A 144179-nucleotide genomic window follows, 5' to 3' on the forward strand; every position below is an offset into this window, starting at 1 on the left:
TTATATGGATTTAAAGTCTTTTTAGTCTTTGCATTCATTCATTCCATTCGGCGCCTTGGTGTGCATGATATGCAAGGTGGATTGGGATGTATTTCAAAACACTTGGGTGAGTGAGGCAGGGCAGGATAAGGTTTTATATTTCGCGGATAACAGAAGACACCATTTAGTTTGTTTTTGAGGAAGGACGTACGAAAATAACAACAGGAAAGCAAAACAAAAAGATTAAATCGGTGTTGGTAACGCCGTCAAGCTGCACTTTAGCTTGTGGTGGTCCTGTACCGCTATTCTACTCGTCCTTCTATAGCGTAGCCTGTTCGTGCCTAACTATATGGTGGTTTCGCTGTATCGTAGCAGTTTCTGATGGTTCATTACCATTCATACCGTACGATTCAGCTGTACTATAGCGCTGTTTATGCAGTCCAGCTTAACCGAAGTGCGGTTCTAGTGCACTAAAACAGAGTTTCTGTGATTCTACTGAACCGTAGCGTGGCGTCCATATCGTTGTTCTAGTGGCCGTGATCTACCGTGTTATGTTCCTGTTGTATTGTAGAGTGCATTTTATCGGGATTTCGGTAATCCAGTTGAACTGCAGCGTATTCCTGTTGTATTGGTTCAGCTGCACATTTGGAAGCTTGCTGGACTACCCGCCACGGAGCAGCAGAACTACGCTGAACATTATGGTGTTAAAACACCGGTTTAGCAGAATGAGCGAACTCGTGCTAAGTCTCATTGCTCACAGCAGAATCTTTCTTTGGGTCAGCAAGGTCACTAAAGTGTATTGTAAAGTGGGACGGCAATCGATTGTTCAAGGGAAGTCGATAAGATGTGCAGTTAAAAGTAGAATTCAAAATTTGTTTTACGATAGCTTGAAATGAGATAATGTTATCCAATTAGAATATAATTTAAGAGCACACAAAATTCATTAGAGAGTTTTTTTTTAACTCTTACTTACTCTGTATTGACCAATAAAGTCGTATTTCCTCTTACTTGCTGTGTATAAGTACTCAAGGAAAATTTAGATTATTTTAGCTACTAATTACTATCAACAATGGCAATAAAGCTCTGCATTTTGTAATTAAAATAAATTGAAATCAATTACAAAGTTTGGATAAAATTAAGTGGATAAAATTATAAAATCCTTGATTCGATTAAGATACGTTTGACTTAATAATACGCCTAAACAAAATGAATGTCCTGGGAAAAATAACACTTGAAGATGCTCAATAGCAGCGAGACGGGTGACAATTTTAATGAATTTTGTGCGGCAATGTCTCAAATGTTTTTCTTCTCTCTTCATTATCATGGGAAACACGTAGCAACGCTAAAGTCACCACATGTTCTTGATGCCATTCAACAACAAAAACAAGAATAACATCTGTTTATTGGGGAATAGTACTAGAAATGTTTGTGTATTGTAAGCACAAGTCCTTATGTACGAAAAACTAAAAAGAAAAAGCTGGAAAAACGTAGCCATGGGCAAGCAGCCATAACAACGACAATATAATGAGGTCTTTGTTGGCCATAGGAATTGCTAGAAGGCTGTGTTTGTAACCACAAACAAGGAAGAAGAGAAAGAAGTTTTGGAAAAGCAACAATTGCCAGTTGCCTTGATGGTTTTTATAAAGGCACGGACCTAACGAAAGCATTTGCTCTCTCCCTCTCTCTCTCTCCGCTCTATGATAGCATTCGGGGGAGTGGGGGAAGCAATGCATGATGGCAAATAATGGAGACAGATGCTTGGCCATTTCCTGCAAACATTTAAGCTTGAAGTTTGAATGCAATGATTTAAACTGTTGAATTCCTAATGTGAGCAAAAGAGTTGAAGCGGTCTTATTGGGTAGGTATATTTTATAGCAAAAAGTCTTATACAAGCGTATGCTCTCCCCCGCCTCTAATTTCTCTCTTGGTTTCTTTTCAGCAAATTTATACCAGAGATGCCAAAAATGAAACAAATTTAATTTACTCCCTTTAGGATAACCGCAAATGTGAATGAAAAAAGGACTAAGAAATAAAAAGAATTACTATAAAAAAACACAGTTTATGTGTATGCCACTTTTTTTAATATATTCAAATATTTATTTTAATTCAAGCTCAAGGTCGCTGTCTTTTATTTAAATTTGGTCGCACAGCTTTTAAGATTTTTGTTTGTATTTTTTTACTCAACTTTTTATTTACTTGAAAATGCCCACCAAAGGATGGGCGAAATATTAAAAAATAAATGAAAATTTAAATAAAAAACAAAGACCTTGAGCTTGAATTTAAATAAATATTTGAATTAAAATAAATTGAAATAAAAGGGCCTAATATTATATACCCTCCATCATGGGTCGCATGTTCTTTTTGGCAACACTGGTTTAAACAGCTCACGCACGTTTCGTGTTTTGTTTCACTGTCAAACATCATCAGTTTGGTCTATAATTTATCCATGAATCGTCTTACAAACGAACAACGCTTGCAAATTATTGAATTTCATTATCAAAATGCGTGCTTTGTCATTTTTGGCTCAATGGGTAGGTAAATGAATCCAGAAAAAGTCATGAATCCTGAAAGAGTCACAGTTTGGTGCGGTTTATGGGCTGGTGGCATCAATGGACCGTACTTCTTCTAAGACGAAGCGAATCGTAACCTAACTGTGAATGATGAGAGCTACCTTTAGATGATATTCAACTTTTTTCGGCCCAAAATGCAAGAACTTGACTTGCATGACATGTGCTTTCAACAAGACGGTGTCACATGCCACACAGTACGCGTAACAGTGGACTTATTGAGAGCCGAGTTTGGTGAACATTATATCTCACGTTCGGGACCGGTCAATTGGCCGCCTAGATCGTGCGATTTAAGGGCTTTACTATATCTTGTGGGGCTATGTTAAAGCTCGTTTCTATACAGACAAGCCCGCTTCAATTGACGCATTGGAATGCAATATTGAAGCATTGTCCTAATTTTAAAGATTCAAGCCCAAGATTAGCAAAGTCAATTTAAAGATGACGATCTATTTCCAACTTTTTAAGGAAACTTTCCTTTGGGTAAAAAATTAGGGTTTTTTTATTTTAAATGGTAGGTTAATAAACGTTAACTTTGCGACTTGTTATTAAAGACAAAAATCTAAAATGAATGATTTCTTGAGCCTACGGAAGGCACAACTAAGACTCGATTGGAATGAAATTTTGCAAGTTAAGTTTTGCTATCACTTATTCCTAACTTAAAATTTTTTGTCTGTTAGGTCGAAGATCATTACATTTTACAATTTTTGTTTGTTTCTCTTTGGAGACGATATCGCAATCCATTTCCATTCGCAATTTCCGGATATTGCAATCCATTTCTATGTGCAATTTCCAATCATTGAGCTCATCTCGAAAGAGAATCAAGCAAAAATTGTAAAATTTAATGATCTTTGCCTTATAGGCAAAAAAAAAAAAATTAAAAAAACCTTAGCACAGGGAGCAACAGCGAGAGCCGTTGCTGTTGTCTAGTGTTCGAAGCCTTCAATAGAACTTTCAATAGATGCACAGAATCATTTGTACTATGGAAGTAGTGTAATTGCCACAAAAAAAATGTGTCATTACACAAAAGCATTGGAAAAAAGTACAGCTAATAGACAGAGATGTCGAACGAGTGGTTAATGTGGTAATTGTATCATAGATGCGTTTTCGCTACTAATACGATTCAAATACAACATACCAACGCAAGGCCCTTGAAGCCATCACACCTAATATGGTTGAAAAGTCTTCTAACCAAAGACGAAACGCGTCCCATAGTGGTTGGTGTATGTGTTACTATCTTTGGCTTTCCTTTTCCATTTGCAATCTCCGATCATTGAGCTCGTCTCGAATGAGAAACAAACAAAATTTTCTTTTTCGAGGTTACTTTTTAGTTTTTCGAGCGTACAAGCCAATTACTAGCTTGGGTGTATGTCCATAGTAGCATAGGGAGAATTAATATCTGCACCCTCTTTTCAACCGAACTTTAGGTTAGTTTTTGATATGGCTTCCAACAACTGTACCAAGAAGCATGGTCCAATTTATTGCATAACCTGATGCGAACGTGTGCAATGCGATTCATGGTGGAGGGTATATACGATTCGGCCCGGCCGAACTTAATGCGATTTTACTTTTTATTATTTAACAAATATAGATTTAAATATAGGTTTAAATGTCGTAACGATTGCCCTTCGACAGAGGGAAAAATTTGAGTTAAATGTAGACTCTTGTCACCCACCGCATATTTTTTCCTCCTATTTAGTTTTTATGCTTTGAGTGTCATAAATTATCTTAAACAAGTAAAAGTGCGGTAAGTTCAGCCGGGCCAAATCTTATATACCCTCCACCATGGATTGCATATGTCGAGTTCTTTTCCTGGCATTTCTTCTTAGGCAAAAAAGGATATAAGAAAAAATTTGCTCTGCTATTAGAGCGATATCAAGATATGGTCCGGTTTGGATCACAATTAAATTATATGTTGGAAACCTGTGTAAAATGGCAGCCAATTCGAATAACAATTGCGCCTGTTGGGGGCTCAAGAGTAAAATAGAGAGATCGATTTATATGGGAGCTGTATCAGGCTGTAGATTGATTCAGACCATAATAAACACGTATGTTGATGGTCGTGAGGATATCCGTCGTACAAAATTTCAGACAAATCGGATAATAATTGCGACCTCTAGTGGCTCAAGAAGGCAAGATCCCAGATCTGTGTATATGGCAGCTATATCAGGTTATAAACCGATTTGAACCATACTTAACACAGTAGTTGAAAGTAAGAATAAAATACGCCATGCTAAATTTTAGCCAAATCGGATAAGAATTGCTCACTCTAGAGGCTCAAGAAGTCAAGACCCAAGATCGGTTTATATGACAGCTATATCAGGTTATAAACCGATTTGAACCATACATGGCACAGTTGTTGGATATCATAACAAAACCTGTCGTGCAAAATCTCATTCCATTCGGATAAGAATTGCGCACTCTAGAGGCTTAAAAAGTCAAGACCCAAGATCGGTTTATATGGCAGCTATATCAGGTTATGCACCGATTTAAACTATACTTAGCGCAGTTGTTGGAAGTGATACCAAAAACCGCGTGCTTTTCAGTCAAATAGGACTAGAATTGCGCCTAATAAGAAGTGTTTGTGCAAGTTTTCAAGCGGCTAGCTTTACTCCTTGGAAAGTTAGCGTGCTTTCGACAGACAGACGGACGAACATGGCTAGATCGACATAAAATGTCACGACGAATATTTCGAGTAGTTACAAACAGAATGACGAAATTAGTATGCCCCCATCCTATGGTGGAGGGTATACAAATAATATTATGTTATTCGATAGTTTATTTATTTTTCATATTATTATTTTATTTAAATGGCAACACTTTACACTACATATATAGTTACTCTCTTTGTATGGTCTTTGCTCTCTTTATATCATCAGCTCTTTATGTTATTCTCTGTGGAGTAACTAACCTTCCTTAAGCAAACGCAATCCTGCACATACGCCGAATAAAAGCTTTCTCACTAGCTCGGCTCGAACAAACGCATACACTCATTGCCCGTTGGGCTTATTCTTTTGTGTTGTGCTTTTGCCGAAGAGCTCGTTCCCTCGCTTGGGGAACTCTAGTTGGGGAAGAATTCTGCCAGCGACAACAGTTTGTTGCTTATGTTCCTGTATTGTAGACGTGTTGTTCGCTCGAATATCCAGTCTAGTCAAACCAGCCCAAGAGTCAAACATCTAACCGAAGGCCTGGTGCCACCACCACAATCAACAGCCAATAAAAACTAATGGTCAACAAAATATCATCACTAAAACTCAGTGACATATTTCAGTTGTTTCATTTTAGTTTCAAAGGAGGCCTCATAAAAGGATCTCAAACTGAAACTGCGGAAGACGAAACGTAATTGGAAAAAGGAACTTGGCAACAAAAAAAAAAAAAAAAATCAACCAAATAATGGTCCGCTCAGGCCGCGTTAAAAGTGAAAAGTGCTGAAAACTAATGTAGCAATGTAAAGTCCTGTGAGTGCGAGCAATACACTTAGCCAACGGTGACGGTGTACATATTATGTGTGTACGATTGTTTCTAAGCTCAGCATAGGCCTGAGTGAGCAAGTGTGTGTGTGTGTGTTCGTGTGTGCACTAATCATTTGAATGCGTAAATGTATAGTGCGGCTCTTTGCTGTTAAGTATTTGAAGGCCTGGTGTGCGTGTGTGTTTAAGTTTTGTGACCGTTAATCCAATAAAAATGTGAAATTTTGAGAGGCAATGTTGAAAGGGGCCGCTATACAAATGAAGTTGTTATCACAATCACCCAGCAACAATGGCAATAAGCAGCTATAACAGCTACAACAAAATAAACAACGTCACCTAAAATTACCACTAATCATCCATCGAAAGTAGTGAAACACGACAACAATAAAACTAAAACGACAAAAAAAAAGAAAAGAAACCTCCAAGGAAAACGTAAGAAGAATGAATGAATCGATAAATTTGACAACACCCCCAACAGAAGCTATGATGAAGAAAGAAAGAAAGAAATAACTGCTATAAATCAAATAGAATTAATTAATTGAATGCCACACATGAATTAAGTTTAATGTGAAGTACAACGGAAAATGTGTGTAAAAGCCCATGGTAATAATCAGTGAGAAATAAAATGATGTAAAAAAAACGAAGAGAGAGCAAAATTAAAAATGCATCCGAGTTTTTTTTTATGGAATTTGTAAAAAATACCATAATCATTTTCAAAACTAAACAAAATAATGGTTTCAAACGTTTTGATTTAGTCACCAAAACAAATCATTTAAAATATTCACTGCTATGAAAAACCTAAAAAAATTGCACATTGAGTTTTGCCAATTGATTGGAATACACCTAAATGCAATTCTGGGATGTACTATACATAATGTAAAAGCGTAATTATCCAGTATTTTCCTATTGGTAGTGTAATGTATACCAAAATTTATCATGTTTTTAGATTTAATAAAAACATAGAATAGGTTCTATATAAAAACACATAAAAGAATAGAAAACATTATTTGGTATTTGCGATCAAGTTAAGGCCCTGAGTATTTTATATAGTGGCCTCCTCAATTCAATAAAATATTAAAGCCTAATTCTAGCAACGAAAGAAGTTGGAACACAAAAGTCTTGACTTGAACATCAAATTCGTATACCCTACACCACAACTGTGGTACAGGGTATATAACTTTGTGCATTTGTTTGAAACGCTAAGAAGAAGACGGGCTAGACCCATTGTTAAGTATACCGATCGGCTTAGAATTACTTTAAGATTTGATTTAGCTATGTTCGTCTGTCTGTCCGTCCATGTATTCACAAATACAGGTCGTGGTCCGATTACCATTTCTTTGGCTCATGAAAGAACACTATTGATTTTGGAAAAATCGGTCCAGATTTAGATAGAGCACTTTAATGCCAAAAATAGCCATATTTTTTTGGGATTGTTATAAAATTTTACTGCTCTCGCATATGCTTAATAGTGTAGGTACACTCGTTTATGTCTATGTGTGTTGTTTTATTCAATCGATTTAAACTTGAAAATTGTATTATCGCGAGAAGCGGATAAGTGTTTGGTCAAACTTAAAGCTACAAGTACTCAGAAATTCTACAATAAGTGGTGGCAGTTAAAGGATTAATAGCACCAATCAATAGGTAAATGTTAGAGGCTAGGGAGAGAGAAAAGAGTCACATATTCATTGTTGACTTCGCTGTCTGTATTCTTTTTAAAGCCTTAATATGTGGCCTGGTTCCTTGAATCTGCATTTTACTTTTATAAATCTTATCCTTGTCGTACTGGATCTTTTTTGGATGTCTTGAGCTGTGAAGGTTTTTTTCTCTTCGTCATAGTTGGAGAAATTTTCCTCAGCCAGTCTAAGTTGCATCGATCGGAAACTATGAATCGGAGAATATTGGAAGGAGCAAGTGTAGGTTATAGTGCGGGTCAGTTAGGACTTTCCACTTTATTAATTGCAAGTAAATTTGAAAAGGTTCAGCAACATGTGGCAAAGTTGAAATATAAATTTGTTGTGTCTATTGCCGTATTGCAGCCTTTTGGCTTTGGCAAAAGCATATATTTTTGTTTAAGGACCTCCTTTTTTCCTTGCTTGCGTTTGATTTTTGCGACTAATAGTGCATTACTGCTATCTCGTCCTACTAAATACGCAATAATATTATTCATAAATGATAGGGTTTTCTTACATTGCTAAACGTTTTTTTTTATTATGGAAATATCCACTTTTTATCTACCGTCGTAATTAGATGCAGAACGTTTTCTGGCATACTATTGCCCATACCTTTGATCATCCCCACTGACAAGGCGGGTTTTGGGCGCCTTTAAATAACCAATGGCCACGCGGAGAGGTCCGACTGTTTTTAACTTATAGAAATCTCTTATCTCTTATTTTTGTCTATAATAAGAAGATGCAAAGTTAAGGATCTATTAACCTACCATTGAAAATAAAAATGCTTACTATCACGGTAAATATTTTTCAGCAAAGGAAATGTTTCCTTAAAAAGTTGGAAAACGTATAATCTTTAAATTAAGTTTGCTTATCTTTGACTTTCAGTGTAATTTTCACCGTCTGCTAGATGATTTGTCGAACATTTTCTCTCTGCTTAATGCGTTTCTTCGATCTTATCAGCGTCCATATTTTTTACTTAAAATATGTGAGTCGTTGTTGCACGTCTTACTCGTAGATCTATAATGGTGTCCAGTGACTCTGAAACTTCAACATTCTTACTGTCAATTGGTTGCGACATCTTGAGACAGACTTCTTGAGCTTAAAGCTAAACTTCAACCAAACTTCAACCAAATCTGCGCCCTCAGAAGCCCAAGAAATTTAATTGGGAGATCGGTTTATATGGTGGCTATATCAGGTTATGGGCTGATTTAGACCATATTGGGAGAAAGGTTTGTACGGCAGCTATATCAGGTTATGAACCATACTTTGCACGATTGTCGTCATACCAAAACACCGCGTGCAAAATTTCAGAATTGCCCCCTCTAGAAGCATTAGAAGTCAAGAAACCAGATCGGTTTATATGACAGCTATATCAAAACATGGACCGATTTGTTCCATTTACTATTCTATCCGACCTACAGTAATAAAAAGTATTTGTGCAAAATTCAAGCGCCTAGCTTTCAACAGACAGACGGGCGGACGGACGGACGTGGCTAGATCGATTTATTATGTCATGACGATCAAGAGTATACATATTTTATGGGGTCTAAGACGAATATTTCGAGTTGTTACAAACAGAATGACGAAATTAGTATACCCCCTTCCTATGGTGAAGGGTATAAAAAAATATGAGCTTAATTAAATATTAAAAGAATCAAAATTCTGGCTACTTTTAGTAATGTATTGTAGCTTTGTTAAAGGGGTCTCGATTGCTAAGTTAGTAGAGAGCAGGGATTACCAGGGTTATGTTGTGGATTCGATTCTAAGCAGAGGGTTAAGTTTCTTCCTACTGTGGCATCACAATGCGCAAAAATTGTCTTAGTTAGTCTATTGTTAGACTGCCACCTTACCTAACCTAACTTATCCTTGGTTAGGTTATAGTGGCAATCTTATCTTATGCCATCAGCCAACAGTCCGAAACATCAGTTCTAGAAATAACTTTTTTAATTCTGCAATAAGTTTTATTTATTCAAGCACCAAAGCTTTCTTCTGACTTTTTCAAACGTACATAGCTATAGATATTAGTGGGACATTTTCTTGGTTTTATTTTCATGATTTCTTGCTAGCGTTGGCGGCATTTATGAGTCCTTTAGCCATATAGAGCTTCTTGACAAAGAGGTGCGTGCCGCCCTATGAGACTCCATACAGACGTAATGTTGAGCTAAACTGATTGCAGTTTCCTTCATCAAAATTCAAAGAGAAAATGAAATCCTCTATACAAAACAAATTTTGGTATTGGTCATATTAAATTTGCCTATAGACTTCATACTCAATGTGATTTTATCAGATAATCGGGTGAGATAAATTGCTAGACAAGTAAAAAAGTTTAAGATTGTTAAAAAAATATATTAATTGACACCTTATGGGAATTATGACTATTTAAAAAATGTTGGATCATATCAAAAAAGGCTCGTATTTCTGTTTGCATATCCATAACGAAAAGAAGGAAGATAATATATAAACTTAAAACCACCACATCTCTGGTGGTAGGAGGATACCAAAAGAGATTATACCATTGACTTGATTTTATTATCTTTATGTTTTCATAGAGAAATGCGGTTGTCGGTAGTGTGCTATTTTTTCCTCTGTCTATGAATATAGCATACGCGGTGAATGTTATTTTGATGATGAACACCTATACGCATACGTAACGTAATTTGCATTGATTATACGCCACATATGCCTTTTATTGGGCAGATGAAGAATCATATACACAGATGCCAAAAACTTTTGAAGGCGGTTATACTCACATTAACTTATCTACGAATAAATATATTTAAATTTTTCCTTTTATATGAACTTTGTGCAACTTGTTCCCCTTTAACGAACTATCAATTAATATCATAGGTGTTGCCAGTATAGAAAGTGCAACCACCTTAAAAACAAGCGTAACGGGCGTTACAGTTACAACTAGCGAAATTTGCAGGCCCTTCAACAATCTCTCGATTGCCTACAAATTTCCTATGTCATATAATTATCTTTCATCTTATGTAGATTTCTCTACACCCAATTTCATAAGCTTTGAAAAAATTTGAGCTTAATTCGTAACGGGCGTTACAGTTTAATATAACGGGCGTTGTGGAGTATCTTTATCCTTATATTACAAACCACATTTGGATATAGTTGTCATTTGATCCGATCTTCCAAGTATGGGACTTGAACTCATAAAAGGTATATTAGGTCTCGATTGCTAAGTTAGTAGAGAGCAGGGATTACCAGGGTTATGTTGTGGATTCGATTCTAAGCAGAGGGTTAAGTTTCTTCCTACTGTGGCATCACAATGCGCAAAAATTGTCTTAGTTAGTCTATTGTTAGACTGCCACCTTACCTAACCTAACTTATCCTTGGTTAGGTTATAGTGGCAATCTTATCTTATGCCATCAGCCAACAGTCCGAAACATCAGTTCTAGAAATAACTTTTTTAATTCTGCAATAAGTTTTATTTATTCAAGCACCAAAGCTTTCTTCTGACTTTTTCAAACGTACATAGCTATAGATATTAGTGGGACAATTTCTTGGTTTTATTTTCATGATTTCTTGCTAGCGTTGGCGGCATTTATGAGTCCTTTAGCCATATAGAGCTTCTTGACAAAGAGGTGCGTGCCGCCCTATGAGACTCCATACAGACGTAATGTTGAGCTAAACTGATTGCAGTTTCCTTCATCAAAATTCAAAGAGAAAATGAAATCCTCTATACAAAACAAATTTTGGTATTGGTCATATTAAATTTGCCTATAGACTTCATACTCAATGTGATTTTATCAGATAATCGGGTGAGATAAATTGCTAGACAAGTAAAAAAGTTTAAGATTGTTAAAAAAATATATTAATTGACACCTTATGGGAATTATGACTATTTAAAAAATGTTGGATCATATCAAAAAAGGCTCGTATTTCTGTTTGCATATCCATAACGAAAAGAAGGAAGATAATATATAAACTTAAAACCACCACATCTCTGGTGGTAGGAGGATACCAAAAGAGATTATACCATTGACTTGCTTTTATTATCTTTATGTTTTCATAGAGAAATGCGGTTGTCAGTAGTGTGCTATTTTTTCCTCTGTCTATGAATATAGCATACGCGGTGAATGTTATTTTGATGATGAACACCTATACGCATACGTAACGTAATTTGCATTGATTATACGCCACATATGCCTTTTGTTGGGCAGATGAAGAATCATATACACAGATGCCAAAAACTTTTGAAGGCGGTTATACTCACATTAACTTATCTACGAATAAATATATTTAAATTTGTCATTTTATATGAACTTTGTGCAACTTGTTCCCCTTTAACGAACTATCAATTAATATCATAGGTGTTGCCAGTATAGAAAGTGCAACCACCTTAAAAACAAGCGTAACGGGCGTTACAGTTACAACTAGCGAAATTTGCAGGCCCTTCAACAATCTCTCGATTGCCTACAAATTTCCTATGTCATATAATTATCTTTCATCTTATGTAGATTTCTCTACACCCAATTTCATAAGCTTTGAAAAAATTTGAGCTTAATTCGTAACGGGCGTTACAGTTTAATATAACGGGCGTTGTGGAGTATCTTTATCCTTATATTACAAACCACATTTGGATATAGTTGTCATTTGATCCGATCTTCCAAGTATGGGACTTGAACTCATAAAAGGTATATTTGTTTTGTCTGATTTCGCTCAAATTGTAGGATAAAATTGCATTAGACCTCTCTACTTGCTTGGCGAATATGGTTCAGATGTGATGATAGTTAGATATAGAATTATGTATGTTGACCTATCTCTTGATTTGAGTTCTTGAAATCATTAAATAAAGTATATTTTTACATGATTTCGCTTTAATTTATTTATTTTAAGATATTTTTACCATTAATATATGACAATTGCCCAAGAGTGCCTTTTTCAGAGTCTTTTACCATCTTCTGAATAAATTTCTGGAATTTATGTTTGTTCTCCTTGTTCATATTTTGCCAATTGTAACGAGCGTTACATACTAAAAACAGATTTTTTTAATACTTCGTTTAAAGTTATTCAAAACAAGTAAAAGCGTCCTAAGTTCGGCCGGGCCGAATCTTATATACCCTCCACCATGTATCGCATTTGTCGAGTCCTTTTTCCGGCATCTCTTCTTAGGCGAAACAAGAAGTAAAATAGAGAGATCGATTTATATGGGAGCTGTATCAGGCAATAGACCGATTCAGACCATAATAAACACGTATATTGATGGTCAGAGGATCCGTCGTACAAAATTTCAGGCAAATCGAATAATAATTACGACCTTTAGAGGCTCAAAAAGTCAAGATCCCAGATCGTTTTATATGGCTGCTATATTTGAACCTTATTTGGCACAGTTGTTAGATATCATAACAAACCCCTTCGTGCAAAATTCCATTCCAATCGGATAAGAATTGCGCCCTCGAGAGGCTCAAGAAGTCAAGACCCAAGACCGGCTTATATGGCAGCTATATCAGGTTATGGACCGATTTGAACCATACTAAGCACAGTTGTTGGATACCATAACAAAACACGTCGTGCAAAATTTCATTCCAATCGGATAAGAATTGCGCACTCTAGGATCCGTCGTACAAAATTTCAGGCAATTCTGATAATAATTACGACCTTTAGAGGCTCAAAAAGTCAAGATCCCAGATCGGTTCATTTGGCAGCTATATCAGGTTATGAACCGATTTGAATCTTATTTGGCACATTTGTTGGATATCATAAAAAAACACGTCGTGCAAAATTCCATTCCAATCGGATAAGAATTGCGCCCTCTAGAGGCTCAAGAAGTCAAGACCCAAGATCAGTTTATTTGACAGCTATATCAGGTTATGAACCGATTTGAACCATACTTGGCACAGTTGTTGGATATCATAACAAAACACGTTGTGCAAAATTTCATTCAATGCGGATAAGAATTGCGCACTCTAGAGGCTCAAGAAGTCAAGATCCAAGATCGGTTTATATGGCAGCTATATCAAAACATCGACCGATATGGCCCATTTACAATACCAACCGACCTACACTAATAAGAAGTATTTGTGCAAAATTTCAAGCGGCTAGCTTTACTCCTTCGGAATGCTTTCGACAGACAGGCGGACGGACGGACATGGTGCGACGATCAAGAATATATATACTTTATGGGGTCTAAAACGACTATTTCGAGTAGTTACAAAAAAAAATGATGAAATTAGTATACCCCCCATCCTATGGTGGAGGGTATTAAAATATATTTTAATGGGAGACCTTTATGATATCGTCTTATTTCCTGAAATTTGTCAAAAAAAATTTTTGAGTACTTCATTAAAAAAAAAAATTTTGCGTTCTTTTTTCCTAACGGGCGTTAAATACTTAAACCTCAAAATAAAAGTGCTTGCACTGACTATTTTCGAAGAACTCATCTTAATGCAAGCGCATATTTTCAAAGCGATCAAATCGATACCAGCATTAAAAGGATTTTACCATTTTTGAGAAACAATGATGTCAATCCGACCTATTATCAGCCGGTATTACTTACATGAAAAAGCGAGCATTTATGGGACACTTAGGTCGAGTTTAATATTTTTTTTTACTTAAATCAATGCTTTCATTTCTAAGGCTACCATTAGGTATACGTTTCTTAAGAAATTTCTAATTTTAATTTTTTGGGTAAGAGGGTAAATTTTCGTGGAATTGTGCTGATATTATTGCCAAAAAGATGCAAGTTCGAAGAAGTTTGAAGAAAGCCAAAGACAAGAATTAAGTAAAATATAAAATCATAATGGGAAGCAATATTAGAGATTGTTTTATTTACCCATTAAGCGGATTTTCTTGTTTAGTTAGCATTGTCTATCTCCGCCTATTATCGCCGTTTTTTAATGACATTTTTGACAAGCGTGTAAAATAGAAAATGAATGGTGTCAATCGGATTGAAACAACCTAAAAGAGGAAGAACGCAACACATTTCCTCAATGATTAAACGTTCTGGAATGCAAAAATTGCTTAGGATTTTAATAAAATCACATTTATGACAAACATTTATTTAAAATTAAATTGAGTTATATTTTTGTTTTGTTGATATTTGATCATTTCAGATGTGTGTTAGCATTGGTCGGAGATGACCGTAGCGCAGAGGTTAGCATATCCACATATGGCGCTGAACGCCTGGGTTCGTATGGTGGCAAAAACATCCGAAAAAATTTTTAGCGGTGGTTATCTCTTCCGAATTCTGGCAACATTTGTGAGGTACTATGCCATGTAAAACTTCTCTCCAAAGAGGTGTCGTATTGCGGCACGCCGTTCGGACTCGGTTACAAAAAAAGAGGCCCCTTGTCATTGAGCTTAAACTTGATTAGGACAGCACTCATTGAAATGTGAGAAGTTTGCCCCTGTTCCTTAATAGAATGTTCATGTAGAAATTTGCATTTGTTAGTGTTGGTCAACGTTAAAATACAAAGCATTTAGCGGGAAGAACGTTTTTTTATCCATAAGCTAGCGAAGTGGTAACAAATTATCAGTAAAAAGAAAAGTTGAACATTTTGTCAGAGAACTTTTCACCAACACACCAATTGCCATCTTGGGAAATCATTGATTGTACGCTCAGAAAAATGCTTATTGTAACTATGAGTTAATAACATATTGCATGTTAGTTCACGATTAGTTAATAATTCTTAAAAGGTTAAAAAATTAACTTTGTACAAATAAATTATCTACTTATGTTGAGACATTGTGTCCACAAATAGAATATGCTTTTGTGTTGTAAGCGAATATTGAAATGGGAAAATAGTGTTAATATTTTTGTTTGTTTCTCTTTCGAGACGAGCTCAATGATCGGAGATTTTGCTTTGCAAATGGGAAAGGAAAGCCACAGACCCCAATTGGATCTGGATTAGAATTGCTCATAAGGTGTGAGGGCTTCAAGGGTCGTACGTTGGTATGTTATACTGATACCGAATTTTTGCGAAAACGCCTCTATGATATAAATACCCTATTAAGCACGCTCGACAACCCTGTCTATTAGTTGTACTTTTTCCCAATGCATGTGTTCTTGAGTAATGGCAGATTTTTTTTGTCAACATAATTACACTACTCTCATGGTATACGCATGATTCTGTGCATGTGCTGGAAGTTGTATTGATGGCTTCGAACGCTAGATAACGGCGACGGCTTTCGCTGTTGCTAAGTGTGCCCAGGTTCGGTATTAGTGCAACATTCTAACGAACGGCCTTTGTAGCCTTCACACCTAATTTGGCTGATGAGTAATTCTAAACCAAATTACGAAACGCGTAGTGGTTGGTGTTTGTTGCGATCTCTGGCTTTCCTTTTCCATTCGCAAAGAAAAATCTCCGCTCATGAGCTCGTCTCGAATGAGAAACAAACAAAAAATGTAAAATTTAATAATCTTCGCCGTAATAGGTAAAAAACTTTATGATGATAAAATAGTCCTCTTGAAAATTTAAAAGCGTCTGCTTTGTAAACGGAAGGTTCTTGGTTCAAGTCCCCGCTTTACCAAAAAGTTGCGTTTTATTTAATTAATAATTGCAAAGTATCACATTAAATTTGTCTTCTCCAAATTATCTAAGTGATAAAGAGTGTGGGGGTGGGAATTCAATGTATTGTGTAATAAAGATATCTTCACCAAGATCCAGTTGAACCCTCCAAGGAGTTCCGAAAAATCAATTTTTTTTAATAATTTACATTTCAGCTTCAATGATTGTTAGTTCATATTTTACATGTGGGAAGTTAAAAGTAGAGATGTGCACGTGAGTAATTTTTCACTCACGCTCACGAATCAAAAAAAATATTCACGCACGATTCACGAGAAAAATCATAACTCAAGAAAAACTTGCGAATCACTACTAAAAAATAGTAACCTTCTTATAGTGAGCAAAATGGCATAAAAAAGTAAGTTAGAAGCCCTTGAAACCATTGCGGACATAATTTTATTTTATTGGTTTAAATGGTTGGTTTGTTTTATTTATTTCCGAAAAAATAAATATGGAAACAAAAACATTTGATTGATGTCAAATTTCGCTCGCGTTATTCACGCGTGACACGACTACTCACGTGCACGCATCTAGTTAAAAGTGAACTAGTACTATGTAAAAACAGTTTCGTAGCTGTTAAGAAATGGTTGAACTCGTTACTAGCATATAATTCTTTAGCGCTATATGAACTTCAATATTGCTCAAGTTTAGTTCAATTCCAATAGTGTTGAGGTTCGGAATTTTTAAATTGTAGATGGCCTTTAATCATCCCATTCTTAGCTTAGCTACAATTTCCATTAATTTTCCCTATAGATTGGCTGTTTGATAGTATCTTTGATTCTTCGTTCTTCTACACAAGGTTCTCCATCTTATAAATATGGAGTAGTGAAAAAATTAAATGTAGCCTCATCATGTTCTAGACAAAAAAAAAGCAAATCAATGAAATGAAAACAGAGAGTAAAAATACTATACAAGATATTATTATTCATATATGCAATCCATCATCACTTATCAAGGCTTCAATGATTATACAGTATGATGAAGCCACAGAATATTGTTATGAATGCTATGCAAAATGTAAATTTTGATAGATTACCAATTTGCTGGAAAGGCCAAAAGGAAAGCATTTTTCACAAACAACATCTTACTTAGTATTCTTTGTGTGGAAGAAGAGTCTCGACCCCTTAAATTATTTGTTAACATAGAAGATGAATGAGAGTGATTAAATATCAGCTAGTTTTCCTTTTCAGACTTGATTTCAAAAGATTGCTAGTTCCCAGAAATATACAAATTGACCAAATGACCATTACAAAATCATAGTCAATTTCTATGTTTATAACATTTGAGTTTGAGTAAACCAAGAGTAAAGGCCAAATAACTTTTAATCCTTTATGGGGTTTTATGGGGGTTACCAATACATACAGTGGTGGAAAAAATAATAGGGACATACAGTTTTTTCATATACAATAATTTGTATTTTCATTTTCTTTTCTTCAATATTTAAATTAAAAGAAACGTTTTGTTGTGCTTTATTACATAAAAAAAACGTAAAATCCAATGTTTGTATCAATAAAATAAAAAAATGAACTGTTTGGTGATGCCTGACAAGTTATGAGGTTAGGTTGAAAAGGAGGTGCAGATATTTATCTACCCATGCCAATATAGAGATTCACCTAAGCCAGTAATCGGCTCGTTGTGCGTTCTAAAAACTAAGAAGTAACTTCGAAAAAATCCAAGTTAGGAATTCCTTAATTGTTTTCCATGGCACGTCTCTAAGTAAATGCTTCAACGTCTCATCATCACCTGCTATCACTCGCCGCACCGATTTTGCATAAGTGTTCTCGTAGTCGTATGTGTCGCGTTATGATACCAATAGCTATGCTGACCTCCTTCTTACTTCCTTTCAGTAATATTCAGGATTTTCGCCGTCCTACTGACCGTTTCGCTGTTCCAGAGGGATGCATGCGCATTCATAGCCCACGTCCTCAACTCAGACTGCGCTTACCCGAAGGCTTCGGGTTTACCAAGTTTATTGACGGCAGTCCTCTGGCCTTCATCGCCAAATCGTTTGCCCTTTCATTCCCCCTTACTCCGTTATGGCCCTGCACCCAAACGATGCGGATTTTGCCATCCTCTGAGAAGGCGTTAATCTCCTTACACTGCAAGACTGTTCGGGACCTTACCGTCCTGGTTGTTATTGTCCTTATGGCAATTTTACTGTCCGTAAAGATGTTCACACTCGACGTCCTCGCGTTAGCACCACACCACCACACCAACTCACGCATTCCGTGATCGCCCAGATTTGCGCCTGTAGGACTATATTATGGACAGGCAGCCTAAAATAGATCTGAGGCCCTGGGTTCTCAATGTAGACCCCCAGGCCCACTCTGCCCTTTAGCGTTGATCCATCTGTGTAACATGATCGTCCAGACGGCAATACTAGGGTTCTGTCAATCCAAGAGTGTGCCGCTGGCAGCAGTTCCTCGCACTCGACCTCGGGGTTCATCTCAGGTATACGATCGGAAACCTCTTCCCTTCCTTCTAGGTTTCCTATCGCCACCTCGATTATACCGCGAAGTAATGAGCTGCTGCCATCCTCAATCCATTCTCCCATCGCTTTAAGTCTCATAGCCGCAGTGGCTGCCTCACGTTTAATCTGTATGTCAATGGGTCAGATATCTAGAATAGTCTCCAGTGCCTAAGTGTGCATTATCCTCGTCGTTCTGCCTATGCCAAGACAACATGTTCTCTGAACCTTTTGTATGGTAATTTTTCTCCATTGCAGTACAGCAAACTACTGAGGCGTAAGTAAGTATTGGTCTAATCACGCTCCTGTAGAGCCAGTGGAGTATCCTCGAATTCAGGCCCCATTTTTCCATAGTACCCAACATCTGTGAGCCTTCTCAGTACGCTCCTGAATGTGACACTTCCAATTCAGCTTCCTGTCCAAGATCACAGATTTGACCTTGTCAGATTTCGAAATTGTCTTATTGAGGAAACGTGGTGCGTTAAATTGGCCCACCTTCGTCTTCCTCGTGAACAGGCATATTTCAGTCTTCTCTGGGTTAACATTGAGACCTCTCGGTCTAGTCCAGTCATATGCCATATGCAAGACCTTTTCGGCCCTTCTGCATAGCTCGTTGGGATCCTTACCCTTTAGAAGTATTATATCATTGTCGCGTAGCAGACGGATTTAAATCCCTCCTCAGTCAGCATCCGTAATAGGTCATTTATGGTGGTTACCCATAGGAGTGGCGATAAAATGTGTCCACAATACGAGTAGAAAGGACGTATGGCTTGGGTCTGTAGGCCTTTGGTGTCGCATAACTTGCCTTGCCGGGCTTGGGTATGAACACCACCCTTGCCTCCTGCCAGGCTTTTAAAGTATATGCAAGTCCTAGGCACGCTGTGAAAATTTTGGCCAGACGAGGCGCTAGATAGTCTGCCTCTTTTTGTAGTAACGCCGAAAATATTCCATCAGGTCCATGTGACTTAAATGGTTTAAAGGTCCTCAAGGATTCCTTCACCATAAATTCCGTAATTATAAACCTTCGATCAACGTCATTATTCCAAGATTCTGGTGTCTCCGTGAGTCCCATCGTAACCTGTGGAAAATGGATTTTCACCAAAGCCTCAACATGTCCTCCGTTGTCTCTGCTCTCCCTCCCATGCCGTCTACTAAAGTTTCAGTTTGGACATGGGTTTTTGAGAGAAACTTTTTTATCTTGGCGGCGTTATTAACGCTATCGACCTGTTGGCAGAAAACCTTCCAGGAGGCACGTTTTGCCGCTCTGATAATCTTATTGTATTCCTTGAGCCGTGTGTAATACACATCCCAGTAAACTTCGGCTATCTTACGACGTGCTCTGTTAAAAAGTCTGCGGACCTCTATCCAAATATTGCGAATCTCCCCGGTCATGCAGGGTTTTTCTTGGGCTGATTTCCTTTCCCGAAGAGGACAACATTTTTCGAAGGTGCAGTCGTAATCCACCAGTGCCGTCGTAATCCTGCTGACATTTTCGTCAATATCTTCTATGCTTGGACAATCTAAATTATCTTGCCCAAGTCTTCTTCTGAATAGCCTTCCGAATTTTGTCCAGTTGGTTTTCAACTTATTCCGGAAGCTTATCGGATTCGGCGCTGGCCGTGCTATTCTATACCTAATGTAATGCGATGGTCAGAGAAAGAGTGCTCCATGAAGACACTCCAATCCTGAACCTCATCGATTAGATTTTCCGAACATATCGTCACATCTAATACCTCCTCCCTAATCATATAGACAAAGGTAGCGGTGTTACCAATATTAAGTGTTATTAGTTTGTTAGTATACAAGAACTCTGCCAGGGCGTGGCGCCGCTTATCAGTATTGGTACTACCCCACGAAATGTGGTGAGAGTTCGCATTGCGCCCTATTAGAACCTCGTGTCCTGTCTGTTTTGCTTTCCTTACCAGCCGTTGCAAAAGAAGCTAAGTGTCATAGACATCCGCAGTGAATCAAAAAATGTATGCCCGTTTTAAACCGAAAATTGGCGAAAACGCGTTTTTCTCTACATTTAGCGTCATAAAATCACTTAACGAAGTGAACCACAAAAAATTTAAGGTATTTTCGTTTTCCATGGACTCCAACAAAACAGAATTGGTGCACTAGAACCCCTGCATATTTTGTTTTTCAACTTTTGTATCACAGTGTAATTGTATTAAAAACAGCAACCAAATTTGGTAAAATAGTATCTCCAAATACTTCCAACATCTTCGTGTTTACAATATCATGACCAGGGCACGTATTCATTTGCAGTTTTGAAGTCAATACTAAAAGTTAGTTGCAGTTAGTTGTTAGTTACTCTTCATCGTTAGTTGCACAAAAATGAAATGAGTGTCGAACAGGGGTTACATAAATTTGTCAAAGTTATCTGCAGAAAAATGCCGAATTTGACTTTTTTATACCTTTGGTACATTTATAGACAAGTCATTAAACAATTCGCACATCGCATTATTTGTAACATAATTACCGTCAGCATTTTTCAACCGTATTTCTGAATTCTTTGCTCTACCTAGATTCTCATTTAAAAATTTCCAACATTTTTTTGGATTTGCCTGAAGTTCTCCAAGTTTCGTCTGGTAAAATGAATTCATGCAAAATTTTATTGCCTTCTTTATGATCTTGCTTATACTCTTGATTGTACTTTCAATAACTAAATCCTTGCCCTGTTTCCTTCTTTTTTTTCCATTTTATAAGAGGTAATGAGTATTCATTGACCCAAAGTGTCATTTAATTCCCTGAAAAACCTATTCCCTCTTTACCAACTGAGGAATTTTGTACACATTCAGAAAATGAATGCAATAGCCGCGTCATGCCAGTGTCACATATCTCCGAATTCATTAAGAACACATGGTCCCAACAAAATATAGTCAGTCTGTACTGGAAATAATTTTGCATGAAATCAAGTTATGGTCAGTTTATTTACTTTCAACTGAATCAACTATAATAGCATTTTGAATGTTTCTGAAAATATTATCTATTGTGTTTCCACCAGAGGAACGAGTAATTGAAGAATGACAAAATAATGAAGTAAAGTATGTTCGAATCTCCCATAAAGACACTTGGAGAAATGCCAATACATATTTTGCAAAATGCCTTCAAAACATCTGTAAAACGTTTCCAACTTACATTTCTGAGAATGATAAAAACTGGTAATTTTCAGGGGCTTTCCTTCTATTTTAAAATAGTTTAACAAGATGATTATTGAATCAAAAAAAAAAAAAAAAAAAAAATTACTGCTTTCGCAGTATTAACAAGTAAAAGCGTGCTAAGTTCGGCCGGGCCGAATCTTATATACGCTCCACCATGGATCGCATTTGTCGAGTTCTTTTCCCGGCATCTTTTCTTAGGCAAAAAAAGGATATAAGAAAAGATTTGCTCTGCTATTAGACCGATATCAAGATATGGACCGGTTTGGACCACAATTAAATTATATGTTGGAGACCTGTGTAAAATGTCAGCTAATTCCAATAAGAATTGCGCCCTTTGAGGTCTCAAGAAGTAAAATAGAGAGATCGATTTATATGGGAGCTGTATCGGGCTATAGACCGATTCAGACCATAATAAACACGCATGTTGATGGTCATGAGAGAATCCGTCGTACAAAATTTCGGGCATATCTGATAATAAGTGCGACCTCTAGAGGCTCAAGATGTCAAGATCCCACGATCGGTTTATATGGCAGCTATATCAGGTTATGAACCGATTTGAACCTTATTTGACACAGTTGTTGAAAGTAAGAATAAAATATGTCATGTAAAATTTCAGCCAAATCGGATAGGAATTGGGCCCTGTAGGCGCTCAAGAAGTCAAATCCGCAGATCTGTTTATATGACAGCTATATCAGGTTATGAACCGATTTGAACCATACTTGGAACAGTTGTTGGATATCATAACGAAATACTTCATGCAAAAATTCATTCAAATCGGATAAGAATTGTGCCCTCTAGAGGCTCAAGAATTCAAGACCCTAGATCGGTTTATATGACAGCTATATCAGGTTATGGACCGATTTGAACCATGTTTGGCACATTTGTTGGATATCATAACAAAACACGTCGTGCAAAATTTCATTCCAATCGGATAAGAATTGCGCACTCTAGAGGCTCAAGAAGTCAAGACCCAAGATCGGTTTATATGGCAGCTATATCAGGTTATGGACCGATTTGAACCATGCTTGGTACAGTTGTTGGATATCATAACAAAACACGTCGTGCAAAATTTCATCCCAATCGGATAAGAATTGCGCACTCTATAGGCTCAAGAAGTCAAGACCCAAGATCGGTCTTAAAACATGGACCGATATGGCCCATTTACAATACCAACAGGACCTACACTAATAAGAAGTATTTGTGCAAAATTTCAAGCGGCTAGCTTTACTCCTTCGGAAGTTAGCTTGCGTTCGACGGACAGACGGACGGACGGACATGGCTACATCGACATAAAATGTCGCGACGATCAAGAATATACATACATATATGCTTTATGGGGTCTCAGACGAATATTTCGAGAAGTTACAAACAGAATGACGAAATTAGTATACCCCCCATCCTATGGTGGAGGGTATAAAAATGCATCGAGCGCCAGCACATCAGTAGAATAGGAAACAGAATGCCTTATAACAGCGAAGGACGACCAAATAAAGGAAAACAATGAACAGTATTCATAATCCTCAGCAGCAGTTTTAAATATCTACGATGCATCCAACAATCGGCTACGTTCTAACTGAAAATCCATCCAACTAAGAAATCAAATCATACCTTGAAGAACGGTAAAACGGCCGTTCGGTATACCGGCAGAATGTATAAAGGCATGCCGTGACATTATAGCAGACAAGTTACACCCTCTGTTTAAGCAAATTTGGAATGCAGAAGCTATTCCACAAGACTGGCAGGAGTCAATTATTGTAAAACTTTCCAAAAAGGGTAGTAGAGCAAAATGTGGTAATTGGAGGGGGATATCGCTACTACTAACAGTTTTGCAAATATTCAACAAGGTTCTATTAAATCTAATATCTGATTCACTAGAAAAACGCTACGCAGGAACCAGGACGGTTTCAGAGCGGGCAGATTATATATAGATCATGTATGTACAACCAGAATTATTATAGAACTAACAATCGAATATAATACTAGTCTCTATTTTGGCATTCGTAGATTATGAAAAGGCATTCGACGCCTTAAATAGAACATACATATTGATGTATTTTAGCGAAGGGAATTCCGCAAAAAATTGTGTCGATAATCAAGAAAAGCAACGACGGAATTACATCGAGAGTGCTGCATAGAGTGCGCCAAGGATGCACCCTCTACCCATTACTCTTTATTGCTGTCCTTGATACCTTGTTCGAAAAGCTGGACGACGCACCATCAGCATAAGGCTGGATAATGTTTAACAAACTAGGGGATCTGAAGTACGCCGACAATGCAGTTCTTTTAACATCCACTTATTCGGATATGTAGGCCAAACTAAATAAGCTATCCGCAGAATCTCTTAAGGTGTGAGCTTTGGTTTTGAGCGTCGCATTGCAAAAATGCAACTCTGCACACATATTCCACAAAAGCAACTCGGAAAAGTTAAACAATTTTCAACTTTGGCGCTTGAAATCTAGCTTCATTCGGTGTTGCTACACTTGAGGTAGTGTTTTTGATCGTCAAAGTTAAAAATTGTTTAACATTTGCGAGTTGCTTTTTTAACATTTGTTTGTAGAGTTGCATTTTTTATTGGGACGCTCCTCAATGCGAGCATTCTGTTTAGGCGTTTAAAATTGGTTTAAGGCTAAATAAAATCACAACAAAAACAATGAGGATTAACGCAAATAACTAGCAGTCGTTTAAAATCTATAATGATCAGGACAACAACGTGGATCGCTTCGTATACCTTGGCATCATTCTAGCAACAATTGGTGGTACGGCAGAAGATATAGAAAACCGATTAAGAAAGGCACAGGCAGCGTTTGCATCTCTTGGAAATATATGGGCATCAAAAACTATGGAGCTTAGCACAAAAATTAAAATATTTAATGTGTGTGTTAAATCGATTTTACTATACGGATCTGAAACTTGGCTTATCATCTGCAGTATAACCGATAAAATTACAAGTGCTCGTAAACCAATGCCTTAGAAGAATATTGAATATATGGTGGCCTGGACCATGTCAAACGAACGATTATGGCATATTCCTGCCCAACAAGCTATACGCGGTGACATTACCAAACAAAAGTTTGGATGTCTGGGACAAACACACTAAGAAAAAACGAGGACGAAATTGCACACTCAGTCCTTCAGTGGAATCCCCAAGGGCACATAAACTCTTCTAAATCCAATTGATTTTATTGATCTGGTGTAATTTAAAAGATGCATAGATTCTTCACTCAAGAAATGATTCACATAAACAGATTTTATTTCCTCCTTCGTATTTAATTGTGGTTTAACGGCCATACGTTTATCCTTCGCAAATGCAAATTTTCCCACTAAACTAGTTTTCGGATTGGTTTGGGTTCTATTTCTAAAATAGTACGCATCATCAATCGATTGTTTTTGGATAGCAGCGCCAACAAGTTTTGAAAATGCAATTACAGGGAAGGATGGGTATATTCATTTTGTCATTCCGTTTGCAGCACATCGAAATATCCATTTCCGACTCTATAAAGTAAAAATCTAAGACGATCTAGCCATGACCGCACGTCTGTCTGCCTGTTGAAATCATGCAACAGTTTTTCAGTTTTTAAAAATAGGGATATGAAACTTTGCACAGATTCTTTTTTTGTCGATAAGCAGGTTAAGTTCGAAGATGACTTCATCTTGATATATCCCCCATATAGACCGATCCTTCGATTTAGTGTATTAGGCCCATAAAGGCCACATTTATTATCCGATTTTGCTGAAATTTGGGACAGTGAGTTGTGTTAGGCCCTTCAACATCCTTCGTCAATTTGGCCAAAGTCGGTTAAGATTTGGATATAGCTGCCATATAGACCGATCTCTCGATTTAAGGTTTTGGACCCATAAAAGGCGCAGTTATTATCTAATGTCGCGGAAATTTGAGACAGTGAGTTAAGTTAGGCCCCTCGACATCCCTCTTGAATTTGGCTCAGATTAGTTCAGATTTGGGTATATAACTGTCATATAGCCCGATATCTCGATTTAAATTCTTGGTCCCATAAAAGGCGCATTTATTGTTCGATTTCCCCGAAATTTGGGACAGTGAGTTGTGTTAGGCCCTTCAACATCCCCCTTCAATCGGTTCAGATTTGGATATAGCTGCCATATAGACCTATCTCTGGATTTAAAGTCTTGGCACCATAAAACGCAAATTTATAATCCGATTTCGCTGGAATTTGACACAGTGACTTATGTTAGGCTTTTCGACATCCGTGTCGTTTGTGGTTCAGATCGGTCTATATTTGGATATGGCCACAAATACCAATATTTTGTTCTACAAAATTTAACAATGTCTTGTACTTATTAGACCTCTCAATATCCGTGTCGAATTTGGTCCAAATCGGACCTGTTTCGATAAAGCTGCTATGGGGGCATAAATTATGCATTTTTCACCGGATTATAACAAAAGGTGGCTTTTATATATACCCCAGGTAGTGGGTATCGAAAGTTCGTGTTGATTTTCAGATATTCCTTTTAGAACTTTATCAAACTTCGTTGACATACAATTCATTGATTCCTTTAATTCCTGCCCTTTTATGTGCTCCAGTTCTTATTTAGCTGTGTCGGCTGATACATTACTGTCATCACAGAGATGGCAAATGTACTCTTCATCGTTGTTTTTGAGTAAATGATCATATTGACGTTTATCCAATTTTGCACAAACAACATGAAGCATTCTCTCACACTTGTCACATTTAATGCTATCTTCTTTCTCCTCTCTCACCTCTATTCTACATTGAGCACTTAAACTTTTTTTTTATGCTGCGACGGCTTGAACTAGGCATATTCGATGATTCTCACTTAGACTTTGTTTTGTTTTGGTTGGTAGTAATGTTTGATTGTGTATCTTCTGTTTATAACCGTGCTTTGTTAGCCTCGTCACAGAGCTCACCTTATTGATGTTAATTGAAACAACTTTAACAAATCTCACATAATAGACCATTCGAAAAGTAGAGAAAAAATTGTGTAGAACTCTAAAATAAAAATGCATTGTAGGATGATAGTTCTGAGGCCTGAAAATATGTGAGCCGTTCGTAGTAATCAATAACATAGTCGTCGATACTCAACCAAAACGGAAAAACAGGTGAAGCAAATGTAAAGGTTTGGGGATGTCTCTCATGCAAAGGTGTTGGTGCCATATATTGGTTCCGCAACATCATGGATACATTCATGATGCTCACATATTCGGAGATTGAAATGACTTTATCTTCAAGAAGCTAGTGAACAGAAGTACATCCATGTTTAAGCAATAAGGTGGTTTTAAGGAAATAAAAAAGTTTTCAGCTAAATGATTTTACTATTCTGCGCTACTATTTTTTTGGCCGCAGTTGTCCCATTATCAAAATGGTGTACAAAAGATATGCAAATGTGTGTTATATGTATATTGGAAATTTGAAGAATTTCAAGGTTCTTAAATAGTATTTAATTTGAAGGTTTTTTAATATGAAAGAAAACTTTTTTCCTTTTTATTATGTATTTTTCTTTTCATCTTCAGTCATCTCAATTAAATATTTAATTTTCTTCTATTTAATGAAGACTAGAACAAATTAATTTAGACTTCATTTTGTATCCCAAAAGGTGCAGATTTCTTGGCTAAGCAGTTGCTCTTGTCCATCTTAGTTCAATCCTTGCCTCGACCTTTTTAATTCAAGTCCCAATAATTTGATATTTATCGTTAATGAGGTGAATAAAATACAACAAATTTTGTAGACTTTCCGAATACCATTAGTGTTTGCTTGTATGCCAGAACATTTTTCTGTGGGTTTTGTTTTACATTACAACGCTTGGTTGTCTCACACGATATTAAAAAGGTTACATGTTCATGATGGCCTAAGTAGTACAGTCTCTAGATAATATTAAGCGTCACTCAAGCTGTCTTTATTCGAATGGTTTTTTATGTTGTGCTCCGAATTCCCAGTCCAACTCGCTCTTAGCGAGACAAAGGGGGACAATTTGAAATATTAAAAAAATAAACAAAGCAGTCGAAATGCTTGAGTTGATACATCACGTTTAATACTTCAACCAACATGCGACGACAACGACGACATTTTTAAGAAATCCTATTTGGGTGGATTAATAAGTAATCGTGTGGGACATAAACAAGTAAAAGCGTGCTAAGTTCGGCCGGGCCGAATCTTATATACCCTCCACCATGTATCGCATTTGTCGAGTTCTCTTTCCGGCATCTCTTCTTAGGCAAAACAAGAAGTAAAATAGAGAGATCGATTTATATGGGAGCTGTATCAGGCAATAGACCGATTCAGACCATAATAAACACGTATATTGATGGACTTGAGAGGATCCGTCGTACAGACAAATTCAGACAAATCGGATAATAATTACGACCTTAGAGGCTCAAAAAGTCAAGATCCCAGATCGGTTTATATGGCAGCTATATCAGGTTATGAACCGATTTGAACCTTATTTGGCACAGTTGTTAGATATCATAACAAAACCCTTCGTGCAAAATTCCATTCCAATTGGATAAGAATTGCGCCCTCGAGAGGCTCAAGAAATCAAGACTCAAGATCGGTTTATATGGCACCTATATCAGGTTATTGACCGATTTGAACCATACTTGGCACAGTTGTGCCACGTTGTGCAAAATTTCATTCAAATCGGATTACGATTGCGCCCTCTAGAGGCTCAAGAAGTCAAGACCCAAGATCGATGTATATGCAGCTATTCCAGGTTATGGACCGATTTGAACCATACTTGGCACAGTTGTTGGATGTCATAACAAAACACGTCGTGCAAAATTTCATTCCAATCGGATAAGAATTGCGGACTCTAGAGGTTCAAGAAGTCAAGACCCAAGATCGGTTTATATGGGAGTTGTATCAAAACATAGACCGATATGGCCCATTTACAATCCCAACCGAGTTACACTAATAAGAAGCATTTGTGCAAAATTTCAAGCGGCTAGCTTTACTGATTCGAAAGTTAGCGTGCTGTCGACAGACAGACGGACGGACGGACAGACGGACGGAAAACGCTGGGATCGTTTTCTCGTTTTTTCCTGGGATCCAAGACGTAGGGTAGTAATGCAGTTTTTCCTGCGAGAAAACGTTTGATAAAAAAAACCTTCCCGGCTGATTTCAACATTGTGTATCGGATAGAGATATGGACACAAAACTTACCCTAGTCCATGTTAAGGTGTTTTCCAAAGAGTATGCACGATTTGGGAACCGTAGGGGTCCAGAGGCTGATCTATGGGGCTTGAAAGTTGTTCACCTCTAGCATATCAAATTTTGAATTGCTTTAGATAACACATTTGTTATAGGTTGAAAAAGAGGGTGAGGATATTAATCCGCCTTATGCCACTATGGATATACACCTAAACCAGTAATCGGCTTCTGAACATAATTGCTATGATATTGGAGCTATATTATCAAGTAATCGTCCAATTTGGAACGTATTCGAACTGAATGTTTCAGACCATAGTAGAAGTGGCTGTGTAATATTTCAGTCAATTCGTATAGAAATTGCGCCCTTTAGGGGCTCAATAAGTAAAATAGGAAGATCGGTTTATATGGGAGCTATATCAGGCTATAGACCGATTCAAATAAGGTATGTTGAAGGTCATGAGAGAAGTCGTTGTTCAAAATTTCAGCCATACCGGATAATAATTGCAACCTCTAGAGGCTCAAGAAGTCAAGATTCCAGATCGGTTTATATGGCAGCTATACCAAGTTATGGACGAACTTAAACTATATTTGACACAGTTATTGGAAGTCATACAAAAACACTTCTTGCAAAATTTCGACAAATTGGAAAAGAATTGCACTCTCTAGTGGTTCAAGAAGTTAAGATTCAAGATCGGTTTATATGGCAGCTATATCATGTATCGATCGATTTGAAGCATACTTTGCATAGTTGTTGGAAATCATTATAAAACACGATGTGCAAAATTGCAATCCACCACCAAATCCAAGAGAATGAAGTAGATCTAACATCCAAACTTTAATGGGTTGACCCTCCCCTTACCTTATTTCCATAAACGCCAGATCTCGGCATGGGTGGGATATCTAGGGGCCGCGCCACCTCCAGAGCCACCACCCAAATGGAATATAATAACCAATAATTACAATATGGGACTCAAATGAAAGGTTTATGAGACCAGAGCACGAATCTGATATAATGGAATCGCGCTCACTCTTAAAAACACCCCCATACCGGACATATTTACCGACCATAGCAATATACGGCTCCAATGAAAAGTAATTGGAAGAAGAGCACCAACATAATATCCACATTGGCGCGAAATATCTGAAAGGTGGTACCAGCACTCCCAAACAGGACTTATTTCCTGACGTGACCGTATAGGGCTCAGATAAAATTAGAGAGTGATAGAAGGCGCAGCTGAGCGGACCCCGTACAGCTAGTGCATAATAAAATTAATAAAATGTTTTTCGGCGGTGGCTTTGCTTTCCCTTCCACCTGTTGACGCTGTAAAAAGTTCAACTGCATAACACTTCTTTCCGTTAACCTATGGCCTTCATTAAAAACAAAAATCAAACTTTTAAATGAAATTTCAAAACCGTGTAATTACGTTAACACAATGATTTCGCCGTTTTCATTTCATTGTCCTTTGCCATTCTCAGAGACTGCTCAGCACACTTTTGTAGGGCTTTTAAAAAATTTTGTTTTTGTTTAATGTAGAGCCAACTTTGAAAGCCTATTATTAGGGTTGATTCAGAATGAGGTGTGCCTATGTAAACCCAAAGAATAATAACCCCAAACTTTTGCATGTTGATAGTAGATGTGAGTTTAGGTGAGCCGTCAGTTCTAACAAAAGCTGACACTTAGTGGATGCTCGTAATGGCCACGATTCGTGGCCCATTGTTCGCTGCGTGGCACAGCGTCAACACGGAAAATGCATTAACGAACAAACAAAGGAACATTCAATTTGACAAGTGCTAACGAATATAAAACTATGTTAGCCATGCCATTAAAACTGAGACACAGCAGTGGCCAAGAGACAAATGCATAGATGGATGTACGAAGATACGCTCACTTTGAGAATATTGCGCTCAAACGCACACACACACACACACACACACACACTCTGCATGGCGAGGATTAAATTGAATACTCAGGGTCACTAGAATGAGTGATATGCTAAAAATAACAACAATAACAAAACAAATATTTATAGTTTTTACTGCAATATTTAGATAACACATACTCCTCGCCCCTCATCATCCACAAGCGAAAAAAAGTTGAAAATATTTTCACACAAATTGAATTTACACATTCATTGCTATCGCGGTGATGTCAAGCGAAGTGATGTGATGATAATCTCTAAAGTGGGCGGAGACATACATATGTATATCGCTGGCTTAATATAAAAAGGGCCTAACTCGATTTTTTTTTAGATTTAAAGCAGTTATTTGCAATTGTATCCACTCGGAGGTTGGAGGCAGGGTGCCCTATGGCATTTGTCTTCCAAAATAAACAGAAAATGTTATTTAGAAAAAAAAGAGTTGGGCCCTTTTCGTATTAAACCGTCGATGTGTATGTTGTGAAGTGACATTTGGTATATTTTGTGATTCAACAATTCTCAAGGTCTATCTTAGAGAATGTGGTATCCATAATATTTATCCAACTTATGCCAAGGCAGGTACGACCTTTTTACATAGGTCAGAGTTCAGTGATATGTGATAAGCGATAACTTATCACATATGGTGGAAAAATCTATGCTCACAACAGCATGTATAAACTGTTTGATAGTGCCAATTATTGCGCACGAAGTAAATGTTTGATAAAAAAAAATCCATGATGTCTAGCTTGTTCCTTTGATCGTCTGTTGAAGCGCAAAGCTCCATTACACTAGGGTGAAGCATGTCATTGTTAATAGTTAGGTCAGTGGTGAGTTGAAATTCCAAGAACGAATAAGTTTATAGTGGCAGTCGAAAATCATCTTTACTTAGACAATTTTTGTGCATAGACACATTTATTTGACACATTTATATTCGATTGCATGTAAAATAAGTGTTTCCTTGTTTGACATTATATTTTTTTTTTGTTCAATCAAACAAGAAAGCACATATTTTACATGCAACCGAATGTAGGGCAAATAAAAAGGTTTTTTTTTTTATCTAATGTTTGACGCTATTCGACTTGTTTTTGGACAAACAAAATGTGTCTAATTTGAATACAAAATCAAGAATGTACAAATTTGACATATTTTGGGCGTAACTGGGTTAAATATTTGTCAAACCTGAACGTACCTCATGTCTGGAATATTAGTAGAGGAAATACTGACACTTTTATTTTTTAGTCATTCTTCCACTTACTACTTAAACGACACGACATGTCACCCATTCTAGGCCTCAAAAGATGTTAGGTACAACAACTTCTGTAGACTTTTCATTAATTAGACACCACGATTTTAATACTGTTTTATTTATGAGGGGTAGCATAAATGACAAACACCTCACTTGATTGAGAGAACAATAAACCAAAAAATTGGGTTTTGAAAAGGCACCAAAAAACATCTGCAAGGGAAAATTTAGCAAAAGAAATAATCTGGATATGGGTTCTCCCCAGACGCATTACTAAAATCGTACTCCATCAATAATGTGACAATTTCAACTCATTGATATGCGAGAAGTACCACAAATGACTCAACTCGACCACTAGGTTCGAAATTTGTCTCCAAAATGACCAAATAATTGAAATTTGCTTTTGGTACGGTTCCCTAAACTTATGCCAAATGTAAAATGTAACTTATTTACATAAACGATAGGAAGAATTAAGAACAGGGTGTTGGCATAAATACCTGTGCCATCACGTTTTTTCAACAACACTTCCATTGCAGCAGGAGTTTGTTGAACTTATACCCCCTGTTTGGTCTTTTCAAATACAGTAGAAGAACATTCAGGTTAATGTGTTTCGTAAAATAGATATCATCTGCCCAAATGTAGTGAGAGTTGCTCACAAAAATAAATGATTCCATTAAGACAAACAATGTAAATGTTATTATTAGTCCTTGGATGATATTGTCTGTTCGCAACACCGAAATTGGTTGTGGGTGTGCGTGTGTGTGTGTACGAGTATGGTTTGTTTATGTTGTGGCAGGAATTACCTGTGAATATGCTAATATCCTCATGATGTCCTACTACATCTTACTTACTGGCTTGGAAAACAAATCAAGAAAATGTAGTCCCCGCGTTGTACTCCTGAAATCATCCTTGTAACCATCAAAGCTGCTTCTCTTCAACTTTGTCTCGGATGCTAGAGCATTTGATAAATTTTTTTGGTTGACTGGCCTGAGCCAGCATTGGGTGAAAACAATCCTGAAATGAAACCATAATGATTTAAACCACATTATTTACACCATCACATTGTAGAATAAAGAAGAGAACAAAGCACGCCATACATTTTTTCTTCCTTTGAAGCACGTGTTATTTGTCATGCGGAAAAGATCTACTGTTAATGACAATATTGTTAAACACGACCAGCAACATCAACACCACCACCACTACCAACAATATCCACTGTGCCAGTAGAAGCAACAGTAGATTTCCTTTCCCCCTCTCCCTGCACTCAAATGTCGTGGAGATCTCAAGTGATGATGGTGGTGCCTGTTAAAACAGCCAGACAAACACAAAAGCCATTCAATCCCGGCCCAAACATCAAATAACATAACACAATTTATCAAAAAGTGTATTAAGACTGTATTTCAAAAGTCATAAACACAGGTGGGTGGCTAGAAGATGGGTGGCCTTGTTAGCAGTGTTGCCGTCTAAGCTCTTTCTGAACCAAGTAATGGGTGAAGTTTTCAAATCTGGGTGGATGGTATGATTAAAGTAAAATTAGTTACATAAAACAAAATTAATCAAATCAAATGGATTGCATTTGTCGAGTTCTTTGCGCAGTAACTAACAAAGAATAATTGATAAGATTTGTTATGCTATTGGAGCTATATCAAGTTATAGTCCGATTCGGAACATAAATGAATTGAATGTTGAAGACTACTACAGAAGTCATTGGGTAATTTCCATTCGGGTAGGAATTGCGCCTTGTTGGTGCTCAAGAAGTATAATCGGGATATCGGTTTATATGGGAGCTATATCAGGCTATAGATCGCTTCAGACCATATTGAACACGTATGTTGAAGATCATGGATGAAGCCGTTTTATAAAATTTCAGCCAAATCGGATAAGAATCCCTCTAGAGGATTAAGAAATCAAGATCCCAAATCGGTTTATATGGCAGCTATGTCAGGCTATGGACCGATTTGAACCAGTAGTTGAAAATCAAAAGAAAACACTTCATGGAAAATTTCAGCCAAATCGGATGAGAATTGCGCTCTTTAGTGGCTCAAGAAGTCAAGATGCAAGATCGCTTTATATGGTCGCTATATCAGGTGTTAGACCGATTCAAACCATATATAGCACAATTGTTGGAATTCGTAACAAAACACCTTGTGTCAAATTTCAGCCAAATCAAATTGCGCCACCTAGTCGCTCAAGAAGTCAAGATCGGTTTATATGACAGCTATACCATGACTGATAAGAAGTATTTGATCGGTTTATGCAGCAGCTCCAGGGACCGATTTGGCCTATTTACAATCCCAACAGACCTACACTAATAAGATATATTTGTGCAAAATTTCAGGCGTCTAGCTTTACTCCATCAAAAGTTGGCGTACTTTGGACAGACGTACGGACGGACGGACATGGCTGGATCGGCTTGAAATGTCATGACGATCAAGAATATTTATACTTTATGGGGTCTTAGACGCATATTTCGAGGTGTTAAAAACGGAATGACGAAATTAGTAAACCCCCATCCTATGGTGGAGGCTATAAAAACAAATACGTTATCCAATTTAATAAAATATAAAACAAGTAAAAGCGTGCTTAGTTCGGCCGGGCCGAATCTTGGGAATACACCACCATGGATTCTGCTCAAAATTTATGCACAATGTGTGAAATGTCATGAACGTTTTTTAGTCTTTTTTTTTTTTTTGTTTATAAACACAATTTTACTTTTATACATAAGATAATAAACAATTTAATCTTATGCTTATGGCAACACTCAATGTCACCCAATAGTCAGGTGGTGTTGCATGCCGCACTACTGGTGTTTGATATTTTGACAGGGAATAAGATAACATTTGTAGCTAGCACAGTATGTTGCAGCATCAAAAACATCCTGGAAATCAGTGAGCTGTGACACAGATCGTTGAAATATATAAACAAATCCAAAAAGGGAAGTTTTTGTTCGTGCTGAGTGTTTGTGTCGGATGCTGCTTTGTTGGCAACGAATAAATTAAGGTCCTACCGCAATCGAAAGCACGCAGCCACACATACATACATCCATCCGCATTAATATTGATATGGATAAAACGAACAAAACAAAAACAGACAACCACCAACCGCCGCTAACACAGTCATATAAAAGAAAACCGAAAAAAGGAAACCACACACACCCACACACACACACCCCACTGAGAAGGCTGCCGTGGGTAACGTTGGCAAGCAACAGCAACAAATTGATATGCATGCATACACGTATAACAACACAATCGGCACACGAGAGTATTTTAATGTAGTCGAGCTATCGTGTTTCTCATAGAATGCCATTTCCTCTTTGTCTTCAAAGCTGGCAAACAGTAAGGACAAATCTATATAGACTGTTGCTTGCGTGTATGCGGATGCGTGTGTTATGTGAATATCATACGAGCCATTACGCTCGAGATTTGACGATACATCTCAGCTGAGAATAATAAAATATAACTAACATGGTTTTTATTACACAAACATTGTGGATTTCCTCACAATGTTCGCGAACTGTATCTGGCCTAATCAGAAAATTTATTTGATGCTTTTTCGCCATCATCGAAATAACCAAGGAAGAGTTGAATTCTATTCCGGAGAGATACACATGTATTTATGGCTCTCTTGTATATAACAGAGGAAAACAAAACACATATTTGTGGTTTCAACGCATTCTTCTTCGTGCAGAGAATGATGAACATCTTTATTTTATTGAAACCGCAATTTGTGTTCATTGCGTGGGGAGTGGATGCGTGATATATAATTTTATTTTTATGATACCTTCATATTGATTTGGCACGATGGAAACATGTCGAAAAGGGAAACGACAGCAATAACAGCAAAACAATATTACAAATAAATAAGATAATAAGAAAACAAATACAATACAAACAAGCGACAATTGTTGTTAAATCAAGTTAAATTTGAATAATCAGTTATTTGCAAATATCTTCAATTAAGAGGGGTTTTCACATCATTTCACCTTTGAGCATTTATCTTTCGTTGGCTTTTGTCACTTTTTATGTCATGTTGCAATAGACATAGACCCATATTGTTATTATTCCCCTGAAATGTACAAGGTGCAAAATATGATTTGAACGGACTTATGCCTAGATAAATTTCCTTGCCTCCCATAGCCGTAATATGGAAGCATTCCTGAAAGATGTCTTAATAATGTTTTCATTCTAACCGCAAAAGCCAACTGGTCCGATGATGCTGTCATTTTACACCAGTGGTGGTAAAATACACACATACTATTCCACATTATTGTGTACGTATGTAAGAATATAAAGCCATGGGATTGGAAATAGTGTGCACATGTGTTAGTATGTCCAACACTGCTTTATAAAGCCATCGATCGGTCTTTGGCCATAGAATACAAATCTGACATTGAAATTTGTGGTCTAGGGTTTGGGGCCGCACTACCACCAAAACTCCACTCAAGAGGACATGTTTTTTCATAGTTTTTCATATATCATAGTGAGTTGTAGTTGAAACGAAACTTTTATATTTCTTCCCGACTGGTTTATAACAATTATGGATAATGCAGTACATTCTTCGGTCTTCCTTCGTATACTCGAACCGAATTGGGCGACACAAATATTTTGACCCAAGCGTTATATTTAACCATATATCTTCTATTTAATCATATATCTTTCGATGATGAAGATTGGTCCTTGTACAATCTCATTCTCAATGGTACTAATAATGCCATAAAAATTGATGTGAAGTTGGTATCTATTTCTGTTTGTTGTTTATATTCGGGAAATCCAGATGATCCATCACAACCCCATTTGCTGATCAAACCCACTTCGGAGTTATCACATGTGTTCTTCAGTAAAATTAGACATGATTCTTACAGCTGTATTTTCAAGAAGATCAATAAGTTTTACCCTTGCTTTCAATTCGTCCACATATACACTGTCGAACAAAATAAAGTGCGGTTTTAAACATTTTAAATTTTTCGATTGAAACATATATTTGAAGTTTTTAAATGTTTATAAATTATAGTTTTATTTTTAATTCGGTTAGTATTTTATTTAATAATGAACTTAACATTGAATTCTTACTTTATATTTTCTATCTATAATACAAACTATTTGGCACATAAGGAATTTCTAGTGACAAAATAAAGTAACAATTCTCTAATACAATAAATATTATAACAAATTACATAACTAGTTTTGTTTGTTTCTCTTTCGAGACGAGCTCTTTGATCGGAGATGCAAATGGAAAAGGAAAGCCAAAGATAGCAACATACATACCAACCACTATGGGACACGTTTCGTCTTTGGTTAGAAGACTTTTCAACCACATTAGGTGTGATGGCTTCAAGGGCCGTGCGTTGGTATTTTGTATTTGAATCGTGTTAATAGCGAAAACAGATCTATGATACATTGAGCACATTACCCATGCTCGACAACAATTCTTTAACATCAGAAACCTGAACGAACGAAATAATTGATAATTTGGAAATAATTGAGGCACTTCAACAAATAACGGGACAATATAAAACAGTAAATAATACACGTAGTTAGAAATACTGAGGATTAATGAAGAAGGGTACAAAACTGCACTTTATTTTGTCCGATAGTGTATTTTGGATGGCACCATTTTCGTCCTAGTACTGTACAATTTATGTTTTGATGGTTAAAAACTCCGTACTTTTTCACGAAGAGCCTTCCTCATTGTTGAGTATTTAATTCTTGAGAGGCATAGGTTCAAAAGTAGGACCAGTGTATCTTCCTCTGTGAACTCCGTAGTTGAGTTTGGAGTTGAAATACTTTCTACCATCCTCTTCAACCTCTTCAGGGATGCTACTGGTAATAGGTCGACAATTTGTTCAACATTTTTTGGTTGTGTTTTAAACAATGCCGTTTTGAATTTGGTGGATGTGCGCAAATAATTCCTCTTGTTTTTCCTTTTTGGGTTTCTCCGTAACTTTGTCGTATGCTTTGCTGGGCCAGCCAGGAATCAGCAGTTTAATTTCAATAAGTAGATCCGATTTCCGCCACTCTTCATACATTTTGAAAAACTTGATTTTTGCGAATGAACGTTTTGGCAAACTTCTCGCAAATGATTTGTAGAATTTTTCAAGTTTGTCTATAGCGACTTTATTTAGCCTTATTCCATGTCTGTGGTCCAAGGTGTATACAAGATCCTTAAATGACTCTGTGTACAAAATCGATCAATGTTTTAGTGCAGGCCCCATATAAGGGATTTTTACAATGAGTTTAATGAAGTCTAGATGAAATTTAGGGTAGGAAGAATTCGAGTTCATGAACTTTTATTGCGTAAATTAGGCGGTTGGTTTTCGTTGCTAAAGATGACGACAACAAAAAAATTTGGAATATTTGGCTTTTTTGAAAAATTAACTTTTATGTTACCGGTCACATAAAATCGGACAGGATAGAGATATTTTTATGATTCTTTATGTGTTTTGTAGCAGAAGTGCAATAAAATGTGTAGTAGTACTTGTTTTTTAACAGTATATAGCACTTCTTCAAAATCAACTTTTTTTTCATTTCTGGCTAGGATATGGCGAGACATACCTTAAATTGCTAGAAACATTTCAAGCTTTAAAAAATCCCTGTGGAACTTTTTTGAAACTTGTGAAATTTAGTAAAAAATTTGGCCATTTTGGCGTCAAGATAACGGGGTGAGCCAATTAGCACTTAAATTTTTTTTCTTAACACCTCCAATTTGTAAAAATGGAAAGAAATGATAATACTTTCATGGCCAAAGTTTGCATTGAGCAGGCTACAGAGATCTCGATTTTGAAGCCAAGCTCCATCATCAGTCTGCTTTTCCCCAAAAACGATGACATGTTTCCACCACACACTAATTAGTGAGAATTGCGCTCTCTAGAGGCTCAAGTAGTCAAGACCCAAGATCGGTTTATATAACAGCTATATCAGGTTATGAACCGATTTGAACTATATTTGGCACAGTTGTTGGAAGTCATAACGGAACACCACATGCGCAATTTTTGCCACATTGGACAAAAATTGCGGCTTGTAAGGACTCAAAAAATTGAATCGGGAGATCGGTTTATTTGGTTATAGACCGATTCGGACCGTACTTGGCACAGTTATTGGATTTGAGCCCAGGCATTCGACGATGTTTACCTCTGCGCCACGGTAGCCTCCTTAACGTCCAACAAGCCGTATTTTGTAAAAAACTTTGTAAATAGTATGCCCCAGAGATTTTGAAATCGCGATCATGGCTGGCCGCTATAGTAAAGGTACGTTTCTTGATCTAAAATATGCCTTTTCTTACACTTCAACATGGTGGTAGCGTTGTTTTAAGGAAAAGTCCACACAATTGATGAATTTTGTTTTTGTTTACGAGGTCTTTATATAATTCTGCATTCATTTTAGTTGGAACAAAGCATGTTTGTAATTTTCCAAGTGTTCCAAAAGCATCAAATACCATATGGGATCCGAGGTCATGGGTTTGGTTGCAGCGCTCTTGTTGAAGTCAACGAGAATTCCCTCCAATATTTTGGATGTTCATCGGGTCCATCAACATTGAAGTTTATTTCGCCACAAAATTATACAAATCGAACTCTTCCTCTAAAAATATTTATATTTTTAGCTATCAAAATTCGTGCGTCCTTGTAGAGTTGAGTAAGGGAAGTTGTATGAACTTTAGTTAGCTATAAAATGCCAATATATTGCTACAATTGGGTATGTTGCCGGCAAACATATAGATCCAATTAGTAATATATTTTTTTGCAATTCATGCTTTCTTCCTGTCGAATATGGCCTTTCATCTATGGTTTGCGTACATCCACTCCACTCCACGCTGCTTTAGTTGTCATATAGGCCGGTTTAGGGTTTTAATACCATAACAGGCGCATTTATTATCCGATTTCAGTGAAATTAGAAACAGTGAGTTATTGTAAGTAAGACTCCCGACATCCGACTCACATATGGTTCAGATCGGTCTATATTGGTCTTGAGCCCATAAAAACTGCATTTACAACCCGATATCGCTGAAACTTGAAACAGTGAGTTGTCTTAAGCCTTCTGTCATCACGCCTAAATATGGTCCAGATCGGAAAATATTTAGATATAGCTGTCATAAAGACAGATCTGCCGATTGAGGGTCCTAAGCCCATAAAAGCCGCTATTATTATACGATTTCGCTAAAATTTTAATCAGTGAGTTGTTTTAAGCCTCTCGACATTCGGCTCAAATATGGTTCAGATCGGACCATATTTAGATATATTGGGTTGCCCAAAAAGTAATTGCGGATTTTTCATCTAGTCGGCGTTGACAAATTTTTTCAACGGCTTGTGACTCTGTAATTGCATTCTTTCTTCTGTCAGTTATCAGCTGTTACTTCTAGCTTGCTTTAGAAAAAAAGTGTAAAAAAGTATATTTGATTAAAGTTCATTCTAAGTTTTATTAAAAATGCATTTACTTTCTTTTAAAAAATCCGCAATTACTTTTTGGGAACCCAATAGCTGTCATATACCCCGATTTGCTGATTTCGAGTCTTAAGCTCATAAAAGCAGAAATTTATACCCAATTTCGCTGAAATTTGAAATAGTGAGTTGATTAAAGCCTCCCTATATTCGACTCAAATATGGTGGATACCGGTCTACATTCAGATATAGCTGTCATATATAGCGATCTGGCGACTGAAGGCCCATAAAAGCTGCATTTATGTCCCAATTTCGCTGGAATTGGACACAGTGACTTGCATTAAACCTCCCGTCATCCGACCAGCATATGGTCCAGATCAGATTATGTTTAGATATAGCTGTCACATAGACCGATCTTCCAATTAAGGGTCTTAATTCCATAAAAAAACGTATTTTCGCTGAAACTGTATCTTGTATAGGTGTTATCGGGACCTGAATGAAATATGATCCATACCAGCCCCCATTTGCATATTATTATGGATGTGGTAGTGGGCATCTAACAAGTTTTTACTTGTTTTGCTTTCATAAATTACATACGAAACTCGCCAAGGAAACCAACAAAAATGTTAAGTGGATGCAGATTTTCAAGTAACTTTTTGCGACTCAATCTTAATATCCTGATAATTAGAAAAAAATAAAATTTTGTTTCAATAAATTGTTTTACACAAAATGGCAGTTCTTCAAAGCAGTGAATATACAAATAAATTGAAAGACTTTAATAGCCGTAACATTTCAAATTTCAAATTACAACAGGAATGAAACAATTCAAGGCAAAGTGTGTAATGCCCCATATGCAACTATATGCTGTTTATATATGCTAAAAAAATAAGAAGTTGTTAAAATAAGAATCGTTATTTGCTATGCTAAAAAAGTTAACACGACTAGCAATGTTCTGGTGAGAAAACGAGAATGTCTCTAATGGGATTAACATAAAAGTCAACGGCTAAGATTTTGATGGTCTAAACAATTGTATAATATTAGCAACAACTACAACTAGCAGTTGGGCAATATTTAAGAAAGCAGCCGCTCGGCCGTCTCAGCTGAATGTTTTGATTATTCAGCAAAGCCAAAGGCCCATAAGGTGGCAACAACAGCAGCACAGGCGAATTTTCCAGCAATTCGGTTACCCAAAAGGATTATCATGTTGAACGCTGGTGGTAAGTATGACTATACTCGCAATCACGATGATGATGATGATGATGAGGTAGAGCTGTTTGGTAGTGGATTAGGTTTAGTGTTTAGCCATAGATTGCATCCAACTATTGGCATTGTAGTAGGGCATGTGGCCTTTAATTAACACTTTGCCGGGTGGCAAATGAAATCGTTCGTTCGGTCGGTCGGTTGGTTGTGTCATCTTTTTTTGGATTTTTTGAGTTTGGCAAACATTTCGATCAATGTTGACCTTTTTAATTTAATTACATTCGTTTGTATTTTTGGTTTTTTTTATACATATTGTTGTTGCTATAGATTTTTTCCAGCCATGTTTGCTTAATTTTGCTGCTCGTTTAGTTTTCTGTTTGCTTTCTAAGATTGTTTTTAATTTTGCCTCGTTTGCTGTGTGGTTTAAGCGTGGTGCGTCCGTCCATCCATCCGTTCGTTGGCTCATTCGTTTATTTTTTGTGTTTTCAAAAATTCTATTGTGTTTATCTGGTAGCAAGGCAAAGGTCAAAGGCCATAGAGTAGTTTGGTTTGTTAATTGATGGTGTTTATGTGAGTGTGTGTGTGTGTGTGTTAAGACTTGCCCACACCAATAAATCGGCACTCCCTAGCCTAACGTTTCAACAAAATGGATTATTCCACCTCAGTACATTAATAAGTAAGTAGCGGGTCAGACCAAACCATAAGTCTGTTGGTCAAATGAAATAACAAAAGGCATTGTTCGCTGTTTGTCTGACACTACCCCAAGCATGCAAGTCCCCCCCAAAAAGCACCTCCATATTTGCCAGAGCAACTATTTTTAAAGGAATGTCCTTGTGTTTAAAGCAGTGTTGCCGTCGAATGAACCAGAACTTCTTCGCAGTGTTGAATGAAATAAAAAACAACAACATTGAAAAAATTGTTTTTTTAAAATGAGTTTATATGAACAAACTTTGAAATTTGAAACAAAAATATAAAATTTGTATGTAAAAATGTTTGGACATAAACGTAAAATTGCCCAAAATATTCTCTGAGGTAAAAGAAACGAAACATTTGACGAGATAAAAATAAACTAAACTTTCTACCAAAAACTAAAATTCTTTTATAATTTTTATACCCTCGACCATAGGATAGGGATAGGGAGTATACTAATTTCGTTATTACTATTATAATACATCTAAATATTGATCCAATAAAGTACATATATTCTTGATCGTTTTGACATTCTAAGACGATCTAGTCTTGTCTGTCCTAATACGCTAATTTTCGAAGAAATAAAGCAAGGCGCTTAAAATTACACCGATACTTCCTATTAGTGTGAGTCGATTGGTATTGTAAATGGGCTATATCGGATCTTGACATCTTGCGCGGCTAGAGGGCGCAATTATTATCCGATTTGGCTGAAATTTTGCATGAAGTATTTTGGTGTGACCATCAAAAATTGTGTCAAGTAAGGTCTAAATCGATTCATAACATCATATAGCTCCCATATAAACCGATTTCGTATTTTGACTCCTTGAGCTACTAGAGGGCGTAATTATTATCAGATTTGGCCTAAATTTTGCATGAAGTATTTGGTTTGACCATCAACAACTGTGCCCAGTCCAAATGCTTTTGGGTTTACCACCACTTTTTCGAACATCAAGAATGGTTAAGCCTACAAGCACCAGCACATTTGTAATAAAAAAAACAAATGAACAATTTCAACACCAAAAAATAATTTCCTTTTAACTTCACTTATCTATATATCTATATATATATATATATATATATATAGATATATATATACTAATTTGTGTTTGCTTGTATGTATGTGTGTTCCTTATAGACTCAGAAACAGCTAAACCGACTTTCTTGAAATTTTCAGAGATGGGGCATAATGATTCCATGGTGAAAATAGGGTACTACATTTTTTTTCTGAGGGGGTGGCGAGGGGGGGTGGAGGCGGACGAACCCTCCCCCTTACCCTAATTTACAGAAACGCCGGATCTCGGAGATGGGTGGTGCGATTTAAGCCAAATTTTGTGTGCTCTCATATAGTACCCTAAAAATAAATATTTGGTATCCTAATTTCGGATGGGGTACCTAGGGGGGCCCCTACCCTAAACCCTACCAAACATATATTTATACCAATCACCACAATATGGGACTCAAATGAAAGGTATTTACGATAAGAAAACGTATCTGATATCCAATTGTCGGACCAAGTGCTAGGGGGACCACCTCAACCCCCAAAACAACCCTAAATCGGACTATTTACCGACCATGGCAATATGGGACTCAAATGAAAGGTATTTGCGAGTAGAATAAGAATCTTATCTCCAAATGTGGGACCACATTTCTGGAGATCCACCCCTTTCCCAAAACACCTCACAAGCAAGACTTATATAGTGACCATGGGAATATGGAGCTTGAATAAAAAAAGGTATTTGAGAGTGGAATTAGAATCTGATATCCAAATATGGAAGCAAGTGTTTGGGGGGCCGCCTCTCGCCAAAACCATCCCCCAAACGGGACAAATTTACGACCATAGCAATATGGGGCTCAAATGAACGGTCTTTGGGAGTAAAGCACGAATCTGATATCAATATTCGGGAAAAGTGTATGGGACCTCCCCACCCACATAACACCACCCAAATAGGAAGTATTTGCTGACCATTGCAATATGCGGCTCAAAGGAGAGATATTTTAAAGTAGAACGTCCGCCCATCCACCAAACCAGTCATGTTTGCCGAAGTTATTTGGGATTAGATTACGAATCTGTATCAACATTCGGGACCAACTGTCTAGGGAACATCCCGCCACCATAACAACCCCAAAAGATAATTTGGGTCTTCAAGACAGTGTTGCTCGATATTGATAGTTTTTAGGGCCCATACCCCTAACCGGACATATTTGCTGACTTTTGGAATTTGGGATTTAAATGAAAGGTACTTGAAATTCGAAAACGAATTTAATATCCGATTTCGAGGCCAATGGCAATATGGTGTTCAAATAAATGATATAAAGATATATGCGAATAGAACACGATGCTGATGTATTTTTAAGGCCAAGCATTTGGGGGACCACCCCACTCCTCAAAACACCACTAAATCGGGCATATTTTCCGGCCATATCAATGTGGAGCTCAAATGAAAGGTATTGGGGAGTAGATCACTAAATTCATAGCCACTTTCGGGACCAATTTTGAGGGGGTCTACCCCTTTTCCAAAACACCCCACGAAAAGGAATTATTTACTGACCATCGCAATATGAGCCTCAAATAAAAGTATATGGGAGTAGAACACGAATCTGATATTAAATGTGGGTCCATGTATTTGGGGAACCGCTTCTTCCCCAAAACACCCCCAAAGGGTAAACACATACCGACAATGCCAATATGTGGTTCAAAAGGTATTTGAGATAAGAAAATGAATTTGATAACTAATTTTGGGGTGTTTAGGGGACGCCTCATCCTATAAACTCCCCTGAAACCAATGGCAACATGGGGTTTAAATAAATGGTATTTGAGAGAAGAGCACGATGCTGATATTTTGTTAAGGGGCCAAGTGTCTGAGGGATCACCTCTCCCCAGATAACACTCCTAATTGGGACAAACGTATTTACCGATCATGGCAATATGGGGCTCCCACTGCCATATTCCCCATTGGAATATCGGGTTCAAATAAAGCCTTTACACGAATGGAGTACGTCTAACATCCAAACTTAGATTACCCTAAAATCACCGACCAAATCCACAGACAAATAAAGATCATATGGTATTGAGATAAACGCTGTTAGATTGTTATACTGTTAGTCAAGCGATATACATATACTATTTTCATAGCACTTTAATAGTCGAAAATAATTATTTTTAGGATAATTTTTTTCCACGTAATTTTCTGGTTTAGCTAGTTTACTTATAAAATTAACAGAGCATCGACAAAACGTGGTCGCCGAAAAATCCAATTTTTTGCAACTGCCATTGGCAACTTCAAATTTTTCAACTGACAACGTAATTGAACTAAGGTTGCCATCCCTAATCGACCCACAAGTTTCCAGTTTCAGACAATCGAAACAAAGATATCATACCATTGGCATTGATATCATACCATTGGCGTTTCTTTTAAATACGAAAATGCACAAACTATTAAACTGTGGACCGGCCAGACGGACGGATGTAATACACGAAGCACTGATAACTATGAGTCTGCCAATGGTGTGATATCCGCGCCACGTGAATATGAAGCTGGTAATTTATTTTCTTCAATTCATAAAAACAATTTCTTCTTTCTAAACATATTCTCGAGGTCGTTTAAGCTCGAATAACGCAAAAGAAAATAATTTTCGATATTTCTATAAAAGTAAAATTATAACCAAACTTCCAGCATTTCTGTGCACAAAATTTCGACGATTTTCGAAAGTTCCAAAAAGTATTACATTTTGAGGAAATATTCATTGGAAAAAAATTGAGGTTTTTTTATGAAAGAATTTTTAGAAAAAATTTTGCAATTTTCCCGGAAAGATTTGGACACAATTTTCAAGTCAAAAAGAAAAAGTGCAAACTTTCTGAAAAGTAAATGCATGTATTTTCCAAAAAAAAAAAATAAATAAAATTACGTTCAACAATCATTTTGAAAAAATGGCTAAAGTATGTTTTTATAAAAAAAAACTACAAACTCTTCTTACAAAAATATCTGAGTGCATAAAATTTGGAATTATGGAAAATTCCCTGGTAACACTGACTTTGAAGCCCACACCAATGAAGACGGAAAAAAGGCAACACGCGCGCTAAAACAATATTCAAAATAACCTTTTAAATGATTGTATGGCCACAAGACAATGGACGACAAAAGGGCAGGTAAAGTGTATTAACCTGTCATAAATTCCCAAGCATTCCATCCATATATACTTGCAGTTATTCCGGGCAAAGCTAAGTGCCACCGTGGTTCCACTTCCAGTCCCAGTTGAATACCAGCAGTGACGATAACAAAGCTGAACATAAAGTTTGTTTGCATTTCAAAATGGCAAATGTGTACACATGTGTGGGAGCGTGTGTTTGTGCGTGTTTCTAAGTAAAAAGAATCCCATAAAGCTGTTACTTATTGCATACTTTTGGGATGGTGTAGAAAATTCATAAATATAGAATATATTAAGGCTTTATTTTCATTCTATGGCTCATACACATAATATGATGTGCTTTATGTGTGTGTGTGTGTGTGTGTGTGCGTATTTGTTTGTGCTTCCCCCATATAATCTCTTTTAATTATGATTTTCTTTATATTTCATGCTGGAAGGCTCATTTACACACCACTACACACCTACGCTTACAATTATAAATATACAATCACTGCGAGCACACAAAAACCAACTTACCAAGCATCACAAAAGGAGGGAGTAAGTAGTATGTAATCGTCTGAAATTCATGTTGATGTTGTTTGTTGATGATAATGGGGAAATTGGAAAATGGGAAGAAGAAACTTTCAACAACAGGTATGATGGTGGTCGTTCGCTCATGTGAGAAGAGAGGAAATGCGCAACCGACCGAAATAATAAATTAATGTTTTATTAGCAAATTAATCTCAATAACCAAAAGACATGCATTGAAGCTCCAAATAATCAAAAGCTTCTCCTACTTTCCCTTTTTCTCCCCGCTTGCTCTCACTTATTATACCCTCCACCATAAGATGGGGGGTATACTAATTTCGTCATTCTGTTTGTAACTACTCGAAATATTCGTCTGAGACCCCATAAAGTATATATATTCTTGATCGTCGCGACATTTTATGTCGATCTAGCCATGTCCGTCCGTCCGTCCGTCCGTCCGTCCGTCTGTCTGTCGAAAGCACGCTAACTTCCGAAGGAGTAAAGCTAGCCGCTTGAAATTTTGCACAAATACTTCTTATTAGTGTAGGTCGGTTGGTATTGCAAATGGGCCATATCGGTCCATGTTTTGATATAGCTGCCATATAAACCGTTCTTGGGTCTTGACTTCTTGAGCCTCTAGAGTGCGCAATTCTTATCCGATCAGAATGAAATTTTGCACGACGTGTTTTGTTACGATAACCAACAACTGTGCCAAGTATGGTTCAAATCGGTCCATTATCTGATATAGCTGCCATATAAACCGATCTTGGGTCTTGACTTCTTGAGCCTCTAGAGTGCGCAATTCTTATCCGATTGAAATGAAATTTTGCACGACGTGTTTTGTTATTATATCCAATAACTATGCCAAGTATGGTTCAAATCAGTCCATAACCTGATATAGCTGCCATATAAACCGATCTTGGGTCTTGACTTCTTGAGCCTCTAGAGGGCACAATTCTTATCCGATTTGAATGAGTTTTTGCATGCCGTATTTTATTCTTACTTTCAACAACTGTGTCAAATATGGTTCAAATCGGACTATAACCTGATATAGCTGTCATATAAACAGATCTGGGGATTTGACTTCTTGAGCTTCTAGGGGGCGCAATTCCTATCCGATTTGGCTGAAATTTTGCATGACGTATTTTATTCTTACTTTCAACAACTGTGTCAAATAAGGTTCAAATCGGTTCATAACCAGATATAGTAGCCATATAAACAGATCTGGGATCTTGACTTCTTGACCCCTAGAGGTCGCAATTATTATCCGATATGCCTGAAATTTTGTACGACGGATCCTCTCATGACCATCAACAAACGTGTTTATTATGGTCTGAATCGGTCTATAGCCCGATACAGCTCCCATATAAATCGATCTCTCTATTTTACTTCTTGAGCCTCCAAAGCTGACATTTTACACAGGTCTCCAACATATAATTGAATTGTGGTCTAAACCGGATCATATCTTGATATCACTCTAATAGCAGAACAAATCTTTTCTTATATCATTTTTTGCCTAAGAAGAGATGCCGGGAAAAGAACTGACTAATGCGCTCTATGGTGGAGGGTATATAAGATTCGGCCCGGCCGAACTTAGCACGCTTTTACTTGTTTAAGTATAATTAAGTCGAACGAAAAAGTTGTTGGGGATAAATAATGCAAGGACTTTGTATTGAAGAAAACTCCAACATAGAAGGAGGTGGAGTGTTGGCTAACTTTATGCCTTAAATAATAAAAAATGGAAAAAATCATTTCTTGCCGTTTGTTGCTTATCAAGCAATTTAACAGTTGGTAAATGTTTTTTCAAGACACAAACTGATGGTAATCATTTGCTTGCTGGGTACAACAAGTAAAAAATCTCATTGCTCAAAATTTCAGAAACGATAATTGGAAACAGATGAATATTTTTGTGGGATAACAGAAACACTTTTCGCATATGGTTAGAAGATGGAAGCAGGTACGCAGGGTGTCGAGATCTCATCTATTATTATGACTACTATATCGATAGTCTTTCAGGCACAAGTCTGAAATAATGTGAGGAACCTTTCAACCACAAAACTCAGGATTTATGTTAACAGTAAATAAGAAAACGGACAAATGGGCTGGGAAGAGCCTTCTAGACCAAATGGTTGGTGCATAGCGACTTCAAGATAGGAATGTATATACAATTGCCAAATAACTAGGACTAAGATGTTCAAATCGGCCAGAAATGAACTAAGAACCTGCTTCTCCTTGACAAGAAACTATCAGTACTAAAACTGTGGAAGCTCCCATTGATGAGCATAAAAAGATGAAGCACTTGCTTTGTTCAAGTCCGGGGCTGCAAGGCGCAGGATCCCTACACTGGGAAGTCTCCAAATTGACAGGAAGTAAGTCCCAAGACGAGATAGGGAAATGAAGAAATGCAAGAAGAGAGTAGGAGACCATAAATTTTTCATACCTACATTGTGTGTCAAAGCGCAAGGACGTGGGCATCCATTCCCAGTAAGTATGTGCTCCCAGGGGGACCTTTCAGAGCAGCTGGCAGCTTCAAGTCGGCAGGCCTTGTCATTGTACCCTCATGAAGGTTTTAAAGATATGTACTTCGACAAGGCTCAGACATTATATAAATAATTGGCCGTTGGTACATAGAACATTAAATTTAAAGATGGCATCTTTATTTCAAAGTTTTGGTTCTTTGGCTCGTTTTCATGGCTAAAATCCTACGAATAAGCACAAATCTTAAATATTCGGCCGACTTTTTTTTCTGTGCAATAGCGACAGATCAAAGCCTCTTTAAGTTTAGTGGCTCAAGAAGTCAAGACCCAAGATCGGTTTATATGGCAGCTATATCAAAACATGGACCTGTTTGGCCCATTTACAATCCCAACCAACCTACACTAATAAAAAGTATTTGTACGATATTTCAAGCGGCTTGCTTTACTCCTTCGAAAGTGAGTGTGCTTTCGACAGACCGACGGACGGACGGACGAACATGGCTAGATCGACTTAAAATGACACGACGATCAAGAATATATATACTTTAAGGGGTCTTAGACGCATATTTCGAGGTGTTTCAAACAGAATGACGAAATTAGTATACCCCCATCCTATGGTGGAGGGTATACAAACACCATTCAGTACTTGGGAGTATTTTTATGTCGAATTCATCGCTGCTTCAGTGAGATATGAGAAATTACTCGCTGTATATGAAAGCGTTTCGCTGTCATTTTCAAAATATGAATTGATCACACAAATCGTTTGCAAACTGTTTAGTTTTCATATAAAAAAAAAAAAACAAAAAAAAGGCTTGTGTGTGTGTGTTTACCCATGCTTTTACAAAATCAATCATGTCAACCATGCCTTCGTACGAATTTCGTATTACGAAAGCAGACGATAAGAAAACTAGTACTTTATTTGAAGCTAAATGTACCCGAATACATGCATTGTACAATGTGCACTCACTGAAATCCGAATCAATCTTTCTTATTTTATGCATTCACTCATCTCATTATCTGTGTCTAGTTATCTGTTTTACTCAGTTCTCAATTGTCTCATACAATGTTGTATTTAAAAAAAAAAAAAAGATTACTCTATGATTATGAGTGTGTCTTGAAAGCAGAAATGAATGGTCTTGGGCATGCTTTTGTTGCACATCTTCTTCTCTGTATACCAGAGTCGGCTTGAAGATAATTTATCTCCAGTGGTTCTTTCTGATTTATAAACAGCGACTCCCTGTATTTTCCTCTCGCTCACAAGATTGTCACAATTGGTCACAACGGGCCTAATTTTAGTTTCCTTTTTAGTGTATAAGATCGGGCCACGTCCAACATGCTCCATATGCAACAACATTCAATTAACGGCATGGTGAATTTTTATTTATTTTTTGTGATTATTGATCTGGAACCCTATAAAGTCTATAAATTCTTGATCATCTTGACATTCTGAATCAATCTGGCCATGTCCGTCCGTTTGTCGAAATCACGATAGCGTTTGAAGGAATTAAGACATCGGCTCGAAATTTTGCACCGATATTTCTTATCTACGTAGATCGTTGGAAATTGCAAATGGGTCATATCGGTTTTAATTTGGATATTTCCCCAATATAAACCGATCGCTAGATTTGAGATCTTGAGCTCCTAGATACCTTAATTATCATCCGATTGGCAGAAATTTGGCACAAGGACTTGTATTTTGACTTCCAATATCCGTGCTGAGTATGGACCGAATCGGTCTATAATTTGAAATGGCCCGCAATTACATCTATCTCGGGATTTGACTTCTGGGGCACCTAGAATTTTCAATTTCCACCTGATTTGGCTGAAATTTGGCTCAAAGATTTCCAGCATTGCTACCAAGTATGGTCCGCATAGGTCTATATGCTGATAAAGGGCACCTTAAATACCTATGCCCTGATAAGACTTCTTGAGACCATAGAGGCGACAATCAATTCCCGATTTGAATGTTGCAAAATAATCCTAACACCAACCGAGTTAATAAAAGTGAATTTTTAGCGCAATCCATTTAACATTTTTATAAGCCAATTTTCCTAAGATTTATATTAAATATTTAACTAAGACAAACACTGCGCGTTGATTTGAAGCAAAAGAAAATTAGAAAAATTCTACAAATAAATTTAATTCACATACACGTGCAAACCCCTTTAAAGTGTTTCCTATCATGTTTGTATATATTCGCATGTTTTTGCCCAAAAGCTTTAATATTTCCAACAAAATAGGCTTTTTCGAGTGGATGCTTGTTGTTGTGTGTAAATTACTTTGTATCTCATATATAAACGATGAGGACATTAGACCATTGTAATAAGCTATTTAAACAAAAACAAGAAATTCTTAAAATATTCAAAAACCCATGGTATTTATTTTTTATTTCCCTTAGGCAAATTATAGTTCACAAAACATTCTTTCTATGATTTCTCGTGAAAGAAATCCGAAACCGTACACTCAAAAAATTTTGAACCTCAACACTAGTTAAAATGAACTAACTTTGGGAAATATTGAACTTTCTATGGCGCTAAAGAATTATGTGCTTGCTACGATTACAATAATTGCATAACAGTTAGGAAATTGTTTGTACATACTTTTAGTTCACTTTTTACTTCCCGCTGGTAAAATATGAACTAACGAGCATTGATACTGAATGGTAAAATTTTTGAAAAAAATCGCTTTTTCCGCATCTAATTGAAGAATCTAACATACATAACCCAGTTCCACCTGTCTCACACCCCCACGCTGACAATTGCTCAGCAAATTTAATATGAAACATTGCAATTATAAATTAAATAAAACCTTACGTTTTGTCGCAGGCGAGTGTTGAACCAAGAACCTTCCGTTTAGAAAGCAGACGCTCTACGCATGCATCCACATCACTATTATTTGAGTCGTTCACTATTTTTTTCTCAATAACTTATGAAGGTGATTTTTAAACACGCATTTGATTTTGACTTCACTTTGTATAGGACAACTGATCCATGTTAGAAACCCTTAATAAAATGCCATTAGAAACCTTTAAATGTTTATTACTGATACAAATTCTTATTTAAAAAAACCAAATTAGCTTTTTAGATTTTCTTGTATCTATGGAACATTCTACTTATTTACCAGTGACCCTGTTTGAAATGTTTGAAAAATGTGACCCTTTTATGCTGTTATTGGAAAATGCCTGTGTTCATAATAAAAACAAATATGCAATAGTTGAGCGTCATGCGCAACTTCATAAACCATTCAGATCAATACAGATGCATGTGCCGCCGACAAAAAGTCGTCAGCAACACATACAGGTGACAGCTGAAACCATGCAAACTATTTCCGTGTCGCATAAACAGTCTGATGTACGCATTAGCCAAGAAAAGTCGTGCACGGTAACAAAAAAAAAAATAAGAAGTGCAAAAATATGGAATAAAATTGCCAAGGTAAATTTGGCGAGTTTCGATATCCATCTCTTCTTTCTCGTCTCAAAACACAATTACAGGTCGAAATTTAATATGCTGCAATGGTATAGTGGAAATTAGTTCTCACCTCTTCTGCTCAGAATAGCCTAAACACGCTGCGTGACATGGCCTGAAATTTCGGCAATTTATGAAGCAATGGAATATTTTAACGCAAATGATTTCGCAAAGGAATAAAATTGTCTTTAGCGCTATATGAACTTTATTCGAAAGTAGTTTATTATAACTCAATTATTGGATAACTTTTATTGAGTTTCAATATTTGCTAACAACACAAAAGCAAAGCAAAGTGCATAAGCTTTTGTGACATAGAGCATGTGTTTCTACTTCTCAATAAAAAAGGTCCTGAGTTTGAGTCTCGAACCAGCAAAATGATTTTTTTCATACAATGCCATAGTCAGCTAATTAAATTTTAGTTCAAATCTAACTAACAGTTATTAAATTATGCTTACTTCCGAGCACGTTATTGTCATGAAATAAAAATTGTAAACATGTTAGTTACATAAATTAAACTAAAATTATAAATTTCTTCGAGTATCGAGTTCAGAGGTATCGTTGACGGCAATATGCCTTCACCCATGCTTGGTAAAGTGCTTGTTTATTCCAAAGAAAAAAATTTAAGTAAAACTACTAACAACACCTGAGTTTTGAACTATTTCAACTATACTCATGAAAAGTTAGTTGATTTCTAACCCCTTACGAAATTTTAGTTAATTAGTTATCATGAACTAACGTATGTTATTAACTCATATTTACGAAAAGCTTTTTTCTGAGTGTAGAAGTAGAAGAACGACTGACATGTTTGTTAGACTGAATAAACAATGTTAACAACAATCACATTTCCATAACCTTTGCAAAAAACCTTCCTTGGAATTTTCTATTGGCAAATTACATTTTACAACAATGGGGGAAAGAGAAGCAGAGCGAAGGAACAGAACAGCAGCATCATTGTATAGGCCTGGTGGCATAAATAGGAAAATTGTTCAAGGACATTTCAACAACATTCAAGTAGTGAAAAGTGTAATCAACAAAGAGTTTGGCGCAGAACACTTCAATGGAATTCCATTACAAGTCAACATCTGCTTTTTTTTCATCTTAATATCATTGTAAAATACCTGAAAATATGATATTGGGAAACATTTTGAAATATGATGATAGCGATAATGTTGTTGTTGGCATTTCTCATCATCACAAGTGGAGGATGGTTTTACACATTTTGTTACCAGAGAACATAGTTGCATAATTAATAAGTGATAAAGTATTTCAGTATGAGAGAGAGACATGAGAGAGAGGGAGAGAGAGAGTGAGTGAAGGGGGTACAGTGTCAGAGAGGATCTGAAAAATGCTAAAAGAGGGATCAAAAATTTAGTTTTTCCGAAAATTTCTTAAAAAACCAAATTTTATTAACATAAAATTTCCAAAAAATTTTATGACAAAATTTTAAAGAAACTTTTTTTACAGAAAAAATTACTATAGAAAGGCAACATTTTTATGAAATTTTCCCTAAAGACAAAATTTCTACGAAATTTTACTAAAATGCAAAAATTGCATGCAAGGACAAAATTTCTATGAAGGACAATATTTCTATGAAATTTTCTCTGAGGACAGAATTTTTATGGAATATTTTCTAAGGACAAAATTTACATGCAATTTTCTTTAAGGACAAAATTTTAAAGAAATTTTCCATAAATACGAAATTTCCATAAAAGTTTCTCTAACGACAAAATTTCATAAAATTTTTCATAATTTTCATTAAAAAATTCGACCGAAGAAATCTCAAAACAAATACTACAAAAAAAAACAACAACAGAGGCGAAGAAAATCCAAACACATTCCGCAGGAGTGGTACTGAGTTCTTTGAACAAAAAGCAGCTACATGTCGCTGCATCATTATGGCTTAAAATAATTGTACATGTATATTTATTCCTTACGAACTGGGCACCAATAAACTTTGCTTCAGTGCTGTCGATTTTGTTCTGGCGACGAATGGAGTCTGTCGGATTTCACAATTAATTAATAGGCATGTTTGCTGCGAATGAACTCAGTACTACGCTTAAAGACAAAATTCTATATAACGTTCTCTAAGAACAAAATTTACATGACATTTTTTATAAATACAAAATTTACTCCAAAGGTAAAATTTCCCGTAAATTGGAGTACTCAAGCCTAATATCGATGCTATGTTTTGCACGCACATATTTGTGAAAAACATATCATGGATCCACGACATAAGCCGGCTGTGGTAATTTATCCAGATCTTCGTTGTCCTGGATATTTGTAACTTTCACTTCTGCACTACATACTACTAAAATAAAACACAGCTAATATGTTTCTAGACACAATATTTCGTTGAGTTTCTAGGTTAGGTTAGGTTAAGTTGAAAGGAGGGTGCAGTTATTAATCTGCTCCACGCCACTATGGACATACACCTAAGCTAGTAATCGGCTTGTTGTGCGCTCTAAAAACTATAAAGTAACCTCTAAAAAGACAATTTTAAGTTAGGAATTCCGTGCTACTTACAAAATCCCTCATTGTTTTCAATACCACTCCCCTAAGTTGGTTCATACCAAATCGAGTTTTCTAATTGCCTAAAAGTATGCAATATTTTTAAAGTGTCTTAAATTATTATTTTACTTTGTAACAAAACAAAACATTTCTGTTCTCGTTTTGTTGTTTTACCTAATATTAAAAAAATATATTACAAATTCTGCGAATATTCCATAGATAAATAAATATTTTGCTCGAAATCAAGAAATAAAATGAATTTGAATTTTCAGTGTCTGTGTAAAATTTGTTTACCTGAACTCGATGTTGCAGTCCAATTTATATTTTTGTTTTTGTTTTCCCAAGAAAAACAAAAGCACGTAGACCAGATTATATATGCCCTTAGTCCTTGCTATTGTTATTGCAAATAAAATGAGTACAAGAAAAAAAATATAAATAAAACAAGGAGACTTGTATCCACTGATAGCAACAGCCACATTTTTGTTGTTTATGTTCTCTACAGTGCTGAGCATTCAAAATGGATAAGAAAAATGAAAAACAAGTAAGAGCGTGCTAAGTTAGGCCGGGCCGAATCTTATATACCCTTCACCATGGATCCCATTTGTTGAGTTCTTTGCCCGGTATATCTTTTTAGGCAAACAAAGAATAATGGATAAGAATTGTTATGCTATTGGAGCTACATCAAGGTATAGTTCGATTCGGACAATAAATGAAGTGAATATCGAAGACCATAGTAAAGGGTGATTTTTTAGCTATTATGTTTTTGGCAATACTGGAATAAACAGTTCACGCGCGCTTCGTGTTTCGTTTTACTGTCAAAAATCTTCAGTTTGGTCTATAATTTAACCTTGAACCGTCTTATAAACCCACAACGCTTGCAAATTTTTGAATTTTATTATCAAAATGTGTGATCTATTAAGAGAGTTCATCGCACGCTTCTTCCATTTCGCGACGAACCCCATTTTTGACTCAATGGGTATGTAAATAAGCAGAATTGTCAATTTTGGAGTGAAGATCAGCCAGAAGCATTGCAAGAGCTATCAAAGCATTTGGAAAAGTTACAGTTTTATGCGGCTTATGGGCTGATGACATCATTGGACCGTACTTCTTCAAAGATAATGCTAATCGTAACGTAACTGTAAAAGGTGAACGCTACCGTGGGGTGATATAATTTTTTTTTTTTTGCCCAAAATACAAGAGCTTGACTTGCATGACATGTGGTTTCAAAAAAAAGTAGATTGAGCCATTTAACACCCTTAGACAATTTTTGGTGTGGCTATGTTTAAGCTCATGTCTATACAGACAAGCTCGCTTCAATTGACTAATTGAAGATCGGTTTATATATCAAAACATGGATCGATATGGCCCAATTACAATTCCAACCGACCGACGCTGATAAGAAGTATTTGTGCAAACTTTCAAGCTCCTAGCTTTACTCCTTCGAAAGTTAGCGACCTTTGACGAACGAATGGACGGACAGACGAACAGACATGGCTAGATCGACTTAAAATGTCATGACAATCAAGAATATATTTTATGGGGTCTTAGACGAATATTTCGAGGTGTTACAAACAGAACGACGAAATTAGTATACCCCCATCCTATGACGGAGGGTATAACAACTATAACACAGGCCTAAAGGTGAGCGAGTTCGAGTTACCGGTAGTCGCTGCTAAAGCAAGACTGCGTCCAAAGATGGTAGGCAAGTTGGTTGTAACAAGAATCATAAAACAAAGGCATCCTTGAAATGGAGCCCATCATGATTTCCTTGGGAGTCGTTCTCACGCACAATTTGAATTTAAAAAGTCCTGCGTAAATCTTTAATAAAGAAATAAGAAATATGAAAATGAATGAAAGAAACGAACAAAGAGAACCAACGAACTTTAGTGGGGCACAACAAAGGACTTGTCGAAATATGGTATTGGCAAAAAAAACCCAAGTAGCTGACTTAGCATGCAAAAAAAAAAAAAAACAAATATGAAGCATACCTTAAGGCTCTTGATAAGGAGGCTATTGCCTTGGGATACAAAATGACTTCACTTATCATTTTTCTTCTCCTCCAAAACGCCCCTCGCGCTTTGTGCCGACAAAATTATGTATGCTTACAAACTCCTACACCTTAAAATATTCTGTGTAAATATTTGTTGAAAGTTTAAAAAGGCATGTAATCAATTGTTTATTATTTCATTTGATTGATTTATAACGCAGTCTGACAGGGCAAGAGCCACTTGGCTGAGAATGGCTTTTTATACAAAATTCAATGAATTTTGGAAAACCTTTTAACTCATATTTATTCAGAAATTTGCCTTTTCTTGCAATGGACAGTTTTGTGATTTATTGACCAGTGATTGTGTGCCTTGTGACCTTTTCCCTAACCAAGCAACAAGAAGCCGTTTGCCTTTCCTGCCTTTGCTTTTGTTGTTTGTTGGCATGCTGAAACCCTGCAGCCCCATGGCAATGCCAGGCGGCTGAAAAGGAAATCAACAGAAAAACTGTAATTCATTAAAAAATTTATTTAAGCATCATTAAGTTAACAATGGCCATAACGGTCGTCTGTACCATATTTAACGTTTATTAATTACGCCCAAGTTTTTTCTCTCCGTCGTTCGTCCTAAGGATTTGCACAGCGAGGCTGTAAAGAGGTCACTTCAGTGAGCATGTAAGTGGCAACGTCATATTAATTTGCATTTAACAGCAAATGACTGAAAAATGGAATGACATATTTTCTTTAGCATAAATGCTTTGAAGGTTGTTAACGAAGCACCCAAAAAGAAGTAAAATCAATTAAATTCCAAGACTTTCTAGTGCTAGCTGCATCAACTAAGAGATTAAGGTATACAATTACACTTTCAAGCCTTATTGCATGAGATGAAATCCAAAGCCTCCTAAGTGATGTAAACCAAAAACGAGAAATGTAATGAATGCAACAATTTTTAAATCCAAATGAGCTTTTACCAAAATGTCCGTAAAAATTAAATTACTGAAACATGTTTTTAAAACACCCACACATTTTGAACATTTTGGTATGAATATCAGAAGACAAAATTGTTGAGCGACCAGCAAATGGGTGTTTATCCTAAAAATTCTTAAATGAAATTTTCACTAAAGACAACGTCTCAATAGATTTTATTCATCCAAAGGCAAAATATTGATGAACATTTCGCTAAACACCAAATTTCAATAAAATTTTCTTGAAGACCAAATTTCTGTGAAATTTCTCCAAAGACAAAATGACAAAATTTCAATAAAAATTTCTCTTTAGAGAAAATGTCATTAAAATGGTTAAATAAAGACAAGGTTAGGATTTAAGGGTGAATCGATGGCCCACCAGTGGCAAAGTTGTGTTTACTCAGAAAAACAAAAGTGCAGATCAGAAAGTAGAACTGTGTATGTCCCATGATTAGACCCAGAGGCGACATAAGATGAAGATTTATGCCTATACAAACAAACCCGCTTCAATTGACGCATTGGAAGACAAGATTGAAGTATTTTTTCGTGAGATACCGGCCTATATGATGGAAATAGTATGCCAAATTGGAAGCGGATGGACCATTTGTATGAAATAATCTTCAAACGTTAAATTATATGGACCGTACTATCGATATCAAATAGATATTTCATGCATTTTTCTCAATTTTATGTGTGTTTTTTTTTAAGTTTTGTATAGCTCTTAAAAAATCACTTTTTACAATCCAAACGTTGCACTTTTTCTCCATCGCAGTCCACCAAACTACTGTGGCGTAAGTAAGTATTGGTCTTATCTCGCTCCTGTGGACTATTCTCGGATTCAGGCCCCATTTCGAGCCTACGGCCCGTCTGCATAGTACCCGACATCTATAAGCCTTCTTAGACACTTCCAAATAAGTTTCCTATCCAAGATCACTCGCAAGTATTTGACCTTGTCAGATGTTGAAATCGTTTTGTTGTCAAATTGGCCCACCTTCGTCTTCCTCGTGAACAGGCATATTTCAGTATTCTCTGGGTTAACATTGAGACCCCTGGGTCTAGCCCAGTCATATGCCATATGCAAGATCTTTTCGGCCATTCTGCATAGCTGGTTCGGATCCTTACCCCTAAGAAGAATTATAACATCGTCTACCTATCAGACAGGTTCAAATCTCTCCTCAGTCAACATCCGCAATAGGTTATTAATGGTGGTTGTTGTTGTAGCCACATTTTCATGTGGAGGTGGCAATCCTTCTCAAGCTCCTGTAGGCGCTCAAATTCTTTCCGGTCCAAAGGATCGATCGCCGCGGGAACAAGGTGGCTTGTGAAAACTGAACTTAATACCGACCTTAAAGGAAAAATTTCTATAAAATTTTCTCTTGCCTACAATGCAGAAGACAAAATTTCAAATAAATATTTCTCTCAAGACAAAATCTCAATCAAACTTTTTCTAAAGCCAGCAATTTAATTAAAAACTTTAATACAACATTTTAATAACAATTACTCTAAAGATAGAATTCTAATGAAAATTTTCTCAAAAATTCAATTTTGCCAAGAATATTTGGTGAAAACCCCAATACATTTTGTTGAAAACTAGATAGGCCTTTTGACATTCTAGGCTGTCCTCATGATGTGGGTCTGTGCATTGATGTGTCAAACATGATAATGCTGAAGAAGTTCTTGTTGAAGTACTTGGTGTGCACCTTACAAAAGGATAAAATACCTAAGATGACTTTAACGACTATGAACTCAAATGCCTAAGTATACTTGCAGCTGTAATTGTCGTTGTTATACTTGCAGCAATAGCTAAATTTCCATTGGTGTGTATGTAGGTGAATGTTTGTTTGGTTGTAGAAGCTTGGCTTTGTGCAACTAACAGTTATGCGAATATTTCTTCCCTTATGCAAGAGTCCACTGAGAGGGAGAGAGAGGGAGAGGGAGGCAAACCACCATAGACGGACAGACAGATGCTTGGCAATATTTAGACACTTAAACCCTTAGCGCCAGCTACGACAACCACAGCAGCAAGAGGATAGAGCACCAGTGTTCTGCAATTGTTGCTGCAACGTTTTATCGCTCTGATCTGGCACATATCTGTACATGCAATGAAGCTACACAACACTCTCTGCCTCAGAGATAGGGATAAAGCGCTTTGTTGCCAAATAAAGCACACACTTGTATGTGCACATCTGCATTGAATGCTTTTACACTTGGCTGTGTGTGCATATAAAACTAACGAGCTGTTGCTCTTTGACTAAATGCGTTTGTGACATTCTTTAAGATACATTCACACTCAAACACACTTACCCTACAATGATAAAAAGAGAGGCTGCCTAAAGAAACTGCAGTACAAAAAACCCCCTCTCATAAGTCAGGTGCGATTGTGAGAGATGATACAATCAACTCTGAGGCATTGACATGTCTGTATACAAACGGTTTCAGAAATGTTTATATGTGAATTTCTATACAGTGTCTGTTGGAAATATTATACTGTAACCAAGCTGAGTTCTATCATACACGAACAAGATTTCAAATTTTCTATTATTTAAGGGAAATTAAAAAAAGTTTTATTTCCATTTTGGAATTGAATCCAGTTTAAGCAATAAATGTGAAAATAAAAAAAAAAAACAAGTTATAGTCCGATTCGGACCATAATTGAATGCTGACCATTGTAGAAGTCATTGTGTAATATTTCAGTTCATTCGGATGAGAATTGTGCCTTGTAGGGGCTTAAGAAGCAAAATAGGGAGATAGGTTTATATGGGAGCAGTATCAAGCTATTGATCGATACAGACCGTATTAGTCACGTATGTTGAAAGTCATGAGAGAAGTCGTTGTACAAATTTTCTACCAAATCGTATGAGAATTGCGTCCTCTATTGGCTCAAGAAGTCAAGATTCCAGATCGGTTTATATGGCAGCTATATTAGGTTATGTACCGATTTGCACCATTCTTAGCATAGTTATTGGAAGTCATAAAAAATACCTCATGCTAAATTACAGCCAAATCGGATGAGAATTGCGCGCTCTACTGGCTTAAGAATCAAGATCCAAGATCGGTTTATATGACAGCTAAACCAAATTATGAACCGATTTGAATCATACTCAGTTATTGGAAGTGATACCAAAACACGCCGTACAAAATTTCAGTCAAATCGAACGAGAATTGCGCCCTCTAGAGGCTGAAGAAGTCAAGACCCCAGATCGGTCTATATGGCAGCTATATCAAAATGTGGACCGATTCATACTCAGCGTAGTTGTTGGAAGTGATACCATAACACCACCTGCAAAATTTCAGTCAAATCGGACGAAAATTGCGCCGTCTAGATGCTCAAGAAGTCAACACCCAAAATCGGTTTACATGGCAGCTATATCGAAACATGAACCGGTTTGGTCCATTTACAATCCCAACCGACCTACACTAATAAAAAGTATTTGTGCAAAATTTCAAGTGGCTAGCTTTACTCCTTCGAAAATTAGCGTGCTTTCGACAGACAAACGGACGGACATATCTAGATCGACTTGAAATGACATGACGATCAAGAATGTATATACTTGATCGTCATCACCATATATGACATTAAACATTTTTTTAAATAGTTCCATTCATCCACTTCACGCTAATCCAAATTACATTGGGATACCTCTTTCCTGACACGAGCTAGAATTTTGCAAAGACAGCTCTATTCTGGAGTATTTTTCTACTCATTCGTCGTTAATGGATTAAATTGAATTTGGCATCCTTATTTATATGTACTACTACTAAATTTCCCACAATCCCATGGCAGCCGGTTGTACGTACCAGATTTACCCGATGGAGTTCTTCATCGGCAATGGCTGGCGCCTCAGTGTATAATACACTGCTACAACAACAACAACTAAATTTCCTATGAACATTCCCTTAAGGAACAGGGGATACTTTTCTCATATCAATGAGTGCAGTCCGATTAAAGTTTAAGCTTAATGATAAGGGACCTCCTTTTTTATACCGAGTCCGAACGGCATGCCGCATAGCGACCAGTGTTGCCACTCAAGAAATTTATTTCCTATCAAAACCTAAACAAAATCTTACCAAATCCGAACAAAACCTACCAAATGTGGTACAAGCCAATAATGCGGTATATGTTTTTATACCCGCCACCGAAAAGTTGACCCTTTTTTAACATTCCATTGGCTACACGTCAATTTAAACATTTGCAACCCTTCAATGTATATAAACTAGATAGTCGTTATAATCAAAGTCGATCTATACATGACCGTCCATCTGTTTGTTGAAATCACTCTAAAGTTTAAAGTTCAAAGATGCCCTATATATTGCTATAGCACCCTTTCATGTTAAGAAATCTTGAGTTTATAAAAGTCGTTTTTATCTACGATTTTAATGAAGAACCGTGCCGAGTTTGAAAGAAGTGATCTCCCGGTTCAAGGGTTTGAGCACAGAAATGTGATTTTACTTCCCATTTTCGCCGCTACATTGAGTTGCATGGAGACCTCAACATCTAATTATGGACCAGTTCTGACTATATTTATATGTAGCTGCCGTATAGCCATGTTTTCCGATTGAAGGTATTGAAAGCTCAAAAGCCGCACTTCTTATCCAGAATTTACGAAATTAGGAAGAGATCCCTCAACACTCATTACAGTTACAGTCAATGTCAGAACATTACCCTTTTTTCCGAGAATTTGTTAGAGTGAGACCCCTTGTAACAGAATTTGGCCCCTCGACATTCATGGTTTTATTCTGCAACCTTAACGAATACACAGAAACGATGTTTTCAATAAATAACTTGGTATTTATATGTTTGAAAAACCTACCACAAATTTAGGCCAACCTATTAACCTTCCAGGAGTATAAAAACCTATTAATTTTGGCAGGAACGTGCCAAAAACGGCAACACTGATAGTGACACCCCTTGGCACACCGAGAAAAATTAGTCTGCTGATATCAGCAAACACTGTATACTGATATTAAATTAAAAATTTTAAACTTTTGAATGAATCCATTTAAAATTTTTGAACGTCAAAACAACAATTGAGGCATTTTTTATATAGCAGTAAAAAATTTGGCAATATCGGTCGCACATTCTTTGTTCAAAAACATATATTAAAAAGTAGTAGTTATTTTGTCTGCTGTTATTACAAATTAATCAAAACGAAAAAAAATCAGCAATATTCAGGAAATGTTTGCTGTTTTAGCAACAAGTTACTACTGTCCCATTTCAGCAGACTTTCTGCTGTTTCAGCAAACATTTTTGATGTTTTGACCAATACATTTCTATTAGTGTAAAGAAGTTTTAACATGCAGGATACCTTACAAATGTAGCCAGCATTAGTAAGGGCATAACCAAAGCTGAAAATTTTGTTCACGTTCAAGCTGGGATTTGAACCTAGGCGTTCGGCGTCATAGGCAGCATGTCCGCCTCTGCGCCACGGTGGCATAATAATGATGTTAAATTTATTCATAAATAAAGGAATAACATGTGCTAAATATCAAGAATGAAGGATAATGTCAATGTAAAATCAAATCGCAAAAAACATGTACGTTTATCGTAAACAAAGTGCAACGTTTTTTCGAAAAGAAGTTTACTTGGCGAAAATTTCCTTGATGTGAAACGAATTATTTTTTTGCGTATAAAAATTTATAATTCATTAATGACATTACAAAATTCACTCAATATTACCTTCCTAATACTTTTCCTGGCTACTGTTTTTAAAACCCAGCCGCAGCTTAGCCGCACAAGAAGCAGTGTCATGTCAAAGGTCCACCGCATTAATTTGTCTTCAAAGTATGCGAGTGTTTGCAATCTCTTGCAATGCAAATGTAAAAAGAAAACTCTTGGATATTTATAAACATATCTGTGTGTGTGTGTACATGCCATATGCTTTCTATTTTTAATATTCGCTACGTTTGATAAATAAATTATAAAATAATAAAAGGAAACCCAAGAAGGAAATTTTCAACGAGTTCTTCTGCTACGGAATACAGAACAAATGCAAATGGCCGATTAATTAAAATAATAAATGTCAACGTTGCGAGAAGAGCTTTAGACAAATGTAACTTTCACAGAGAACTGTACAGACATTCTTTTTGTAGAATAAGGCAAAAAACATGTAAAAATGCGCCAAATTCGGCCTGGCCGAGTCTTGGGAACCCACCACCATGGATTCTGCAAAAAATGTCCACAAATGAACTCAGTTGAAGACACATGTGACTAAACGTACCAAATTTCTGACAAATCAGGCACAAATTTAAGCTTCTGGGGGCTGTAGGAGAATAATCGCGAGATCGGTTTATATGGGAGCTATATCAGGTTTTTGACCGATTTGACCGTCCATGGCACAGTTATTGGAAGTCATAACAAAACACTCCGTGCAAATTTCAGCCAAGTTAGAAACTTGGCTGAAGTGTTTTGTTATGACTTCCAATAGTATAGGAAGGTTAGTATATGCCCCATCCTATGGTGGTGGTTATAAAAAATGATTATATTCTCTGTATGTATTAACCCTCAGTGCCATTTGTAGCGCAGCAAGAAAGAAAATTACTCCACTTCATATTTTTCTACCAAACGAAGTCATCCAACTATTACAAACAATCACACTTGCCCAACTGCTACTCTAAGTAATCGTTGATTACCATAAGAGTAAGTTTACAATGTAAACATATTTGTAGCCTACACTGTTTTCGGTGTGCCTCCCGTTCATTCACATGTTTTGCGCTAAATTTGGTCTTGAAATAATGCATACAATCGGATATTGTCCGAGAGGCCACCATAGCACAGAGGTTAGCATGTCCGCGCCATTATATCATCGGAACAAGGAGTGCTTTCATCAAGCAGTTGGGTCAGTCGAGTGGAGTATGCCGCTGCCATTTGTTGTGTCTACAGCTTTTCAAAATCCAGCTTCCGTGCAGTGTCAGATCGTACTTTCCTTGCCATGTTCAAACGGGTGCGAACCTTTGCTGCCGTTTTTACTTACATAATTTTCATGATCATTAATTCGACTCCACTTTGGAGAAAAAAACAACTATAGTAGTTTTGTCTTAAGAAAAAAAATTCATTAAAATATTTTCTTTAAAACATGTCATTAAAATTTTGCCTTAACAAAAAAAATCTCATTGAAATTTTGTTTTTACAGAAAACTGCATTGAAATTTTGTCTTTTGGAATTAAAAAAACAAAAATATCGATTAAATTTTGTCCTTTAAATGTTCTTGGAAATAATCTCAAAAAAATTTACTTGAAATTTTGTGATTAGAAATTTTTTTATTTTTAAAAATATGTCTTTAAAAATGATTTGATTGAAAAATTCGTTAGAAAAAATTTGCATTGAGATTTTGTTTAAAAGAAAAACTTTATTGAAATTTTGTGTTTGGAAAAATGTCATTAAAATTGATTGAGATTCCAATATCCTGCAATCGATTCTCAATCGGGGGGTCCACCCCACCCCACCTCCAACTAACCCCAAACCGCACATATTTGCCGACCATGGCAATATGCAAATATGCCCATGAACACTCCGTTAAGGAACAGGGGCAAACCATGGCAATATAGTGCTCAAAACGAAGGTACAGGGAAGTAGAGCCGGAATTTGATATCCAAATTTGTGGCAAAATGACTCAGGGCCCGTGCCACACCCAAAACAGCCCCAAACAGGGCTTGTTTACCCACCATGGCAATATACAGCTTAAATAAACGGCATAAGAAAGTAAAAGAAGGCATTCCGTCCTTTATTTTGTATATTGAGTCCTTCGTAACATTGTTTAATATCTCTGTGATGTATTCGGATAATCCGTATGTAGGGGAGTTTATGGAGAAACATATCGGCCTAAGTGCGTTGCCTGTTTTATGGATTTTTGGTAGTCCATATACCCTTGGAGCGTTAGCAGTTTTACTCAATAACTTGTTTCATATCTTCGTGTCTATGATGTTTTGATTAAAAAGGGTGTCCACAATTTTGTTGTTTTTGATTTGACTTCCTGATGTTCGGTCCTTTTTCAGTCGTCTATATATGCAGATGTCCCCTAGGGTGCATCTCATTTTTCATTGCCACAGTTGTTCCTCCTTTATCTGCGCTTAATATTAAAATCTCCTCATTTTTCCTTAGAAATTTTCGAGTTTCCCCCACTGTGCTTGCTTAAAATTAGTTGACCAAATTCAACGGGACTGTTCCGGGACGGGACTGTTTGCAGTCTTCTTGTGGTCGAATAGTTGTTGTAAATATCTTTCAGATCCGAGTTTTAATGCGTATTTAATTGATCTGCATGCTTTTGGGCATTGAGAGTAATTTCTTCGACAATGGTTTTGATTTTGAGATCTTTATGAAGATCATTATTTCTTACGTACCATGGTGCATTAATTAAGTAGTTCTGAGTTGCAAAGAAAGTGATATGGAAAAAATTTCGTAATGAATTGACTGACAAAGGGCACAGCAAGGATATGCGGATAGTCGGACATGGCTAAGCCGAAGCAGGAGGAATTTCTAAGTCAAACTCTACATTTAATCACAAGCACAGCAGTTGGTCAGGGTACAGTTTGTGTATCTATAAAAACTTCCAAATAAATATTTTCTTAGTTTACGCCAATTTCTTGCTAGGACCTAAAATACTCTATTGAATTCCTTAGAAAGCACAACATCCAACATTGGACGTCATGTCCGCACTGGTTATGGTTAACCGTTCGCCATAATATATCGTATTTAGCTTATTGGGTATGCGTTTTTCTATTTGCCAAAAATATGCTCTCTTCGGACGGTCTAATGTACAATGTTCAAGGTGCAGATCCTGATAATCCGCCCATAGACGAAATATACTGTAAAATACTTTTCGTTTAGAAACATTATTAAAATCAATTCCAAAGTGTTAATTTTTATTCAAATTTTAATTCTATATTGCTTCCTCTAAAAGGATCGGACGATGCCTGGTTTGATACTATATAATTAGGAGAGCTTATTCCCTATTCAAAATGTTTATCGAGTTTTAGATTAGGTCACACTTAAAGTTTTACTAGTTTTACGCATATACTAAACTCATGCATGTCTATCCAGATTGTACAAACACCATATCATGCTAGATAGCTGCTTACGAATCTTATCAAAGCTTCAGTCTGATACGGACAGTTTTCAAAAAATTTATTTTCATATTCTCTGTTTCTTTTCCCGAATAACAATCTTCATATCTACAGGAGGATGTGTCCACACGAAGTTCATCGGTCTTTGGTCAAATCTTCGAGCTTCATTTAGGATTATGATCACTTTGAATTATTCGTAATCGACGTGATTCCATTTATTTCTTCTTTCAACGGAATAAAGGTTTCTTTTCTGTCCAATTGACTGTGGTTTTATTTAGTCTTAGTTCCTTGAAAAAGTTTCTGGTATTCAACAAAATGTCTTGCCCGGGTCCCCCTTTTATGCCTTTGGACATTTGTTCTCTTCCCTCAAACTGATTTGCAAGGGCTACAAGTCCTTCAAAGATTTTGGGGGTAAAGCAATTCAATAAATCCTTGAATGTTAGATTTCTATTGCACTAGCAAATAGCTTTCATTTGAATACCATATTGTCCCATCGGTGTCCGCTGGGAAGTTTGGGGTTGGTACTCTACTCTTAAATTGGATGACAGCGTCGTACTCAACTCTCAAAAAACAATAATTTGAGCTCAATATTAACTTGATTAGTATACATGTCCGCTCATTTGAATCCCATGTAGTTTTGGGGACAGGTATGAGCTGAGTGTCATATTGGCTTGATCGGGCTAAACTTCGACTTAAGGCGTTTTTGGTAAGCGCGGCTGCTTCGTATTTTACTCCCAATTACATTTAATTTGCGTCCCAATATATTGTCTCGAAATCCATGTATTCCCTTAGACTAGGATAGCTCCCAAGACACTGATGCAAATAAAACTTCATTGGTTCTTGCGTCTCTAATATTTGGTAATTTAGAAACTTCAAATTATGGGGAAGTGTTTGCTCTCTTCACCTATCGAAAAATGAAGAACTTTATTCTTACCACAGGACCGTTCTACATTATATAACGGAACAAAAAACTAACCAACAAAAGCTAAAACGCAAAGAGTCTATGTAAAACTTCTCCAAGAAGAGGGAGCATGACGACATTGGCTCTCTGCTATAAAGAGATGCTGACGGAAAATTGTTTGCTTACACGATTTCTTCAAAATTTTATTAACATTTTATTCCTGGACAGCTATTTTTTGTTTTTAAATTTATTTTTTACAAATATTTGGTCATAAATTGATTTTTATAAAAATACAAGCTGACCCGGATCAGATCCGCTGCGCCTTCTATTACTTTATATGGAACAAAATTTAATTTGTTTTCGACAATTAAAGAGCTTTTAGTGAAAAACCATGCTACGAAAATAGTATATCGCTTGACTAACAGTTTAACAATGTAAGTGCCTTTATCGGAATCCCATATGATTTTTATTGGTCTACGAATTTAAGTTTGGATGTAAGTTGTACTCCATTCTTAAAATACTTTATTTCTGCCCGATATTCTCATGATGTCTGTTTTAGGGGTGTTTTCGGGGTTGAGGTGGTCCCCCAGACTCTTGGCCCTGAAAAAATATCAGCATCGTGCTCTTCTCTCAAATACCATTTATTTAAAACCGATATTGTCATTGGTTTAGGGGGAGTTTACAGGATGAGGCGGCCCCCAAACACATGGCCCCAAAATTGGTTATTAAATTCGCTTTCTAATCTCAAACACCTTTCATTTTAGCCACATATTGGCATGGTCGAAAAATGTTTACCCTTTGGGGGGTGTTTTGGGGAATACCAAATACCTTTATTTGAGCCCCATATTGCGATGGTCAGTAAAAAATTTCTGTTTATGGGGTATTTTGGGAAAATTGGTCCCGAAAGTGGGTATCAATTCTTGTTTTACCCCCAATGCCTTTCATTTAAGTCTCACATTGTCATGGTCGGTAAATATGCCCGATTTAGGGGTGTTTTGGGGAGCGGTGTGGTCCCCCAAACACTAAGCCCTGAAAATATATCAGCAACGTGCTCTATTCTCATATATCCATATATCATTTATTTGAACCCCATATTGCCATTGTCCTCAAAATTGGATATCAAATTCGTTTTCCAATTTCAAATACCATTCATTTAAACCTCTTATTGCAAAAGCCAGCAAATATGTACGGTTTGGGGTATGGGCCCTAAAAACTATGAATATCGAGCTCCACTGTCTTGACTGTCCACTGTTATGGTGGTGGGACGTTACGTAGACTGTTGGTACCGAATGTTGATATAAGATTCATGGTCTACTCCCAAATACCTTTCATTTGAGCCCCATTTTTTCATAGTCGGCAAACGTGACCGTTTTGTAGGGAGTTTTGGTGACTTGGCTTTGAAAATATATAATTAGATTCGCGTTCTACCCTAAAATACCTTTTATTTAAGCCTCATATTGCAATGGTTAGCAAATTCTTGCTATTTGGGTGGGGGTGGGTTGGCCCTATAGATATCAGATTCGTGCCCCATATTGCTATGGTCGTAAATTTGCCCTCTTTGGGGAAGTTCTCGGGGATGGGCGGCACCCCAAACACTTGGTCCCACATCTGGATATCATATTCGTATTCTACACTCCAATAACTTTTATTTAAGTCCCATATTGCCATGGTCAGTAAATAAGTCCTGTTTGGGGGCTGTTTTGGGGAAGGGGTGGACCCCCAGAAACTTGGTCTAACATTTGAATATCATATTCATATTCTTCTCGGAAACATCTTTCATTTGAGTCCCATATTGCCATGGTCGATAAAAATGACCGATTTAGGGTTGTTTTTGGGGTTGGGGTGGTCCCCCTAACACTCGGTGCGATAAATGGATATCAGATACGTTTTCTACTCTTACATACCTTTCATTTATGTCCCATAGTGTCATGATTGGTCTATATATATATTTGGTAGGTTTTTGGGGTGGGGCTGCCCCCCTAGGTACCCAATGCGAAGTTTGGATACCAAATTTTTATTTTAGGTTACTTTAAGAGAGCACACAAAATTTTGCTTAAATCGCACAACCCATCACCGAGATCTGGCATTTCTGAACATTAGGGTAAGTGGATATAGTCCGCTCATCAACTCATCAACCTTTGGCCTTCATATTATTCAATTGAATTTTCTAGTTTCGAATCGCCATGTTTGCAAAACAAACATTCCAACAACTTTCCTCTTACACTTTTTCATAATTCAATTAAATTTTGTTCAAGTACATGAAATGTGATTGTTGCATACTTTTAGGACAGGTACCACCTCACATCACATCTCCCCCAAAAACTGGGAGAGATAGTTTGGTGAACATGTTGCATTTATAACGCCTTTTTCATGTGTAAAAGTGCTTTATACGCCACGCCATATGTGTGGCGCATCATAGCCTGTTGCATTAACAACAACAAAAATTTAGGTGAAAACAAATTCTACAAAAACTTGTCATTTATTTAAAACAGTGGTGGTTAAGAAAAAAATATAGTCTAAATGACATTTTTATTACTACTCCAAAAAGAAAAAAAAAACGAAAAAGATTGGTGTTGATGATGCTTGTGTGAATGTTGAATTCACAATTCATGCTGACACATTTTAAAAATAGATTTGGCCATAGGGGGGAAATGGCAGACTGACAAACGAATTTTAAGGGGATATTCACTGCGAAAATGGAAATATTAAATCAAAATCAAATTAGTCATTCAACTTCCGCAGTTATATATTTTGTAGCTTCAAACCAAATTCCTAATGGACATCGAACTGCTACTTGTAAGAGAAGCAGTCCTTAACAGGCTCACTAAAACAATTTTCACCCCTTTGTGATACCAACCAAGGCATCTGGTTGGTGAGAATCGAACCCACGACCCCCGCAATCTGGCAATCCGAGCACGCTACCAACTTGGCTATCGCAGCGTCTTCAAACTCACTAGGTTAGGTTAGGTTGAAAAGGGGGTGCAGATATTAATCTGCCCCACGGCACTATAGACATACACCCAAGTCAGTTATCGACTTGTTGCGCGCTCTAAAAACTAAAAAGTAACCTCGAAAAAGAAAATTTTAAGTTAGGGTTCCCTGCTACTTACAGAAACCTTAATTGTTTTCCATGCCACTCCTCTTTGGTGGTTCATGTGTGGTATCGTGTCCCCACCTTAGTACCGGTGTCTGTTAGCCGCGAAAGCCGGGAAATGAAATAGGAAATGCTCCAACGACGCATCATCTTCCCCACATGCCCTACACATGTCATCACTTACCGCAACTATTTTGCATAAGTGAGCACGTAGTCCTATGACACCTAAAGTTACACTGACCTCCTTCTTGCTTCCATTCAGTAATATCCTCGTCCTCTGACGATCTGGATCACCCCATAGAATTTTCACCGTCCTACCGATTGTTTCGCTGTTCCACAGTGTTACATGCCCACGCCCTTAAATCGGACTGCGTCGACCCGAAAGGCTTCGGGTTTACCAAGTTTATCGACGTTCATTCGAACTCACTAACCCAATGTTAAATTTTGATATTTTCATGTTGGAATTTCAAATCATGAATTTAATGTCGAACTTACCTTCAACATTTTTTAAAAATCTTTTTTCAGCATGATAACTATTGCAAAAGATATATGTAGCTTAAAAAGAAAACAAATTAAAAAATATTTATATTAAAAATAAAAATTTTTGAAAATTAAACAACAGGAATGCAACTCGCAAAATAAGATTCCGAAAAGCGACATACATCCTTTCAAAAAATCTTTAAACTAGTTTTCTTAAAAATTAGTTTTCATTTGTGTCATTTATCTAACTATTGGTAGCTTGTGTTTTAATTTTTGCCACACCTAGTTTTAGCTAATGAATACCCCTAATACCAAAAAATTTTGAAACTCACAAAAAATAAATCAAAATGTCACACTGCACATTTGAAAAAACGGACTGATTTATTTCTGAATGGCATGGTGCTTCAGAAAACAAATGTGTAGTTGCAGAAGTTTCCACTTGACTGCATGTCATCCCCTTTGTATTTCAAAGCCAGCAACAGACACCCCAAAAAGTATGCACTAGTTTTTGAAAGCTGAACTGTGTTCAGAGTATGCTTCAAGTTTCAAGAGACATTTTGTGTGCGCTGGAATTGAAATATTTGAAATGTTTCAATGGCATAGTAGTATGTTCACAAACATTGTTTTTTTTAACATCAAAAAATTAAATCAGTTTTCCCTCTTTTTGTTCCCCATGACTGCAGATATTTCCTTTAGCCAACTCAATGCAAAAATGGCAGCAGGCTCCACGGGGCGCTGTATGAGTATTTATTCCATGCAAACTAAATAAACGTTATGCAAATTATTATTTCCGCTCGATCTTGTATGAATATAAAAAGAAAAAAAAGAGAACCCCAACAGGAACTGAACATCGATATGTGTATGCGAACACACACTCATGCCAACACATCACACATACATATGCAAATATATGTGTATAATAATTTAAGTGAAATATGTGTCAGCAACATGTGCCACTGCAGATGAAATTGTTGTGAATATTAAAAGTACGTAAATCACCATTGCCACAACAATAAATGTTTGCATATTTTGAGGCATGTGTATTTGTTCGCAGTTCGAATACCATAGCATATCTTCCAGGCCAGACTGCCTGTAAGTTAATATTTTTTTTCTTTTTTGTCTGAATGTGTAAAAAACACTAGCGAACATTGTTTTGTTAACAATAGGTGAGGGGTGCTCAGTACTTAAAAAATTTTAAACTGATAAATTGGCCTATTCAGCGCGTTATAATGAAAATTGCACTTTTATTGAGTTTTCGAACAACAGTAGGAGGACGAAAACAAGTATGGAAAGTCAAATTTACACCCTATAAGTGTGAATTGGGCGATATCAATATATGGTCGCTATATCTAATTCTGAATCTATCTATATGAGTGCTATATGCAAATCTGAATCTGATGCTATATCTAAATTCATGAAATCCAGCAATGGTCTCAAGAAACCTTCGCTCCAAATTTCGTGAGGATCCGATAACAAATAAACACATTATTGCAACTTTTTTTCTAATTGGACGAACATATATATGGTGCTATATCCAACACCATGTTTGTGCTAAATTTGAAGATGCACACTATTTAACAGGTCAGAAAGAGTTTCCGAATCGATTCATATACTTATCAACCTTTTTTATGCTGGGTTTTACAAACAAGTTCCATAGTAGTGGTGTAGGGTATACGTACAATCTTTAATTGTTGATTCCTGTTGAGACGAACAATAAGTACAATAAAATAGAAGCTGATACATTACAATGGCAAAAGGCACTACAACAACCCTCCATTCTTTTGAAATTGGACGGAAAAACATCGCATATGCGAATTTTATACCTTGGGTTCCATTATGTCCATATAGGTAAAGATGTCCGCTATCAGGTTTCTCGGATGTAGAAAGAAGAAGAATTTTTGATATCAGATTTATAATCTACTACCAAATAATTTTCAAACAGAAGAAAAAGTGACTTATACAACTGTCCGTTCCTTATTTCAACGAAATTAAAAGACAAATAAACTATCATTGCTGTAAGAAAGTAAAATCGGCCAATATGGCTACGAGTGGAGCAAAAGTCAGAAATCAGATATTACAAATTATTTCCAACATGATCGAAATCGTATGAAAAATATGCACACAATGTCCTTGATAAGTTATATCTGGGTATCAGTCCACATGGGCATTACATCAAAAACTTGACCTGCACGCAAAAAAAATGTTTTACGATAAACAAAGTTCTTTTTTTGTAACTGCGAATCGTTTTACTTCAACATATCAAACGTTATCCATAAACATAACATTAGTCAACGTAACAAACTTTTTTTATTGTAAATCCTTTAGCTGCTTCATATTCTGTAAAAGGATTTTCTTTTGTTATAAAACAAAAATGGCAAAAGTCTTTCGAGTGCAGCAAACGATTATTCGTTTACCGGACCAATTATTCACTTGTTTCTCTTCTACTAGAGAGAAAGGATGAGTATTTGAGCATATTGATCTGTGAGGGCAAAAATACTCACACTATTGCACATAACGGCGTACGTTCACAAGAAAATAATCACAAGCAAGCCCATGTGCCTGCACATACATGCAGTTGTGTGCGCGTCACTGGCATAGACACATTTTACTCACAACGTTTTTGCCTTTATTTTGAATGAGCAAAGTGCAATCGCTATTTATCGAAGATTTGAGGGTTTAGCCGCTTTGTCGGGGCGAATATCAGTTAATAAGGCTACTTGTTTTACCGTCCATTATAGGAAGAGGGTGCGTCGCAGGACATTATAGTGGATTTAGAAATGTCCGCCCATGCGTCAGCACTTTTTCCCGAACGAGTGAAGCTAGCCATTCGAAACTTTACATAAATATTTCTAGTCTAACAGTGCAGGTTGTTTGGGATTGTAAACGGGCCAAAACAATCTAAGTTTAGATAAAGCTCCCATGTAAACGGATCTCCCGATTTAACATCTTGAGGCCCTAGAAGGAACAATTCTAATTTCATTTTGCTAAAACTTTGCGCATAGTGTTTTGTTATGACCTCCAATCCATGTAAACTATAGTCCAAATCGGCCTATAACCTGATAGAACTCTCATTAATCCAATCTTGATTCCAAAGAGGACATAATTAATATCCGATTAAGTAGAAATTTTTCCCAAACTATTTTGTTTCGTCTTCCACATATGGCAAATAGTATGGTCCAAGTGGATATATAACCCTATATAGTTCCCACATAAACAAATTTTCCTACTAGAATTGTTCCCTATAGGCAGCATTTATTATGCAATTTGTCGAATTTTTGCATATTCCAAATCGATGTATAAACTTATTTACCTCTCATACAAACCACCTAATCTGCCTACCAAAAATTGTTAGAGAACTAAAGAAAAATGCGATCCGTTGTGAAAGGCATATCCGGCCGGTCGTAACACTTCTATTTTAAAGGCTTTTCTGTTTCTTCAACTAATGTAAGACACATAAAAATCAGAAAAATGCATGTAATCTTTATTTGAACCGATAGTATGGTCCATATAATTTAATGTTTGAAGATTATTTTATGCAAATGTTGGCCTTAAATGGTCCATCCGCTTGGTCCAATTCTGGCATACTCTTTCCAACATTTCGGCCGGTATCTCACGAATTAATGATTCAATGTTGTCTTCCAACGCGTCAACTGAAGCGGGCTTGTCTGTATAGACATGAGTTTTAACATAGCCCCACAAAAAATAGTCTAATTGCACGATCTAGGTGGCCAATTGACCGGTCCCGAACGTGAGATAAAATGTTTTCCGAACTCGCCTTTTAATAAGTTCATTGTTACGTGTGCTGTGTGACATGTGGCACCGTCTTGTTGAAACCACATGTCATGCAAGACAAGCTTTTGCATTTTGGGAAAAAAAAAGTTGGATATCTCGATAACGCCCACCATTCATCGTTAAGTTACGATTCGCATCATATTTGAAGCAGTACGATCTAATGATGCCACCAGCCCATAAACCGCACCAAACTGTGACTTTTTCTGCATGCATTGGTAGCTCTTGCAAGGCTTCTGGCTGATCTTTACTCCTTAATCGACATCTCTGCTTATTTACATACCCATTGAGCCAAAAATGAACTTCGTCGTAAAATGGAAGAAGCGCGCGATTTTTTAACAGAGCTCGCATTTTGATAATAAAATTCAACAATTTGCAAGCGCTGTTCGTTTGCAATATGATTCATGGTTAAATTATAGACCAGACTGTAGATATTTGACAGTGAAACAAGACACGAAACGTGCGTAAGCTGTTGAAACCAGTGTTGCCAAAAAGATAGTATCTAAAAAATCACCCTTTTTTCCTCAAAGTCATTTTCATTAATATCTAGTCTCTTTTAAAAGATTTTTTCTTCAATGATAAGATACAAATTTAAGAATGTATCATTCCACAAGGTTCTCTACCTCAAATTTGTATGTCAGATTCCTACTTTACAAGGGCCTTTATTTAGGGTCCCAATTTGTAAGGGTGAATGATTTTTGGAAATGAGGTGACCCCTTCGACGGACCCAAATTTGAATATCAAATTAACCAATAGATATCGATTGACCTGAAAGGGTTATATGAATGCTATACTACTTTTCCGCAGTATAAAATTGTGCTATATTTTTTTGTTACATAGTGTTATTGAATTTTTTGTTGAATATCTCATAGTTTCATGTTGACTGAGTTTAATGATATGCCTAAATAAAAACGTTTGGATATATACGAAAAATATTCTCGGTTATTTATAACTGCAATATTAAACAGATCGAAAATTATACAACACACATACAATAGCAGTACCATGACAGTTTTTTTTTTTTTTTTTTGGTTTGACCTCAAGTTGTAACACATACACCTCGTTGATAGTGTATAGCGATAGAGTAGTCTACTCTTGTTGGCTCTCCGTCTACCCCTTGTTGTTAACATCTTGTGTTATTTAATTTGGGCCTTCCGGCGACTAAACGTTGCGAGCCCTTATAATGCTATTAGAGATTATGAAAAATGTTATTGTTATGTTTATTATTATTTTTATCGTTGCCTACAATCAGGAGAGATGTAACAACATTATCAATAATAGATTTTGTTCATATTTTACGTGTTGGCTTAAACGTTCAGTGTTTTATAATTAGATTGGCTTGCTTTATTCTACTCGCCGGATGAACTTTGGGTCGTGCACAGACAGCTACATGGTGCTATTGAAACATAATTACATGGCGCTAATATTTTATATATAGATCACGCAATAAGCCTTAGGGATTTATTATGGGTTAAAGTTACAAGAGAAAATATATAATCGCCATTGGGAACTTGAAAATCAATTAAGGTCACAATATTGAATAAAAATGATATGGATGATATAAATTATAGCCTTTAATTGAATGAACCAGTAGAAAAACCAGTAAAGAGTACAGTTTCCATCGATGGATGGTGTGGATTGATGATTATGGTCAACATGTGTGCCAAAACAGCATGGGCCTAAAACTATGCTAATGATTATGTTGTTAATATAATTGGTTATTAAAATTTTTTGCTAGCTTCTTTATGCTATTTAGTATCATGGTTTGCCTAATGACCTTTGGCATTTGTTGGATTTCGAAACATGTTTCCATAGGGGAAATAGTGCAACAACTTTTAATTGAGAAATTGATATTAACGCATAAAAGCAAGCATGCATTAAAAACATTTTCATTTTGTGCTGCTCATAATAATGATAAATGACTGCAATTCAAACGTGTATAAATACAATTTTAATAACAATCATAGTAAAGAACAAATGTAAATTTTGCCCATGAACATTCCACTAAGGGCCAAACTTCCCACATATCAATGAGTGCAGTCCGATTCAAGTTTAAGCTCAATGATAAGGGACCTCATTTTTATAGCCGAATCCGAACTGCGTGCCGCAGTGTGACACCTCTTTGAAGAGAAGTTTTTACATGGCATAATAAATCACAAATGTTGCCAGCATTAAGAAGGGAAAACCACTGCAGAAATTTTTTTCTTATGGTCTCGCCAGGATTCGAACCAAGACGCTCAGCGTCATAGGCGGACATGCTAACCTTTGCGCTACGGTGGTCTCAATTAACAATTATATGTTAGTTAAAAAACTCTTTTCGAGCGTATAGTCCTATTTTGTAAATACCAATGACATTGGTTATAGTATCCTTTTCCAAAAGAGGGGGGTAGCCGCTAGCCCCTCGTAATGTTGTACAAATGCTTCTAATTAATGTAGTTCGCTTGGGATTGTATTAAGATTCAACTGCCATATAACCGATCTCCCGATTACTGGAGCCTTTAGAGGGCGCAGTTTAGAGCTGGTAAACTATCGATAATCGCAACATTCGATATTTTTGATAGTTTAGTAATAAATATTGAAATAAAAATCGAAAATGAGAACAAAAAATTAGGAGATCGATTTATATAGACGCAACATCCATGCACAGACCAAATAAAAATAAGATTAATAAAGTCAGTTGGAAGTCATGAGAGAAATTATTGTAACAAATTTTAATCTAATCGGATAAGCGTCCTCTATAGGCGCAATGCATCTTAAAAAATACATTTAGTGTCGCATCGCTTATTTTTGTTTAATTTTCCAAAAAAATTAACTTTTCCGATAGTATCCATCGGAAAAATATCAATCGATATTCAGTCAAAAAATACAATATTGATATTGCCATCGATATTTTGCCAGCTCTAGCGCAGTTCTTAATGAGACTTGGCTGATATTTTGCACAATGACTTGTGCTGACATCTGTTAATTGAGTGGTTTAAATCGATCATAACTTGATATAGAGGTGGAGAAGTATCGATAGTAGTGATATTCGATTAAGTGATATTCGTGTGTCTGTCCATCAGTTGTAATAACTCTATAGAATTCAAAAATTGAGATATTTAGCGGAAATTTGGCACAGTCCCTTGTGTTTTCTATACACAGGTTAAGCTCTTCAATAGGCTATATTGGCTATAGGTGCCATATTGACCGATCTGCCTATTTAGGTTCATAAGTCCATAACAGGAGCATTTACTATCCGATTTCGCTGTGATTTGGAAAAGGGAGTTTTATTAAGCCCATCGACATCCGAACCAAATCATATCGGGCCATATATACATATAGCTACCATATAGACCGATCTGCCGGATCGGGGTTATAGATTTACAACATGGTGGTACACGCAAACCGGGAAGAGCAAAAGCCCGATGGAGAGATCAAGTGGTGGGAGACACCTCGAAACTTGGTGTCAGAGATTTTAGAATGAGCGCAGAGATAGAGGCGCTAGGAACGTTACGTTCGGTTAGTGGAACAAATATTCTGTCATTGCCAATTAAAGTAAAGTAAAGTAAGTAGATCTACAACTGCTGCTTATCGATGCGATTGTTGTCAGTATCCGCCGAAAAAGTTGGAGTGCTGGAATCTGGGACATGCATTTCATGCCAAACTGGTATTTTCTCGGATAATCGTGTAAGTTTGCAATGATTTGTAATCTGGCCTTTTCTTTTTTTTTGTTCGCCTTTCGGTCGATAAATCTTTCTTCGAATCCGTGGTGCTGCAATCACATGCCTGCCTTTCCGTGCATGACACACTGAGTGTGAGAGAGCTTCTACGTTTAACTCAAATTCAACACCAAGCCAAAATACTTCATAACTACTTTGAAAGTAAAGATTATACCTCTTTGAAGAAAGCGATCCATTTATTTTTATTGTAGTATCACTTTTATTAATCAATTTTTTCACAAATATTTTCTTAGCAAGGCCATAAATTAACGCACAAATTTAACTATCGACTATAGTATCAATGGGTACAATCAACAATGTCTTGGCCGCTATTGATAGTAGCGATAGTGCCAATCCATTGAGAGTGCCGATAGTGCTATCGATGGTTCTCCACCTCGAACCTGATGTAGCTCCCAAATAAATCAATCTCCTTATTTTACTTTTGATCCTCTAAACGTTGCAATTTTTATTCGTTTTGTCTGAAATTTTTTACATCGATTTCTGCTGTGACATCCAACATCTACACCATGTAAACCGATTTCAGGATTTGATTTTTTGAATACGTTCCAAAAATAAAAAACTACATGGGATTTCTATTTTTTTTTTTTTTTTTTTTTTTTGAAAAAGAGAAATCCTGCAAAGAACTTAGGGAGTGTATATAAGTTCGGCAAAGTTGAACTTAACACCCTTATACATGTTCTTGTTAAAAGTTTTAATTTCCAGTCCTATATTAATTTACCCTGAAAATATTGTTAAAAATAGAATGTGACCTTTAGTGGTCGAAATTTTATGCTCGACAACTTTTTATGATTCTGAAATTATTTTCAACTGAAATTTTAATAATTTTAAGAAATTCTTTTGTTTTTCATATCCCTAAAAGTATGCAATACTATAAGAGCACAACTACAGCATGTTAAGCCTTTGGCAAAATTATTATTGAAATCCTAATCAAATATTTACATATTCCATCGAATTTTGAACCACTATTCTCATATAAGGTAAAAACATTGCTTCATGAAAATTAAAAGCATTTTTTGTAATCATCGCTTTTAATGGATACAAATTACTATACTAGGTTAACTCACCTAAAATCACAATATTAAAATCTACATTACCAGTACTTGACATAAATCCGCCCACTTGTACAATATTTCTACCCTTTCTAACATTTTCATGGAATCTATTGCTAGCCCAGGTACAGAATTTCCAATATATTAAAACCTCCATCAATTCACTGCTGATGCATGCGGACATGAAAATTCATTTAATCCCATGGACTAGTTTATTGGACTTAATAAGTGGGAGAAATGTAAGCCAAAAATAGCATTGCATTTCTGTGTGTAACAGCAACAGAATGTGGTGAATGGAATGAAATTTTAATTGGCTTCACATCACACACAATGTACCAACCAAGTCAACTGGCAAATACCAGCTACTCCTACATCTCAACACCCACCACTACTCAACATGGTCAGAAAATGAAATCAAATTTAAAATAACCACGTTTGCAAAATCCACTTAATTTTAAAAGTTTATACACGCGAAAAAAAAAAATTTTTGCAAATTTGTCTCTGTATCTATCAATTTTTACTTTAATAAAAAAGTTTTTTGTTTTTTTTTTAATTTTCTCTCCCTTTATTTTTAGTATATCTTTGCCTGTTAGTGGAGAAATTGTCCTGGTTTTAGTGAAATTTTAATTTAATTTTCGCCGGGCCCAATCTTATTTACTAGAAAAGACAAACTGCGAAATCGGCTTATATGGGTTTTATCAGGCTATGGATCATACTTAGCATGGGTTTTGGAAATCATAATAAAACAACACATCCCAAATTAAATTTCAGCCGAATTTAAAAAGAATTGGGTCCTATAGAAGTAAATTACATCACGTTAATGACCGACTCAAACCAAACTTGGTGTAGCTGTTCGAAGTCATAGGAAAAAATTCCAGCCAACCATGTACCGGTTTGGCCAATTTCCTATCCCAAGAAGAATGTAATGCAATGCACTTACCCAAATTTAAGCGTATTCGGCCAAGAAGTATAAACATAAGATCGGTTTAAATGACAGCTATATCTAAATGTTATTCGAACTAAATCCAGCAAGAGTGTCAAGGGAGAGATGGAACTATAACTAATTACAGTCTATGTATGATCCATTTATGTCTAGGAGGGTTGCATTTTATATTTCGGGATTGACAGCTCTATCGTAAATTTTTGAATTTTTGAGGTTATACGTACCCAGAACGTTTTAATGTACGAGCGCCATTTGTGTAGTTTACAGTAACTTGAAAGATTCATCTCGCCCAAAAAATGGAATTAAATCGTGAACATTTTCGTGCGATTATTTTTTACAACTTTCGACGTAGATTAACTCAATGCATCGATGAACTTAAATAAATATTTTGGCGATAAAGCTCCATCAAGTACCAGTGTTTATCGATGGTATGGTGAAAACAACCGAGGTCGTAGTTCACTATAAGACGAATTTCGTGTAGGTCGTCCAAAATCAGTTGTTGTTCCAAAAACCATTGATGCTGTGCGCCAACTGATCATCATGTGACCTATCGTGAGATTGAGACAACCTTTGGCTTTAGTGGGACAAGCATACATTCAATATTGCATGATCAAAATAATTGATCGCGTTGGATCCCAAACAATTTGTCAACAGATCAAAAAAGACTCGTATCGATTACCTGTTTTTTCGGAAAAACTAGACATGTCGCAATCGTTTCACTACAACAAGGCAGAACAGTCAATTCTGAGTGGTACACAACCATTTTTTTTTCCAGTTGCCTTCCAAGACATCAGGAAAACCAACCACCGAAGACGACAATGTGCTCTTCACCACGACAATGCGAGCTCTCACACATCGGCTCAAGCAACTGCATTTTTGAGCACTCAAAACATTGATTTGATGAGGTATCCGCCGTATAGTCCTGACTTGGCACCGAATGACTTCTTTGTATTCCCGTACGTGAAAAATAAAAGGAGAGGTCAACGGTTTTCGACACCTGAAGAAGCGGTTGATGCGTTTAGAATGCATGTTCTGAAGATATCTCAATCAGAGTGGCAAAAATACTTCGACAATTGGTTCAAACGCCTGCAAAAGTGTATAGATCTTAATGGGGAGTAATTTCAAAAACAATAATGCGATTTTCGATGATTAATTTTTGTGTTTGTTCTCTAAATATAAAAGCGCAACCCTCGTATATATGGCAACAATAGACAGGTTAACTATTGTTGCGAAATCTTTTATGATTAAAAATATATACATCATGAAGGGCATGAGCAATTATGAAGGAAAATTTAATTTAAGACCCAGTCTATTATACAAAGGAATTCTTTTTTTCTATCTGCCAACGGTAAAAAGGTGCAAAAAGCATTATTCTGGACATGAACATGATTTACTCTGTGTAGTGGATTTATGTATGTGGCAGTGTACGAGCATACACATAAAAACTCTCATATGCATATGTATTCTCATACAAGTGCTCTGAAATTTTGCATGAACAATTTAACCTCAAAAGGGAGGAACCGGCATAACAGTTTATATAAGTTTTTCCATTATATTTTGCTCGATATTATTTTTTAGCTACCTCTACACTGTCGCTCTCTCCTTCTCATAATGCCCATACATGAAAGGGAGAGAGGATAAACGCAGTACTTGTAGTATAGTTGGTTTTTTTTCTGCGGTGCTATTGGTGTTTTTTTTTTGTTTTGTTTTTTGTTTGCAGTATATTATAATATACGGACAAGTATGTTATGTAGGTCCATCTCCCTTGGCAGACCATATCCAACTTACAAAAGAGAACCACATATAAATAAGAAGAAACGGAAGTTCGTCTTGTGGTTCTTGTTTGGTGCGGTGTGATGTGGCGTAGTGCACTGGGCCTGGCAACAGTGGTGTTGGTGGACGTCGTTGTGATGGTTTTGTCGTTGGGGCGAATGACATACAAAATGGGACATTGGTTTTTTTTTAACCCTTATTGCCTCCATTGAATGTGTGAGCTGGGATCATCACTGCTGAGCCACTTCGTGGCAGTTATATTTGTTCTACTTAACTCTGAGCAACTCCTCACCATACTCCTCGGATGTTGTTATAATTTATGCAAAATGTTTTACTACTGCAATCTACTCGGCAAACATGGGAGCTGGTGTCGTGGCCGTAGCCGTAGCACAACACCCAGGCCTAATATATTTCAAAGGATGAATAACTAAGTATCCACGGTACTTAGTTGGTAACCTGGGTGAAGATTTTGCTTGCAAGATATACTCGTACTGCTACGTGATATGAACTGGCATTTTTTTAAGCAATTTTAATGGAAGCTTTCCTTACGGTTTGCTTGTAGTTTTGTAAAAACGAAAAAATTTGTTGTAAATGTCTTTAAATTATTGTTGAAGTGTGCTAAGGAAAGGTAGTACACTGAGAAAATGAAAAATATACGTAATATAAAATGCAAGTTTCCCTTGGTATGACTTCCCATAATTCCCTTTTAGTTTCTGCCTATAAAGATAAAACGTACAAAAAACTTGGGCAATGCGAACCACGGTAGAGGGTATACGAGGTCTGATCAAGAAATAGCCTTTATTTTAAAATTTTAAAAAAGTTTTTATTTATCAACATCAATAACTATCTTGTAATAGTAATTCCCCTCACACATTGTTGCCAATTTTTCCGTTTTTTTTTTTTTGGTTTTTTCTAATCCTCGAAACACTTTTGAAACGCGCTTTTTGGTTACGCACAATTTACAGTTTCTTTGATCAATTTTTTCGAATAGCAAAAAATCGAGGGGAACCCTAAAACACGACTTACATTTTTATCAGTCAAAAACAAACTGAAAATCCAAAATGGCTGATATCACCAACATATATAACAGAGGAGGCCACCGTAGCACAGAGGTTAGCATGTCCGCCTATGACGCTGAATGCCTGCGTTTGAATCCTGGCAGGAACATCAATATATTTTTCAACGGTGGTTATCCCCTCCTAATGCTGGCGACGTGAGGTGAGGTACTTTGCCATGCAAAAACTTCTCCCCAAAGAGGTGTCGCTCTGCAGCCCACCGTTCGGACTCGCCTATAAAAAGGAGGTCCCTTGCCATTGAGCTTTAAATTGTATCGGACAGCTCTCACTGATTTGTGAGAAGTTTGCCCCAGTTCCTTAATGGAATGTTCATGGGCAAATTTGGAATATAACAGACATGTGTACCAACATAACACAAAAAGAGAGGCGAAAATCCAACATATGTAACTCACGAAATTTGAAAATAACGTTTATTTTTTGATCAGATGTCATCCAGTTGAATGGCCTCCCATTATTCATTTTTAGTTTCCGCCTATAAAAAGAAACCGTGCAAAAAAACTTGACCATTGAGAACCACGGTGGAGGGTATATAAGTTCTAATTCAGTTGAATTTCTGCCACAAGAAAGCTAGCGTCCAGAGAACTTCACACACGCCATCCTTGGTGGAGCGTATATAAGATTCGGCTCGGCGAACCCAACTAGATTTTACTTGCCTCGACTGTCTCTAACATTTGTGCTGAATGCGATTCACCTTGTTCTATGTCAAATTAATAATTCATCTGGCTAAGAGTCGAACATTAGTTTAGTCACAGATACATGATATCACAATGTAGAACCATGTGATACCTAAAATAGTCAATTGTGACTGGTGTGGTATCACAATGGACTCAAATAGTCTAAGTAGTAGTTGATAAACAAAAGTTGGCTCTTCTTCTTTTAATATAATCATCTTTAGATTCGAAGGAAAATATGCGTAGGTACACCTCATGTTTTGCCCTTTGTAATTAATATTACTCATTCGCCTGAAAAGGGATCGCTATTTGTGTTTTCTTTAAACCTTTGGCAAAATATTTCTTCTTACTTAGACTGTTGCTGACTTATGACATCTTTTTTCTTTAGGCCAATGCCATAGTATAAGACTAGGTGGGCGTTCAAATTAAAATACTCCCTTGTGGCGAATGAGTTACGATATGATATTAATATTATTTATACGCCACCAAAATAGATTTAAGGAAATATTTCTTTGGTATACTGCAACTATAAGCCATTCATCAAACCATACAAGTATATGCTTCTTTCTGAGAAATTTATCTGCCTTTAAAAATTGTCCCATTATGCTTTTTTTTTTTTTTTTTTTTTTTTTTTTATTGTTATTTCTTTTAAACTGTGATAATCTATAACAATTATAATGTTGTCTCAGCGCCATAAAGGCATAGTTGAGACATGCTGGCAGAATAATAACTATTCACAAAATATTCACAAATGTGTAATAATTTAAAGGATTAAATTAAATACTAATAAATAAATAATTTTACAATAAGATACATTAGCTTAGAAGCATCTGTAGTTTAGATTGCAAATATGCTTTCAAGTTTCTCTTGAATATCGGCAATGAGCCTGAGTTTTTTATAGTACTTGGTAAGTTATTATACATATAACTTCCCATATAGTTAATTCTCTGCTTTGTGGTTTCCAACCTGCATCGTACTACTTTCAAATTATCTCGGTTCCTAGTATTAATAACTGTAAGATTTTGCGAAAACTGCTTCTTTATAATCCCCTTTGTTCCTTTTCAAATCTATAGCAAGTATGCAATCCCCAAAAGAAGAAATAATACAAAGAAAAAAAAATAAGGTCTTCTCTCAGTTGATGGAATAGCTCCATAGAGAATCCCCATTATTATTATTATTGCTCCTTTTGAATTTATACAAAAAAGGAAAAAAGGAAATGAATATGAAAATAAATGAAAAAAGCCTACAAGGTATGCATTGGCTTTTTAAATATGCTAGCAGCCTTTAAATATGCAATGAAGTACAAAAAAGCTTTCAGAAAAACCAACCAATATTCACATAAGAAAGAAGAAAATATGTATGTATTAAAAGAAATTTGCGTTTTTTACTCTTCAACTGCAATATTGATTCGTATCCGGTGGTAAGAGTTACGAAGGCTCAAAAATAGCCAGCCCAGAAAAGATGAAATGAAAATTTATTTGCCATCATAAGGCATGAATTCTCGTACATATGTATATGTGGATGTTTATGATATGGTGTATCATACCATTCACTTTATTTGACTAATATTATCATTTAAGGTGAGTGCGTGTCTGTGTAAGTGTAGGTGGGTGGGTGTGTTAGAGTGCTTTTCCTCTTTGTATGCCTATCCCACCCAATTGGTTGGTAGCCCTGGTGGGATGACTGGCCATACGTAAGTCGAGTGTACTGGATTTTTATGGTACAAAAGCACGTAAATTTGTACTTAACCATGGGGATTTTTTTTTGTTTTTTTTTTTTTTTTTTGTATACCCCAAGGAGAACCCATTCAAACTCATTAACACGTCGATTATATGAATTAAGGTATTCACAAATTATGGTGGCCCATTAGTGTTTGTGGCAGCGGGGTATTCAAAAAGTTATGATCTATCTACAGAAGCCTGGAATCTCACCCTATTAATTTTTATGCATTTTTAACTTAACTAATTTATAACAGTTTTAATAAGGGTTTTTTTTTAATTTCATTTCTAGGGTCTTAAAACCGATTCATTTATTTCCCGTTTTTTTTTCTGCATAAGCAATTAATGGAAAAGCTTGCGTGCCATGGCAATCTCCTTTAGTAGATTAAAGTAAAATTAAAATTTCTTTTATTTTTTGTTTGCTTAAGACTAAAATTTAATCACCGGGCCATTAATAAAGTTGCTCGCTAAAAACAAAAACAACAAACGAAAGAAGGAAAGTAAATTATTTTTCTAGCATCAGCTGTCAAAAAATTAAAAAAAAGTATGCTTTTCCTACTAAGAGCGTTTTCTGATGATAAGTAAAGGATATTTTTCTTCAGGAGAAAAATTTATTAAATTTGGAGATCGGCACAGATGACACACGGAGGAATGAACAAACATGGCTACATCGATTAAGAATGTCAAGACGTTCATGAAGAATTTAAATGTAAAGACTACAAATGCAAAAATATGGTATTTTTTCAACAAAACTTAGCGTTAACCGATTTCTTCCAATCACTAGGCTTCGTCTTTAGGTCAAAAACACGCCTATGCCAAATTCCATAACGACTTGGTTAAAAATTTTGATCTATACTTTTTACACAAATTAACATGGACAGACAGACAGATGGTCAGAAAGTGATTCTAAGTCGATCCGTTATAATACCCTGCACCACAGTAGTGGTGTTGGGCATTAAAACCGAAGATGCGCGAATACCACCTTGACGTATACGTGTGATTATTATATATTACTAACTCGTACACATGGCTTTTGGAAGTACAATAGTTTTACCCACCAAAGCCAATTGTGTGACAAAGACTAGTTATCCAAACTGTTGGGTGATTGTTATATGAAGTGGATTCTTCTTTTTGAATAGCCGAGTCCGAAAGCGCACTTCTTAGAGAAGTTTAATATGGCTATAGGCCCCACAAATGTTGGCAACATTTGAAAGGCGATAACCATTGCTCAACATTTTGTTATAAACTCCACCATAGGAGGGGGTATACTATCTTTGGCTTCCTTCCAAACATTTATTCTAAGTATTGGGTTGTCCAAAAAGTAATTGCGGATTTTTCATATAGTCGGCGTTGACAAATTTTTTCAACGGCTTGTGACTCTGTAATTGCATTCTTTCTTCTGTCAGTTATTAGCTGTTACTTTTAGCTTGCTTTAGAAAAAAAGTGTAAAAAAGTATATTTGATTAAGGTTCATTCTAAGTTTGATTAAAAATGCATTTACTTTCTTTTAAAAAATCCGCAATTACTTTTTGGGCAACCCAATATTACCCATATCGGTACATAGCCTGATATAGCAATTGAAGCGGGCTTGTCTGTCATGAGCTTTAACATAGTCCCACAAAAAATTGTCTAAAGGCGTTAAATCGCACGATTTAGACGGCCAATTGACTGGTCCCGAACGTAAACTTCCCTCTCAATAAGTCCATTGTTACGCGTGCTGTGTGGCATGTGGCATGCCACCAGCCCATAAACCGTAGCAAATTGTGACTTTTTCTGGATGCATTTGTAGCCCTTGCAATGCTTCTGGCCTATCTTCACTCCAAAATCGACAATTCTACTTATTTACGTACCCATTGAGGCAAAAATGAACTTCGTCACTCAATGGAAAAAGCGCGCGATGAACTTTCTTGACAGAGCACGCATTTTGATAATAAAATTCAAGTAAAACTCTATGTTTTGAGATGATTTGTAAGAGCTCAAATTGTCGTAGTGAAGAGTGATCCGTCTGCGGCGTTTGGTTTTCCTGATTTTTTGGAAGACAACTGCCAAACAAATGGTTGTTTACCACTCAGAATTGACTGTTCTGCCATGTTCTAGAGGTACGATTGCGACATGTCCAGTTTTCCCGAAAAGACAGGCGATTATTTGCTTGGAAGTGCTTCTTGCGCGAGCAACTTTTGTTGGATTTGGCTCATCTTGAAATATACATACAGTCGACTTCTTTTGACTTTCGAGCTCATACGGGCAAATCTACGATTCATCACCTGTCACGATGTAATAGACGTTTTTCAAAGCACCGCGATCGACATGAAGCTTTTTTTTGAGCGTTGACAAATTGTGTGGGATCCAACGCGAACAAGCTTTTCTGATGGTCAAATGTTCATGCAATATTGAATGTATGCTGGTCCCACTAATGCCAAAGGTTGTCTCAATCTCACGATAGGTCACACGACGATCTTGCGCACAGAGTTTTTCGGGCGAGATGAATCTTTTAAGTTGCTGTAAACAACACAAATAGCGCTCGTATGTCTAAACGTTCCGAGTACGTATAACCTCACAAATGTCAAGCTTTACGACAAAGCTGTTAATTTGCAGATTACAACCCAAGGGATGTCCAATCCTGAAACATAAAATCCAACCCTTTCTTTCCAACATTTATGCTAAGTATTACCCAAATCGCTAGCCTGATATACCTCCCATTTAAACCGGCCCCCGATTATCAGATTTGGCTAAAATAATAAACCGATCTTCTTATTTGAAAAAGTCCTTCGGCCTGGCCGAACTTAATGCTCTTTTGCTTGTTTGACGTTCTTACAACATCTCAAAATAACATTCTAATCATCATGGCAACTAAGTTGATCTGGAGGTCCGTCCGTCTGTCAAAATCACAACAGTTATCTTTATTAAGCCCCTATAAAGTCTCAATTTTGTCCTATCGGCCACATGTCCGCAGACACCGATCGGTATCGGTGACTTCTTGAGAATTTTTAGTAGAAGTTTGAGAAAATAATTTTGTCATATTAACGTATACGTGTGAATATTAAATTAATATTACTCATTCGCATATGAGATCATTTAAGAAAAAGCTTAATATTAGCGAGAAGCGACTTAAATCATTTTTTTTTTTAATCTAATCTAATTGTATGACTTGTGAAATTTTTTTATTATTATCACTGTAAAACTGTATCTTGTAGCCAAAAAAATGTGCCATGCTTATGTTACATTAAGGGCTTACAACTTCGCTCGTTTTTCTTTTTTATGTGGCTAGCTCGAGAGTTCTGCCAACACATTTGCGCAAGTTTGTACTTTAGAATAAATAAGTGCAATTAATTTTTGACCAAATGCTCTCCCATGACATGTGAATGTTGTAAGAAAAACTATTTTGTTATCCAAACTGTAGGGGTGCTGACCGACAAGACATTTTGCCGTGCTTGAGTAACATTAAGGGCATCATCAACTTCTTTTGTTGTCTTCAAGTAGGAGTAGGAGATGTCTTGCCCCTTAAATGAAATAGACCCAATAGTTGTCTTGCGTTTAACACATGAAAGTCAGCCAGTTCGTGAGCTGCATACCTAGGCTACAACTCAAAAGTTAGAGACTCCATGTGAATAAGTGTAAGAACAAGTGAGTGTGTGTGTGTGTGTGTGTGTGAGTATCTTGACCAAGAAGTCACTTAAAGATAAGTATGTTGCCAACACAACAATCAAATGCGTGACCAATTGTTATATACATATTTATTCATAAACTTTTAGGCAAAAAGCCAGGCTAGGTTAAGCCATGTCATGCCATTGCTCAGTATGAGCAAATGATCCTTTTTACCGCCCAGTTACTGGCAGGTTATAAGGCAAACAAAGCACACTTAAGGAAACACGGGGGCCAAAAAGCGCCCTCTAGGAAATGTCTTTTTGTCTTTTTTGGGTGACGAGGGGGAGGGGACGGAAAAAATATTAAGTTTTCCCAACAAAATTGTATGTGGTTTTACCACTTTAAATTTTCTGCTCCCCACGTAAAAAAGTTTCTAACTTTTTCATTTTTCACTGTACACTCTTTTGGGCTGGCCTGACTTGATTCATTGGAAAAGAAGAAACAGAAAACACATTGTCCTGCTGATTTCCTTTGCATTTTGATGTTGTTGTTGGTGTTGTTCTAGAAGTGTGCTGTTCACTGAGACGGCAGCCCTTGCCGATGAAAGACTCCCTCGGGCCAATCCGGTACGTACAACCGGCTACCATGGGATTAGTTGCCTTTTGTATGCCATCGATGTTATTGCCAACACTCCTCTCCTGCCTATGGCTTGTGTCACGTTTATGCCATTAACTGCTACTACAACAACAAACATAAAAATGGAAAGAAATGGTTACACTATACTTATATCACTTTACGTTTGTGCTGTGAGCAATAGCAGAAGAGATGAAGAATCTCCCCACTTTCTTTTGTGCTGTTCCACATTTGCTGGGTCTTTGCAAACAAATCGGGTTTCTATGTCACATGTCGTCGTCCTTAGTTGTAGTAAATTGAAATTTCTCATATTTTAGGATTAAAAGGATATTTCCAGCATATGCTCTGCTCTGGTTGCATGTGCTGCCACAGCCACAGTACCCATATGGGTACAGTCTCATATTTTTCATAGCAAACTTAAGAATCGACTTCGTCATCATTACGGCAAAGTATTGTGGAAAATATGACAATTTCCCCAAAACAAACAAGGAATTAATTATTAAAACCAAAGATTAATGAACTTTTAATAATACAACAAAGTGTCGCCTCAAAGTGGATGGCCATTCCATTGATTTACCGTGGGCCCCAATTTAGTCAATGCAAACAAGCATATCCACCAGCCATGAACCTACTACAACTTTACCAACTAAATATGTACCTACACACGAGGACATATTTACAAAGGCTATTAACTTATTGTAAGTGTCATTTAAAGGGGATTTTGTTTGAGCCACTTCTCTATGCCGTGGACAGAGAGCCAAAGAAGGGGAGCAGCACAACGTCTGTTTGATTTGTGGGTGGAAAATGAATATGAATATTCTGAAACCGACCGTAGACCGTACAGCCCTTTTTGTCCAACAAGGACTTAGTCCTACTACTAAACAATTTACTTGCATGGCTTTTCTTCTGTTTACAAACAAAAGAAAATATTACAAAGCTGTTTTTTTTACGAATCATTCGAAATAACCCAGTCATAAAAGATGTCATTGGCAGGAAATCTTATCAAATGATTGTGAGTGAATATCACACAATACCATTTATACACATGCAATTTCAATTGTCAACCGGGCGTATGTTTGTTTCGATTATTTAATTATTATTAATCATACGGCATATGGGCAATGACAATCGGCTGCCATCTACAGTGCCGTCACAATAAATAATTAACGACTTTGATTTGTAGAATAGAAAAGTAGAGGCAATAAATCTCATTAATGTGTCTAACAAATGAACGACTATGGAAGGAGTGTGATTGTTGTGGGGAGTTAGAGATAACGAATTGTTACAAGGTTTTATGGAAATTTGGGTGATAATTATAAGCAAGGAGCAAGTAAATAAGTGCGAAGATAACGGATTCAAATTCCACAGCATATAACGAGACATACGATGCCACCAAAATACGGGCACAAAAAAGTGAATAGAATAGGACTTGTAAATGAAGCCGTATAGAGCTTTTAGCCGTATAAGTCGCCGACATTACTTCAGATGCAGGTGGACTACCAATCGCCCCATCTATTTAGCTGATTTATATAGTAAGCCTAGAAGTCGCATATACCTGATGCAGCACCTTAGATCTATAAGCCTTTCTTCACAAGACCATGCAGCGAATAATGAATACCATTAAAATAGCTAGGACATCGAGATTTCTAGATTTAAGCAGCATGTTATAGCTATGCGATTTGTGTAAACCGCCCTGCAGAGACAGCAGATTGTAAAAAAATCCGTCATTGTCATGATGTACATGTTGACATTTTGCATTAAGATTGAAGGAACTTATGAGTGAGGACTGATCCAATCCTTAGGCCAGTATCAGGTGGACCAGAATAAGCCTTTGGCTAAGGACCAGACGAAAAAATTGTGCGTCGCATGGCCTTAGAATAAAGGATGGGGAGCGTTCCCTATGGATTGAAACTGGGAGAAACCCCTCCACTGGTTGTCTGCACTGAAGACCAACCATAAATCAAGTTCCATTTTGGCTGCAAGACGACAATACAGTCTTTTAGCCAGAATCCCAACTTCACACAGAGTGAACGTATCAACAAGGCTAGATCTCCCTTTCTTATACTCAACAAAGTTTGGAGATGCCGTGAAATCTCATATAAGGCAAAAGTCAGAATTTTCTACTGTAATGTGAAATCTATTTTATTATATGGAGCGAAGATTGACGTTAACGACTTTCATTTTTCAAGGAGACGAGGTACATGAAAAGTGCGTGGGCGATGAACGCATCGGATGGTCATATCAATTAGTGCCATCCGATTGAAGGTTTAGCTAAATAATAAGGAGCCTCCTTTTTATGGCCGAGTCCGAACGGCGTGCTGCAATGCGACTGCTCTTTGGGGAGAAATTTTAACGTAGCATAGTACCTCACAAATGTTGCTAGCATTAGGAGGGGTTAACCACCGCTGAAAATTGTTTCTGATGTTTTCACCAGAATTCGAACCCAGACGTTCAGGTGGATAGGCTAATCTCTGCGCTTCAGTGGCCTCCAATGTTGATAGGGGCAAGCTAATATTAAGGGAAAGTAAGAAGGAAATCAGTGTGGCTTTCGATATTTTTACGGGGTACATAACACTACGAGCACACTTATGCAGAATATGTGCTTCATGTGACAGCTAGTGTAGGGAAGCCGACAAGGCCTTGTAACATTTCCTATGCCAACGTAAGTTTTTCCAATGCATAGGTGTGAGTACGATATGTTTTTGTTTGACACAGGGACATAAAATGAAAAACGATTAGGGACTATGTCAGCAGCGGAGAATTCTTTATCTAGACCTTTCGACGTTACTTTTAATACCCTCCACCATGGGATGGGGGTAAGCTAAATTCGTCATTCATCTTCTTACACCTCGAAATAATGGTTAAAAACCTTATAAAGTATATATTCTTTTTCGCCACGATATTTTAAGTCTATCTAGCAAAGTCCGATCGTCTGTCGAAAGTATGCTAAAGTGTAAACGAAAAAAGCCAACCACTCGATATTATGCATAAATACTTTTTATACCCTACACCACTACTGTGGTACAGGGTATTATACCTAAGTAAATTTGTTTACAAGATTCAGAAGGAAGGAAGATAGACCCATTGATAAGCATACCGATCGACTCAGTATCATTTTCTGATTCGACTTAGCCAAGTCCGTCTGTCCCTGTTAATTTGTGTATAAAATACAGGTTGCAATTTTCATCCGATCTTCAAATTTGTCACAAGCATTTTCTTGGGCCTAGATATGAAGCCTATTGAAATGGGAAAAATCGATTCAGATTTAGATATAGCACCCATTTTTATGTTCGCCCGATTTGGGCGAAAAATTATATCGCCATTTTTAAACCGACTCTCACGAAATTTTGCACGACGGTCTCTCTTATAAATCTCGACATTATTGGTGAATTTAATAGAAATCGGTTCAGATTTATATATAGCTGTCATATATATTTTCGTCCGATTTTGAAAAATACTCAATAATTTAGTAATGTGTTAACCGATCTTCATGAAATTTGGCACGAAGGTTTCTCTTATACCTCTTCTGATGACCTATGAATTTTATAGAAATTTGTTCAGTTTCAGATATAGCTCATATATATATGCATCTCACGATTTTCACTTTAAAGGCCTTTGCTAACGCATTTGCCAATCGATTTTCTCAAAAATTTGCACAACGATTTACTCTATGGCTCCTTTAATATGTGCGCATTTGATTGAAATTCTTAGCGTGTATATCCAATGTGGTGTAGGGTATCAAAAGATCGGCTTCTCCCGACTTTAGCTCATCATTACTTATTTAAATTCTAATTTTGTTTGCCCATTAGTTTGAGAATCAGTTTTCTATGAAGTGTCAGTTTCTCTTTCGAGATGACCTTAATGATTGAAAATCTTATACAATGAAAACATTAAAGCCACAGGAGATACACCACACCAACCATGGTTGACAGGTTTGGACCCCTTGGTAAGGGACGGAGGGTCATCATCAGAAATCTTTAGGTATAGAGTCTTCAACAGTCGTACATTGACAATTTGTATTTATCTCGAAGAAATTGCGACAGTATATCTAGGAAATGCATAATAAACATCCACGCTTACACGACCATATCCTTTTCGTGAACATTTCCATAACCAAATCGCAAAGTGGCAGCCCTATGTCCTCGATAGCCTCACGAATTCTGCCTTTGAGGTCTTGAATCGACGCTGGCCTATTGGCCTATACCTTAACTTTCACGTGGTCCCAAAGAAGTCGCAAGGTGTTTAATCACAAGATCTCTTGATAACACGGCCCGCAAACTCTTACCGTGAAAGAGGAATGGGTTCGTTGCTAGTGTGGCAAAGTAAACGTGATCCAGATCAATACCATCCAACTCTGACCATTAAAAATCATTAAACATCTCTCGGTAGCGCAATCCATTCGCCGTAGCTGTTGATTCAACCTCATTTCGAAAAAAGTGGGGTTTTCAAGCTCCAAATGCGACAATATTGCTTGTTGACATAGCCACCGAGGTGATGAGCCCCAATAGTCAAAATTATTTTTGCCAACTGTGACTGCAAGCTTCTCACCATTTTTGTAGTGAAGATTAAGCGTTGAAGCTACCGAAATACCGGGTGGTTCAAAATAACACTCCTTGTTGGAAACCGCTAACATGCTTAAAATAGTCCAAGACGGTACATAACTCAATAAAGCTTTAAAATGATTTGCTTAATTGCTTCGTAGCGTTCGTACGCCTATGACGCTGAACGCATGGGTCCAACTCCTGGGGAGAACCTCCGTCTGTGGTGCCATGTGTTAAGGCGTCTGTCAACATTCAATGGGATGGATGGCATGCAGGTTCAATACTCAGCAGCACACAAAATCTGTGGACAAATTGTGTCAGAATGTGAACGGGTGTGGACGTTTCATTTACAAAAGCTGTTGGTGGTTTATGGAAATGTGTGTTTAATCGGATAGCATCTGTGTGTTGATTCACATTTACGAACGAATATGGTCACTTTGTCAATGCCGTGCTTGATTTTTTCTATGGGTGTAAATCTTTGCTGTGGGACAGATGGCATTGTAAATACCGATCTCGCGTTTTAACTTCTTGAGATCCTAGAAGAATCAAAACTTACATGCTTAAAATAGTCCAAGAGGGTATATAACCCAAAAAAGCTTTAAAATGATTTGCTTACTTGCTTTGTAGCGAAGAGGTGAGCTTGTCCGCCTATCCGCCTATACGAAAAAAATTTTCGGTGGTGGTTATCCCATCCCTATGCTGGCGACATTTGCGAGGGGCTATGCCATGTAAAAACTTCTCCCTAAAGAGATGTCGCACTGTGGCACGCCGTTCGGACTCGGCTATAAAAAGGCGGCCCCTTATCATTGAGCCTAAACTTGAATCGGACAGCACTCATTGATTTGTGAGAAGTTTGCCCCTGTTCTCAAATGGAATGTTCCTAAATGGAATGTTTGAAAGCGAAATTCTTTTCTGATTTATTAAAAAATTGGGCGTTTCACTTCTGTCCTCCAATTAAATTCACTTTGTTGACTCTAATAAAAAAAAAATGTTTATAAAACCCTAACTTAAGACTTTTTTTGTACTTTTTGGTTTCCATTCATACATTAAACCGATAGCTCCTAATCGAAAACATAATCAATGTCACAATAATTCATTACCTATTTAATATTCTCTTATGCAATGCTATTTTGGTTATATGCAATACCAAAAGCTTACCTCCTGCGTATAATTGTGATAATTTAATTATTGTCAATCATACGACATGTGGTCAAAGCCAAACACCTGCCCTGTCATAATAAATCAAGTGTTGGGTATGTATGTATATGTAAATAGTATGAAAAAGAAAAAAAAAACACAAACCATAAATTTTGTTAATGTGCATAACAAATGACCGATTGTTAAATCGGAAGATAGTGATAACGACTTACAATTTGTTATAGTCTGATATACGACTTCCAAATAATGGCAAGCTATAAATAAAAACGTAAATTGTACATGGGGTTTTATAAGCATTATTAGTGAAGAAACTCCATTAGCACAGAAATTTTACTTTATTGCCCATACGTGTCTATTCATAAAATACATGAAATGTAGTGGCTGAAATACTAGAAATATATATGGAGCTGAACAAGTAATGAAAATCATATAAGGCCACAAAATTTAGTTTTTTCTTTAAATTTTAAAATATTAAAAATACCCAAAATGTTTTATTTGACTGTTATCCATATATGTAAAGTAAATTCAAGTAAGTAATATCCTGAATTCTCCTTCTTCTAATGCATGAGTTAAAAGTACATCTGAGCGTATACGCATCATAATTCAATTAATATCAATTATACACCTAGAGGATTTCTTTAAAAATGCCTAAGGATTCAAAAGATTTCTGTACTTTCAACAACACTTAGCACTGAAGATATTTTAAAAGTTCTTTTAGAATTGCTTTTCTTTTATGTTTCAAATTATTGTCAAATAATCAGGGTAAATATCAACTTGGAAAATTTTCTTTTAAATATTCTCATAAAATGCAATCTCATAACCTTGCAACAGAGTTTAACAAAAGATACCTGTTTGTCTATCTGTCGGTATTTAGACTTTCCTTATTAGTTACCGAAAAACTTTGTTACTAACATTTGAAAAGTTATTACTTGACAGGCACATCTCTCGCAGCACTGAGTTCATCTCGAACGTTGTATGCTTCAAGATTAACTTTTTGCATTGAGGCTAAAAGAAAATGTCAACGTCTTTGTCTGCTGCTCCTTCTTTTGTTTCTTCGTATTACATTTTGCATTGTTTTTTGAAACACCTGATGGCCCTGAACTTTCCTATCTTATCTTATGGTTAACAAGGGCTCTTAAAATGGCTGCATTAATTTCTTCAAACAATACAAAACCAGTTAACTATGGCCATATACCATAGAATAGAATAGATTTCCCATAGAATATTTTCGTTTATAGTATGCCAGTATCGTTAGCAATCTCATTAATTTGTTACAATTTGAATGTATGTCATGCCAAAGCAAAAGCCAAATTAAGAGAGCAGCAGGAAGTGGGAGACAAGGAAATAAATGTGTGCTTCAGGCACACAACCCCAGCATTATTACCAATAAAAAAAAGTCACCTATGGTGGATACTTGTTTTTGTTTATTCTTTTTTTTTTTGGGGGGGGGGGGGGGTTCATGTTTCCATGTTGCTATTATTTCTCGTTAGTAGTGTTGACAATTCAAGGTTATCAACAAATTTCTACCACAAGTAGCAACACCTGTAGTCCGAAAAATATTGCCGAAAAAAGTTGTTTCTTCTTTTTTTGCACAATGGCTTAGCTTACTTTAATGGAGGCGTTTGGAAGTTAATATACAAACTATAGAAGGTGGTCATGCCATTGGCAATACATCGCAAATTTTATGCTGAACTAAATTCTTCTAACATCTATATTACTGACATCTTGTGATGTCCCCCCTCCGTCAGTTCATCGAAAGCACGAAATCTCTAGAAAGAACTAAGCTTTCTCCTCCAAATTGTGCACAACTACACTGATAGAAAAAAGACGTTACAAATTCATGCACCAATGTTGTCATTATCATGTACAGACGTTATGATTGTTAACAAGCGTGGATGAATTTGTGTACACGCGTTGTTGTTTCAAGCACCGACCGTTATAAACCTCATCCCTACAAAATGTGAATGTATACTAACCTTAGGTTTACATGATTCTAAACACATTGTAGCCGTCTGTGGTGCCATGTGTTAAGCCGTTTGTCAACATTCAATGGGATGGATGGCATACAGGTTTAATACTCAGCAGCACACAAAATCTGTGGACAAATTGTGTCAGAATGTGAACGGGTGTGGCCATTTCATTTACAAAAACTGTCGGTGGTTTATGGAAATGTGTGTTTAATCGGATAGCATCTGTGTGTTGATTCACATTTACGAACGAATATGGTCACTTTGTCAATGCCGTGCTTGATGTTTTCTATGGGTGTAAATCTTTGCTGTGAGACAGATGGCATTGTAAATACCGATCTCGCGTTTTAACTTCTTGAGATCCTAGAAGAATCAAAACTTATCCAATTTATCTGAAATGTTGGTCAACTATGGTCCGTGTCGTTCAAAATCCATGCTGCTCAATTTGAGTTCTTATGCATCTTAATTTTGCTCGAAAAACAAAAACCCAAAACCCATACAAAGAACTTGACAAACACCATTCTTGGTGCAGGGTTTTCAAGATTCAGCTTAGCCGAACCTAACTTCTGCCTTTAGTTCAAATTTTGCATTGCCAGTAAATTTTGTTCTTTAGCATAGCCCAAAAGTTGAATGAATAGAGAAGTAGTCAAAGAGTCTCTCTCTCTTGTGTAAGTGGATTGTGCAGATTTAAGTTTTGACTTGAAGTAGTAAGCCGCTTAAATGTGCAACAGTTATATGAACTATCAATGCTGCACTTTTGCCAATTTTAAGCATAGAATGGCAAAGGAAGCTACCATTTCACATCGATGACACGAAACCCCGATACTATCGTGTTTTTGATAGTCGTTTAATGGCCTTCAAACATTCACACGCATACACAAACGCGCACACACAAAGGCTCATGTGTGTATTCTCTACATATACAAATTTCCTTATTCTTCATTGCTATTGTTGTTGTTGTTGCCGCTGTCGTTAAAGAGTAATCACATTAAATAGCTGCCGCAAATGACACGCCTTGACAATGAATGTCAACAACAATAAACAACTGCCGCAACAGAGAGCAGCAGAGAGTAGCAGAGAGAACAAAGCACAATCACCACGCAACGACAATTGTTTTTGAATGACAATTTTTGTTTTCTTTTTTTTTTAATAAAAAAATTCCATTGCCACAATTCAAGGATTTTGAATTTGCCCAAAGTCAAGGTAAAAACTATTAAAAATCAATTTCTCTTGCTCGGTGTGAAATTGGATGGAATTTGACTTCTTTCATATTAAGCCAAGTACAGGCTTTTTATTTTAAAAATAAATAAATTATTAGTGCAAGGGTTTTGAATCGCCATCAGAGTTTGTCTAGTTGTTAACTTGTTTGTAAGATGGAAACAAAATTCGAACTTTAACCTGTTTTCACAAAAGTCGGCTAGCCCTTGACACTTCGTTCCAATCTTGCATGTGGTTTTTGGAAACGGTCCTGGTGGCAATAAGTGTGACTTTGCATTCTTTCTTGTGTCCCACTGAAGGGCGTTCATAGCCCACCAAGTATTTCCAGTTCCTTACCAAATTCAGGAAGGTCGCACACCCCAAAATACCCCCAAATGGGCATATTAGCCGACCATGGCTTTATGGGACTCAAATAAAAGGTATTAGGGAGTAGATTACGAATATGACATAGAAATTTGGGATCAAGTCTAGGTGGCTCTTTTCCTTCTAAAGATACGTCAAATGGGTTATTTGACCCATTATAACAATATAGGACTCAAATAAAAGGTATTTGAAAGCAGAAAACGAATTTAATATCCAATTTGGAGCCAAGTGTTTTGGGGTACGCCCTAAAGCACCCCCTAAACTGAACTTCTATTCCGTTGGGAATAAAGAACGATTTTGATATATATTTTAAGTGCAAAGTACCGGTGGTCGCCCCAGCCCCAAAACACCCTCCAAACGGTTCATATTTACCGGCCATAGCAATACGGGGCTCAAATTAAAAGGGATTTGGAAGAGCAGCACAAATTTGATATTCATTTTTGAGTCGAAATATATATATGTATATATATATATATATATATATATATATATATATAGAGAGAGAGACCATGTATATATATATATATATATATATATATATATATATATATATATATATATATATATATAAATCACGACAATATGGGACTCAAATGAAAGCTATTTAAGATTAGAATCTGATGTCAACATTCGAGACCATATGCCTAGAGGACGTCCCACCACCATAACAACCCCCAAATAGGACATATTTGCTCACCAAGACAATTTGGGTCTTCAAGACAGTGCAGCTCGATATGATAGTTTTTAGGGCCCATACCCCAAACCGGACATATTTGCTGACTTTTGCAATAAGGGGTTTAAATAAAAGGTATTTGAGATTAGGAAACATATTCAATACATATTCAAATAAATGATATTTGAGAGTAGAGCAAGATGATGATATATTTTCAGGGCTAAGTGTTTGGGCTACCACCTCACTACCCAAAACACCCCTAAATCGGACATATTTACCGACCATGTCAATGTGGGGCTCAAATGAAGGTATTGGGGAGTACAATACGAATCTGATATCCAAAAGTGAGACCATGTATTTGGGGCACCGCCCCTTCCCCCAGAAAACCCCCCAATTAGTCAAAATTTACCGACCATGGTAATATGTGGTTCCAAAGGAAAGGTATTTGAGATTTGAATACAAATTTGATAAACAATTTTAGGGGCAAGTGATTGGGGGACGCCTCATGCCATTAACTCCCTTTAGACCAATGGCAATATGGGGTTTTAAAAAAATGGTTATTAAGGGTAAAGCACGAAGCTAATATTTTTTCAGGGCTAAGTGTCGGGGGGACCACCTTACCCCAGAAAACATCCCTTAATTGGACATACATATTAACTGATCTTGGCAATGTGGGGCTCAAATGATTGGTATTTCTGAGTGAAAAGAAAGAAAGGCATTTATATTTCTCATGCTATTGTCATAGCATGGTATTTCACTAAAAGCTCTTTAATTGTCAAAAATAAATATTCAAAGGATAATTTTGTTCCATATAAAGTAAAAGACGGCGCAGCGGAGCGGGCCCTGTCCAGCTAGTATGTGTATATTAGTGCAGAATATTTCACACAAATACATATTGGCTTGCCCAAAAAGTAATTGCGGATTTTTCATATAGTCGGCGTTGAAAATTTTTTTCACAGCTTGTGACTCTGTAATTGCATTCATTCTGTCCGTTATCAGCTGTTACTTTTAGCTTGCTTTAGAAAAAAAGTGTAAAAAAAGTCTATTTGATTAAAGTTCATTCTAAGTTTTATTAAAAATGCATTTACTTTCTTTTAAAAAATCCGCAATTACTTTTTGGGCAACCCAATATATTACTATTTCCTAAGTTTACCTACAATCCAGCAATTCTGAATATCACATGTGTAAGGAAATTAATCTAAATGTCATATCCAAATCTGACGTTTTAGCGATCTCTCATGGCAAGCTGTGATTTTCCACTTGACGTACTATGCAATTAAGTTTAGCCTACATACTCATATGTCGGTCAATATGGGTGTGTGTGTGTGTCTTTGTGTAAATTTGTGAATGTTTCATGAGCAAACCCACAATAGACAGTCACCAATTATTGTTAATTTACAGAAAAGGAATTAGGTGACTTTTTCAATTTTAAATGAACTCTCACTAGGCTACACTCTACTTAATTGCTTCTGCTGTTATTAATTTCACGATAAGGTGATGTATATAAACCCAACCACCACCCACCCACTCCCTTTGCCTTAGTTTTTCGTCGAAAACCATTATATCCACCACAACTATAATTTACTACCTTATAATTGCCTTGTAAACATAACTTTAAAATGAACAATTGAAAAGATTCCAAGGACACAAAGGTCCTGAGTCGCCACGCCAAAGAATGTTAAGCTGAGCTGAAAGCCAATTTTCCGTGTTGAACAATTTTGCGTGATTTTATTTAATAAAACGAAAAATTCTCCCAAAGCGCAAAAACATATACAAAGTAAGTCACACATACACACCTCTACATACGAGTATATATATATATATCTACCTCCATACATCATCATTTATAGCGTTTTTTTATTACATGAGCCACCACTAACGTATGTTCGTTCGACTTCATCGCCTGTGGCTTGAGTCCATAAAAAACATATCCACCATCAGCCTCTCTTGTTTCTTGTGTGACAAGACGTTGACATTAATGTGGAAATATTTTTTTTTAATTGTTGTTTTTGAGAGTCTGATTAATAATAAAAGGACGATAATGAAGATGATAACGATGATGATTATTCAAAAAACTTTTCATGGCAATTGAAATACTCATGAAAGATTGGATAAGCCAATGAAATATTATGTCCGCAAGTATTCTTTTCTAAATTGCTGTCTCAATAATTTAAGCAATTAAAAGACTGCTGAATATATGAAAATAGTAAAGGGGGTTGGCAAGAAACATTCTCATATTCCTTACGGTCTGGATATTCTAAGCGAACTTGCTGTGTGTGTCCGTGTGTCTGTATAAAACAAGCAACTATCCTTTCAAGTGTGTAAGGAAATGTTGTTATAAGGTGAAATGCTTTCACCCAAATATGATAAAATATTTCATGTAGACTTTTGTTCCAACCACCATAGGATGAAGGTATATTCATTTTTCTTCGTGGTTTTTATTTTTTGCAGCTTACCCCCCCAACCCAAAAGGCTCTCATCATTTACATAAACTCGAAATAATCATTACAGAAAATTTCATTTGAATTAGTTTGGTGTGTAATTAAAATACACAAGCTTACAATCAGGGTCTTGTTTTATGTTTTATGTGATTATTGCACATCCTTGCAGCTCATACCCTTCAAACATGCAAAAATTCATTAACTTCTCTTTATAATTTCAGTCAAATATTTATATGCGATCATTTCCAATTGATAGCCAACCGGAAAATAAGAGACTGGGGATGAAAAACCACAATAAAAAGGATTTGATTTTAAAATATGCAGGTAAGGTTTAAATTCGTACTCCAATACACATACACAAAATGTATAAAATACTCAAGTTAATAAGAAATGACGAATGATAAGAGGAATATTTGATGGATGATTTCAAATGTAAAGTCACAAGAAAAAGTTAAGTCTGAAAAAAAATTCCACAGAAAAAGTTGTATGGGATACATGGCGCTATAGAAATGAAAATACTTTTTTAGAAATAGTTGTGTGAGACTATTGTTTCTATAGAAAAAGTAGAGACTATTTTTTCTTGTGAAGAAAGTTGAGACAAATTTTTCTATAGAAAAAGTTGAGACAAATTTTTCTATAGAAAAAGTTGAGACAAATTTTTCTATAGAAAAAGTTGAGACAAATTTTTCTATAGAAAAAGTTGAGACAAATTTTTCTATAGAAAAAGTTGAGACAAATTTTTCTATAGAAAAAGTTGAGACAATTTTTTCTATAGAAAAAGTTGAGACAAATTTTTCTATAGAAAAAGTTGAGACAAATTTTTCTATAGAAAAAGTTGAGACAAATTTTTCTATAGAAAAAGTTGAGACAAATTTTTCTATAGAAAAAGTTGAGACAAATTTTTCTATAGAAAAAGTTGAGACAAATTTTTCTATAGAAAAAGTTGAGACAAATTTTTCTATAGAAAAAGTTGAGACAAATTTTTCTATAGAAAAAGTTGAGACAAATTTTTCTATAGAAAAAGTTGAGACAAATTTTTCTATAGAAAAAGTTGAGACAAATTTTTCTATAGAAAAAGTTGAGACAAATTTTTCTATAGAAAAAGTTGAGACAAATTCCTTCCATGCATTATTTTTGCTCAGTGATAGTTGCTATTGTTTTTCTTGCTTGGCTACTGCAGTTTTACTGTTACTCTGGGGAACTTTTGTGGAAATATAGTAAATTCCATTTTTTTTTTTTTGCTTGTTTTCCATGGAAATCCTTCAAACCTCAACATAAATGCCAGAACAGTTTATTGGCAAAACGGCACGGAGTGGTTGGTGGTTGTTTGATTTTTTGCCTTCAATTTAGCTCCGTTGTTTTCAACGTTCCAACAGAAATCTATTATTAATGGCACCAAGCGAAGTTGAACAGACTATGCGGCAATCGACCAAGTGCTGGCAGTCCATTTTGGCCCGGTGTTGCCAGCTGTTGCATTTGTATAAACGTCTTCTTGGTTTTTGTTTCAATTTCTGTTTAAATTGTTGTATGCTATTGGCCAATATCACAGTCTACACTGGGGAACAGAGTGTTAGTGCCTCTTGTTTTGCCCTCATCAATGCCTCCACCTACATCATTAGTGGCGGGTGCAATTGTGTTCAATTTGTGTCAGACTTCAAGCATAGTTGAAGTGAATGAGGGTGAAGCTGGAGGAGAAGCAGAATAAGGCTACGTACTCGTATATTGAAATTGGAAAGGGTGCTCAAACGAACTGAAATTTAATTGACTAAAGTTGTTTTGTGAAAAGTTCCCAATATCGAGGCTTGCCAGTGTAGATGGTAATCTGGCATTGCTCTTGCAGGGCAATGGTATTTTTTCTTTCTCGGAACGATACAATTATACCTTGGAGGCAACATAATGTTGCTGGTCTGTTGGTATTTAAGCCAACATACATACACAAACCAATTTGGTTTGATAAGAAACACCGTTTCTAATTTTAATTCAAAATTAATTTGATGAAAACCAAGAGTAGAATATTAAATGGCCAAGTATGAAGTAATTAGCAAATGATGGATTATATCAAAACATTACTCATCTTTGGCCTGCAGCAGAAAAGGCAACCCCAGATTACCATCTACACTTTAGGAAAAATTGAACGATCCACAACCATTCCCTTTGGCTTTATACCAATCCGTTGGAAAGGTTTCCTTTTTGCTACTTCCTTACAATTTAATAAAGGAAAATCCTGAAACCCCCATTACATTCACTTAATTTTGTTGAAATCTTAAATAATAAAAATTTCAACTATGAAAATTTCTCAAAGTCGTTAACAACTCGCTTTGTGATGTCAGTTCTATGGTTGAAGGGAGAGAGGAGACTACAGGCAAAAATACTGAACTTCTATGAGACAGCACAAAAAATGTAAATGCCAAAGAGCTTTTTTCACCTTCCCCCTCCCCACCTTCAAAATCACCCAAATCATTTTACTTTCGTTTAAAACCTTGGCATTATGTCTAAGGACAACAAAACCATTTGGACTTAAAAAATTTTTTCGGGCAAAAAAAAGGAACCAAAAGGAGACATTCTTGGCTCTTAAATATTCCATATTTAAATAATTCGTCAACAATTGGCCAAAAGCTTTTGTTAGGCATCCCAGTTAGCATAGGAAACCTAACGTGGTCCAACCAATCAGCGGCAGCAACAGTAGTCAGAGGGTTAGATACCCTTGGGGGGCAACAGGCCCAGTGAAGGATACGCTAGAGAGGAGGTAAAATATAGTTAGTTAAGGAATTCTACATTCAAAGAAAATTACAGATTTATAAAAAGCCAAGAATACCACATAGCAAGCTGACAAGCAACATAAGCAAGAATCATAACCTCCTTCAAGAATAAGTAGATGAAGCAGAAGAGCAGAAGCACACATAGGACGGGAAGAAGATTTGTGTTGGCGAACACAAAATTGCCCCTAGCCTAGCAAAAACTTTAAACAAACAACAGGAGATCAGAAAATAGGCAACATATTGTTGTGGTTTTAAATTGTGATCCTTCGTCTCCTCCTATTGTCAATATTGTTGTTCTTGTCAGTTGCCAAAATTTGGAACAAAAGCTTGAATGAAAAATCTCCAAATAGATATCATCCTTAGCTTACCAAAGACACTATGGAAGGCTTATACATTATACAGCAACACTTTGTGGTATAGAATTCTCATAACAGGATGGAACTAAACTGGTTAAATGGGTTTAAAGTCAGATTCTATTTACGATGATTTTTTTCCTGGAAAATCATTATTGAATAGGTTTATAAAACACCTATCGAAAATATCATAGCATAAATGGCAATACACAAAATCGAATATAAGGCAAGGATTTATAGAAAATGTCGGCTTAAATTAAATTCTATAAGGACGTTTACGCAATTTTTTCAAGATTGAATCATTAAAAATTGTAGGGTGAAATTTTAGATTTATGCTTTCTAAAGGGTCAAAATATGTCATATACAGTTCTTAGTCCTAAACACAATACGCCCGTTAACATGGGAAGGAGATTTATGACTTGTAATTGGCACAAACGATTTCGCCTACTTTTCCTGAACACAGTGTTGCATGAAATTGGGAATGCCTCTTCTAACCAGATTGCATAAACAAACGTAAACAAGTATCACATCTGGTCTTAAATATTTTATATTAGCTGGCAAACATCGGCAGGTGTTGCCAAAGAAAACAAATATTATTTCATGGCTTAAAGGGAAATTCGCCAAATCGGTGGCCTCCCTGACTGAGGTTTACCTAATAAAAAAAAACGGCAATGAGGGTTTTTTGTCTAAACTCTCTGACAAATGAAAGATACACAAGATATAAACAAATCAAAAGAATCGTCTTTTCGTGTAACAAATCGACATTTGCTGTAAACGAAGCTTTTTTGACTTAAAGTATGTTTTGAATTTTTCCCTAAAAGAGACTTAATTTTCCACAGACGAAATTCATAAAAATTTTGCCATAACCGAAGTGTCTTTAAAGTCAAAGTCTAGCAAATTCACGACTAATGTTTTACAGTGGAGGGAAATGTTGAACGGTCCCCACACTGATAAAAAGGGTATCGTATTATGTAGTAAAAAATTTTCCCAAATATTGTTCAACAATTTTACTACGCTTTATGAGGATTTTTTCTTCTGCTATGAATATTTGCTAAATTACGGCAGCATAACCTGTTGTCAAAAAATTCCAATTAGTTCATATATTTAAAAGAAGTATGTAAATTTCCTACAAATTTTTCTTTACAACCAGTTTAAAAAAATATAACTCAACTTCAAAATTACTTCCCGAAGGGAAAATTACATCCTTAATTGTAAACTGTGGCATACCAAAAAAAATTCTGCATGGAAAATTTTTTGTAGCAATTTTTTACTGAAGCTTATTACCTTTTATTTTCGGGACGTGTCCGTGAGAAGTTCACCACGTTGTAAGAGCAAGTTGAATATACAATTTTTAAGTAAGTCGGGAATGAAATATGGTAAACATGATCCTTCAACTATGTAAATGATCTTTTAAGACATTTTCATCAACATCTTGTAGAATATATACTCCTCTTTTATAAATGTATTTTTTTTTATATAAATTTTCATTCGCGAAACTAATTTAGTTTTTTAGAAAATTCTTACACACATTAAAAAAAATTCATTTGTGTGTAGTCAATTGTTTATGATTAAATTCTTATTGTTGATAAATATTTTTTTTTTTAAATAAATAATTAAATATTTTTTAACAGGATTTCAGCAAAGTACTTCTTGTGAAAAAATTTGTGTAATTCTTTGAACGTATATGTCTGTGTTGGTATATATCGGCAGCGACCTCGGTTCGTGGTTTTTCCTTAAAATTAAATTTTGGAAAAATGTGTGTTCTTGTATGAGAGTGAGTATGAGTGTGTGTGAGAGATTGTTGTGCACACACAATCATCGTTACGGAAAGGATGGGATTTTTTAGAGTGTTTAAGTTGTTGGACATTCGTGCGTCTATAGTGGCGTGTTGATCAGTGGATGTTTGTTTCGTTATTTGGCAGACATTTTGGTGTGTTTTTTGAAGGAATGAGGTTCGGAGGAGAGCAACGGAAAACTTGATGTTATAGATGAACACAAGAAATGAAACAATAAATGGCCCTTTTGTGAAAAGTGTGGCTATATAACCAAATACAGATGTAGATGGAAAATTAATAAATTATTCTAACAGCCTGCTATGGGTTTTTAAAGGTGAATAATTCGAAAATAAATGTAATTGTTTTACTAACAAATTGCATTTAATTTTCACACAAATTTACATATTGGACTGGTGCATAAATATATTTTTCATTACGCGTTTTATCAAAAAACATCCAAGTTTACTTAAGATACCCGGTGCAAGGAATGCAACTTGAAGCAGGAATAGTCATTGCAGGTAAATCGTATTTATATTATTTTTAAATAATATATCCTATTTAAAATATTTTATAGTCACATACAAGAAGGCCAAAGTTGCGCAAAGGTTAGCATGTCCGCCTATTACGCCGAACGTCTGGGTTCAAATGCCCGCTATGCGGCGCGCCGTTCGGACTCGGCAAAAAAAAGGAGTCCCCTTACCCTTGAGTATAAACGTAAATCGGACTACACTCATTGATATGAGAGAAGTATCCCCTGTTTCCTAATGGAATGTTCATGGGAAATTTAGTAGTAGAGTTACATAAATAATTTTTTTTTTTTCATTTGAGACATGTTATTGGGAAAAACCTTATCAAAACCACAGGTAACCATGGGTTTTAGAAGCAAATAAATATCCAAAACGGCTAGAAGAAGGGTAAAAACACATCAAAGGATACGTAGAAAAATTCATCTTTAAAGTAAATAAATTTTTATAAAGCGATCAAATTTGAAATTTTTTTTGACTCAAATTATAAATAAATGACCATTTCTTAATTTTTTTAAATATAAAATGTACATGTAAAACAGCTTAATCCAAATAAAATGATAAATTGATATTAAAACTCATAAGGATTTTTCTTATAACTATGTTCAAAAGCATGCTGAAACTGAAAAACTCAACTTGATTGCATTACACTCGCATATACCAAAAATATAAAGAATTATGTATACCAAACGGGACACTTTTTTGAGTGTATAATAATAATACTTCCCGTATCAAACAAAGTTGTTTATCGCAAATATATTCCAAACGATTTATTTTTCTGCCTGTATTTGAATTATATAAAAAACATATCGTGGAATTTTGATTTTATTAAAAAAATTCAATTAATTTCGTAAAAATATATATTTTTTTGAAAATGTTATTGTAAAAATAATATTTAGAGAACATTTTATCAAGCTTACATTTTTATAAATTCTTAGGAATTTTTGCCACAAAAAATGTCATCAAAATTGGATTGAGATAGGAAATATCAATAGAAAATAACTTCAGAAGTTGATTTTGATGGAAAATATGCACTAAAATTATGTTTTCATAAAAAGTCTAATTTTAAATATTAGTTTTAATTATCCAGCCTAAATTCTAAATTCCAATAGACCTCAAAATCTTTGGTGTTATTTTTTGTTGACTTAAGTATGCCAGACATTTATTACACATTGTTGCACTTGCATTTTAATATGAAATATTTATTTGTCCTAATTTTCCGTGTTCTATTCTTCATTTTGACATCACATTCTATTTTTGTGCCTTTTCATTTCAATAGAAACAAGAAAAAAGACGCGAATTGCGCCTGAAACGATTTTGGCGCTCGCCAAAAACCACTTCATCCGAAGAATCAACCGGATACGAGAGTCCTACGCGTGCCAAGAACTCAAATGATGTCCAACGTTTTAATCATTTGCACTACACCAGTTTGGCTCAGAGTGCACCCCACCATGATGGTGGGGCGGATAGCGAAGGTGGTGGCGGTGGGGGTCGCGGCAGCAGCAACAACAAGAACAAATCTTGCTTGAGTGTGGGCGGAGGAGGATCGTCGTTGAACAATAAGCCAACATGTTCGTTGCCGTTACTGCAAGTCTGGCCAAGTCAGGTAGGTATTACTGCCGAGCATCTACATATTCACATACATATAAACATACAATAGCAACATATGAGGACTAATTAACATACAACTCACGGACAGATAGACTGACAGACATTTAAAACAATGGTCCCCCTCAGGGGCTTTTCTTTAATGTTGCCAAGATGAAACTCACCCAGTTCCGCTTTAGGCATTCCAATTTCCAACGACAATAAGAATTTCCCTAAAGAAAAACATGAGCATTTTCTTGCTCATGGGCTATCAAAAAGTCTTGGCATTTTCCTCTACTCACTGTCGAAAACACAAACAAGCAGTGATTTTCCCCTTTCCTTTTGCGTTTGTTGTTGGTTTCTGTTGTTTCATTTCGTTTCGTTTATTCTTAAATTTTTAATTAATTTTTGCTTCACATTCATACATTCAAGAGAAGCATTCTACCTGCCAACATGACAATTCTTTAACACTCTCTTTCTCTTCCCCCCTGTCGTATATATCGTAAACATGTTTGTTGCCTTTTTCCTGTTGTGTTGTCTCTCGTATTGCCCCGTCTCGCATTGCATCGTTGCGTTACGTTCGCCTCGCTCGTCTATTTCATGACGGCACTTTAAATGTGGAATCCTTGTACAAAAAAAACACACAAACATACCTCTGTCGCTCGCTCGTCATCACAACTTACATATGGGGATGCATACTTTTGTGTGTATGTGTGTGGTTCGGTTTTAAAGCCGCTGCTAAGACAGGAAGGCTTTATACAGTTGCGCCGCAACAGCGGTCCCGAAGGTCAAAGGGTATGCGTTTATATCAACTCAAAAAAAAACATCATTATGTCTCTCTTTCTTTACAATTTTCTATTTTCTTCTTAAAATCTGCTTATTTTGGTATTTATGCATGTCAACTTAAACTTTTTTTCATACTCCTCTCTCAAAATGTTTCTCTTTTATCGACTTTTTTTAATACTACTACGTTTTAAGTATTTTGTGAAACTCTAGTTTGTTTCCCCCGCTCTGTATAAAGATGCATAGAATTATACCCACCCTTTCACCCATGCCCCGAATTGTGGTGTTCTAGGAAATATCCCGAGAGATGCCACAATTTCTTTACATTTCAATACCTTTCGATTCGCAAAAGGGAGTAAATTGTATTGCTATGTCTAGAGAAGAAAAATTCTAGCCTATAAAAATCAACACATTGAGGGTAAATTCCCAATAATACTCTGGGTAAATACCCAATATGTGTGGGAATTTATTGGATAGTTATGTCGCGTATGGAACGGCCAGAAGAAAACAAGTGGAAATTGAAGCTGCCACAAGCAACACCCATCACATATCGTCAGCAGTGTTTTTAGGGGAATTTAAGGATGATTCAAAGCATTTAAATTTGGACTGGTATTTTTGATGATGTCCTTTAAGGACGCTAAGCAAGTGTACTAGTATTTCATAACGTCTGGCTAATGCTTGGATTCCTCCATTTCTGCACTGCATTGAAATCGTCGAGAACGTCCATTGGATCGAAATCGAAAGGTATTGGAATTGAACCCCATCCAACTATATCTTAAATATATACCACTGTAAGATACATTTTTTTACTCAATTTTATTTTCATAGCAACTAAAATTGTCCTGTAGATGGAAAGCAATGTTACTGTTAAACAATTTCTAGGACAAATTGTCACTGCCAGTGTAAATTTTATCATAGTCTTTATTGTGTACATAACGATTTAGAAAAAAATCAATTTAACACTCTCTAACAACTCAAACTCCCAGCATTTTTAACACACCCTACCTATGCCCCCTTTTCCACCCCCCATATTTTGCCAGACACACACTTGGGCTATGTTTTATTCTCTAGTGATTTTACTTCAATAATTTTAACAACAAAAGTCAGCACCATTTTATTTCCAATAATTCTTTTTTACTAATCGCCTATGTCAGATTGGAACTATTCCGAACTAATTTGTCACGTTTATGGTATTTATTTACAGGATTCACCCCGAGGCGAAGCGGATGGCCAGTCTTTTATTTTTCCTGCGATTGCTGAGACCAGCACCAGTAGCAGTAGCGGTGGCGGCAACAGCACCAGCACCAGCGGCGGAGGCACCACCCTGATCACCAGCACCTCGGGGGGTAATAGCAATAGCAACAGTGCCAGCAATCACTTGACTCTCAACACCGAGGAAAGGCGCAACTCACTATACTGTGATACCTTGCATGCCGGCGATTCGGGAATCGATTCGGTGCAGGCCTCACCATCACCCAATGCATTGCCCCCACCGCCGGGCTCCACCCTGATTGGCATGGCCAATCCTTCGGCTGATATTGGTTCCTGCAATGTTTCACCTGCCACCACACCGACCCAGGGTTCGCCCAATCTCTCCCTTATGGGGGCCAACAGAATGGGCGCCCGAGCCAGCATAAGTGTGGGCGCTCCAAACTATCGCCGCAAGTCCAGTGCACTGCTGCATCCGGATCATGCGCGGCTGTTCGCTTTGCGCATGAAACATGCCGCCGCCTTGGAAAGAGCCCAAACCTCGCCGGATCAAACCTCCATCGAGGATGCGACTGAGTTCCATGACAATGGTCTGGCTACAAATTTGCGTCTCTGTTCTGCCTCGTCATCGACGACGTCGTCGCTAACCTCCGTGGCCGCGGTAAGCTTGGGCGGAGGAGTATCCTCCTCTGCCGCTGCAGCAGCTGCACTAGCAGCTGCCGCCGGTGCGGGGGCCCAGCAGCGAGTCTCCGATCCGTGGCTACAGCCGCAATCAGATCGAGAAAGAGATTCTCGTCACGAACGCCGTCGTTCTTCGACTGTCACCCGTTACTCCCTCTTCGATGCGCTGGATCTTGAGTATGCCCTACTGCGAGCCGCAGCCCGAGGCTCCGTCGGTCCCTACTCTCTGAGCGAATCGATACACAAACTAACTTTCACGCAATCACTGGCCTTCCCGGCCTTGGCGCGCGGTCTGGCTTCCAAACGTCGACGCTCCAACACCAGAATGAGTTCGCGACCCCTCAACCCCAATGAATCCGGTCTGAATACCTGCGCCAAAGTGGTGACCGCGGTCATTTTAGTGGCAATCTCTTTTATGGTCTTTCTCATAGTGTATAAATTTGTACGGACGTGAGGTTTACTCCTGGCCCCGACAGATTTTCCCGTCACATATCAAAACGCCTACACGCTGACATCGTCATCGACCACAGCGCTAACGGGAAATAATAGCAGTGTATTGAAACCACTGTCGGGGTTCAGGAGAGTGTTGGGTATCAAAGAAAGAGATTGAGAAAGACAACTGCACAAAATTCGCAAAAAAAAAAGTAATAAAAACAAAATAAATCCAACCTAAAATAAGTGTTTTATTGTGATACTAAGAAAAAAACCAAGAAAATAACAATTCAAAGCCTAACCAATCCAAACAAAACAAACATTAAGTGGATCCAAATCAAATTAAGAAGAAGTAAGGAAATTATGTTATAATTCTAAAAATTGCAAAAAAAAACCAATGAAATGAAGTGAAATGTGTTAACATTTAAAGTATTTATAAATGAAAAAAGGAACAAAAACTTAACAAATACAACAACATATAATCAACTGATAAATTAAACATATCTTTTCCAAGATCTACAACAACAACTAAAATTATTTTAAAAACACACACAATAACAACCAGAACAACGCCTGCGTCAGCAAGCGTAACTGCTCCCTAACCTCCCCTTCCCTAACATACTCACACAGCCGACTCCTTCAGCCAATAGTCAATACTTTCAAATTTAGAAAATCCTCATCTCACACTAAGACAGTTCCACAAAACTGGATGGGATGATAGTCAGCCCAAAACTACTTCCCCCAGCCTTTTAGCCTCTTTTAGCTTTTAATCCAAGAGTAGAACTAGTTAACATCATAAGGCCTAGTTTATAAGCCAAAGCTTAACATAAGAAAGAAAAAAGGTTTCCTTTTTTAGAGAAATAAATTAAAAAGAAAAAAGTACACAAAAAAGTAAAACAAATAATGAATTTTTATATGAAAGAAAAAAATGCTCAAGTTGTTACTAAATAAATTCTATATTTTTGTCCCTGAAATGTATTCGCTTATCTATAAAAATTATGCAAAAAAATTAAATCTAAAGCAAATCTCCGCCCCTCCAGAGCCTCAAAACCAGAAGACTTTATAAAACAATCCATTAAAGCTCTTACATTGACTTGCACGATATACTAAAAGCATGTTGTTGTTATTATTATTTTCGCCACTATTATTTGCCATGTTATATATTGTTTGCATTGCTTCATAGAAGGATAACTTAATAACGCCGCTCACTCTTTATGGTGTCACAAACAACCAATAAAGCCCCTTATCCTCGAGGATGACACTTCTTTAATTGCATTTGGCTTCAATGTGTAACAGAGTGTTAGCAAACTTATTATTGCTGACATCGTGCTGTGTTAAAAGTTAAAAAATTAAAAAATGTTGCTAGGCCTGTGAAAGGAGTAAAAAGAAAGCAAACAAAAAGTAAATATATACCTGAAATTGCTTTTCAAAAAGTTAAAAAAAAAATCCTCTTTTCGAAGAAATTTTTTGTTTCTCTTTTTTCTCTTGTTTGAGACTCAATGGTGAATCTACAAAGTCTAGAGCGAAACTGATAGGCCTCTCCCTCCTCCGATCTTAAAAATATCAACTGGCAACCCATCGGCTTCTGCTGCCTCATATTTTCTTAGCCAGTGCTACAAGTGATATTTCGACCTTATTGTGGTTTGTACATCACAGAAATCAACGGAAACGGCTTTTACAAAAACACAAATGATTTTGCGGTAATTCGTATGTGTATGTGTATCAAAGGCCTGCTCAAGATTATTCATTTCATTGAGTATTTCAAGAACTGAACTCTTCTTTAAAAATACAACATTGTATGAGATAATTGAGAACTTTACTCATTTCTCAATTGTCTCCTACATTGTTGTACAGATAACAAGTCACAGATAATGAGATGAGTGAATGTACAAAATGAGTTCTTCAGCACTGCACGTTGTACCATGCATGTTTTCGGGTACATTTTGCTTCAGATAAAGTTCTTTTTTTCCTGTCGTCTGCTTTTGTAGTACGAAATTCGTACGAAGGCAAGGTGGTTGATTTGGCAAAAGCATGGGTAAACTCACACACACACCCCAATTTTTTTTTTATATGAGAAAACAAACAGTTTGCAAATAATTTGCGTGATCAGTTTATACTTTAAAAATGACAGTGAGACGCTTTCGTATACCTCGAGTACAGCGAGTAATTTCTCATACCTCACTATAGCAGTGATGAATTCGAGATAAACATACTCCCAAGCACTGAATGGTGGCTGTTTTTCAAAATTATCTGCTCAACAGCAACTGGTATCTTCAGTGTCTCGCTCGTCAGTTGTCTTGAAATGCAACATCATGTGGATTCAGCGTTCACGAGTTCAGCAATAAAATTCACAACGAATGGTTCTGTATGTAGCGCTATGAAGCAAACGAGCGACGTCTGAACGAATACTACCACTACAAATACTATAATATCGGTTAAAATTATTATTTATTGAAATGTACCCTTTTGTTAAAAGTAATTGGATTAACCAACAATTTCACAATTCACAAGCCAAAGGTTAGTTTTTTTTTAATAAAATGCCTAAAAGCCTAAAACGTCCTAGTATATTTGCTCATTTTGTGGCATACGTCGATATTTCCATGTTAGTAGAATTGACGGTGAAATGTTAAACAACGTCATTACAAGAAGAATAAACAAAGAAGAACTAAAGTTAAAAATTAAATAAGGGTCAAAAAAGGGTATTGATTAAAAAGGGTCACAACGATAACCCCGACTGGCTGCTGTATGGGTATTCAGGTATGTAGTGGGTATTCAAAGCTCGGGTCGGTTGAATTTGCAAATCAATATTCAGGAACGAAATTAAATATCTTATATATAAAAATCAATTTGTGTTTGTAGATTTGTTTGTTAGTTTGTGTGTTCCTTATAGACTCAGAAACGGCTGAACCGATTTTTTGAAATTTTCACAGATGGTGCACAATGACCCCGTGGTGAAAATAGGGTACTACATTTTTCGATACCTGAAGGGGGGCGGACCCTCCCACTTACCTTAATTTTCAGAAATGCCAGATCTCGGATATGGGTGGTGCGATTTAAGCGAAATTTTGTGTGCTCTCATATAGTACCCAAAAATAAAAATTTGGTATCCAAATTTCGGATGGGGTACCTAGGGGAGCTGCCCCACCCTAAAACCTACCAAAAATATATTTAGACCAATCACGACAATATGGGACTCAAATGAAAGGTATTTAGGATAAGAAAACGTATCTGATATCCAATTGTCGGACCAAGTGCTAGGGGGACCACCCCAAGCTCCCAAACACCCCTAAATCGGACATATTTACCGACCATGGCAATATGGGACTCAAATGAAAGGTATTTGCGAGTAGAATAGGAATCTAATATTCAAATGTGGGACCACGTTTCTGGGGATCCACCCCTTCCCCAAAACACCCCCCAAACTGGACTTATTTACTGACCATGGGAATATGGGGCTTAAATAAAAGGTATTTGAATGTAGAATACGAATCTGATATCCAAATATGGGACCAAGTGTTTGGGGGCGGCCTCTCACCAAAAACATCCCCCAAAGGGGACAAATTTACGACCATAGCAATATGGGGCTCAAATGAAAGGTCTTTGGGAGTAAAGCACGAATTTGATATCAATATTTGGGAAAAGCGCCTATAGGGCCACGCCTCCCCCACAACACCACCCACATAGTAAGTATTTTCTGCCTATTGCAATATGAGGTTCAAATAAGAGGGGTTTTAAAGTAGAACACGAATCCGATATATATTTTCAAGGCCAACACACTAAGTGTCCGCCCCCCAAAACGGTGATGTTTGCCTACTATGGAAATATGGGGCTCAAATTAAAGATATGTGGGAGTAGACCACGTATCTGATATAAACAACCCCCAAATAGGACGTATATTTTCCGGGCTTAGTGTTTGGGGGACCACTCCAATCCCCAAAACACCCCCCAAATGGGCATATTTACCGACCATGTGGATGTCGAGCTTAAATGAAAAGTTTTGGGAGGTAGAGCAAGAATTGATACCCATTTTCGGGACCAATTTTCTGGGGGTCTACCCCTTTCCCAAAATACCCCACAAACAGCAATTTTTTAGTGACCATCGCAATATGGGGCTCAAATAAAGGTATTTGGGAGTAGAATACGAATTTAATATCTAAATGTAGGACCATGTATGTAGGGCCTCACCCCTTTCCCAAAACACCCCCAAAGGGGAAAAATTTTTCGACTATGGCAATGAAAGGTATTTGAGATTAGAAAAAGAATTTGATAACCTATTTTGGGCCATGTGTTTGGGGGACGCCTCATCTTGTAAACTCCTCTAAAGTCAATGGCAATATGGGGTTTAAATAAATGGTATTTGAGAGAAGAGCTCGATGCTGATATTTTTTCACGGCCAAGTATCTGAAGGACCACTTCTCCCCCCAAAAAAACACCACTAAATCAGACATCATGAGAATATCGGGCTGAAATGAAGTATTTTAAGAATGGAGTACACCTTGCATCCAAACAAAAATTCGTCGACCAATAAAGATCATATGGGATTCAGATAAAGGCACTTATATTGCTAAACTGTTAGTCAAGTCAGCATTGTATTTCACTTAAAGATCTTTAATTGTCGAAAATAAATATTCCAACTAAACTTTTGTTGCATATAAAGTAAAAGAAGGCGCAGCAAAGCGGGCCCGGGTCAGCTAGTAAGCAATATAAAAAACCACAAAGGAAGGACAAAAGTCGGGCGGTGCCGACTGTGCCTACACCTACCTTATAAGTACAATGTGGGAGCTATATCCAATTCTGAACCAATTTTGATGGACCTCGGCGAGTAAATATGTTCAAACTGTAATAACTACAATTGACAAATGACAATGTTATTGCAAATTGGCCAAAATTTGAAAAACATATAAATAGGAGCTATATCTAATTCTGAAACGATTTCGAGCAAACTTCTCAGATAATGTGGTAGTCATCTAGGAAAGCGTTAGACAAAATTTTGACAAGATTGGTCAAACAATTAACATGGACAGGCAGACGGACCGGCAGACAGACGGACATTGCTAAATCGAATCAGAAAGAGATTCTAAGTCGATCGGTATACTTATCAATAGGTCTATCGCTCTTCCTTTTGGGTGTTACAATCAAATCCACCCTGAACCACAGTAGTGGTGTAGGGTTTAATTAATTTTATTAAAATAAATGGGCTTTCTCATTGTTGCGAAAGCAATACCGCAAATATGATTCGAGTCAGTGCCTTCTGTTGATGCACATTTTTCACATATCTCTTTTTTAGCTCGAAGACAAAACGCTATAAATGTTGGGAAAAATCGGTTCAGATTAAGATATAACTCCCGCACACAAATCGGGCGTAGTTACTACAATTTTCACGTGAAGTGTACGAAATTTGGTATGGAATGCTGTATCGGTTCAGATTTAGATATTGGATTACAGGTTATCTAGTAGAGGAGTCTGACATCAGACTCAGACAATTTTTGTCCATGAATAACACAGTGTAGACATACCATAACCGCTGGTGAAAATCGAAGCCACGACCTTGGCACTAATAATGCCAGCAGCTGAACACATAACGCATAGCTTTTTAAGAAATTTTATTTAAAACAAAGTTTTTTTAAATCAGAGTGCTGTGCAAAATTTATTTTTTTTAATTTTTTTTTAGTCCATTATCAATTGATTTTTTTTTTTTATATTTATATATATTTTTTAACTTTTAAAATAGATAGTCAGATATATAGATTTAATCGACTTAGAGTTGTGATTGTTGTTTATATTACTTTGCTTTTTTATTAACTTTAATTCCAACAAACATGAATACTTCAATGCCCTGCTGAATTGAGACGAATAAAAAATTCTCTTATCTTATTGCACAACAAGTCATTGAGAGCGAAAGTTGTTGGGATAAAACACTATATACGTATTAAAATCTTTTAAATGCTAAATTCCTGATCTTCCATATCAATTGCTCTAGCTCCGGCTTTGTCCTATGAGGGAGATTTGCTTGCTTTTATCGACTGATTGCAAAGTTTTATGTTATGCTGGCTTCCCTCCTACTCTTTAATCGAAATTATTCGAACTTTTAGCTTAAATAGTTTAAATCTCTTCATATATAAGCGCCTATTTGTCTTTATCAACTCTACCTTTTTACCTACTAAAGTGCCTGTATTTATTACTTACATAGTACATATGTGTACATTACAATCTCAAATTTTTATAGTTACTCTAAGCTTCGAATTTAAAAAAATTTATCTTTTAATTTTTAATGCCTGAATAAAATGAAAATGTAGAAAAGTAAGAGTAGATAAAACCAATTTCAATTGCATACATTCTAAAATGAAACAAAAAACTACGCTGATGTTTTTCTAAATAAACAAATAAGAAAAAATAATAATAAAAACTATGCAAAAACCCTACTTATGATATAAAAATATAATATAAATTAAAAATATATATCAAATAATTACTAAAGTAAATATATATTATACAATAGCTATACAATACAACTGACTTCACAAAATGAAGCATAGAAGACATGAAAGCCCATATCACATCATTATTTGCACATCATGCACATTGTCCTAAACACTGATACCATCACATCGATAACCCTTGATAAAAATAATAAAAATTATCCGACAAAGCCGCTTTTCTATACTTTGTTAATTCCGAAGTATGTATTGCCAGTTAAAATATTCTTTCTGATGTTTTTAGATACATGTGCATATCAAAGAAATAAAATTAACTAATAAATAGATGTAAATTGGATGGAAAAATTTCGTTCTTAATTATTTAAGAATTACTTTAAACTAAATTTCGTTTGGATTCCACATGTCTTTTCGACGGTTTTTGGAATGAAACGCGTACAATTTTTAGGATGCGTTTCAGGTTCACCACCGACAAATCCGTTATATACATACGAGGGTTGCGTTCTATATTTCGGGATTAGAGAAGACAAAAACAAACATTAATCGCTTTATTGTTTTTCAAAATATTCCCCATTAAGATCTATATACTTTTGCATGCGTTTGAACCAAGTGTCGAATCACTTTTGCCACTCTGATTAAGGTATCTCCAAAACAGGCATTCTGAACCCATCAACCGGTTCTTTAGGTGTCGAAAACCGTTGACCTCTCATTTTATTTTGTACGTACGGGTATGAAAAGAAGTCATTCGGTGGCAAGTCAGAACTATACGGCAGATGACTCATCAAATCGATGTTTTGACTGCTCAAAAATGCAGTTGTTTCGTATTTTTGGAGCATTTCTTTCGACCGATTGACACAAGCCTTTTTTAAGCGACTGACAAAGTGATAATGCATCAATTGATAGAGATGTTGATTTAGATGAGATTAATAGGAGTTTCTTGAACATATCTTTTCCTGAGCCAAACGTACATTTCTCCGACAGTGAATTTAGTAACGTATACCATAGTAGTAACAACATCTCACCAGACCTACGTTTTGATCTTGAGCGTTTTGAACAAAGCGATATCGTTAGCGCTGTAGAATCGATTAAGTCTTATGCCATTGGTTCTGATGGTATAGACCCAAGATTTTTTTAGGATAATTCTACCCTTTATTCTTCCGTATATGTGCCATCTTTTTAACAATATGTTTAAAATAGTTGCTATCCACAGTCTTGGAAACGATCAAGGATAGTCCCAATACCAAAGAATAACCAGGAATTTAGGCCAATAGCAATACTTCCATGCGTCTCTAAGATATTTGAGACTCTAGTCAACCGGAAAATATCTGAATATATTTCCAATAATTCGCTGCTAACAGATTTTCAATCTGGTTTCCGGCCAAAGAACAGTTGCACTACTGCACTTTTGAAAGTAGTTGAAGATGTAAGGTGTGATATTGACAACGATAAAGTTATCTTTTTTGTTCTTTTAGATCATTCGAAAGCATTTGATTGCGTTGATCCCAATATACTTTGCCTTAAACTGAAACATTTATTTAAATTTTGTGAAAGAACAAGGGATCTTAAATATTCCTATCTTTTGAATAGAAGCCAATCGGTATGTGTTGATAGCCGGTGTTCTAGTTATCTTCCAGTCTCAAGGCCCACTCCTTTTTTCCTTATATAGCAATGACCTTCCTAGACAGTAACACAACTGTGGTATTCATATGTATGCCGACAACGTACAGCTGTATATGAGCTCCTCGCCGGAGAGGCTGATCGATGGCGTACTTCGACTTAATAATGACTTGGATAGGATAAACACGTGGGCAAACGCCAACGGACTACTTTTAAATCCAACAAAGTCAAAGTGCCTTGTAATTGGTAGGAATCGTGTGACAATGCCGCCCAATCTAGATGTGGCAATTGCTGGAGCCCCAATTGAGATTGTTTCATCTGCAAGAAACCTTTATTTGGAGTTTGATGATAGACTTTCATGGAAGAATCATGTCAGTATGACAGTGGGCAGGACCTACGGCGTTTTACGAAACTTATATATGAGTCGACAGTATACACTTTGTCAATAAGAATGCTTTCGGCTAGGACATTTATTCTGCCGAAACTATTATACTCTTGCGAGGTTTTTTACGGTTGTGATGTAACTCATAGGAATAAATTGCACGTGGCCTTTAACGACGTCGTTAGATACATTTTTGGTTTGCGTAGAAGAGACCGTGTATCTGACTTTGCCAGACAAGTATATGGTGTCTCTTTTAACTCGTTCCTTAAGATACGCTCGTTGCAAATGATCCACAAGATAATTTATACCAATGAACCGTCATATCTGGCTTCTGTATTGCGTTTTGCCAACTCTACCAGAGGTAAACAAGTAATACAAATACGTCATCAATATCGTGTATCTGAACAACAGTTCTTTGTTAATGCTATATGTCTCTGGAATAATCTTCCCAATAGTATACATTTTCTTTTAAGTTACTGTAAATTAAACAAATCTCAAAGTGTCAAGCTTTACGATAGAGCTGTCAGTTGGCAGATTGCAACACAAAGGTTGCCCAATGCCGAAATATAAAAGGCAACCCTCGTAGTTATAAAGGCCATCATAGTCTTGGAGGCCACGGTGGCGCAGAAGCTAACATACAACCAGCAAGGAAAGGAAAAAATTCGGGCGGAGCCGACTATATAATATCCAACACCACCTACTCTACGTTCTACTTTTAATATAAAGAACTCATCTCCATCTAGTACTTTAATTTTGCTTATCTATTGAAATATCGAATAGAACTTTATAAGATTTTCTTACGATGGGACAAAAATTGCTCCTATATGCATATAATATATATATATAGGAGCAATATCTAAATCTTTGACGATATTGATGAAATTTTGCACACATACTGGAACATCAAACGAACATTTCACGCTCAATGTTGAAGAGATCTGACCTTAAAGACCATATCGGACGAAAGATATATATGGGAGTTATGTATAATTCTGAACCGATGTTTATTTTATGAAGATCGGACCAAAATTGTGGCTTCTACAGCCTCAAAAGGTCATATCGGATGAGAGAGATATATGGGAGCTATATCTAAATCTGAACCGATTTTGTTCAAAATCATTAGCGTTCGTCTTTGGACCAAAAAAGTAAGTTGTGCAAAATTTTACGAAAATCGAACAACAAATGCGACCTGTACCTTGATCACAAGAATACATGGACAGACAGACATAGCTTAGTGAACATAGCTAAATGGAATCAGAAAGTGATTCTAAGCCGATCGGTATAGTTAATAATGGGTCTAGCTCTTAGCGTTGCAAACAAATGCACAAAGTTATAATACCCTGTACCACAGAGGTGGTGTAGGGTATAAAAACATTGTTCAGCGATGACTGTCCCCTCGCTAATATTACCGAAAACTGTCAGATACTCAGGCGTACTAAGTGGTGTCGCTTTGCAGCACGCCATTCGGACTCGACAATGAAAAGGAGCTCAAACTTCAAACGGAAGAGATATAATGCACATTGGCATTATACCTCTTATATACGCCCTGGAGTACCTACTCAGATATGTCTATGTTTGATTCATATTCTACTCCCATATACCTTTCATTTGAGTAGCATAGTATTCGATTTATGTGTCCATTCTTAGGATTTTTACGGTAAGCACACTCTTTTAAACGCCATATATGCTTTTAGAGATAGTATAAATTGAATTTGTAAAAAAGTCTTATTTTTAAAATATCAGATACGTGTTGTCTTACAATTGACAGATGTGGGGGCGGATAAAGTGTTTGTTGTCGGTGAGGCCGAAGTACGTGATGGATAGTTCAGAACCATATCCAAATCATTGAGAAGGCTCAAAATGTGTCTTCGCTCGGACTGGGGCCAAAACAGGGACTAACGAACTACTTGTCTTCGGTAAGAAATATCTGTGTGCACTAACACAAGTACTAACAGAGCACTGTGCGAAAATCTATGTGGCGGCACGCTATGGTATCCCTCATACTGTATGAACGTCTTTGGTAAGAACAAGGGTTGAACGATCCTGCACAAGTTTTACAAATCTCCGGATTTGCTGGATTACGGATTCTCCTCTCCCCACTGGGAGACTTTGCAAATTTATCTCATACCTTGCAAATGTACCTCTCATCAAATGTATAGACAAGACGGAATGGTTTCGAAATGCGACGCAATGCAACATGGCGTCCACATCTATAATTACCATTTGTGGACGCGCAGGTATTTAAGAATGCATATACACAAAGTAGATAAAGGTAGCAATAAAACATTCCTCCAAGAATTGAAATAGACTGGTTCACTTCTTACCCTCTTTTCTAGTCTCTGGATTTATGTTGTAGAACTACACCTTTTTCCCGTATACGTTCTAACCTCTTATAAGGATCTCACAGTACACAGTGTTGACAAATTGAAAAATCTTGGGAATAATTCTTGAACTGTTCCATGACGCTTGAGAGTTTGTCACCTCGAGCATGTCAAATTTTGAATTGCTTGCCAATCGGCATGACTTCTTTAAAGAAAGAGCTTGTAAAACCTTACAAAAAATATGATGAAAAGTCTGGAAAGACTGTTTATGAGTTATTGGACATGCAACACATTTTTTTACCCACATCCCAAGAATGGGGGTGTATTCATTTTGTCATTGCGTTTGCACTACATCGAAATATCCATTTCCGACCCTATAACGTACCTATATTCTTGATCAGCGTAAAAATCTAAGACGATCTAGCCATGTCCGTCCGTCTGTCTGTTGAAATCACGCTGCAGTCTTTAAAAATAGAGATAGTGAGCTGGAACTTTGCAAAGATTCTTTTTTTGTCCATAAGCAGATTAAGTTCGAAGATGGACCATATCGGACTTTATCTTGATATAGCCCCCATATAGACCGATCCGCCGATTTAGGGTCTTAGGCCCATAAAAGCCACATTTATTATCCAATTTTGCTGAAATTTGGGGAAGTGAGTTGTGTTAAACCACTCGACATCTTTCTTCAATTTGGCCCAGATCGGTTCAGATTTGGATATAGCTGCCATATAGGCCGATCCGCCGATTTAGGGTTATAGGCCCATAAAATGCGCATTTATTGTCCGATTTTGCTATATTTGGGGCAGTGAGTTGTGTTAGCCCCGTCGACATCCTTCTTCAATTTGGCTCAGGTCAGTCCAGATTTGGATATAGCTGCCATATAGACCGATCTCTCGTTTTAAGGGTTTGGGGCCATAAAAGGCGCATTTATTGTCCGATTTCGCCGAAATTTGTGACAGTGAGTTGTGTTAGGCTCTTCGAAAATTTTCCACAACTTTGCCCAAATCGGTTCAGATTTGGATTTAAAGTCTTGGCCCCATAAAAGGCGCATTTATAATTTTATATCACTGAAATTGGACACAGTGACGTATGATAGGCTTTTCGACATCCGTGTCGTATATGGTTCAGATCGTTTTATTTTTAGATATAGCTACTAAAAAGACTAATATACTGTTATACACAATTGAACAATGACTTGTAGTTATTAGTACTTGGTCCAAATCGGAACATATTTCGATACAGCTGCTACGGGGCTTAAGGTATGCATTTTTCCCCGAAAGGTGGTTTTTTTTTACGAATGGTGGTTAACATATATACCCGAGAAGATGGGTATGCAAAGTTCGGTCCGGCCGAACTTAACGCCTTTTTACTTGTTTTTTAATATTTTAGTTAAAGTATCGTCGGTATTTTTGAAATTGTGGGATTATTTTTAAATCAATTGTAAATGTTATGAGACTAATAGAAAGGTTACAAAATTCTGCGAGAATTCAATGGAAATTTGTCCTTTGTTCTAACAAATAATAAAATTTCCGAAAAAAAGCTAAATTTTGCTTTTATTTTGCAAAAAAATTAACATCGTTATTACCTTCATAACTGTGTTTCCAGTAGGTGTTATTTTTTTTAAGATCCTAAAGAGGATTTAATGCAGATGCGTATAATGCTGCAGAAATCTGAACTTGACCAACTAACATATATGTTAAGCCCGTCCTAAAATTGAACATTACTAGACAAACAGAAACTTTCCTCTAATTTTTCAAATCGCAAAGAACCGATTCCCAAGTTCTTAACACTTTCACATAACCCCACACGCCTACTAACTAACTTATAAAGGTATTTAAATACTAGCCTTACACGTTTGAGAAACAGCTAGTTGAGTAAGAAGGCTCATTTTAGCGAAGTTTGTACCTTTTCTGGTCATTTAGAACGCTTTTTATAAAATATTTGTATACTTCTTGTTTTTATTATGTAAAGCACAACTTTATCTATAAACTTTGAAAAAATCATAATGACATCTCCATTCGTTTCGACTTTATCTCTCTTTAAAGTTACACGTCACTTAAGAAGGATAATTTTAACAAATATACAATTCATATTGGGAATTTTTTCGCGCAATTTCTTTTATTGTAATAGTCCCTTGAAATACTTTTCCAAATATGTGTGGTACATATATAAAAGGTGTAACGTTTTCCCCCTAATTTCATTTGCAAATTGCTAACCTAAGGTGAAAAATTCCTCCAGAGGTGTCTAAAAATCTTGTAGGCGGACCTTATATACAGATTCAGATTGCTTACAAAACTTATAAAAATTCACGTTTTAACATCCAACACTTCAGTCCAAAGTTATGCGTGTTAGAAGTCCAATGATGATCCAATTAAAAAAGTGATTAAATTTTTTCGAAAATTTCAAAAAATGCGTATAATTTGTGAAACACGGATGTTTTTCTCTTTTTTTTTCAAACTGTGGTCGTTACTGGGTGCAGGATGTGATCCATCAGCGATGACACTAGATTAAAGCAGAGCTGAATTTTATACTACTTTTCAACACACTATTTATAGGTCGATCCTAATACTTCAAAGGCTTCAAAATGTGGTTGTGTTTGCGAATAGCTTGGTTTTATGATGATAGTTTAGACGAACCAGCTTCAGTATTTTAATGAAAATTTTGCTTTTGCGCTCATTTTAATTTGCTCTCAAACTAGTTTTATGACTTCAGCAGCCGCCTACGTTCTGCTTAAATTACGCCGTTAATTTCTCCCCTGAACTTTATTACAATCGATCAAAAATCCGTTTTTAATGGAAAAGGTATCCGGAAAAATTGCATCCAACTATTGCTGCATATGGCTTTAATTTGCATCGAGTATTTATCTTAAGTCCTAAGTCCCAAAGTTTTCCTAATTTATTACAGATAAAATAAGAATAGGTGGTAGAACTAGAAATCAGAAATACGAAGAGATTTCTACGGTTGTAAACTTGTTTCTTTCTTTGCCCACTAACTTTTACCCGATAGATGAAATAAATAAATAATTGATGTCAAATGGCGTCAACCGTAAGTGTAATATAAAACTTGCTTTCATAGATAAAAGTGTGCCGACTAATTATATTTTAACACATTTCCTTACTTAAGGTGGGTATTAAGTTATTTTCCCTGTAAAAAAGTTTTTTTTTTTTTGAAGAAAATCAACAATTTTAAATGTAAATTTTAAGATTTTTTAAAAACTCTAGGTTCAACACAGCTTGCTACTGACCGATCCTAACTCACCAAGAACTCCATATCAATTGTTTTTAATCCTGTATCGAAAATTATGGAATTGGATAGAAAAAACGAAATGGTATCATTTGCAATAATTATTATAAAATGTAAATTAATCTGGGTAATTCGGTCTGCAAAGAAAAAGTCATTAACCCATTAAATGCGAATGGGTAGAAAAATACACAAGAATGGAGCTGTTTTAGTAACATTCCAGCCCGAGCTAGGAAAGAGGCATCTTAATGAATTTTGGATTGGGGGTAACCAGGACGTCTAAAACTACTATTTTTCTCATGATATAAGGTCATGTTTCAAAAACCAAAAAATTTAATAAAAAATTTTTAAAAAATTTAATACGTCAATATAATTGCTCTAAATTTCATCCAAATTGGACAAGGAAATCAAGGGTCAAGCGTAATCGCTTAAATTTTTGTATTGAAAAATATTTATTAAAGATTGTCTATAGAAAAAATTTATCGAAATCTTTATTTAAAAAAAAATAATTTCGTGAATGCCCGGGTTGCCTTTAGACAATATGTCATTGAAAATTCGCAATTAGAAAAAAATATCTTTTAAAATTTTTTCTTTACATAGAAAAAAAATCATTTTGTATTTTATTTTGTGATTTTTTTTAGGTTTTGTTTCTGTTTGGGACAAAGAAGCATAATAAAAACAAGTAGGAGCGTGCTAAGTTCGACCGGGCCGAATCTTATATACCCTCCACCATGGATTGCATTTGTCGAGTTCTTTGCGCGGTATCTCCTCTTTTTGGGGAAACAAAAATTAATGAATAAGAACTGTTATGCTATTGGAGCTCTATCAGTTTACAGGCCGATTCGGTCCACAAATGAATTGTATGCTGAACATTGCAGAAGTCATTGTGTTATATTTCAGTCCATTCGGATAAGAATTGCGCCTTGTAGGGGCTCAAGAAGTAAAATCGGGAGATCGGTTTATATGGGAGCTGTATTAAGCTATAGATCGATTCAGACCATATTGCAGGCAAAAAACTTGAAAAATAAAAAACGTGAGTTTTGCGGGTAGTCGCTTGTGTCAAGCGCCAAGTTGTACATACATATTGGGTTGCCCAAAAAGTAATTGAGGATTTTTTAAAAGAAAGTAAATGCATTTTTAATAAAACTTAGAATGAACTTTAATCAAATATACTTTTTTTACACTTTTTTTCTAAAGCAAGCTAAAAGTAACAGCTGATAACTGACAGAAGAAAGTATGCAATTACAGAGTCACAAGCTGTGAAAAAATTTGTCAACGCTGACTATATGAAAAATCCGCAATTACTTTTTGGCCAACCCAATATAATTAAATAGATTTCACACCATTGGTGAAGATTCTGACTTTTGTATTATGTGAGATGTCACTGCATCTCCAAATTTTGTTGAGCTTAAGATAGGTGCTTCTAGCCTTGTTGATACGTACGTCTGCTTCCGATCCTCCGTCCTTTGTTATTTTGTTGCCAATGTAGAATAATTTATCAACTTCTTCAATGACAGGGCCGTTTATAGTTTTTGGTCGTTTGGTCTTAGCTATGTTAATTTTCAGGCCTACTTTGATCGCGTTCTCATTCAAGAGTTCCAATTTCGCTTTTATGTGCTCAAAGCAGTATGCACACAAGCATATATCATCCACGTAGTCGATGTCTCCAAGAAGCCGTTTATGCCCCAGCGAATGCCATAGGGTGGCTAAACATTTGTAGCCTCTAAGACGGAATCTAGTAAAATTAAAAATAGCGTCGGTGATAAAGTGCACCCTTGCTTCACTCCTTTATTAAATCCGAAATGACAGCTCCCTTTTCCATTGGAACGGACTGAAACTTCTAAATTCCTGTACAGCTCCCTAATTTGCGTCACGATCTTTTCAGGGATGCCCTTATTCAACAGCGTGCTCCACATTGAACTTTGCGAAACTGCGTCAAAAGCATGCTCGAACTCGATGAATAATAGGTATAGGTGTGTATTTAATTCTGCAGACAGTGTTTATGCGTTAGGAGTTAATGTGGTTAGCACAAGAACGTCCTGGCCTGGAACACCAGCCTGTTCCTTCCTCAAATTGCCCTCAAGTGTAGACGAAATACGCTGCAGAAGAAGACTAGCCATCACTTTATTTATTGCGTTTAGCAATGTAATCCCCCTCCAGTTTTTACACTGGGTAAGGTCATCCTTCTTTGAGATTTTTCCCATTCCCCCACCTTCCATTCCGGGGACAGCATTTGTATCCCAGGCGTCTCTGATTGCTGAGGCGATGGCTTGAGCAATGGAGTGTGTCCCATACCGCAAAAGTTCGGCAGGTACGTTGTCAGGACCGGCTGATTTGTCGTTTTTGAGTGAGACCAAAACGGCCTCCATTTCTTCGCAGGTGGGTGGGGTTGTAGTTATATCCCTGCGTGGGTTTCGGCGCACAGGGGGATTAAGAGTGTCGGAGCTTACGTCCTCGAATACAGGTTCTTCAGAGCTGAAAAATCTGAGCCGACGCATAATTGCTGTTCGGGTGTCGTTAATTCCGCCCCGTCCTCATATTTTATTTGAACTTTGAACTTGAACTTTGTGCTTTCCGTTTCACGACAACTGGACGTAGATGTAGAGTGGCCATTAAGAGCATCTGGTCACTATCGATGTCGCCTCCACTTCTAGTTTTGAGATCCATCAGCGAACCCAGGAAGAGTTTGCTGATAAATACGTGGTCGATTTGATTTCGGATGTTACCATCTGGTGATTCCCAAGTATATTTGTGTATATTTTTATGGGAGAATTTTGTCTCCTCAATAAAAAAAGTCAACCAATTTGTCGCCATTGTCATTCCCGGTATCGCCAAGTCATTATATTACCATGATTAATTGAAGATAAATCTTGTTATTGGCCACCCTCATGAAGCATTCAGATATGATATTGTATGATGGAAGTACATAAAATGCTGTTCTTTTAGAATAACTTTCAATTTAATTTGCTGGGATGTTCTAATGATAGTACAGAAATGAAAAGAAAATGATGAGTCTACGGAAGTCTTTCCAATGCAAACTGTTTCGAGAAATATTTCTATGAAAAAAAGGGAGTGAAATGCTAACTCCCTTTCAAAAACATCGTTGTCGAGAATTAATTTTTTTTTTTTTTTTTTTGCATAGAAACATTTCTCGAAATGTTATATTCTTAGAAGATTTAATTAAAATATTCACATTAAATTTCGGTGATATATATATTTTATAGAAACACTTAAAAATTTAATTTTTATATATAATAACGTCACATATCATTCTGTCTAACACATATCATTCTGTCTATAATTTGACTAAAACTTCAATACCACTCCACTATTAACTCCTCCACTACAAACCTTAAAACCAAAATATGTGCTTAATAAAAACAAACAAAAGCAAAAACCAAAAATAGTCCCAATGCTAAAATATTTCAAAATGTTAGTTTACTTTGTGAATTCTTTTAAGGAAAATTTAGTTTCAATAATAAAATTAAATTTTAGTGTTCCTTAAATTTCAATTAGTCAAAGTCGAAAAAGTGTAAACTAAAAATAAATAAAAATTTCTTGACAACATTTTAAAAGAAGAAGAAAGCACACTTCATCATCAAATGAGAAAATTACAATCAGTTACAAACAACCAAAACAAAAAATGAGATTTAATATTTGTAAGAAATTGAAATTCCATTTGAAAATACAACAACAAACAAAATGCTAACATACATATACAAATTGTATTGAGGATTTTTTGTATTCATGATTATTATAATTATTATTAATTACTATGATTATTATTATAATTAAATAGAAACAAAATTGTATTTAAATGGTAAAATGATAGCTGTATGATTTTTTTGTTCGCTTAAATTAAGTTACAATTTATACATATACATAAATGCATATATGATGACTAATATAATAACAATAATGAACAAAAATGCATATGTATAACAACAAACATTCAAATGTGTGTTTGTGTACTTGCATACATACATATGTATATGTAATTAAGGATATTGTTTAAACATAAACCCAAACGTAAACATGAGAAATATTTGCATAAAAGCCCAAAACTGAAAATGAAATAAAAATTATATTTGAATATTGAAAAGAACAAATGAATAACCAAGACTATATGACGATGATGTTCTTGCTTTTTCCCTTTGTTCGCTGCGTTTTTGTTTTCCACCCATCGACGCCACCAAGCAAAGCCAACCAATGAGGTGTTGACAAATAAGGTAAGTAGAAAGCCATAACAAATTAATTTCAACTTTGCTTTCATGTTTAATTGGATCTCAAAAAGTTCAAATAAAGTCCTTTCTCACATACAAACACATAAAGACTTGCTAGCATGTACATGTAACTACATCAATGGTTAAAAAACTAGCAGAGCTAGCGCAATTCTGCCACAAATAAAGTGAGACAATCTGCTTTTTATACCCTCCACCATTTCGTCATTCTGTTTGTAACACTTCGAAATATGCGTCTGAGACCCCATAAAGTATATATTCTTGATCGTCATGCCATTTTAAGTCGATCTAGCCATGTCCGTCCGTCCGTCTGTCTGTCGAAAGCACACTACTTTCGAAGGAGTAAAGCTAGCCGCTTGAAATTTTGCACAAATACTTTTTATTAGTGTAGTCGGTTGATATTGTAAATGGGCTATATCGGTCCATGTTTTGATATAGCTGCCATATAAACCAATCTTGGGTCTTGACTTCTTGAGCCTCCAGAGGGCGCAATTCTCGTCCAAGTTTTGATATAGCTGGCATATAAACCGATCTTGGGTCTTGACTTCTTGAGCCTCTAGAGGGTGCAATTCTCATCCGATTTAACTGAAATTTTGCTCGTAGTGTTTTGGTATCACTTTCAACAACTGTGCTAAGATTAGTTTAAATCGGTGCATAACCTGATATTGCTGCCATGTAAACTGATATGGAATCTTGACTTCTTGAGCCTCTAAAGGGCGCAAGTATTATCCGATTTGGATGAAATTTTGTACAATGGCTTTTCCCATGACCTTTAACATACATGTCGAATATGGTATGAATCGGTTTATAGCCTAATACAGCTCCCCTATAAACCGATCTCCCTATTTTATTTCTTCAGCCCCTAAAGTGCACAATTCTTACTAGATTTGTCCGAAATGAACCATAACTTGATATTGTTTCAATAACATAGCAATTATTTTCTTTTATCCTTTGCTTGCCTAAAAACAGATACCGTGGAAAGAGCTCGACAAATGCGATCAATGGTGGAAGGTAATAAGATTCGGCCCGGCCGAACTTAGCACGCTTTTACTTGTTTGTTTTACTTTTGGTGCACATTTATTACCAGTATTAACTTTTTTCCGGAAGGAATTCTGAACGATGTCTGAACTCGATGTCGAGACAAAAACGTCTTTTTTTAGTACTTGCCTTTTTAGTATATTTTTATTGGAGACCACCGTAGCTGAGAGGTTTGCCTATGACGCTGAGTGACTGGGTTCGAATCGTGATGAGAACATCAGAACATCGTGGCTATCCTCTCCATTTTCTGGCGATATTTGTGAGGTATTATGCCATGTAAAACTTCTCCTCAAAGTGGTATGTCGGCGCGCCGTTCGGTCTCGGCTATAAAAGGCAGATCCTTAATGGAACGTTTAAGAGCGAATTTGCAATTTGAACCGTCGGAAAACGTATTCGAATTTTATAAGAATTTTTTCAGAATTTGGTTGGAATGCGATAAGACAATTCAAAATGTACATCCGAATTGTAAAAAATTTTATTCCAGAATTCGTTAAGATAAGTCGGAAAACATATCCGTATTCATTAAGACTCAAAATTAGAAATCGGTCAGAAGATTTAACGACAACTCTAAATTCGCTACCGAATTTCCCATAATTCTGTAAACTTTCTGTCAGAAACATCAGCAGAAATATCAGATTCTCTTCCGAAATTTCATCCCGAAGTCATGTCAACCACTCCATATATTTTCCGTTAAGAATTCAGATGAATTTTCCGACTATTGTACCGACATCTGACGGAATACTGAACGTTTGATGCACTGGGAAGTTAAAATTTTTAAAGAAGCTGTACGTTGAAGGAAGGTTTGTACCAGTATAATCAAACATCAACTGAATGTCATAGCTTTGTGGAATGACCGTAATGCAACAAAACAAATTATCTACAGATACACATTAAATTGAACTTCAAATCCAACATATTGGAAAGTTTCCTAGACACCTGTAAGATAGCAGGTGTTAGCATTGACAAAAGTTGGGGATTTAAATCACTTGCCATGCATTGGCTGTGTACAACTGGTACATATTAGTTGTCTGACGTATAACGTGATCTGGTAGAAGGCCCTTAAAAAGCTGATCTACTGTTCAATACTAGCCTGATCCAAAAGCTGGATCACATCACATCCGCACTGATTGTGGATCACACATTACATGACCCGCTATTTGATAATAAGTGCGGTGCCAATATAAAAATTAAGATAAGTAAACTTCTATATGGATGGCTCTGAAGAATTAGGACTGGTCTTGACGAGAAGGTTACTCGCCCACTGCCGTGTGTGTAAAGCGGTGATACTTTCTATTAAAGAAGTGGTGGAATGGTTAATGGTTATGTCATAACTACGGTTAGTATAAATATCTCCTCAGACAGTAATTTATTCTCCAGGTAACGTATTTCTAAAAAAATATACAAAAATTGCCCTTTTATGTCGCAAATCTCCCAACGAGATGGCTAAAAAGTTCAAAATTCACTTGTTCTGAGTGCTTGGCCATAGCTGTATCCCAGGGAATTGTAGGGCAAACGAGCTTTCAAGACCAAGAACTACCTGACACATTCCAGGGCTCTAGCGACCTACGAATATAAGCTTAGTCTTTAAGATGAGGCTCGAATGGCAACGTATGATAGATGGGATGGGAAGTGTGGGTTGTGAACACTCCAAAATTATAACATGCTTATAGACTGAAGATTGGAGGAGGAGGCTATACAACATCTGCTGTGTATGTGTCACCGACAAGCAGAAGAAGTTCCAATTGAGACCTTGTCTGAATTAGCGAAATTAAACATCAACGACGTAGCCAGGATTTAATTTCGGGGGGCCCACCTCGCTTTGGATCGAAATCGAAAAATTCTCAAAACCCTTTTGTAACTGTGAAATGGATAAAAATATTTCTTATGGGCAATTTTAGTCATAAATGGGTACAGGGAAAGAGTCATCGGTGGTGACATATGATCCGATCTGTACCACATTTGACAGGAATGGGAAGGGGTCTACCGGAACACACTGTGCCAAATTTCATCGATTTCGGGCAATAAATTGATCTTTTATGGCCTCAATACCCTTTATCGGGAGATCGGGCGCTCGGCCTGGGGTATTTACGTAATAAATACTCAAGCGTTGGGTATTTACCCGATGGGAACCCATCGCTATAAATTCGGTATTAGTACAACATACCAATGTACGGCCTTGAAGCCTTCATACCTCATATGGCTGATGAGTAATTCTAAACCAAATAACGAAACGCATTCCATAGTGGATGGTGTGTGTTGCGATCTGGCTTTCCTTTTCCATTTGCAAAAAAATCTCCAATCATTGAGCTCGCTCGAAAGAGAAACAAAAAAATATTAAGATTTTTTTGTTTATCCTGACATTTCAATTTCATTTTCGATATATTAAACATGTTATTCGGGATTTAACTAGTTTTTCTTAATTTATACATTTATTTAACGTCTAACATTTTAAATGGATTGTGCACATTGAAAAGGATGCAAAGTTCAATTTAATGTTGTAACATAATTCAAACTAAAATGTTTACGAATTATAAGCAGATCTCACTTGGTAATTCTAATTATTTTAGGGTATACTTGGATTTATCTCTTATATATAAAAATCAATTTGTGTTTGTCGGTTTGTTTGTTTGTGTGTTCCTAATAGACTCAAAAACGGCTGAACCGATTTTCATGGAATTTGTAGTGATGGTGAAAATGGGAACTAAATTTTTTGATACCTGAAGGGGGGCGTACTCTCCTCCTTAACCTAATTATTGGGTTGCCTAAAAAGTAATTGCGGAGAAAGTAAATGCATTTTTAATAAAACTTAGAATAAACTTTAATCAAATATATAATTGCCATTTTGTTCCATGGGCTTCATGGATATGAGTACCATGTTACATCGAAATGGCGTGCTTGTATGTATAGACGTGAGCTTTAACATAGTCCCACAAAAATTAGTTTAAAGGCGTTAAATCGCACGATCTAGGCGTACAGAACGTGAAATAAAATGTTCACCGAAGTCGCCTTTCAATAAGTCCATTGTTACGCGTGTTGTGTGGCATGTGGCACCGTCTAGTTGAAACCTAGTTTCATGCAAGTGAAGCTCTTGCATTTTGGGCAACAAAAGTTGGATATCATCTCAGGGTAGCGCTCACCAATCACAGTTACGTTACGATTCGCATCATCTTTGAAGAAGCACGGTTTAATGATGCCACCAGCCTGTGGCATCATTGAGCCGGATGCATTAGTAACTCTGGCAATACTTTTGGGTGATCTCCACTCCAAAATCGACAATTCTGCTGATTTACGTACCCATTGAGCCAAAAATGAGCTTCGTCGCTCAACGGAAGAAGCGTGCTATGAACTTTCTTAACAGAGCATGCATTTTGATAATAAAATTCAATAATTTGCAAGCGTTGTTCATTCATGAATTCATCGTTGAAATATAGACCAAACTGAACTGCGTGAGCTGTTTAAACCAGTGTTGCCAAAAAGATAACAGCTAAAATATCACCCTTTATAATATTCCGATTGCCGGAGTTGTTTTCTTCTTAACCTCATCAACATGCAAATCTCAATATAAATTTCTTTGCAATTTCACCCCAAGAAACGTTAGCGAGTGGTCCTCACAAACTTCCCTACCATCAATATGAACTGAAAAATTCAAATTATGGCTCATTGCATTTGGTCTAAAACGTACCAGCTTGGTCTTAGTGGGATTAATCAACAGACGATTCAATCTTTCGAATTCAAAACCAAATAATTCTTATATGACTAAAACAAACACACGTCATCAGCATGCATAAATAATTTCCCCTTCAAACCTAGTTTCCTTACATCTTTTAAATGAGAATCGAAAATAATAACAATTCTAATCCACTTACTTGTGGAACACTATATTCGACATTCCCAACATAACATTTGGCATCGTTGTACTGTACTTGTATTTTATTAGAAAAATAACTTTAAAAGAGCTCAAGTTCCCTTTTATGAACTCCATAATATGGCAACTTTTCAAAATTATCCTATGATCTACTTGATCAAAAGCCTTGGAGAAATAAAAAAAAAGAAATACCCCAGCAACACAAAGAATCCATCATCAAGCCCCTTCAGTATATTTAATCTTCTGTGCTGCTGCAACTTTGCCTAAAGTAAAATTGACATTCATATAAGAAATTCGTTTCCTCTTGGAAACCTAAAATTCCATCAAAGATCAGTTTCTTAAGAATCTTATCAATGGTGAATAATACGGAAATTGGCCTATATTTGTCCACAGAATTACCAATATTTTGCTTAAGAATTGCAACTATTTTTTGCATCTCGAACATATCTGGGTAAATTGCAGATGTCTACTAAAAATGGAACAACTTCCCCTGAACATTCCTTAACAAACCTATTGTCATAGCCTGGGCTTTTATTACCCTTCATTTCACCTATAACCTTAAAAACTTTATTCAAACTTACATTGCTAATTTGTCGAAAATTTCGTTTATTTTGGGGGTATATTTATCAAAACTATCATTGAAATTTTTCTCGTATAGAGTTTCGTCAATGTATATATTTGGTAAATTAAAATCTGCTATCATTTTAGTCTTAACTGTAATGGAATGTAAACGCATATGAAAAGTAAACAGGAATATTAAGAGTCAGCGTAACAAGTCAAAATGCCGCTAACAAAAACTTACACCCAGTGCACACACCTACTATCGCTAGACAGACTGCCAGCCAGCCAGCCAGCCAGTCAGTCAGTCAGTAAGGCCGACAAAGTCACCGCCTTCTACATTAGCCAAAAGCTAGAAATGAAAACTTTTATCAAAGAAAGACTGAGGAGTAGAGTGTGTAGTGCACAACTACAAGCGTGTTAACATTCTCTTTATATTCAAACAAAATCCAAAAACAAATGAGTCTCATGTGTGTTAATAACCATAAAACGCGAATGAGAGAGCGTGTCTTTTGGTCGGTGCTATGAGGAGGTCCTTTCTAGCCTTTCTCACCATAAGTCAGAAACGCAACATGTATGGCTGTTTGGCTGTTTAACTGGCTGGGTGGCAGCTCGAAAACGTTGTATTATTTGCCTTTCCCTTGTCAGTTTATGTGGGGGGGGGGGGGGGGTCGAATGAACAGTACGTGTTTATCCTTTGCACTAACACAAGCAAGTGTGTGAGAATACGCACCTCGCACGCACACATATCTACCCTTACTGCCAACCTGATTAGTACATAATTAAGTAACAAATGAACAAGTTTTATAAACTGAATACGTTATGAAGTTCTCCTTCGCCGCTTTTGCAAACATAAGCCATACATATATATTTTTATACCCTCCACCATAGGATGGGGGTATACTAATTTCCTCATTCTGTTTGTAACTCCTCGAAATATTCCTCTAATACCCTATAAAGTATATATATTCTTGATCGCCATGACATTTTAAGTCGATCTAGCCATGTCCGTCCGTCCGTCGTCTGTCTGTCGAAAGCACGCTACCTTTCGAAGGAGTAAAGCTATCCGCTTGAAATTTTGCACAAATACTTCTTATTAGTGTAGGTCGGTTGGGATTGTTAATGGGCCATATCGGTCAATGTTTTGATATAGGTGCCATATAAAGCGATCTTGAATCTGGACTTCTTGACCCACTAGAGGGCGCAATTCCAATCCGATTTGACTAAAATTTTGCATGAGTTGTTCTGTTATGACTTTCAACAACTGTGCCAAATATGGTTCAAATCGGTCTATAACCATATATAGCTACCATATAAACCGATCTGGGGTCTTGACTTCTTGAGCCTCTAGAGAGCGCAATTCCTATCCGATTTGGCTGAAAATTTGCATGACGTATTTCGCTATGACTTTCAAAAACTTTGTCAAGTATGGTTTAAACCGGTCCATAATCTGACATAGCTGCCATATAAACCGATCTTGAATCTGGACTTCTTTACCCACTAGAGGGCGCAATTCTTATCCGATTTGGCTGAAATTTTGCATGAGTTGTTTTGTTATGACATTCAACAACTGTGCCAAATATGATTAAAATCGGTCTATAAACTTATATAGCTGCCATATAAACCGATCTGCGATTTTGACTTCTTGAATTTGAAATTTTCTGAAATTTTCTACAACGGCTTCTTCCATGACCTCCAACATAAGTTTCAAATATGGTCTGAATCGGTCTTTAGACTGATACAGCTGCACTATAAACCGATCTATCGATTTTACTTCCTGAACCCCTAAAAGGCCCAATTATTATTCAATTTGGCTGAAATTGTACACATATACTTCTACTGTGGTCTCCAACATTCGATTAGCAAAGCAATTCCTTTCCTTTATCCTTTGTTTATCTAAAAAGAGATACCGGGAAAGAACTCGACAAATGCGATCCACGGTGGAGGGTATATAAGATTCGGCCCGGCCGAACTTAGCACGCTTTTACTTGTTTTTATTAATATGCATACACCATACACAAAACAAGTAAGGACGGGCTATAGTCGGGCGAAGCCTACCTTAATATACCCTACACCACATTGGCTAAGTCGTCGAATTTAAAATTTGCTAAAATATGACTTTTTGATAAGATCGATTGATAGCAAAGGCCTTAAAAATGAAAATCGGGAGATGCATATATATGGGAGCTTTATCTAAAACTGGACAAATTTCTATGAATTTCATCAGTCATCAGAAGAGTTTTAAGAGAAACATGTGTGTCAAATTTTGTGAAGATCTGTTAAAAAATTACTAAATTATTAAGTATTATTCAAAATCGGACGAAATATTTATGGAAGCTATCCAAACCGATTTCTATAAAATTCAAAAGCAGTCCTTTGTGCCAATTTTCGTGTAAATCGGTTAACAAATGACCAAATTATTGCAATATTAGTCCAAATCGGACGAACATATATATATCGGAGCTTTATCTAAATCAGAAGCGTTTTCTATGAAATTCAGCAAAAATTTTTAGACTTTTAAGAGAATCCCTCCTGCAAAATTTCGGGAGAATCGGTATACAAATAACGATATAATTGCAATTTTAGTCCAAATCGGACGAACATATATATGGGAGCTATATCCAAATCTGAACGTATTTTTCCGATTTCAATGGGCTTCGTCTTTAGGACCAAATTTTGCTTGCGCCAAATTTGAAGACTATCGGATGAAAAGTGGGACCTGTACTTTGTACACAAATTAACATGGACAGACATCGCTAAATCGAATCACAAAGTGATTCTCGTCGATCAGTATTCATATCAATGGAACTATTTCTCTTCCTTCTGGGCGTTACAATGGTACAAACAAAGTCACTAAGTTATAATACCCTGTACCACAGTAGTGGTGTAAAAAATGAAAGAATTGCCCTCGAATATTTCACTAAGCAGCAGGGGCAAACTTATCACATATCAATTAGTGCAGTCCGAATTTAGTGGTGTAGGGTGTAAAAATACACCTAGAAATGTAGCAGATGCATAAATAATTCCTCAATTAGACACTAACTAAGCGGGAAAAAGATTTGTTTGTTGGATTTAAAACAAAAAGTACAAATTCCATACGTGGGTAAAATAATTTTCAGTGCTTAGTGGTTGAATTGATTGCAAATAGAGGCGTTTATTGCTATTTGTGGTTTCCTACTCGATAATACCCAACGGGTGCTAACGGCCAAAACAGAATGTGCGCGTTGAGCTTTCTCTTAGAGTCTGCACACAAATCCCACAAAAGCAGCACGGCAAAGTTAAAAGATTTTTAACTTTGACGCTTGAAAGTGAGCGTCATTCAGTGCTGCCATATGTTGATAGTGTTTTTGGTTGATTTTTTCGAATTTGTTTGCAGAGTTACATTTTTCAACACGACGCTGAATTACGATTCATTTCAAATATGTATGCACATAAATTATATTGTTTATAACTCTCTTGACAGACGGTGTCGCCGACAATGAAGAGAGGCTCAAAATGGAATCGACAATTTTTTTGTTTAGAAGCCTGGGACCATTAAGAAAATATATAAATATTTTTTCCGTTGTATACACAATTTAATCCAATGAAATCAAGAGTTTTTTAATAATGTGAAAAATATCAATTATTTATTTTTATCAAAACAGTAAAAATGTTATTAAAAAGAAATGGCAATTTCAAATTCAAATAGTTTATTGAGTTAATGACCACTTTAATTGGATTTTTGAGCTTATCATAAATCTAAATTGCAAAATTCTTAATCAATAATACAAATTTCGGTTTCAGCAAATTTTTTAATTGAATGTACAAATTTCTTTATTGAACATGATTTTTAATTTTTTCTGAATCAAAGAACAACATTTGACGCCCAAAATAAGCCGTTTACAAGCGATCTCATCATAATTCGAGAAAATTGAAAAGATAAGCCCGACTTTAAGAATTACTTCATGAAAGGAGGTATCTTGTACAAACTTGTTTACGATTGCAAATTGATTTTTGTGTCAAAGGAAAGGTGTAGCGAGATCATTTGAAACTCTCATGACACTTCTCTGTTATGACGACAAAAAAGTTGATTTCTAAAGAGTATTTCATTTCAAAACAAGTAAGAGCGTGCTAAGTTCGGCCGGGCCGAATCTTATATACCCTCCACCATTGATCGCATTTGTCGAGTTCTATGCGCGGTATCTCTTTTTAAACAAACATAGAATATTGAATAAGAATTTCTATGCTATTGAAGCTATATCAAGTTTTAGTCCGATTCTTACCATAAATGAATACTGAAAATTGTAGAGGTCATTGTGTAATATTTCAGTTCATTCGGATAAGAATTGCGCTTTGTAGGGGCTCAAGAAGCAAAATCGGGTGATAGGTTTATATGGGAGCTGTATCAAGCTATTGGTCGATTCAGACCATATTACACACGTATGTTGAAGGTCATGAAGCCGTTGTACAAAATTTCTGCCAAATCGAATGGGAATTGCGCCCTCTAGAGGCTCAAGAAGTCAAGATCCAAGATCGGTTTATATGGCAGCTATATCAGGCTCTATACCGATTTACGCCATACTTAGCACAGTTATTGGAAGTCATAACAAAACACCTCATGCAAAATCTCAGCCAAATCGGATGTGAATTGCGCGCTCTATTGGCTCAAGAAGTCAAGACCCAAGATCGGTATATATGGCAGCTATATCAAAACATGGACCGATTTAAAGCATACTTAGCGTGGCGTTGTTGGAAGTACTACAAAAACACTACGTGCAAAATTTCAATAAAATCGGGCGAGAATTGCGCCCTCTGGAGGCTCATGAAGTCAAGTCCCAAGATCGGGTTATGTGGCAGCTATATCAAAACATGGACCGATTTGGCCCATTTACAATACCAACCGACCTACACTAATAAAAAGTATTGAAGCAAAATTTCAAGCGGCTAACTTTACTCCTTCGAAAGTTAGCGTGCTTTCGACAGACGGACGGACGGACATGGCTAGATCGACTTAAAATGGCATGACGATCAAGAATATATATACTTTGCGGGGTCGTAGACCCATATTTCGAGGTGTTACAAACAGAATGACGAAATTAGTATACCCCCATCCTATGGTGGAGGATATAATTAGAAGAGAGAATCCAGAAGCGGATATCGAACTGTATCTCTTGTATAGTTTCAAACCGGAAAGATGGAAAGCAAGAAGGTGAATTTAGGCCGATACCGGAAGAAGACACTCCATTACGTTCTTACGATATCGACTTTCTTGGACCTCTTCAATCAACCAGTAAACTTTATAACGACATTTTTGCCGCGATCTAAAGTTTTACGAAATTTAGTTGGTTATATCCCACGAAGACAACTACTGCAAAGATGCTAATTCCCGATTAACGACTCAAAGTGCCCTTTTTGGTAACCCTGCAAGGATAATTTCCGACCGTGCAAATCACCACAGGACTTCCTCGTGCTAATGGTCAAATTGAAAGATGAAACAGTATCGTATTATCGAAATTGAGTATCGATGATCCAGCAGAGTGGTATAAACAAGTTGGCGCTATATACGCTAGATACAACACCATTTTAAATGCTAATTGGAACGAAAATGAAAACTAAAGAAGATTTGAAATTGAAAGAACTGCTCGATGAAGAATTTATTGCTATTTACGAGAACAACGAGAAGCTATATGACATTGTGCGAAGCAACAAATCCTTGCCGTACAGGAGGAAAATAGGCGAGTTTTTAATCGAAAACATTACCCTGCGATTCAGTGAAACGGGAACGACAAAAACGTCGCAATTAGGAGGTGGTCTTAGCCTTAAACTAAAGTACTTGGGATGAGATATATATGAATTGCTAGATTGGATTTTGCGGGTAGTCGCTTGTGTCAAGCACTCAATATTTTGTTGTTTGGCAACTGCCACTACCTGTAAATTAATATATCTTGCTGCTGCGTACAATTTTGTCAACGAGATTCCAACACGTTGTGTGTGTACTTAACAGTTAAAAACTATAGCACACACAAACCATGGCGAAACAATTAAAGATGGTGTCATTTGTAGAACAACCGCAAATCATATGGTGCAATCCGCCATCTTGTCATCAAGCTGATCGACGTTTTGCCAACGCACACAAAGACATTTGTGTGCGTGTGTGTATACGTTTGCGTAAATGAGCTTAGAATATGCGAGAGAGAAAATAACAACAAAGAGAATGCAAATAAAAATCTTAATACCGCCAAACATGGACGGCTGTTCGCGTGAGACCACCTTATTCAATCCGCCTTGCATACAAACAAAGAAAAATGGCGCTAAATAGAACTTACTCAAAATCAAAGTTGCACTAATCACTGCTATTTGCTGTGTTTTATTTTAGTTCTGGATAAACAAGCCATGAAGGCAAAAATAAAACACAAAAAGAAAGTTTTCAGTGCAAATCTGTTTTAGCGCCATTTGCCAACCTGTCAAAACAATACAATTGTAAATTTTAAAAATAAAATTTGCAAAACATGCATGGGTATAGAAGTCAAATGAAATGTCTTAAACCCCGTTTACACTGCTCTTTAAATCCGGATTTAATGGCTCGATCATCTGTTTTCCCTTTATAAAATCTGCTGACGAGAGCCAAAACATGCATGGGTATAAAAGTCAAATGAAATGTCTTAAACCCCGTTTACACAGCTCTTTAATGGCTAGATCATCTGTTTCCCTTTACAAAATCAGCTGACGAGTGCCTTAAATAAGAATTTAATGAGCAGTGTAAACGGGATCTTAAGACGACACATGTTCTACATAAGCCTACACTGGTTATTTATACAGAACTTCGTTGTCCTGATTAATTTTCATACAAATTTCATTGCACTGCACTATATATTACTAAAATAAAACACATCTAAAGCTGTCATTAAACGATAAGTCATATCATATGAGCTGTCACTTTGTGTATTCATAAGACTTGTCTTATTTACTTCGAATATGAAAAAAGCGCGCTCTAATCGGCATGTACTCTCATATGTACACTGATGGAAAATGACGGCACTTCGCCAATGCCGCGTGGTTGTTGAACTTTGTACTTAAAATATTGACGCCATTATAAAATACTA

General features: G+C 36.4%; 1 protein-coding gene across 1 annotated transcript; it reads left to right on the forward strand.

Annotated features, from left to right (window-relative positions):
- The first annotated feature begins 5642 nt into the window (after nucleotides 1-5642).
- Nucleotides 5643-114668, forward strand: LOC106087788 (mucin-19). Its single transcript, XM_059360891.1, has 5 exons — nucleotides 5643-6616; nucleotides 41319-41722; nucleotides 103520-103622; nucleotides 109989-110315; nucleotides 112284-114668. The coding sequence occupies exons 3-5, from the start codon at nucleotides 103617-103619 to the stop codon at nucleotides 113421-113423; spliced, it is 1473 nt and encodes a 490-aa protein (XP_059216874.1). The 5' UTR covers nucleotides 5643-6616; nucleotides 41319-41722; nucleotides 103520-103616; the 3' UTR covers nucleotides 113424-114668.
- Nucleotides 114669-144179: the final 29511 nt, after the last annotated feature.

This window comes from Stomoxys calcitrans, chromosome 1 (genome assembly GCF_963082655.1).
Source record: "Stomoxys calcitrans chromosome 1, idStoCalc2.1, whole genome shotgun sequence".
NCBI classification, from domain to species: Eukaryota; Metazoa; Arthropoda; class Insecta; order Diptera; family Muscidae; genus Stomoxys; species Stomoxys calcitrans.

Coding starts and splice junctions, on each gene's coding strand:
- LOC106087788 (XM_059360891.1), top strand. Junction 110,316..112,283: donor TGCAAGTCTGGCCAAGTCAG/GTAGGTATTACT, acceptor ATTTATTTACAG/GATTCACCCCGAGGCGAAGC.